The following is a 117,830-nucleotide window of genomic DNA, read 5'->3' on the forward strand; positions in this document are numbered from 1 at the left end:
GTGTGATACTTATGGAAATACTGTCTCGTCAACTGAGCATATAGGCTAAAGTTAACAAAGTCAAATTATCATTTATAGAACCGGTACTGAGAGCAGAGGAAAAGATAAGATAAGAGAGGAGAAGAAAAGAGACACAGAGAGAGAGAGAGAGAAAAAGAGAGAAAGGGTGCATAGGCCAGACACAGTCATTAATCAGTCTGGCTGCCTCAGAGAACAGCTTCCAATCCAAATAGGAACACCCCAATGAATTGTGGGTAACTGAAATACTCCATCTACGCTCAGTTAAGGGCACAGACACAAAGATTCAATAGAATATACACAACATTTAAGAAAAAGAAAAAACTCAGTTGAACAAGCTGGGGTAGAAGATAATGCGGTGTCAAATCAATAATGGGACGATCTGAAAAAGCAGCACTGATGAACCACCAGGAGGTTAACCTGCTTCATATCATATCAGATGCAAAGAGACAGCCTCAGACTCCATACTGTGGAACTTTACCTCATTAAATCTGAGGAGACAGCAGAGTGAGGTAAGCTGAGGGAAGAACCAAGGAAGCACAGAAGGACCCATGTTAAGGGAGGCGAGCTGCCTGCATGCAAGGTGACGAGAGAGAACCTGGGAAACAGCTGACTCCATTCAGAAATAAATGATAGTCCATGAAGCACTATCCCCTCGCCTTGTACAGACAGATCAGCAAAGCCGCACGGAAACACAAGAGACCGGGGGAACAGGAGAACCTGTCTGTGGTCGAGCTGAACACGTGAAATATAAGGCTGAGGGGGCAGAGAGGCTAACTATTTCTGGACGCGTTCCAGAATTCTACCGACAAAATGTTATTGTTGTCATTTTTCTAAAAGGCAACCCTAAGAAAACTCTTCCTTGATATTAATCTAGTTTCCGACAGCTGTAGTACCCGTCAACATCAAAAAAGAACATCAATGCCCTTGTTTGTGGCAGGGGAGGGAGATTCTGATGGAGGGTACAGCCTTGTGTTTCCTTAGTAGGAGCCAGGTGATCATGTTGCTGTACATGACACCCACAGGCCAGCACATCTAGATAAGCCTGTAGCTCCATCCTGTAGCCCTGTGGCGTAACTCTAGATGGCTGTGTGGAAACACTCAGGACACCTGGCCGGGCCACTGCCCCCGTCCTCAGACGTACTTTCCCAGTATCAAACAACGCTCGAGAAGCCCGGCGACTGAAATATACGCCGCGTGCACGCTCACGCGCACAGACACACAGGTGTGCACACAAATATACATTCCGACACGTTAAGGAAACGATTTCAGCCAGGAAGTGTAGATTTAAGTCAGCAAGGGGTTTCTGAAGGGTTAGAGACCTTGTGTTGTTGTTATGGTTACACATGAAACTGTATTAAAAATGTCAGTGCTAACCTGCATACAGTTCTCTGGGGCTTGATGTCAGTGCTTTGGGCTAGTCTGATATCACAAGCACCATCTAAAAGGTTCAACAGGGACACTGAGCATTGGCCTGGTTGGCTTGTGATAAGTGTTTATATGATGGTCAAAGTAACAATGAAAGCAAATGATGTTAATCTTGCATAAATCAAAATAAAATAAAAACATTTGAAGGAGTAGGCTATCAAGTTGCTACTGTGATTAGATTCATAGATTTATATTTCATCTTACATGGTTGGGGATGTTCCCATTTGAGGACGTAGCCATTCTCAATTTACAGATAAACACTTAAATCATGTTTGACAATATGATTACAACTCAAATGCAGAAACACGGCAATAGACAAATTGTTGCTCCCTGACACGATATCACTGTTGCAGCTACTGTAGCTAGCCTGCATCATTTCACTTCACTGCACCGAGCTAGCTGTCAACAAGCAGCATGCTTCAAGCAGCAGCAGCTAGATGGGATATTTGCATGCTTACTCTGAATCGAAAGAACTGACATAAATGATTCTGTCCTTTAACGGCATCCTAAAGTATGGATTCCATTTGGGTTGAGAGGCGAGAGATGATGGTTGGAACAGGCACTAGGCCATATCCGAACCCAAAACTCGCCGCCTCCCCTGACTCCCTCCTCCTTCAACTCAGCCTCCTCGCTCTCTGCAGCATCATCCAGCAATTGCTGTGTAGTGTTCTGTAGCTGTCAGCACAGCAACAACCACACCAGAGTGTCTACTATCAGAAACATACAGAGTGAATGCCGAAACTCACATAATTAGCCTACAGACTAATTTGCACACTACACTATATAACTACGCTTGTTGTCATGGTTATTACCTGGCGCGGGATCTGATGGGGTTTCCTTCAGCCCCGATATTACGCTCCTGTAATTTATGGGCTGGAGCTTCCCTTTAACGCGTTATTAGAGCAGGCGCTTAGAAAAGACAGCGTGTAGAAAAAGACAAGAACGCACTGCTCTAGTTGTTTGATTTGTTTAATTTCCAAATGAATATCAGCGGTCGGCAGCGTAGTTGAAGAAAGTGGCTGCGACTTGTTTCGTGCACCGCCACTGTCAGGTTATCGCTGTGGGTTGTTGTTGACTTTCAGGAAAACTCGTGACGTCACCAACCACTTCTCGGACGGCTTCCCCGTCTCTGTTACTCCTGTCTGCACCGTTTACCGTGCACTAGGATCGGTAGGTACCCCGACCCGACTGTTTCATTGCTCACTCTCTTCAGTGTTTCTCTATACTAAGCCAACCCTCGCGAGTCGCGAGAATCAGGTGGTATCGGTACGGTAAGCTACAACTTGCAGAGGCTACAGCAGGTTAGGGCTGTGGCCTATGAACTGTGGTTATGTATGCTTTGAAGGGCTCCACAAGCCCTAAAACTATAGGCCCAAAATAGAAGTTCCTTTTCTTTAGAGCATAGCGCATAGAGCATTTCCTAAAATGTGATGTTTAAAAAATCTCATGAGTTTGTTTTCCTGGTTGAATAAAGGTTAAATATATGAAAATTCAGTTAGAACATTTTTTGAATTGTTTCTTATTGTCTGTATCATTGTATTTCAACATTTAACAGTTGAAATGATTTGCCCCCCTTAATCATCATAAGGGGTTGAAATCATAATTTCATCCCCTTAATCTCTGCACATGGTAGCTGTGGTACATCCAGATATTGACGGAATTCTTGAAAACCTAACCCTAACCTAACACTAAACTGACCTCACAACCTATAGGAATGAAGGATGTCTGATTCATAATTCCTTCTGCAACACATATCATATTCATGCAGACACAGGTAATTAGTTTTGGCGTCTCTCACTAGTGCATCAGACACTCATGTGGTGAAGGATGGAACTGCACTCTGTCTTGATTAGAGTGCATATTACTAGTTGGGGTTTGGTCAGTGCCAGCATATGGACTAATGTCAATGATTGAATGATATATAATTAACTCATAAAATACATCCTTAGTCCTTAGGAAAAGTAGTCTTAAAAATAGAGAGAAACCACAAAAAACATAATTCAATCATGCTCGCAATCATTATAAGGGAAAGGACTTGTGGAAAGTGTTATAGGGCTGTGGCCTAGTCAGGACAAGAGAGATTGGGATAAAGGCAAGGGATCTCGTGGCCGGGAATGTGTAGGATGTCAGGGGTATTCAGGGTTTTGAGGGTCAATGAGGTTGAAGTGCAGGTTAGGCCCAAATCCTTTCTAAGACCCAGATGGCATAGGAGCAGCGAGGCAGACAGAGGGGCAGAGGCAGGGGCTGTTCGGTGACACAGGTGGAGCTGAGCATGCCCATACTGTCCTTCCTGTTCTCCCAGGGCCTCGTGGAGCCCAGGGCTCAACAGACGCCATTGGTCTGTCAGCTGGCCCTCTGCTGTGGCAGCAGGGTAGGGGTGGGGGTGGGGGGGTCTCAACCTGTCCCACCGCACACAGGCACAGGGTGTTCACACATACAGGTGCATACATGCACACCCACACGCACGCATACAGTACATGCAGTGGTACACCGTAAAAGCGCTCACATGCAAAGATGTAAACATTTTGTCCACACACACTGACTTTGTCAAATTACGTCATCTCTCCAGTCTCCATGGGTGTGTACAGTTGTAGACAATTGGAAATGTAGGTTGGATGACTTTCTGTTTGAGTTGTTATCTTGCTATGGTTCATGGCTCTGGGGGTCACATTCATCACTAGGCTGTGGTGAGATGACCCAGAATGGAGGCCTGTGACCGTGTTTGCTACCCTCAGAGGAGCACTGGCCTGCCTGCCTGCTGCACACCTTTGGCTGAGTGTCTAGCTCTGGCTGCAGCTGCCCTGGCCAGCCTGCTGCCTCCTGTTTCCTGTCTCCTGTGCCTGGTCTGTCCGCAGCTGTCTCTCTATCTACCTGAGGCCTCCCAGGCATGGATGACCCTACTCTCCCCCACTCTCCCCTCCGCTCTTGGACTCACATGAAAGAACCAGGGGCTACGCAGATTCCCAGGGCAAGGGGGGAGGGAATCTGGGTGGGAGGAGGGGCTCGGCTGGCCATGGGAGTTGGGCATAGGGGGGACGTTGTGGGGTGGGGAGGGGTCAGGTGGTCTGCAGCCTCCCTTGGTGGTGACACAGGGCAAGAGAGGACTGTTGAGACAGACTGGAGGCTGAGGGAATGGGGGAAAGTGGGATTAGGCTTAGGGCCTCCTGGCCTGGCAGACCTTCTGTACCTCAGTGTTGTTGTGGAATGTAAAGGGGGTGCAGCTGGCATACTGTCTCACCTATAGGGAGATGGGGGATCCAGGTTGGTGATGGCGGACTGGCACACTGGGGCCCTGGGGTCACCACAGGGCTGGTCCCGACGGGCTCGCTTGACTGGGCAGGCCTGGGCTGCCTACGTCTGTTTAGGTGTGTGTGTGGAGAGGGACCTGGGGTGTGTGTGTGTGTGTGTGAGTGTGTGTGTGTGTGTGTGTGTCTGTGTGTGTGTGTGTGTGTGTGTGTGTGAGAGAGAGAGAGAGAGAGAGAGAGAGAGAGAGAGAGAGAGAGAGAGAGAGAGAGAGAGGAGAGAGAGAGAGAGAGAGAGAGAGAGAGTACCGTGTGGGACACTGTCGTGTGTTTGGTGTGTGTGAGAGCATGCTTTACTGAACAGGCTGCAGCCAGAGAATTCCACCTTGACGTGGGGACTGCCTCTGAACTGGCTCACCCTCGGCAAAATGTAGAAGAATGCCAGACTGAATCTAGACAGGAGGTTAGTAAATAATAAACTAATAAACTTTAGTAAAAGTAAATCATGTATTATTTTGTTTAATTTAGTTACATTTTCAACCCATATTTATAACTGTTACTCCGGCTTATTGTTCTGCGGCTCTCTGGCCTCTACTTAGCATAGGGAGACAGGAGCATGGGATGTCCAGAGTATAGTTAGTGCTTCCATTGGAGGGTAGGAAGGTCTTAAAGGCAGGGCTTTGTGGATAATAGATTGTCAGAGAAAAGGGTGTGATGCCTGTTTTGCAGACAGTTGGAGAAACTTCATGCCGTTAAAATTCCTGCCATGTAACTTTAGCCCATATATCTATTTTAGCCTGTAAAACTGGGGCTGGATGCTTTTGTAAGGATGCAAGGACGACTTGACTGTTAACGAGTAGACAGCAAGCGGTTGCGTATGTGTGTGTGTGTGTGTGTGTTAGGGGCACGTCTGGACATGGAAATTAGAACAGAAGGGTTCAGACCTCTACTGCAGTGGGCGCTGATCCTTTTCAAGTTGTCCTTGTCCTCCTGCATCCCCACTCTCAACCGTTCATCTCTATTTCTCAACCCCCTCTCCCCTCTCCCCCTCTCTCCTCTCCCCCTCTCCCCCTCTCCCCTCTCCCCTCTCCCCCTCTCCCCCTCTCTCCTCTCCCCCTCTCCCCCTCTCCCCTCTCCCCTTTCCCCCTCTCCTCCTCTCCCCTCTCCCCCTCTCCCCCTCTCTCCTCTCCCCCTCTCCCCCTCTCCCCTCTCCCCTTTCCCCTTTCCCCCTCTCCCCTCTCCCCTCTCCCCTTTCCCCCTCTCCCCTCTTCCCCTCTCTCCTTCTCCCTAGATTAGGTGTGTCACAGACAGATTGGAAATGTATACAAACTCGACAATAAACACCCCAGGTTTCGTAGTGAGATACATCATGCACCGGATGCACATTCGGGAATCACATCAGAAAACGAGCCAAAAACGGAAATGCTGTGCTGACCCAAATCCAGAGCACCTCAAGTTCCTCAAATTCGTAAGTACAGGCAGGAAGTATGAGGTGTTTAGGCCCAGTTCTCAGAGCTCCGTGTCTGCCTGGGGCTGATCCAGCTGTTACCTGCATGAGGCAGTTGGAGCAGGGAGACCCTCCTCCTGCCTGAATTCCCACAAACATCTCCAGGCACCCAACAACATCTTCCTCTTCCTGCGTTCACCCACCCACACACTTTCGCACACACACTCTCTCTCTCACACACACCCACACACAAAGATACAAATGCTTCTTCCGCTTCCAGCTGCATGCTGTCGTTCCATCGGGCGCCATCAGAGCTCATCTCAGATTGGTCTTCTAGTCAATGGAGCGTCCAGGGAGAGGAGCCATATGTCAAGGTTAGTTTGGGGTGATGGCATGGAGGCTGGCCTTGTCTGGGGCACACAGGGGAGAGATACATCATACTGATGTCTCCTGGTAAGATCGGAAACAGTATTTTGTCATCCTCATTATGAGTCTAAAGTACCCCAAAAATAATGTGTTTCCAAACTTTTCCAAATATAATAAAGTTGAAAATCAAAACGGATGTTTTATCACTTGGTCTCATAAAAGCTCCCTCCATCTCTGCCAGTCAGGGGGGGATCATTCTGAACCCATGTTCCTCCGCTGCCAGTCCTGTGACTGGCATGGCCCTGGCACTGACTAGCCTCCAGCTGCTTGTCTCTGGAGACAAATATGTGTATGGAACACCTTCCAGGCCACTAGGGAGTGCTGTGCTGTCTCTGGCTTTCTTCTTTCTCCTGGCTGCCTCTCGTTAAAGTCAACACACTGACGAAAACGTCTTGTGCTTCTCCACACAGCTGGGGTGGCCCCCAGACTCCCACAGGGTCCCACTACTGTATGTACTGTAGCTGTGCTGTTGTATCAGACGCTGTTAGTTTAGTGGTTGTGCTGGGTGGCCCTGCAAAAGAAGGCTGGGGTTGAGGCTGGGGGTGAGGCTGGGGCTGAGGCTGCCTCCAGGGAGGAACTCGCTGAGCTGTGTTGAACACATCTGGGAGCACAGACGCTGTTTGGTTTGAAACAACTGGATTCCGTCAGCATGCCTCCGCCCAAAACAAATAAGCAGGCACACACACACACCCGTGCGGGAATATCTACACACAGCCGCACACGTTAGTGTCAAAGACCACACACACATGTACACAAACACAGTCCTTGTAGTCTGTCATATTTGTCTTTGATCCCCCTCAGGGCGTTCTTACTATCAGCTACAGCTTCCTAGGGGAGGCTGGGAGGAATCTTCACTGAATGCTTTAGTCAAACATATTGAAGCTTTGAAAGACGCTCACACACACAGTCACATACACACACACTCAAACACACATACCCCCGCACAACAAAATTTGGTCAGCTCTTTTTAAAGGTTGTAGTCACACAGTACAGAAAGTCTAAGGGGGGGGGGGGGGGGGGGGTAATTACAGTTTGATGTAATGTTTTGAGCGTGCAAGGTATCTTCAGGTGTGACAAAAGTTATTACCTCGTGGACATTTCCTTGATGACATGAACATATGAGTGTAGTGTGTAAAACAAAGGGGGGTTTACACTGTGTGTGTAATGCCCATATGGCAGATATGCTTTCCTCTTGGTACAGTGTTGGGGTCAGGTCCCTTAGGACTAGAGCTGGCCTGGGAAAAACCATAACCCCAGTCTCTCATTTACCAACAACACAATTCCAACTCCTCCTATGTGAAATCCACACGGTCTGAGGACAAGATACGGTTTCACAAGTATGGAGAAAGGCTGAGTAACCACGACAACATGGCTCCCATTCACTATGGTTCTAAGCCACCCCCCCTGCATTCAGGGTCTATACAGTAAGGCAGTCCATATATAAACCATACACACAGTACATTATAGGAGTAGAATCCCTACAAGTCATGAGATTAAAACAAATACAGGTAAACACAAAAATCCACAAACTGTAAAATATATAAAAAAAATTACAAGCAGTATTTGTTTCTCTGGTCCTAGTTGTGTCTTGAGCTGGAGTGTTTATCAGTGCTGGTCTGGCTGTTCTCTGTGCTGAGGGTGATGTCCGTGTTAACAGAGGAAGCATCATGACAGTGTTCCTGTTGGTGCATCTCTCACAAACAACATATGCTCTGTTATTCATCTAGGCTGAACCTGAACAGCACTGCAGAAACAACACTCTTACCACAGCTAACCATCACATCTAAAGGTGCAATAAATGAGGTAGATCTATTTGATTCAACCAAGATACACTAAATCTGGTCACACATTATAAACATTATTGGAATCAAAAACATCTGAAATACATCTCAGATGTTCTCTGAAACACAAACACTGCAACATGACCTGCATTTTCCCAGTGATTAGTGCTGCTAGATTATTTCAATGACATGATCTTTGATCTTTTGTAGTGTTTAGGAGCGCCACTCTGTCCTGTCCAGTTGTTGTTTACGTTGGCGCTTTCGGGCAGTGAGCGACTTTGGCCGGGTTGCCACGGCATGGAACCTCCTGGTCCCAGGAATGGCAGGAGAGGAACGTTCTGTCACCATCTGTGGGCTCCTCTAAGCCTTGTGGAGCACCACACATGGAGCTTACCCTGCTAAACCCAGGCAGATGCCACCTCGGTGGGCACCCTGGCACACACACACACACACAAACACACACACACACACATACTCACACTCCCATCCGCTCAACACCTCCGCTATGCAGATGATCTCATGAGCTAATTGTGCCCCTCTGCTTTGTGACACGAACATGTTGTGTTTATCACAATGGATGCATCATGGTGTCAACGTTCATTGGTTTTACAGCGAGCTGCTCCATTACCATGATCAGTAATATCAAATTAAAGATAAAAGGGTAGAATTTATCTGTCTAGCTCTATCATTTGAGTTTGGCATTGTCCTTACAAATGGAGACTAGCACAGGGGATATTCAGCGGATAGTCCCAGCCCCATGAAAGATACATCTGGCTTTCACCCCCATACCCACACCCCCTCAGCCACCTACTCCCACTCCCCAACATCAAACCCCCCTCCTGAAATGACTCCAAACCCACTCACATCAACTGGAGACCCACACAAACACACACCCACTGATGGATGATTTGTTGGGGCAGGAAACCTAAAAAAAGGGAAGAAAAAAAGGAGAGAAAAAAAAAGAAAAAAGGGCCCACTTGCAATTTACCAGTCCTGAATAATGAGCATGGAGCTACATTCATTTAGCCTGGGGCTTACAGCAGGAACATCTGGGCAGCTTGGCAGGCCGGCCTGGGCCCGCGTTGTTGGAAGGCCTTCTATAGAAGGTCCAGATGCAGGGAGGGAGGCTGGGCAGCAGCACTGCAGATGGAGGTGCTGGAACAGATGATCCAGTGGGCAGAGCCGCTGCTGTTGGCACACGTAACATGTCCCCAACAGCTGGCACAGGTTAGGCATTCCTGGGAATTCATACCACAAGGCAAATGTTCGTACTGGCTAAGGTTGCGGCTATGACACAGGCAGGCACGCACACACACTGCACAGAAACACACAAAGAAACACACACAAACACTCAATGCAAAACACTACGCAGCGCAGACAGGCTGGATTCATGCTGGGATAAACACAGATACACACACATTCCTGTGTACAGAGACACATTATGCATGCCTACACACACACATACATACAATCAAGATTGGTGTAATCCATCAGAGTACAGAATGAGAATGATGCAAGTGGCAAAAACACTGCCCCACACCTCCAAATCCCCCTCTCTTCTTTCACATTCTCCATATGGCACCACCTCTGCTATTTACCAGTCCTGAAGCTTTCTGGGCTCTTCATGACTGAGAGACATATTTTATGACACTCTCTATATGTCCCTCCATGATTGCTGTGGCTAGGTGTAACATGTCACAGAAGAAAATCCTAGATCTTGGTTAAATACAAAAGATTTGGATATCTAACACATTGAAACCACCACCAAACGTGTTGTCCAACCGCAACATTCAGGCTTGTCTCAGTCAGTAAGAGCTACCTCATCACAGGTGTATGGTTCCTCATCTCCTCTATCGCACAAGTGTTTGTTTGTTTTTTTAAGAACAAGAAAACCATGGCCTGACTTCACGCTGTCCCAGATGTATGTGTGTGTCCGTGTGGCGGTCTCCAGCCACTCCAGAGCTGCAGCGCTGGCCACCGCTCTCTGATGGACATCTGGAAGGCAAATTGGTTAATGGCGCCTCCAAGCCAAGAGGTAGTCAGCCATCTCCTCCTCCAGCTATGCAGAGGCTGCCTCTGCATCTGTCCTTCCCCCCACCCCCTGGGCTATGAGAGGAGAGGAGAAGAGAGGAGCTGAGAGGAGAGGAGAAGAGATGATAGGAGAGGAGATAATTGGAGAGGAGAGGAGGACTCCAGACAGAGACACAAACTAGGGACAGATCTGGACACAAACACACACAGTCCACATGTTTGATAGGGAACATTTTAAAGAACTCCCACAGAATGGCTTTCCTCCTATGCGTTTAAGCAGGCTTTGAAGTCTGGCTCAATGAGAATGATGCCCATCTAACCAGCTCTGTCACAGTTTCTCCCACCATCAGTATATGTCGTACATAATAGAGTAGGGATGTCTCGGCTAAGTTTGTAAGGGCCCAGAGGGTGCAGATTTGGCATGGGACGCTGGCTGCCTCCTGTCCAGATGTCAGCACTAGACAACAGCTGTGGGAGGGAATTAGCTGGGGGGAGCAATATCTGGACTACCTTCATACTGGGGAGAAGAAACACACACTCTCTCTCTTTCTGTCACTCTCACACACTCAAATACCCACTGATTCAGATTAGGTTTATCAATCACTTCGTTGGTCTTAAAGTTAGCCCCTCCTTTGTCAAAATCTTCACAGCACTAAATCATCAGTTCTGGAGCTATCAAATACCTAGTCTATAGGACGATCCCCATTGCCTGCTTTAGATAAACAAGTTAAGCACACAGTTGTGTCTCCTGATGTCTCACCCCCTAGAGAGATGTTCCCCCTTTCCTCTGCTCTCTCCTCCCTCCCTCCCCAGACAGATGCTGCACCTCCAGAGACCCAGAGACACAGCAGCTGTTCATTGGTCAATCAGACAGCTTATTTCACTACTGATAGCCTTTGAATAATTTAAGTCCTGATATTGTCTGTAATGTGGGAAGCGGTTTGCCTTCCCAGGATCTGCCCCGGGGAACTTCATTCATGTCCGACTCTCTGGCTGTCAAGAAAACGTCTCACAACAGACAAACACACGTTTCCCTGATAAAGACTGGACTGCATCTGGGGAACCTTCACAAGGTGAGAGAGTTACGTAACGTAAATTGAGTGAATTAAGTGACTTGACTGTGACGTTAATTAGGGACTGGGTAGGGGCCACAGTCTTTCTTATCCCTTCGCTCTCGCTTTATCTCTCTCTCTCTTGCTCTCTCTTTTACTTTCTTCTTCCTTTCTCTTTCTCTTTTACCCTCTCTCAGTGTGCTGGCACCAGGGATTACTGCGGAGTATACTGCCTGTGTGTGTGTGTGTGTGTGTGTGTGTGTGTGTGCGTGTGTGTGTGTGTGTGTGAGAGAGAGAGAGAGAGAGAGAGAGAGAGAGAGAGAGAGAGAGAGAGAGAGAGAGAGATGGCCAGGCCATGACAGAGATGACAGAGTATCAACATCTGTCTGGTCTTCTGTGATGGCTGCCGCATGCTGTCTGCATGACTCCCTTCTCCTATTTGTCTGTTGGTTGTAGACAAATCTCAGTAAAAACACCTGAGGTGTCCTGGGTTTATATTACACTTCATCTGGTCTGGGTTAGTACTGCCTTTATGTTTTGTCCAAAGTGATAGTTCAGCCTCTGGTTGATCTGTTACTTACCCTCAGTCTATTGTTGTTACACCCGCTGCGAATACATAGTGATAATATCTAATATTATAGTATCTATCTTATGTAGACCTTAGGTATTCCTAGGTCAGATCCCTAGTGAAAAAGCATTCACAAAAACATTGATCTTTCTATATTAGCTTTTTATATGATCCTATTTAGGCTTATGTTGGGTAATTATTAAAGTACTGTAAATGATACCGTGACGGGCAAAACGTTATTTTTTCTTCTACTAATGCTATTTTTTTCTTTACAAAAAACAGTGTGGACCATAAAATGTCACAATTCTCCATGTGATATACGTTTAGTAAAATGATCTGTCTTTATTGAGATCTGAAGGACACACTGTGATGAATCCTTGAATCAAAATACATGTAGTCTCTGTCTTTCTTAAGATCACACTACTACAGTTGTAATCTCCGTGCCTATAGACCTAATACATTTCCGGAGCTGTTCCAGTCAATCCAGGTCTGATAAGTGGAACTACACAGCCATTGAGCTAAGGAAACTAATATGGAATCTACAGTGACCTCAAGAGGAAGGAATGAAGAAGGCCAGCCTGACAAGAAGCATGAACGCCAGGTCTTTATCTCTCTTTATTCTCTTATGTGAGATAACAAGGTTTAAAACATGTTTTATCATTTCTAAATTCTGAGAGTGGCCTAAGTAACTCTCCACAGCTAAATCTTAAAGGATGGAATACGATTAGGCTATAATGTAAATCATTTGACTGGAATATCATCTTGTTTTGCTAATATACATTCTGGAAGTGTATAGTTTTGCTTCCTTTATATTTAGCAAATCGGCAAAATAAATGTTTTTGATATTAATTTTGTCTTAAAAGTACTTCCTCCAAAACAAACAAACAAACAAACATGTACAACAAAAGAGGTAGAAAGCTATGTTTGAACAGTAAAGGAGTTTTGGGGTAAATATAATTTCAAACATCAGGCACGCGGTGCCTTTGGCACAATGCTAGTCCAGCATCTGTCAACTGGAAAACAATTTTGGGATCAAAGGGGGCAGAGAAGTAGAAAGGTTTAAGTCAATCACATGGGATTCGAGGGATGCAGCACACACATGGTTTCAGGTTCAGACAGAAAAAGGCTTCTGAAAAGGTGCTGTCTGACAATCACAACTGACTACTATATTTGAGTGATATTCTTTAAAAAAAAATGTTTTTTGAATCTTTTTACATTTTACTTTTTCCATTTGTAAATGTATTTCCGCGTAGGCTATATTTTTTTGGACATAAACTCATTAGGTAATTTACTTGACGTGGCCATCTACATCTTAATTGCGTTCATAAATAATTCAAATAGGCCTATAGTTATTCCGCAGACCTATTGGCTTAAAAGATAGACAAGTGGTGCATTTTATTTCCAGATGAAATATTCGGAGCAATCAAGAATTCTGACAGAACAAGGAGCGTATTGTAATCTGATGCAGAACTGGTAACATGCATGCATTCACTAATTGGTCACATAATGAGGTCATTATTTGCATTTAAAGATGCATTTTCGTTATGATCCCCTCGCATATGAATACATTTACATGTGGAGCCGGGTTTGTTTTGGAATGTATTAGTGACGCCAATTAGTTTACTAGGACAATTTTAAGAAAATATTTCAATCCAGTGTAGGCTACAGGCAGTGTCAAATATTTGCTAGATGTTTCAAAGTGAATTCAATCTCATGGACTAATCTTTTAAAGTGTGATATCGGAAATGTTCTCACAAGTTAAAGGTATAATAAAACTATTGATCTAGAATCTTGATTCTCATGTGTCCTAGATTTGAGGTTCTGCTTGATTGATTGTATCCTGGCACACCATGCGACTTTTTGTAGCTGATAACAATGAAGAAAGCCTGAAATAGACTGAACTTTCAATATGCATGCATAGAAAACAGACCGGAGTAGAACATGATGCTAGTCCCAGGGATTTATTCGTTGTGAAATTTGGAATTAGCGTGAATGAATGCTCAGGATAATATACAAGATGCGCAAATAAACTTAAAAGGTCGAGTAGAAATTAAGTCTTAGCCAGAATATACCACAGTTTACAAGAACAACTGTAATCAATCAATATTAGCACTATCCAGAATACAATTTCCAATAACCTGTTGATAGAAAAGTTGGTTTATTTTTTCTCTTTAGGTAGCCTCAGGCCCAATTATAGACGTAATGTAGTTCTTCAAAACGTTAAATATAGTATGCATTGCCCACTTAGTTGAAAACAATAGGCTGAAAGGACAATTATTTGCAGAATATGAAACTTTATTCCAACACATTGACTAATTTCTTGCAAAATTGGTCGGACATCTGGTCTCAATCATCAAACGCACGTGACGGGTAAGGATATTGTATTTACACTGTAATAGAAATAAAGTTAGTTTAATTCTGAGAATTAACAAGGTAATGTAGCCGATGCACCTGTTCTCTCCTTCTTTTCTCTGGCTTTTGTATGACTACAGTACCCACCTAACACCGCGCTCTCGTTCACTCCGTGGTCTGCGCCAGTCTGCTCGGGGAACCAGTTCGCTTGGCCTTTTTTCTGCCTTCTCACTGTTGCCTGGTGTCAACCTACGCCGAGAAGAGATATCCCTCCCTCTTCCCCCTTCAGCGGCTGCTTCCAATTTGCCTTCACGTTTCTTATCACAAGCACTATTGGCTTTTGCGCTGCCAGTCAGCCGCTTCCTCTGTGCTGGAGTTGAGTAGCAACAGCTCGGAAACATCTGGCTGCCGCAGCTCCTCTCTCCCTCCGCTCGCTCTCTCGCTCGCTCCGTCTTTCCTGCCACTGCAGGTTGTTATGGAAATTTCTTCAAAGTCGATCTAGTTCTTTTTCAACCAAGAGGATTTGACGAAGGAAGCAGGAAGACATTGGAGCTTGTTGTCTGTAAGTGCCTTTAATTCTAGAGTCCGATTAAGGGAGATGAAAGGAGATCAAGACAGGGGTGGGCTGTGAAGGGGAAAAAGTAGCAACTAACAATCCTTTCTCGCTGACTGTTGTCTAAACATAAATAGTTGCTATGTAGCTAAGCTCCTCCGAGACCATGTTTCAGTGGCTCTCGGCATAGCATCTGGGCCTGGTAGAGAATAACACAGCAGGTTGATCGAATACTTTTTTTGTTAGCCATGGCTACCTAGCTTGACTGCGTGGGTCAGAGTGTGTAAGCTAGCAAGGAAATTGTAGTCTACGTCTTGCGAATGTTGTGTTGTCAATCACGCGACTGTCTCACTCTCAATGTTTAGAATCTCGTCCAGCCTAGTTGTACTACAGTAGTTAAAACATAGATATGGACGTCAGATAGTTCAGTTGCATGCATCTATGCTAACATCAGTTGTTAGCCTGCCTTTCATGAAGTTGATAAAACTAATGGCTAATTTATGACAGTTGTTTTATGGTAAATCCTTATTTTGCTGGCTATGGGCATCTGAATGAAGAGAGGTCGCTATACTGTAAAAACATATTAATGTTATCAAGTTCAAATTAAATAGGATATAAACAGGTTACAGTGTATGGGAGTAATCGCTCCTCTCACTGTGAATGGTTACAATGTTGTTATAGTGTTATTGCATTTTATGGCGACTATAATTCAGTGGTTTTGGTCAAGTTATTTGGAGATCGGATGGGTTAAAGTTGTAAGATAGTTGAAACTTTTTTCATAATCCTCCCCAACTCTCAATTTTTAAATTAAAATATTTAGTTTGTAAAAATGTATTAGAATAAATTCCTGAACATGATCAATGTAATTATTAAATGGCTCTTATCTAAGTTAGCCTAGTAAACAAACAAAAGACAGCCGAGAGAGGTTTCTTATCAATTTATTTCGGCTTTGTGATGGTGAAATGACTCGAACCAGCCGCGGAGGAGATATTCAAATTCTTACAGGATAAAAAAAAAGACCCCACAAAAATCTCACGGAATACTTTAACAAAAGAAAGCAGAGGCTGTAGTAAGTTTTTGCCCTCCCATTAAGAGCTAAGCTATCCTTTGTTTAGAATTTCACTCATGAGCTCTACAATTGTTCCCATTGTTCCTTATTTCATTTTTTTCTGTCAGTTGTCCGAAGGGTTAGGGAAAATGAATGACGGTAATGGTGAGGGCACTGAACCGTAAAGAAGTCGAAAACAATATCAGCTGCGTGGATCTGTCAGTTGCAAATGTGCTGCGCTCGGCTTTGTTTATAGTTACTGGAAGGAGCGCAGCAAAAAGAGAGAGAGGGGGGGGGGGGTAAAACAAACTTGAGGGTATTTAAATTCACTGTGCAGGAAACTAGGTTAGAAAAAGTGTCAGTTTTCTCACAGACCTATTTTCTAAACTTCTCCTTTACTTGAGTTCAGAGGTAGTGTGTCGGGGAGTTGGCCAGTTTTCCCACTGAAGCACCTCACTACATTTACCCCCTTTTAGAATGAAGAGAAAGAGAAACAAAGTTGTATAAAAGGCGAGGCTGGTGGCAAGAGCGTAGAGGAGTAGCATATGGCGGTAAAGGGAGCACAGCTGGAGGTAGCAGTTCCATCTGAACATGATGTCAGAGCAGCTGACAGGCTGCCAACCCCCAGTCTTTTATTCTAAGGCACAGCCTGCGAGTTAGTGTGTGTGCGGATCTGTGTGCAGGAGGAGGTATCTCATTCCCATCCAACATCTCCTCCACTCTGCATCTGTCCCTCACAGTTTGAGTTTTTCCTCTCATACCCACTCATTGATTCTGAGAGCTGCAACCACACAAGCTATTCTACTACAGCGGACTTAATCAAGTTGATGCATACTGCAGGTACTGTGTTTGTGAGAGAGCGTGAGTGTGGGGAGAAGGGGGGGGGGGACGGGACAGTGGAGTTGTTCCGTTTGTGAGGTCTGATCAGACTGGAGGTCTTCCTGTGTCTCCCTCTACCAGTCCGGGCTTGATGGTATGGGTGGTGTCGGATATTGTAGAATTGTGTGGAGATACTTGGACTTAGGTATTGAGGTTGACGTTGGTGTGTAGCGTGTTAACTCAAAGACAGGGTTTCAAGGCTTTTTGTTTGATTGTTCTAGAGGTAGGTAAAAGGATGTGTTTGTTGTAAACATTCATGTTGTTATTGGTTGAATTATTGATTCTTTAATTGAAGTTGAATGTAGAAATTAGTACAGATTTTAGTAATTAATCTCGTAACTAATGTTTTGGTTTTAAAACATTTGATTCCGTTGTCCTATTTGTCTTTAAATGAATGTAATTTTTTTGTTCATGTAAAAAAAAAAAAAAAGTTTTTTACATTTCAGTTATTAAATGTAGTCAGACCACCAATTTCTTCTTAAACAATTGCTCAAATTATATTGTGCACATTTATGCAAGTTGTTCTGAATGCAAACCGAGATAAAAGCATCAATCAGTGTTTTCGATTCAGAATAATTTAGACTTTTTTTATATATCTAATTGACTATGAAATTACTTGAAAGCCCGTGTCTTCTTCCCCCTAGGCATGGTGACTAATTTAGAACTTGCAGATTTGAGCTGCCTGAATTGGCTAGACAGCTGTAATCGCACTCCTCCTAGTCCTAATCTCTTTATCTGGCCAGCAGCTGCCATATGTCCCTGGTCAGCTGGATCAGATGTTGGTAAGCCTTCTTCTACCCGGCCCTCGCTGTCCTCACAGACCACTAGTTTGATGGTTGCTACCTTGTGAGCTGTCCTACCATCTTTATTTTTAGCCATCTTAAGGATTAGGATTGATGTAGACTACAGGGCACTTAAAGTGATTGTATTGTAAATCTTCTAGCCTGACGCTTTGGGACGGATCCATGTGCAGTTTCTCGACAGATTCGGGGAGGGGTGGGGGTTGAGGGCGGGTAGCGTGGAGTGTTGGTGCTGGGGGCGTTTGGGGGTGGGACTTCCTTGTCCCCATAAGCCCCCTCATTAGGGCAGTCTGAGCTGGGCTGAGGGGGGCCACCGCGGCACTACACATACACTTGTTCAGTCTCATTCAAATGAGCTGATTTAACCACTCGTGTAAAGGCTGTCAGAGAGCGACGCATGTATTTTCTCAGGCAGGACAATTCAACTTGTTTAACAGGTGTGATTTTATTTTGATCACATCAGGATGCTTCGACATTTAGAATTTTTTAGCCTACTTAATGAATTATTTACTTATTTTTAATCAGTTGTTCTCAGCAGCAGAAGGTTTATTTGTATTGAAATATCTTCTAGTCCTGCTCGGTCATTCTCAGCTGTCCGAGGTAGCTTGCTTGTATACGTGAGGACTGTTTGCGCACCTGAAAGCCTGTTACCTAAAGTAGCCGGACAGGCCAAAGCGGGTTATTAAAAATAACCACTCTAGGAGCCAGGAAGTGAGCTGTGAGGCAGGCAGGAGGACGGGAGGGGAGAGAGGACACACTCAGCCTGGCTGTTGAGTAGCCTGACTGGGAATCAGAAAAACAGAACATCATCTGGAGGCGCTGATGTTTAAGACCGATAGTTTATCATGGTTTCATACCTGCTCCGAACAGCACCGTAAACTGGGGTTACCTTTTTAGCGTGCTTGGTTCCGATTCAACAAACACTTTAAATCTAAATGCAATGTAAATTAAAGTAAATAAATATTCACTTCAATGGTGACATGTTTTAATTAAGACAACGTTTTTAGACTTGTATGAATTAATTTAGATTGATAATCCAAATATAGATTCTGTAACAAAAGAGAGAGGATAAGTGGGAGATATGAGTGTGTGCGTTGCAGATTGTAACCAGTGTGCGTATAAAGCTATGTGTGTTTAGTAGGTTCTAACCAGTGTGTGTGTGTGTGTGTTCCAGGTTATGAGGACGGCAGGATGGAGTTCCCAGACCACAGCAGACATTTGCTCCAGTGTCTGAGTGAGCAGAGACACCAGGGCTTCCTGTGTGACTCGACGGTCCTGGTAGGCGATGCCCAGTTCCGTGCTCACCGCGCTGTGCTGGCGTCCTGCAGCATGTACTTCCACCTCTTCTACAAGGACCAGCTGGACAAGAGGGACGTGGTCCACCTCAACAGCGACATCGTAACCGCTCCGGCCTTTGCCCTGCTACTGGAGTTCATGTACGAGGGCAAGCTGCAGTTCAAGGCCCTGCCAGTAGAGGACGTGCTGGCGGCCGCCAGCTACCTGCACATGTACGACATCGTCAAGGTGTGCAAGAAGAAGCTGAAGCAGAAGGGCACCGCGGAGGCCGACAGCACGCGACGCGAAGAGGACAACGCCTCCTCCTGCTCCGACAAGGCCGAGAGTCTATCGGAGGCCACCGCCGACCTTTTGCCCAGCGATGACGACGACCTGGAGGCCAAGCGGGAAGCCAGCACCCCCCTGTGGATGCGGCTGCCTTCGGACCGCGCGGGCACCCCGGCCGCGGCCTCCAGCCCCACAGAGGCCCAGCCCCAGGGCAGCGAGGCCAGGAAGCTGCGTTCCCCGGCAGGAAGCCCCAGCAGCTCCACCGGCTCCCTCCGCTCGCACAGGTCGCTCGGCTCCTCACGCCGGGTGTCGGCCGACGCCGACTGCGTCCTCGACCTGTCGGTGAAGCCCGTCGCCGCCGGTAACCCGTACCTGAGCGGCGTCGGCGCGTCGACACCTGACCGCCTGCAGGGCGGACTGGTGCAGGTGAAGGTGGAGAGGAACGCGGGGTCGGATGAGGAGGAGCTGGGAGGCGGAGACTACCACATGGACCACAGCGGCGCCAAGGGCACGACGCCCAGCACCAACGGAGGACTGAATCACCACGGCGTGGGGGTGGGTCTGACGGCCCAACGACGTCTGGGCCTGGAGGCCCACCTGTCGGCGCTGCGAGAGGCCTCGCTGGCCGGGGAGCTGGACCGGGAGGACAAGGCCAGCGAGGAGGACGACATGCTGGGCACGGAGAGCGAGCGCGCCCAGGCCGAGGCAGCCAGCATGGACAGCTCCCTGCTCCCCTACGTCTCCAACATGCTCAGCGCCCCCCACACCCAGATCTTCATGTGTCCGCTGTGCAACAAGGTGTTTCCCAGCCCCCACATCCTGCAGATCCACCTCAGCAGCCACTTCCGCGAGCAGGAGGGCGTGAGGGCCAAGCCCGCCGGCGACGTCAACGTGCCCACCTGCTCCATCTGCGGGAAGACCTTCTCCTGCATGTACACGCTGAAGCGCCACGAGAGGACTCACTCCGGGGAGAAGCCCTACACCTGCACCACCTGCGGGAAGAGCTTCCAGTACTCCCACAACCTGAGCCGCCACGCCGTGGTGCACACGCGCGAGAAGCCGCACGCCTGCAAGTGGTGCGAAAGACGCTTCACGCAGTCCGGGGACCTCTACCGCCACATCCGCAAGTTCCACTGCGAACTGGTCAACTCGCTCTCGGTGAAGAGTGAATCTCTGAGCCTGCCCAGAGACTGGGCGATAGAGGACAGCTCCCAGGAACTGTGGAAGTAGAGAGGGGTGAGCTGGGGTGGGGAGGTCTGGCCCGGGGGCGGAGGATGGAGGGATGGAGCGGAAGGAGGGGAAGAAGAGGATATCTGGGGTCTGAATCAGTCATGTTTCTTGTACTTACTATGTTGCAAATCTTGTTAAATTGCACTTTAATAGCACATGAAAATGTTACTACTGATTTTATCTGGTCCTTAGATTTATTTTATTTAGTTTTATTCTATTCTATTCTATTTGGTTTATTCTATTCTATTTTATTTGTCAGGTTTTCATTTTGATGAAAAAAAACTTTGGGTGCTGGTAGCAGTAGCCAGTAGTTCAGTTTAGTTCTCCTCCTGCATACCATACCCAGAAGTCTATACACTCCTCGATGGAAGCCAAGCAGAGCTTCATAGACAACCATATGAAGTGTTCAGGTAACACACTGAGGTGACCAACTATTGGATCACACTAAACGGGTACTGTGATCATGAACATTCTCAGTACATGTGCGTATGAGGATGTGTGTGTGCACTACTGCTAATTTCAACAGATTTGCGTGTGTTTGTGCGAGTTTGCGTGCATATGCGTGCATGTGTGTTGTTTTCTGTTTTTGTAAACGATCTCTGCGTAGAGGTGAGCTCTGGGCGCTCTGAGCTGCGCCTCGTTAAGCTCTTTGACTTGATGGGAAACTTGACTGATGAAAGACGATCGGCCCTCATGCAATGTACAGCTTCCCTTTTTTCAACTACTTTTGAAGTATTTTCTAAAATCCTTTATGAATGATTAATATAGACATTTTCTTAAAGCAAGCTGCAGTCTTTCGACATCCTTGTTGAAAAATTCACATTTATTTGAAGTTGATATGTAAGATATAGTTTACCGTAATTAAAATTATGGATTTATTTTGGAAAAAATGGGATCTGTTGTTGCATGAAGTCCAACTTGTATATTTGAAATGTGAATTGCTGTATTACTGTACACTGTAATTGATCAAATATATAACAGACTATGTGAATACTCAAGGGTGCAGTCTGTTGAAAAACTGAATTTTACAGCTATGAAAAATGCATGAATATGATTTGTCTCACATTTGTGTTGTTGTTTTGCATTGGGGGTGGTGCATATTTGAATGAATTCATTCGATTCATAGGTGGGATTTTTTTTTCTGCTCCTGTGAGTGTTCGTATGGACTCCTGTGGAATGTTCTGTGGGTAGTGAAGGAGGCGTTTGTGTAAATGCACTGATCTCTGGGTTCAGCTGGTAAGATGACCGTGCAGAGGAAGGATAAGGTGGTGGTTTGGAAGAGGTGAAAAGCAACTGACTAAACGACTACTAAACAACTCTTCTGAGAATCTCCGTCCTATCAGAACCTATTTTCTTCTCCTTTATCCTCCCAAGGAGTTTAGGTGCCCCACTGCTGTGACTGGCTCCCACTTACAGGTGGGGTTTTATTTATTTATATTTCAATTGGGCACTTGTTTCTGCGTGGCACTGTCCGGGTGCCAGTGTGTCTGCATGACACTGCTGGCTCTTTGGTGTTAAAGGAAGTGAAAGGAGGTTTTTCCCTATTTTAAGTGGTTATGGTCATCTGACGTCTCAGTATGTCTGTGTGTTTAGTGGTTTGCTAAAACTGAGAAGACAAACAACTGCTGTAGCACAGTTTCTTTTTCTTTCTTTCTGTGTGTGTGTGTGTGTGTGTGTATGTCTATGTCCCTAACTCTCTCTCTCTCCCCCCTAACCCTCTCTGTGTGTGTGTCTCTCTGTTTCACTAACTCGCTCTCCCACAGACATCCTGACCTGATCCTTGCTGAGCTTGTTTGACCTGAGTGTTTGGGTGGATCTGTGCGAGCATGTGTGTTTTCTACTGAAGGCGTAATCCTTTTGACGGGGAAGAATTGGCATGCTTGATTGCACCTTTAAAGCTTAATGAAATGAGTTTTTTGCTTCAAAGATGCCTTTATAAAAATTATAGGATAAATTGATTTAAAGGAACGGTTGATGGTATAACATTCGTGAAGAAACGTATTCAATCATAACTTTATTGAATCTATTGAAATGAAATTATCTTCTATCATATTTTCATGTGATTGAATATGTGACTTTTTTGTATTTGAATGTGTGATCAAGGGGGAGGTAAATTTATTTGGGGTTTTCAATTTATTTGTATTTATTTTTTACCTCTTAAAATGGAGTTACATTTAGTAAATGTTCTGTGTGGGAAAATTAATTAGAAATGCACATGTTGTGAGAGCTGTTAAACAAAGGATGAATACTAAACTTTCCCTAAAACTCAGTCGGTAATGGGAGTTTCTCTGTGGCTAGGGGGTTTATCCCCAAAGCATTGGGGGTGGGGGCTGGGGGTGAGGGTGGGGGCTGGGGGTGAGGGTGGGGGTAGGATTGGTGGCTTGGTGGGCAGGATGACATCCTCATCAGCTGGTGAGAAGCGTTTGTCATGCCAAGCAAGCTTCGTGTCATTATGGCATTTTGCACCCTCGGTAACCAACCAATCTCTCTTCAACCATCAGATTTTAACTTCATCATGTGGGACTAATTCCTCTGTTCTATATCACAATTATTGCTGGCTTTGTTATTTTTTTTTCTTTTTTAAATTATAATTATTGTACTTGACCGCCTTAAACTACTGTATACAGCTCATTGTAACTGGAACACTGGACTGTTTATTTCAACTGCAGAGGAAGCTGTGAAACGCCCTGTCTTTAAGCATCTCCATTTACATAGATATATGTGTGCTTACTTGAACACAGGATGGATTTAGTGGGTATGGGTGAAAACATTCAAATGTCCAAGACTATATATGGCGGGAGGGAAGCAGGAAAAAGAAAAGAGATGAATCTGTTGAAAAGGACAATCACTGTCTGAAAGAAAGCAGATTTTGATTCAACTATGTTTGCTTCCCTGTGAGAATTGTTTTCTTTTAAGATTTGTTCTTTTTATGGATTTAGACATTTAGCTTTGACAATCATAGTATGTTTTATTTTCTCGAGGGGAGTAAATTCTAAGGCTGTTTAGTTTTGTACTTTTTTGGTGTGCTGTTGTTGACATTTTTAAATTGTGTGCAAACTGCAATAAATTATAAGAACCTTGAAATTCAACTTTTTATCTGAGTGTTTTTTAATTTTCAGAGTGAATGACGGAAACTTAAAATTTCTCATTGTAAATTAAATATTCAGTGAAGTGTTTCCTGAACATTTAGATAGATTTCAAAATATTCAATTTAAAAATATCAGTTATACATAAATTAATATGTTACGGTGTAGTTTATCAAGTTTTAAGTATCAATGAAATGTTGCTAGGAATTATTCTGTAATTCTATACTTACGTCTTCAACTATAGCAATAGTAACCAGATTTTTGTTACTAATCAAAAATAATAATAATTAAGTACAGATCAATCAACTTGGCAATTGCAAGTATATTTTAAACAGTAAATGAGTTACTTGTGCTTTCATTGTCCATTTGAGATGAACTTCAGTGTTGTTGTTGGTCTCTAGCTGCTCTGTGAAGCATGTGTAATGTAAATCCACCCAGCAGGTCACTATTGTCAGGAGGCAGGAGGTAGGGGAGGGAAGTTGGCATACCCTGTCTCACTGTCATGTGATGTGGTGGGATGGTGTGGCTCTCGATTGGGCTCTGCTTGGGCACAGGATGGTGCCCTGCGTGGCCAGTGTGCGTGTGTGTGTGTGTGTGTGTGTGTGTGTGTGTGTGTGTGTGTGTGGATGTCCATATGTGTGTATTATGCTGATATATCTGGCTGCTGCACTGGCTAAGGCGTGGGCTGGACCTGAGAAAATGTGCAGCAGCTTGTCAAGAACCACCCCCCACAACATACACACACACGCACACACACGCACACACATACACACACGCACACACACACACACACACGCACACACACACACGCACACACACAGCCTCCTGCCAAAGCTTCTCAAGTACAGTTTTCCAGAAAACAAATCAGCTTTAGCTAATGTCTTGCTGCTCTGCAAACCTGCCCTACAGATGCATTAAGGCTCACCACTTTGAAGCCAGTGAGCGTTATTCATTGGGGCATCGCTACAGATGGTCATGAGCTGTAAGCCTACACCCCCCCTCTCCCCCCCACACACACACATACAAACAGTCACGCATACACACTCGCACTCACCCCCACCCACTCACTATCACGACTAACCCCCTCCCACCTAATAACTATGACATTTTCGTCTTTTTCAAGCCAAAATTATTGTTGAGGTTTCTTACCTTGTTTCACCAATGTGATGTTGTTAGTATGATTAAGTGAAGACCAGTGACTGATTAGGACCCCATGTACCATGGCTGAAAGCAGGTGCACAATAACTTAATTAATTATACCACATCTTTACTTTGAACAAGTTGTCTTTTACATATTTAAAAATCCTGACACTTCAACCACACTTAAAAAATATAGATGTTTTTAATAATTAATTATAAAAATAAATAATTGTGAACCGTAAGAAGCTCAGATGTTGGTGATGTGTTGTTTGACATTATGGAAGATGGAGCATAATGCAGTCCTTGTCTACATTATTATGAGTTGTGGTGCCATGCAAGGGAACATCTGCCTGCAGGAGACTATATGTGGCTCTGAAGAGGCCGTGTGGGCTGGCTGTGAATTTAGGTCATTAATTTGTATCTGTCCTTTGTTTACTTAAGGAACGGGGACAAAGGGGCAGCTGCAGAAACATTTGGCTGTGCCGAGGGCGAGCGCGCTCAACATGTTGGAGCCAGAGACCAGCTTGGGATCCTGTCTGTGGTTTGCGACACAGAAGTTAGCGTGAGCGGGAGGCAGTACCGTGCCAAGCTGCAAGGTCCGGGGCCGAGGCCGGGGCCCAGGCCGGGGCCCAGGCCGGGGCCGAGGCCGGGGCCCAGGCCGGGGCCCAGGTCGGGGCCCAGGCCAGGGGGCAGGAGAGACCAGCACTCCTACCAGCTCAGGGATGGCTGGTAAGTTGTTAGGACTCCGGTGGTGGATGGGGTAATAAGTAAGTGTAGAAAGTCTCCAGGGTGAGAATTGGGATTGTCCCTGACCAACAACGACACACAGAAACTGAGGGATCATCCATGAAACGTGTTGGGCACACACGCAGTGTTTTAGTGTCCAGTGACTGTTCTGTGTGTAAACTCATTTAAGACCCCCCTCCACCGTGAGCCACAGAAAGAATTACAGTGGATTACACTTAGACATTTAAACTGTTGCTTCTCCTGAGGCTTATTCTGTATGAGGAGCTTAATAAAACACTGCACACAAAGAGCCAGGGCAGAAAAATCATAAACTTGTTGATTCATATGTACCTTTGTGAATTGTTTTTTTTCTTCTTTTTTTTCCCCCCAGCTGCCAAGAAATTCAAGTGTAGTGAATGAAGCCGTGATGGCTCTGTAAGTGCACAGCTTAGGGAAGGTGACACAGACAGGCATGAGGGTGGAATCCGTCTTTTTCTCCCTCTTGTCTGTGTGTTTAAAAGGCTGCCTTTGTCAGGCTCCCAGTGAACAGAGACAGAAGGCAAGCAACAAGCGCCCGTCTCGACCCAGACAAAGCAGCGGTGCTGCTAGTCTGCAGGCAGAGAAGGAGGGGGGGGGTTACTTTTGGTTGGAGGGGTACTTGGGGTCCCATGGAGCGAGCCACACTGCACCCCTGAACAAAAGAAGACGCGAACTCTAATGTGTGTGTCTCTGTTAGAGAGGGGATCAAACCAGCCCCCCCCCCCTCCCCCCCCCCCCCTCCAAGCACACACACACAACAACGCACGCTCACCAACACACACAGTGTCCCCCAGCCAGTGGGTGTTTTTTGTGAAGGTGGTATTGGGGGGGGAGGGGGGGGTCTGGTAATGCAGATTAGACTGTGCATGTTTTTATGTGTAAATCTTCGATGGAGCGGGAGGAATCCTGCTCCCCAACGACCAGGATGACTGCAGCTACTAGAAAGGGGAGTTGGGTTGACCTGGTAATCTAAAGCAGCCTGGAGGATTTAAGATTAGAATTGATAAAATTGTAACTCAATTAAGAGCCCGCCTTGTGCTGCTATGATGTCGAATTATATTATTGGCAGTATAACAGTGGTTTATTAGGGAAGCCCGCAACCGTCGTTTACCACAAACCTAGGTGTGAGACTGTTTCATATTGAAATATATAAGGTATGTAAGATATATTAGATATTTTGTTGTACAAATGCTTTGTAATTTGTTTCAAGTTTCCTCTCTCTCTTGTTGCCAGCCAGCTGTGGGTATGTGTGCAGGCTGCTGGGAGGAGATAAGTGCTGTGCAGGGCGTGAGGTGTTGATAGGGGCAGAGCTGGTTGGCAGGACTTACATGTGGATCAGGGAACAGGGAACATTGCTGTGGTGACCTTATGAAGTTCACACAGTCTTCGTCCTTTACCCTTACCCCATTTGTATACCCACTGACCTGAACAAAGTTCAGCCGAGGAATGAAGGGGTGTTTCCATGGGAACATGCTAAGTATGGTGAGCTGCTCCCCAAAGAGCTAAAGAAACGTACGTGACAGCAATTGTCTAGAAATAATATAATCATAAAATAATTCAGTAAAATGTATCATTTATTATGATGAGTAAATAGAAAGATTATTAATTATTGTTCATGATAACTTTATATTTTGGGCAAACTAATGGTGTAATCAGACAGCCATCTTGCTTAGCTGTTTTGGAAACTAGTCAGTATTGCTCAAGCAAGCTGTTCTGTTGGGATTCACTCTCCAGTGTGTGTATTCTGGTTGGAGAGTGTTTGATCTGATGGTAGCAGACCCACGGGGGGGTCAGACAGACCAGAGACCCCCCTGCTAGAGCCAGTCTGCTCCAGACTTCTCCCGCACCTGCCCACAGCAAAGGTGTGACTCAGCAGGCAACTCACACACACACACACACGCACACACACATACACATACACCGCATGGCAAGCAAAGTGTGTGTCTGTGTGTCTATCTGTCTCTGTGTGTGTGGGCGAGCTGCGATACAGAATGCCTCACAGCTAGCAGCCAGCTGTGGAGTGGAGGAATCCAGCTCACCTCCCTGTCGCAACCTCAAATCTTCATCTCACGACTCTATCTCATCCCCTGTCTCCAATCCAATATCCTTCTTCAAATCTTCAACCCTCTGTGTCTCTCTCAGCCAGCATGCAGAACTGTGTTCGAAAATGTTCGAAGCAACACCAGATCTGAGTTGGGAATCTCACACAGGAATTCGACCGTGATCTCTCAATTTAGAGACATTGTTGGGGATACAATTACATACTGTAGTTATGCTTCAGTGCACTAAGAATGTTCCATCTAACAAAGTGAGAGAGAGAGAGAGAGAGAGAGAGAGAGAGAGAGAGAGAGAGAGAGTAGTTCCAAGGATGGTTGAGCGCAGGAACAGGAGTGTTTCTGTGTTCTCTCACCCTGTGATGCCAACCTCTCCTCTCCTTCCCAGCTCTGGCCTAGCAGGCCCCATCTGTCGCCTCCCTCCCTTCCTATCGTTCTCCTTTCCTCCCTTTTGCGCTCTCTCTTCCAGTCACCCTGCTTCCACACTCACCTTTTCCCATCCCTCCTCACCTTTCCCCCTCCCTTCTTCTCTCCATCCCTGCCCTAATTTTGCGTTTGTGTGTGCGCTTGTGCACATACACTCTGTATCTGTTTGCAGGGGTGTGTGTGTGTGTCAATCAGTGCGTGTTCGTGCATGTGCCTGGTTCCTGCGGAGGATCATCCCAGCCAGAGTGGTTCTGGCTGGCTGGCTAGCAGCTGTGCTGGTTAACGATGGGGCTCTCCTAGACCACATCTGCACTCTGCATTATCATTAGAGCTCCCACATCTCCAGGATCGCTGACAAAGTGAACAATACCAACAATCACCCCCATCAGCTGCAACCATATGGGCACCACACTCCGATTGCAGGGGAGGGGGGCAGAGGCAATTGTACTAGCATCTGTTTGGCAGAATTCAGAAGCTACGTTTCAAGATGAATTCGCTGCGCAAATAAAGTTTTTTTTCGAACCCCACCTCTCCTTTCTCTCAGTTTTCATCGCTCTCCCTTTTCTTCATCTCTACTTCTTCTTTCCTTTTCTCTTTCCCTCCCCTTTTCTCGTGGACAGTAGAATGTATCACTAGGTGTTCTCCTGCCTGGTGCATCTTGCAATTACCAGCACACCTTAATCCACTGTCTTAATGGGCTGGGGGGGTGTGTTGGTCTGCCCAGATGGCACTACAAGGTGCGCTTCCTCTCTCCTCCCCTCTCCTCCTTCCTTCTTTCCCAGACTTTGAATCCAGCTGGAGAAAAGTTTTCCCAGGATCATCATCAGAATTCTCGCCACCTTAAGACTGTAATTAGCTTGTGAATCCTGCCTATAGCTCTTGGAGATTGTGTCTGTCGATCAGAAAATCGTCCTGTGTTCTTCCTCTCAGTTCCTGTGATGGAACAAAGATCCAACCAGAGACTTGAAGAGGGCTGAGTGTCACCTTCAGGCTGCTGCTGCTGTATACTAGTGAAGGTAGGGGACTTCATGTCTGACAATAGAACTTGACAGAGAGAGAGACTGGGGAAAATTGGCATGCTATCAAATGGATCCATGTGAATGTTGAATGGTAGTCTCAGATTTTGAAACCTACAGTACAGAACGACGATTATGGTGGCAGATGTTGTTGTGCATCTGCTTGTGTGTGTCTGAATTGCTAATGTAGATCACGATCGTCTGCTTTGTAAACATTCAATTTTAGTTCCAAATCTTTACACGTCTCTCAACAAGGAATTTCTGAAGAACTTGTGGTTGTATACATCCTGGACAGTCTGCCTTGGTGTCAGCTGTCGGTCCTCTGTGGTTTTACGTCCGTGACAGAGAGCCCCACACACACACACACACACACACGCACACACACACATACACACAGACAGGGCTGTGCCTCCTGGGCAAATATTTAAAGTCAAAACAGGCGGAGCTCCATAAAGACCTGGGTGGTGTGGCTACATCTGTCAGGGAGGGAGGGGGGCTCAGCAGCTGCAGAAACGAGTCTGGACACTGCTGACGCCAACACCTGTCCATACTGGAGACACAGGGCAAGCAAATGTCCAACCACAGCCTCACACACACACTCACACACACACTCAAAGACAGAAAGACAGTTCTGTCCAGAGACAACCTCCACTGAGTCACTTTGAGACTGCTGCAGCAGAACATGAAGCCAGACAAGTCCTGGAGAAGTATCAGATAATGATCAATAACATCGTGTATTCATCACAAACAGGAACATCTGCTATCTTATTTTTTCTTCATTTCTACACTTTGTTTATTGCATAGCTTTGTATACTTCTTGACAGTTTGAATAACTGTTTCGATATGCAAACTCTATCTCCCATTTCTTATATTGACCTTGGAGAAGTTAGAGGTTGTACCTCACAAATACTGGTTATAACCACCTGATTACTGTAGCAACGACACTTTAGAAGTGGAAGCCTGGGCCAATCACTTCTCTCCCCATCTGCAACTCACATTTACTTAAAAAAAACAAAATAACGAACACAAAGAAGGGTAAAGCCCCCTCCTCTCTTACAGTCACAGGGACACATCATGGGAACACAGAAAGGATTACAGTGTTCTGCGGCCGCAGTCTGTTGGCCCTGTGGTGTCTGTTGGCCCTGTGGTGTCTGAGTCTGAAACTCAGGCTGCTGTTGACCCCTCCTCCCCTGTCTGATCCTCTCCCCCTTTATTGGTTCCTTCACCCTCACCCTCTCAGCCCACCCTCATAACTGCCCCCCAATCCAAGCCCAGCCCGACCCGACCCCCTCCTCTGGTCGACCCCCATCTGCTGTCTCCCGGCCCCCACCCAGCCAGGGTGAGGGGGGTGAGGAGGGGAGGTCAGGAGGCCAGGCAGGCGTTGGCCCATGCCGCCCCTCGTTCAACAGCTGCTGGGCTTCTCAGACCAGGTCCGGGCTGGGCGGAGGGGGGTTGCTGGGCCAGGCGTAGGGTCGGGAGGGGGGGGGGGCACAGCAGCTAGCAACGACAGCAGCAGCAGTCTCACATCTGCTGTAATGAGGCCCTTTACAGCCTGGCCTGAGGGGGGGGTGGGGGGAGAGGAGGAGAAGGGGTGTAGGCCGGCTCGCCTGCAGGGCCCTGGGGGGTTGTGGGGCAGGGCGAGAACCAAGAGGCTCACTCATGGGCTCAAGGTCCACACTCCATGTCACTTCAAAGCAGAGGAGAGCACCAGTGGATAGCTACACACAGCTGTTTGCAGCTGATTAACACCTCTGGTTTGAGGAATTGTGTTAAAACTTTGGTTTTAACACAAGTTCTATGGAGTTCTATTTGCCAGCGTCTTGCAAAGGGAATGGGCAAACAACCTTGATCCAAACAGTCTGGTTTTATCTGTTGCACGTATTTTTTTTCTATAGACTTTTGTGTCTAAGTCACTGTTTATACGCAAACATAATAACTGTGTGTGTGTGTGTGTGTTTGTTAGGTGTTTTTACTATTTGTTTTTACACGATTGTGTAAAAGTGTGCTATTTTGTGTTTTGTGTGTTTGTTGTCTGTTTGTGTGTGATGTTTTTGTGCATGCTCTGCAGACGGCTCATTTGGATGTCTATTAGCTTCCTCCTCCAGAACAATGCGAATGCTGCTATAGGACAAAGAGGCTATACTCAGGGATTCAAATCTGAGGGCAGGTGGGGGGTGGGGGGGACTTGACTAGGATCTAACAGACACACACACACACACAGACCCGACAGACAGACGAGCAACCTGGGGCAGCTAGGAACTCTCTGATGTGGGTTACTTCTCCACTCCTCTGTACTCAGACAATAGAGCTCTGCTCCTGGCCCCAGACAGATGCCTGCCTGCTGGTGTAGAATTCAGGTACTCTGTCTCCATAGACTGTCTGCCTCTGTAAGTGACAGTTTACACACGCACACACACAGATATATCCTTGTAGCTCATGGTAGAGCGCTGCGGCTTGACTCTGTTGTCAGCGTTTTCTCATCTGTCTCAATAGCAGCTGATGCCTCCAGATAAGCTGTGGTGTTATTCAGATGTAGTCAAATGTTGCAGGAAGCCTGTGGGGGGAGAAAGGGGGGAGGGAAATGAACCAGGTGGTTTTGTGGTCAGACAGGGAGAAGAGGATAAAGAGGGTGTTCACCTCCTCTATAAAGGAGTTTTAGATGTGTACAGAGCAAACGGGTTTAAATCCCGACTGACTCCCTCTATACAATTCCTGGAAAGGCGATTCCAGTCTGTTTACAATTCAAAGAAACACTTTGATTTTCCATTTTAATTCCTATTTTGTCACAACATGTACATATGCATGTATGTATGTGTCCTTCAAGGGTAGCCCTGCTGTCCATGATTGCCCAGGTGGTGAACTACATTCAAGCGAACGCAGTATGTTGTGAAATACAATTTAATTTGCAGATATCTGGCGCACTCTAGTGGTCATGACATTAACAACATCATTCTTATCTGAAGTACACAAGTGTTCTGTAATGTACTTGTACAGTATATTGATTAACATCAGCAAGACGAATAATTGATTTCTAAACGTTAATTATAAACGTGATATAAATGAAGAACGAGACGTAAGCAGTTCCCATTATGTTTATTTTGAATCTTGTTCTGGTGTGCATCTCCCATTGATATTAAAATTACTTGTATCTTCAGTTACAAATAGTAAGACCAGTAATGTACAAACAATGTTTGATAAACATGCACACACGCTCACACACTCACAAATAACACACACACACACACACACACACACAGACAACCAGCCCCTGGTGCCACAGGCAAAGCATATTCACCAAATACAGAACAGCTATAAGACCAAGATAATATTGTTCCGTTTCTCTGTATATACATTTAAGGAATTAATACACCCGCACATACAACGCAGAACAGTACCTCAAAAAACAATCCACATATTTTTGCAAATACGTGTCCATCAGCGCAATGATACAATCAAGACTGAACCGTACTGAGCGAAAGTCAAACTGGTTTCAATTTACTAAGACACACACAATAATATGGGCTGGGACCTTTATAACATTTGCTCACATAACATGAGAGGCTTCAGTTACAAATGCAGCGGGGGGGGGGGGGGGGGGGGGGTATAGTATAGGGGCAAGTATAGAACGACACCTGGATTTCACCACCGAATGACATCCTGAACTCGAAATATCCCTTCTTCCCAATACTTCCTCCTCCTCGCGCTCCATCTCTCACCCTGACTGGCTGCTTGCAGGGCTGTCACATCCCACACGCCAGACGGCCTTCTTCTTCTTCTTCTTCTTCAGAGGGATCAGAAGCCCTTTGTCACGTTTCCTTCCACGTCAGTTACACGTCGCTGACCTGAGCCTAATGATCTGACTTAACACGTGGCCGTGTTTGAATAAGAGCCACATGTTCAGCAGTCATGGCTGCAACCCCTCCTGGGAGGCTGCACCTGGGGAACTGCACGCAGAACGGCCCAGAGGGAACCAGGACACAAATGGAGCTGTCGTGAGGTCAACTTGTTTCACACTTCTTACCACTTTGTTGCAGTGGTTTGGGTAGCTGTGGCAGGTGTGTGTGTGTGTGTGTGTGTGTGAAGAGGAGGGGGCTTAAGAGGGTGATGGGAAGGCACAGGCTGTCCTGGAGTAAGCTATAGGAGATAAGGACAGTATGACACACTCACCGCTAGCGCTTAGAATCAGTGGTTGAGGGTTAGAATTAAGTTTAAGCCGGAGCTGCTAGTTTGTGTAGACAGGTATCCACAGCAGGGGAAAAGGTCAGGTCAAGTCCTCCTAACAACACTAACATGATCTCGGTGGACAAACAGCTATATTTACGGAATATATACTTATTTAAAAAGCAGCATTTAAAGATGTCCCTTTAGTTTTATTCCCAGCATTATCTCTTGCTACACTGTTGGCTAGTGCCACACACAGACAGGCACACACTTTACTAGTGGTCAGAGAACCATGAGATCTTCACGAACATACAAGACACTATGTTAGATGGAAGAATGATCTTCCTTAGTAAATCTATTTAAGGTATCAACTGACTCTGACCGCATCCTAATGTGTGTCCTGACCCCAAACCCAAATTCACAAACAGAATGTTCCCTGTATGTAGGCACCGAATGTGGACCAGAACACGGGATGACAAGGTCTAAATGGACCCAGTGCAGCTAAGAACCAGCACCACTGGCCAAATATCTTGACGTGAGAGGTGACGGGTCACTGCTCCACTTACTGGAGGCCAGACGACCGCTGAATCGTCACATTCTTAAACACGACAGAACATTCTCGTTACATTCAGTAACTATAAATGTACATCGAAGCAACAGTTCCTCCACAAAGTCAACTACAGCCTCTGCAGCGTGCATTCCGTCTCATGTATGGCTGACCATGTCTGAGAACATTTCGCGTGAACTCCATGGACCCGTTTCCAAGGTGACCCTAACCCTTTCCCTCTACCACACACTACAACAGGCCTGGGAGATTCATAATCATCACATGGACAGGATTATCTGAAGCTATACAGGCGATGAACATGACACCATGGAGTCGCTTGGAGCTAAATCTGAAGACGAGGGGAGCAGCTACTGGAGTTGTGAAGACACTTGGTGTTCCACAGGAAGGTAACAGACATATAAAACACATCTAGGCAAGCAATAAAATACAGAAAGAACATACCGAAATAAAAACGGTTCTGATGGAGAGAAAGTCCTGAGACTTAAGAGGCTGTCAGCAGTAACATTAAGATCCTAGCATCTTATCTATGAATAGCACTGTGATACATTCTAAAGGTCTGAATGGGGCTATGGGTCCAGAACAGGTGCTTTGGCTACTGGCTTCAGACAAGACCCTGCTCACACAGAATCTGGAAATAAAATACAGGCAAAACGGAGCCAGTGGCTGAAAGTGCAAACCCAGCCAATCTCACACGCCTGTACAAGGCAGACAGCACAGAACAATATCAACTGGCACAATGTGCAACCATGACAACACAGGCAAGAGAAACCTATACACTGACCGACTGACTAACGAACCCACCAAGTCTGTAAGCAGTGATGGGACGCGTACGATGAGAGGTAACACATGACCTTCTGCGGAGCTAAAGGGAGGTACAGGGTATATGGCACACGCAGGCATAGGAGATGTAGGGTTCGAGAACCAGGTGAGCTGAAGAGTCAGTCTTTGAGAGGGGGGAGGGGGTGGGGGTGGGGGGGTGGAGGGGGATGGGGGGGTTAGAAGAGCTGGATCATGGACTCCCGGGACTTGCCCACTCCGATCCACTTCACTGTAGGGAGACAACAGAAGTAGGGGGAGTTAGGGAACAATAGAGAGGAAGGTTTGAACACCACACAAGACCGGAGTCTGGAAACAGAAATACTACGAGAAGAGGAAGATGGGAGGTGAAGAGGGCGATAAGGTTAAAGGAGAAAGGGAAAGACTCGGGGGGGGGGGGGGGGGGCAGAGAGAGAGAGTGTAACAGTCTCTAACCTGGCACGCCCAGGTGGCCCTCGATGTAGCGGACGTATTTCTGGGCGTTCTCCGGCAGCTCCTGGAATGTCCTGGTGGCGGACGTGTCGCTGCTCCACCCCGGCAGCGTCTCATACTGTACCTCCACCCTCTGGAGCACCTCCTGATTGGCTGGGGGGGGGGCGAGGAAGGCAGGACAACTGTGAGATACTATTGGCTGCGATCAGGCTATTGGCTGCCATCTCTGTGCTTTTGGTATCAGCATTAGAAGCGTCCATCCCCGAAGACACGCCTACCTGGGAAATGAGGTATCAATTGGCCGTCCACGGTGTAGGACACTCCCACTTTGATCTCAGGGAATACATCGAGGATGTCCAGTTTGGTGAGAGCTAAGCTGGTGGGGGGAGAGGACAGCACAGCGACGAGTGAACACAAAGCACACACACGCAGACACACACACACACGACTGACAGCTAAGCTCGCTGAAGAAGCAAAGGTCGGGGAAGGGCTTAGAGACTCACGCAGTGAAGCCATTGATCATGTGGGCATATTTGATGAGGACCAGATCCAGCCAACCGCATCGCCGCTTCCGGCCTGTGGTCACGCCCACTTCTTTTCCCCTCGTCTGCAGAAGCTCTCCTATGTCCTGGAACGAGAGGAAAGGCCAATGGCAATGTATAACACTGTCCACTAGATGGTGATGTTGGACAAGGAGAGGAGACATCACTTTTATTTTTTATTTTTACATACTTTTCAAAAGTCTTCAATCTATAAGAAGCGGTTCAGGGACCTCTTATTGAAGAATCCCACAGACCCAGGCAACAAGGTGCGTCTTACGTTGCTCTGCTCCGAGGGGAAGGCTCCGATGCCCACCCTGGTGGTGTAGGCCTTGACCACGCCGAACACGTCGCCCACATTCTGAGGGGGCATGCCCAGACCCGTACACACCCCGCCCACCGTGCAGTTAGACGAGGTCACGAAAGGATACGTCCCTAGAACACAGACACACACCGAGTCACACGCCGAAACTGACCTACAAACCATAATCCCAACACATAAACAGCCTGTATATCAACATCGCTGGTGACACGAGTGAGGACAGCGTGCTTCTCTCCTACACGCATGAGTCACCAAGTGGCTCAGAGGTGACCCGTCTCTGCGGGGTTAATAGAGACTCGCGGCTCAGCTCAGACGGGTGGGTTCGAGCTTAGTCATCCATATTATACAAATCCAGACGGCTGGAGGAACACATTCTCCATTCCTTCTGCTCTCGGTCCTATCCAGGAGATTCCCCTTGGTCTGTTCCCTGCCCTCACTGTCCAAATCACACTGGAGTGGACAGGTCTAAGATTAACAACCCAATTCAGAAAGGGTCCCATCTACATAGTGTATATCTAGGTGTGGAGAGACCAGAGGGCAGTTTCTGTACAGGTAGTGCAGTTCTCTGAAAATCACAGACATGTAAACTCACTTCTAGTAACTCGTTTAACTAGGCATTGTACGAACACTGGGTGACCATGGTTTCACAGCAACCCTTGTCTACACCTCTAGCTACAACTGAGAACCAAATTGTTCAACAGTGGGTGAAAGTGTTTTTTTGTTTTTTTTACCAACTGGTGAGGCTGATGGTGACAGACAGCGCAGCAGTGATTCATGCATGGTGAGGAAGTGTTCTCGCCTCCCAACTGCCCCTCCTTCAACGAAGTGGGCACTCCTTCTCCAAAACATAGCATTGCTGTAATCATCTGTTTGGAACTCGAATCGGATGCTTTTTAAATTCAGTTCCAGGAGGCACAAGTGTGTGAGGGCCAGAAGAGAGGCTGTGTGTGTGAACGCAGCTGCTTTCAGCAGTGGGTTTGATCTTCCTATGCACAGCCATACTTACCAGACTGCACCCACACCAGTCAGCCTGACTGTCCTCAGGGCTTGTTTGAGTTCATCAGAGTGTAAGCTCGCTCAACCATCACATTCGCTTCAAAAGGGGATTAACACTCTTTTCATCTCTATAGCCTGCATAGTTAGCGGACATCGTTACGGGACATTATGAAGTGGAAGGTTGATGTGTGGGGGGGCTGACCAAAGTCGATGTCCAGCAGTGCCGCATTGGCCCCCTCCACCAGGATCTTCTTGGGGGGTCCGTGTAAGGCCTTGTGCATGTAGTAGACCCCATCTCTCACCATGGGCTTCACCCTTTCCACATAGTTCTGCACAGGGGGACAAACCAAGCACACATCAGGCCAGAGTTGAACTACGCTAAATGTTTATCAGCTGAATGAAATAAACATGCGTAGACCTGTTCGTTTGAAATGCATAGTCATAGTCTGTGGGTGTGTGTTGCTGTCTTTACTGGCCAGTCATGGAGGAGCGGGCCCACTGGGGTTTACAACTAATATACAATATATGATAACGAAATAAAACATTTGTAAGTCACCTTCAGCTTCAGCAACTCTCCCTCTATGTCGATCTCCAGGGTTGGGTACATGGCCTCGTACTGATGAGCCAGCACCTTATACCTGCAAGCCACCATTTCACAGAGCCAATGTTATTCACACAACACCTGAGCAAGGGCACAACGCGGGCAGCGTCCCAAGCGAAACGTGCGAGAGGTCCCAGGTGACGGGGGAGCAGTTCACTGTGAAAACCTCCCCCGACACACCCGTCCTCCTACACAAGCACGCGTACAGAGTAAACACAGGGTATTACCGACGCCATTCACTTCATGCCCATGTTTTAACAGGGGCGCGGGCGTGCCCTCGTTCACGGGTAAGACCCCTCCTTATCCACATACCTAACACGCCTACGCACACAGCGTATACAAGCGCCCACACGTACGCGCCACGATAAGGACGTACGAGCACGCGCCTCACGCCACACCCTCACCTTTCAGAGAAATCGTTGAAGTCGGCAAGCAGGTCACATATCCTGAGGCCACTGCGGGCCGCCTTGGCTGAGTACACGGGACCTATCCCCTTCTTCGTGGTCCCCAAGCTGGGGGAGGCATAGACGGAAGAAGAACAGGTCAGGAATCCTGTACATGCTGACATGGGACATCCCTACCCAACTGTGCAAATACACAAATATGCGCGTGTAAGGAGACAGCAATGTTGGAATCAGTGGAATGTATGCAAATGTGCGCACGCGCAAGTGTTTATCTGTGCACATGCAAGCATGTTGAATATGCGTAACCAGACCTGACTGAGCTTGTGAAGATCAAAACATCACGTGAATCCCACTTCCCGCCGTCACAGGTGTCAAGTAAGACTTCCAACCCCGGTTACCCTCTAATCTGGACCACCGTGAGACCACAAGGCCTACTGTACTGTACTGCACTGCACTTGGCCTGTTGCATTGTGGGCCTCCGCGGCGCTAGCCTCCGCGTTCTGTTCCCAGCCCTCTCCCACAGGCGGCTGTACAAGTGGAGCACAAAGCCCCAAGGTGCTAGAATTCCACACACTGTGAAATAAGCCTTTAATCGCTACGTCATTCTCACACTCTGGAACCAAGTTGCCCCTGCAGAGAGCACAGGCCACAGTCACACATCCAAATACTCGGGAATGTCTCGCTCTCACTAGGTAATTGTAAAGATACGTTATTTTATCCCCCTCCCCGCAACAGATTAAAGAAGTCGTCATGGGCCGTGTTTGAGTTCTCCTAAAATGCGTCTTTTATGCTTTTTCCCTTTCCAGAAATAGTAGATCAGAGATTTCCTCAAGACAGTAACAGTAAAAGGCAATGAACTGAGTGTTAAACAGATAATGAAACATAATTCTTAGCTGTGCTGAACAGAAAGCACTGTATCCCATTCCTGCTAAACAGGTTTGATCTTTCCCGGGGACACAGTTCCCAGTCAAAAACATAAGTAAACACCAGGCAAACGCCCAGACAGACAGTCTCCTGTAATTGCCATGTTAGGCGGCACGGTGCTTTGCAGTCCTGGGTTTGCCTCCAGCTCAGGGCGCAGTTGACACTGAGGGCATGTTCCCCCCCCCCCCCCCCCCCCCCAGCCCTGTTGGTGCTCAGGGCATGTCTGTGTGGAGAGTGCACGTTCTCCCTGTGCTCACATGGGTCTCCTCCACAAAGAACCCCTACATAAAAACACGCGGAACATCCAACTCCTGATACGTGAGCCCTTGGACCTGGTCCCTGGGCGCTGCTGAAAGGGCTACCCACTGCTCCCGGCTGCCCTCGAGGGAAGGACAGCCGGGGATGGGGGAAACGGTGGACACTCCTGCATACGGGCGTGGGTTCCCAGCGTTGCCGCTCCCTGCGCACACAAGTCACCACTGCACGACGAATGAATGATTCTTCTTTCTTCCCGTTCAAAACGCTCGCAGTCATGCTACCTGGCGTGACTTGGGCAGGCAGGAATCGTTTGAGCGTTTGATCTGAAAGCTAGGACTAGTGGTTCCCCTCTCGTGCAGACAAGGGCAGCGCAGGGCAGGGTGGGGACCATGAGGAGAGGGAAGAGGGGGTCTTACTTCTTGCCCGCTTGCTCCTGTCTCTGCTGCTCCTGTACCCCGTCAACCGCTTGGTGGAAATCAAACACTGTGGGAGAGGGTAGAGAAGGGGACACTCACAAACCTGAACAGCTCTGCCCTATCTCACTCATTCACTCAATCTAGCAAAACTACACATCTCCTCCCAAACTAGCTGACGAAACAGCTGACAGACTGAGTATTTAATGCTTACTAACCTGAATAGCTCCGCCAAAACTGATTTGGACTTACAACACAAGCGTAGCTAATGCAGCCTTTCCTATATAACTGATGACTAACTAACTATGATCTGTGCAGCTCCGTTCACTGTGCTGTCTCTCTCTCTCCTCAACCCCCCGACTCTAAAACCCAGCTTTGGCAATGCTGGCAACCCTCGGGCCCTGTCCCGAGACTAGCTTGTTCCTTTCAGCTGAGACGCCCGTGGTTTGGTCGGAGTTAGAGGAGAAAAAGAAAGAAAGAAAGAAAGAGAGAATAAAAGAGAGGGAAGGAGAGAGGCCTGAGTGGAAGACTGCTGCCTTACCAATGTGGGCTCTGTCTGAGATGATCAGCCGCTTCTCCCAGCCTTTCAGACCTTGAGATGAAGGAAAAGGTGAAAGGATGAATCAAAGAACGAACCAACTCATACAACTTTGTCAAGAATGAAATTGACGTAATCCAAACCCACTTTTTCCTTTGTGTTCATTCTTCTCTGCCTCCTCAAACAGGCCTGGCAGGTGAATGACCACTCCGTTACCTAGGGGATACCACAGGATAGACCGTGTGAGAAGGAGAACACGCTAGCGGCCCTCCTCTGAAGCCCCAAGGCTCTAAACCGAGACGGCACATGGAGCACAATGACTTACATTCCATTGGAAGCTTCGAGATATCTCAGCTCAACACTTCCAAAGATCACCATGCTTAGCGCTAGTCCAAAAGCAAACCTTTTGAAGGACACGACTGGGCCAACTGAAGCCAGCTCGGCGTTGCCTTCACCAGACTAAGCTACTTCCGAACCGTGTTTACCTTGTTGAGGTGAGGACAGTCACACTTACAGCCCGAGGTGGCGCATCGGTCCTCTAAACTGGACTGGACAGACCTGAGCACGGCTAGAGAACAGCTAAGGTTCTGACCCAGTAAGTGAACTGATAAGATGTTCTGGGTAAGAAGCCAGGAGAAGAGGCCTGGCAGCCAGGCAAGACAGAGAGGGGCGACTTTACAGTACCATTAGCCTAATGATGTTACTGCAGATGAATCCTCTCTAGAGCACTCGACTGCTACAGCCGTGGCCAGGAGCCTGGCTCCCGGCCCTCCTGACTGTCCGCGCTGAGAGTCAGCACCGGGCGTAGCTCACCAATGAAGGCAGTGACGTCAGGGTTGATGATGCCGCTGGGGAGCAGGTGGAAGTCGTACTCCACAGAGTCCACCACCACTGTGTGTCCCGCATTGTTTCCGCCCTGTACAGAGAGAACGGGAGAACGATTAGACAGACAGAGACAGGGTAGGCACGATAAGGGGCTGAAAAATACTCAAACAAGTCCCAACTTCACAAAGAACACTGAGGCTTGCCTCAAACTATATATGTCACCAAAACACATGAAATGTCTGTAAATGAGATCAAATTGTAGCCCCTGAAAAGGAATATTCAGTGCACTGAGCATTCCATCTGCTGTGAACTGAACCCCTCCTCTGATGTTCCTCAACTATCACAACTGGTTGATAAAGATCATTTTATAGCCCAAACTTAACTTAACATAGTGCTAAACACACGCACATGATTACACTGAGTCTCCAGGGGGGGTGTATGTGTGTGTCTGTGTGTGTGTCTTATGCTGGGACCGTTGGGTAATACCTCTGTGTGGGTTTGCCAAAAGCTTCACCAAGCAAGGAGCAGGTCTGTGCTATTCCTGGACATGGCATGCCCTGGTGCACCAGCTTCAGGGGGTGGGCACATGCCTCTCCTTTTTAGATATGTTTCCAATGCCCCCCACGCAGCCCCCCATCCCTCCAGCTGCTGCTCCGTGCTATATAGTGACTGACTGCTGTCTGTTAGTGACTTTCTGACTGCAGTCTGTTACAGGAACTGACTCATTTCAATAAAGAAAACATTGTCCATTCCCGCAGGGGTAGAACGTTTTCTGTAGACAGAGGCTCAAACAAACAATACAAAACAAACAAACGTGAACAACCATAATATAAATTAAAAACCCACACAACTGTTGTGGGAGACTTATTCAAATTATATTCATCTTAAATCCTATTTAACATTTCAATAGCAGTATGGATAAAAGTGTTCTCGCTTTGGGCCATATTCTCTAAAAGGTACCTTATATCGTCTGCCGGATGGAACTAATCATGTCCATCCAAAAAACTACAGTGGGCCAAGCCTGCAGCTTTCTAACTTTAATGATGCTTCTTCCCCATTGCATAGTTTCCATTTGTCACTTTATGCTGCCTGACACATTTGGCAGGCTACCACAAGTAATTATTGCTGCAGTAAAACTCTTTATTATACGCCAGTAATGGTTGATTGAAGGGAATACTCTAAAGACAGACTGTGTCGTGATACCCAACAATAACCTGGAACATTCTGGGATATGTGTCTATTGGTGGCGGTCGCAGGACTAGCTGACCCTGCGACAGCCTTGGAGGTCTTGATTTCTCAACTTTGAGGTGGCCCTTGCTGCCAACTTAACCACGGGCCCAGGGGGTCAGGGTTGGCCAGGTTAGGGGTTCTTAGTGGAGAGGATAGTTAGGATGAGGTAGAGTCAGTCAAGCAGAGATGCAATTATGCTGCGGTAGGCTGACTTAACCTTGCGAGACAGCTGGATTAGCGAGATAGCGACCACGCGAGAATCCAACTCGACAAGCTCCAAGCTATTCGTTTGTGCCTGAACCACAGTGGTTCAGACCAAACAGCATCTTATGAGGAACTAATGGCAGCTATGGGAGAGAGTGAAGTTAGCCTGTGATAGACGGTGACAGACAGATCGTTAATCCAATACCTGCCAAGTATTTTTGCCTGCCTTTTGGGCCTTCCTTTTTCCGAACAGTCTCCCAGGGCGACTTATCCAAAACAAACCATCTGCAGTCAGGTTAAGGTTGAGCTGCTTAGGTCTCCAAAGTCACTGTATGGCCCTGATTCTTCAAGTTGTCATGCAGTTCTCTGTGTTGCTATGCCAACTGTGAAGCAATGTCAACATCCATCCATCAACATTCAGTCAACGGAATTTGTTTTTTCAAAGAGGCATTCCACAACCTACAATTACCCAACTGGACACCTGAAAGAAGTAAACACCCCATGAAAAGACTCAAGGTGTTTGCTACAAGATGGACAAACTTCACCATAGCAACACTAGCTCTAAACACCGTAGTCAAGTGAGGCATTTATAGATCAGAACAGCAGTGGGAATCTTTCTGGGCAGGTCTCAACCAGTACCTGGTGGAGGGAGCTCTATCCTGCAGTATGGTAGACTATGTGGAGGTTCTGTCCAGACCACTCAGACTGAAACAAGGGTCTAGGAGCCACTGTAGGGCCTAACACTTATGGCCTTGTATTCAAGATGCTACTGTGTCCCTGGTGACTGCTGTTCAGCCCTGCAGGCTCAGAGCTGATGCTGGTATTTCCAAAGACTGTGGTCTCATGATCTCTCCTCCTCATGGTTCACACCTATTGGCCAGAGACACTCCAGTCAATGTGTAGAGCTTGTGGCTATGTTCACATTCCAGAGGAGCTAGAACAACCCTAGAGGTCGTTGTCTGATCCAACGTGTCTATAGATGAAAGCATGTGCTTTTCTACAGAGCTGTTGCTTCATGGAGCTCATTATTTTTCAAAGGTTGCATTTTAGAAACCCAAAGTGGCCTATGTGTAAGTCAGTACATTAGTAGACTGGACCACATATCCTACAGTTGAGTGTTTTATCACCATAACCATTTGAGATGCACTAAAGGTTAGGCGGCAGACTATCATCTCATTGGTCATGTTATGAATACACCTCTATTTATAGGACTAGGTGGATAGGCGGACAGTCACATGAATCAAATCCGATGGGTCTATGTGATCCCCAGAGACAACAAATCACTGTGGGGGGCACCTGTCGCCTAAGAGGGTCAGGGTGCAGGTATCGTTGCCCTTTGCCCCCCCCATTTAATGAGGCCCAGAGAAACTCCCAACATGCTCCTCTAAAATGCCATCCTGCTCCCAGCCCCCTACCCCTCAACTCCAGTCACCTGCTGCTCTACCCTCCTGCCCCTAGTCCTGCTACCTTACCCAATAGTGCTCACCCCCACCGCCCTCTAACCATGTCACCCCTGCCTGTGATTTTACAACCTCAAGAATCTTGTAAGGAACACCGGAGAGACTGCTGGCACAGTCCTTTTTATAAAAAGATGAACATTATCTGTTTTCTGCTACACACAAACACACACACACGTTGACAAGCACGCACACTCGTATGCAGGCATGCGGGCATGCACACATGCACGCAGTCAGTGCCTCAGAGCTTTTGTAGTATGCCAGGAAGAGGTTTATTTTTACATGGTACACGATAGCCTTGGCAGAGTACCAGGCTCACAATGGAGACTCTCTTAGTCATGTCACCCTGTTATCAATACCAGACATAGTGATGGAAACCAAAGGATGCAAGACTGCTGATAAGTCAGAAAGCGTGTTGTAAAGGATGCAAGACCGCTGATAAGTCCCAAAGCGTGTTGTTTACTCCAGAGGGAAGATTGTCTCTTCTACAGGTATGCCTAAGAACCCAAAACACTCAGTGTATTTAAGAAACAAGACTATTCAAAGAGTAGATTGGTTCTGATCGTAACACGCAGAAGTGTTTTTTCATGTTATTTTTATAGACAAGTAGATTTATATCAGTAATATATCAAAATGCTGTATTGTGTGTACTTAACAGTCTGCTGCTAGACATCAAATTATCGTTTAATTAGTATTTTCCTAACTAAACAGAAGTATTCAGTTATAATAAATGTTTTACTACACTTCTATTTATCTTGCGGCTCTTCAGTGCTCTTTGCTCTAACCAGCCTCAGGAGATGATACGATTCTTATGAGCAAAATAGGGAATGTTTGCTCACAATTGAGCTACTGTACACCTACCTCATTGACCTTTTGCTGTTAAGGTCTAACCACAACCAATGTGAATTTCAATGACTGGGGCTATCCCAGAGCCTTATCCTCGGGTATAAAGCGGCTTCAGTCAGACTATATACTCTAGCACCGTATAGAAATAATTTAAGAACATTTTTTACTGAATATGTAAAATTACAGTAGAGTTATGTAGATAAGGCTAGTTGGTTGTTGCCCATCACAACACTTCACGTGTTTTTACATTGTTCTCCACTCTCATTTTGTGTTGGGGATATTGACAAAAGGGCATCCTCTTCCAGCAAAACTCTGACATGGACTTGCGCAGACTCGCCTCGCTTCCCTCATTAGTCTTCACACGCTTTTTATATTGCTAAAGGTGTATATATACTGTGACCGTCCACAGATTTTTGACTATTGCTTCGCCGAATATTATTGGAATAAAGACTGATGGTGACCTGAAACAACCAAAAACCCCTAACAAGAAGCCACAAACCGGAGTATGCACTGACTGTCACTTGCAATTGCATGATGCTAGCTAGCTAGCTAGCTAGCCTGTGGGTGCAACATAACATTGGGCTAATCAAATGATCATGAGGAACATGCAATTATCTAGTGTCAAGAGGCGCTTTACTTGCTGGAATTCAAGGTGACATTAGCTAGCAAGTCAGAAGCTAACATACGCTAGCGACCTAACGTCTCTACAGCCTGTAGAACAGGCAACCACAAGCTAGCCAAAGCTAATGACATCCTCTTCTGTACTTCTCTGTGATGAATCAAGCAAGGACCCATAGTTTATGACACAGGTAACTGGCAAAACTAAAATTTTGATTTACTATTGTTGCAAGTAGACAAAGATATTGTGCTTGCAAAGACCCGGTCAAATACAATTACAAACGTTGGTCCTGGTTGCTAGTATGGCATACCTGACATCTGCAAACGATATCGGCGTCCTGGGCCAGAAGATCCACAACTTTCCCCTTGCCTTCATCGCCCCATTGAGCCCCTAAAACCACGGCCACTTTGTTACCAACATTTGGTCTGGTTACTTGTGGTTCTGTGATGTTGCCGTGGGCTCCACCGTTCTGAACCTCAGTTTGATTCCCACTATCCGACATGACCGATTCCCTGTAGAGGATAAGTGGGCTTCAGATAGTGCGTTCCTCTGTTTGCTTGCTCGCTTGTGGCCAGACATTGATAGCGTGCATTGCGTATGACAGCCAGTCAGGACCGCCCACCACCACCGTCTGTTCACGAGCACACAACGGAGAACGTCGTGGTGATGATGTTTGTGTACGAGTGTGTGTGTGCACGTGAGCGCGCGCACAAATGTCTCGTAGACCTTGAAGACACGCCCATCCAAAATACTTATGGTTTGACAGTTGAATGATAGTTGGCGCGTTAACACACACAATTACCAGTTGGACAGACATGATGTGCAAGATGCTTATGTTGTTTTCTATCCTTCTCCTCAGGATTGATATCAGTTATGGGGCATGGAGGTAAATTTGCCTGACTGTACATAATTTATAGTCTATAGTCTATGGTTTGAAGACTTAAACTAAAATAAGATAATGGACCTAGATACATTTTCAGTTTGTGCTATACTGTACTGTATGTTAGCTTGACAGCTAACGTTAACTATCTTATTTTACCCTTCTGTTCCCAAAAATATTCTGTCGGTAATTTTAAACTTAATTTACTTTGCAGATACAGTAATAATATGAACGATGAAGAATTTTTCACCATAGCAGATAGAGTAAGTTGGAGTACCACTCTGAAGCCTAGCAAGACTGCTCACTTGCAAGCTAACCTATCAAAAAATTATCATATTAATCTCTTATCTTCAACGCCAGGTATTCCTCAGGTATACTGAAAATGACTTTGTTGAGTGGTTGTTCCCTGAGAGCTGTACTTTGAACAACAAAAGGTAATAAAAACCCTGTCTGCGGATGATGGCATCCTCGATAAGCTCATATTACTGAACTGTCTCTAAAATATTGTTGCTTTGAGACATTTTTATGTCGCCTGCCTTTCTTCGCCCTCGTTTTTCATTGTGGTCCACTATCTCAACACTTGATCTTAACTTAACTTGACTGGAACAATGATTCTATTGTAGCTCCCCAATGGCAATCATGACATGCACGACCGATGGTTTGAAAAGGGTAAAGCCAGTGGTGACTGTAAGTACCCAGTATGCAGACTTTGGTTATTCATTCATTAATTATCTTAAAATAGATTATGTTGAGAGGCTTATAATGTGTAAAGCTAAATGTATTGTAACCCACTTAAGGGGGAGGAGGAGGACGCCAGATTTCTCTACATCAAAGATTCCGTCTTCAGTTTTGCTTGGTATGCTATAATGCCTATACAAAGGTAATGTTGAAAAACCAGTACACATCGAGATCATTATAAAAACAAGTTATTAGGTTCTAATTTCTTGTTACTTATTTTTGTATTTAACTTCAAAGTTTTTTGTTACGTCTCTTTCAAATATTTTTTCTATTTTTGACAAGGCTTTATTCAATTACACTGGTTACTGTTTAATAGGACTGCTAAGACTGGTGTTATGAGACTGTTGCACTTATCTGGCACACTATAATTCTAATCATATTTGCCACATTTGTTTCCTCTGTAGAAAATCAACAGGCACATTCCTCAAGGTACAGTAGACTGAACAGTAGCTGTACACTGACCAGATGAGTGGATGAATGGATGTCTGTGCCACATGTATAAAGCCAATTCCCCATGGTTACGTGCTTACAGTATATCAGACACAATTCTTTCTCGCATCATACTAATGCAGAACTGCATTATGTATATTCCGCGATAAGGATGTTATTTAACCTTTGATTCTTGTTTATATTTCAGACAGTGAGAATGTGGATCTTTGCACCGGAGCAAGCAGCCGCATCTGAAATCGACAACAAAGCACTTAAACCTACAACGGTGTGTGTAATGCAGTGAACACTATTCGGTGACCATACAGGTGTTGTAAAGAACGTGTTCTCAATCCAAAGAGGACCTCCATACAAAATGCTCTTTTAAAGCTTACTCTTGGGTCTTCAGATATGCAATATACCCAAAACCAGGTGAAGCCTATCAGGTAGGACCTTTTTGGGTTTGCTATTTACCAATTATTGCTGTGTTTCTCATTTCTCCTGCAGCTATCTCAATACTTGACCAAGCAGTTCTTCAACCTGGGCCAGTACCCAGAGATCAAACTGGCATCAAAGGAAACTATCCAGGGATATTTCCACAAGGATGGGTGTGTTGTTTTTTTATTTCTTTCACAATATTCCTTTTCTTGTGATAAAGGACCACAACAGTCCTCGCGACATCATTTACTTTCAGGGTTAAGTCTGAACTTCTGAGCCTGCTATTAAACAAAGCTGTTCTCGACTACAGATACTGGGAAGCGGTTGTCCCTGGCAACAAGAAATACTACAGCTTCTACATAAACGCTCAGCCAATTAACTTCCAGCATCGCTTCATCATATCTAGCCAGTATACCTTTTATTGGTTAGAAGAGGAGAGGCCCTACAGTGGACAAGAAGTGTCCTTACGGCTGTCCCCAGGCAGCCAAATAACTGTGTTGAGGGGCACTTGTAAGTCATATCGTAGCATTCTCCTGTCAGAACTTGGCTGCTACTTCTCGCAGGATGGCTTCAAAAGTTATGAGGAACTGAAGGCGGAGCCAGGTTTGGTGCCTGTGCCGCCCGAGGGCTACTTCACTGTGGACGAAAGTGCCCTGCTAGAGGACGGCATCCTCTTCCTTATAAACGGCACCCTCTACTGGTGGGACCTCCATCAGCGTACATTGACTTCACACCCCAACTTGCGCCTCGATTCCGTGAAAGGGATATACCAGAGGACCAGTTGTGTAAACTACTACCCCTTGCAGGCCAGTTACTTGCCAAAGGAGGGCTGACAGATGTCTGACTTTCCTATAAAGGTAATCTCTGAGTGTGCAAGAATTGAAGTTATCATACTTCTGTGTGTGTGTTTTTTGTGCAGGGCATGGAACTGGGAACTTTGCTTGCATGGGAGGACCATAGGCTACTCATGGGCTCTGAAGTCTTCAAAGGAAGCAAGAGCAGATATTTTCAGCCATTGCTGGTGCTGCCTCCTGATACCACCATCCTGACAGCCTGCTTTGGTTCCCAGCCAGTCACGCTAGCCTGTCTGGTGATAAACACCTCCCCCAATTCCCCTTCACACCCCTCTCTCCTCATCTACAACCTGGTGGACAAGGCCTGGAAGACCAGGTGACTCATTTGATCCTTTCGGTTGAGCTGAAGGTCCTGTTGGCTCATTAGAACATTACATTTACATTTAGTCATTTAGCAGACGCTCTTATCCAGAGCGACTTACAGTAAGTACAGGGACATTACCCCGAGGCAAGTAGGGTGAAGTGCCTTGCCTAAGGACACAACGTCATTTGGCACAGCCGGCTGGTGGCTCGAGAGAACACTGAGAGTTGGATGGTCTTAACCATCAGTATTGTAATTGACCCTGTTGGGTAAGAGGATAACTTGCAGCTATTCTAAAATGGATCTTAACTTTATTCATGCGACCGTGTCTAGCACTTTCCTGACCAAATTCAAGGAGGGCGAACACCCTGTCGGACCTTTCCATATGCACTTCCTGAGCTCCGCTATGGACGCGCTGCTGCTGTGGAACGATCACACCATCATCTACAGCTTCAGGAACGACAACGACTGGGGCGAGTTACTCCTCGCCAACGGCAGCAACGTGAACGTGGCTTCTGGGGGGAAAAAGATACACCAGGTGATCCTGGGTATGTCTCCTCCACCTCGTCAACCGCTGACTTTGTGTATTTTGCATGTGGATGTACAACTTCCTGGGTTTGTGTGTGTGTGTGTGTGTGTGTGTGTGTGTGTGTGTGTGTGTGTGTGTGTGTGTGTGTGTGTGTGTGTGTGTGTGTGTGTGTGTGTGTGTGTGTGTGTGTGTGTGATCTCCCCTCAGACCAGAGTTGGAACATGCTGGTGAAAATGGAGAACAACATGCTCTATTACTGTAAAGTGGGTATGCCTGAGCTGGTGTCTTTACACGCCTGGAGAAAGCCAAACACAAGCAATGTGATCTACATGGACCAGAAGGACCAGTTCACCCCAATTGTCCAGACACCAGATGGGAAACTGCACGAACAGATGTGGGTGGGGGGAGGGGGTTAGGGCTGTCCTGTGCAATTGCCCTAGCATGTGCAATAAAATATTAATCTTCCAAGAAATATTGTCATGATAGGCCCTTGGTTTATAACAGAGGTTTCCTCAGTTTCATTATTGTTTGTCTTCACAAAGGCCATTACAGTTGGTTTCTATTTGAATGACACCTGTGTCCTTCCCTGGTCAGGTACCCATTACTTATGGAAACTAAGAGCTCTATGCACATGACGCACCACAGCTGCCCTTTCATCACCTTCAAGAACAGTATGACTGCACTGGCATACTACATGGACAAAGGAGACACAATTATAATTTGGGCCCAGATTGTCTATACAGAGGGACAAGGGGTTCATGTGATGTTGCTGAACAACAATAAGCATTTGTTGATCATCTCCCAGAGGTCCCACTCTCAAATGGCGCTAGAAGTCGGCACTATTAACATGGTGAGGCTGACACGGAACTTGAAATGTTTCCGAACCTATACATAGAACCAGCCGGTCCCTAGGCAGACATTCGACACAAATCTGAATGTATTCAAATGTCCACATACGTATCACGATGAGTGAGATATAAAGCACTTGTTTAAAAAGTTTATAAAGCTTGCTGTCTATTTCAGACTATCACGATCAGTCAGAAAGTGGACTACGAAAATGTCGAGAGATACTCGGATCTGATGTCAGTACTTTTTTCAGTCTCACTGTTAAAAAGTTGTTGACCGATGCAGTAAAATGTGGTGATAAAATACATGTCTCACAACACACACTGCTGTGTGTTTGCATGTTTGTTAGTATTTGACCTCTTGCTGTTTGTGTCCTAGTGAACAGACCAGTGGTGTTATGACCTTGGAGCTGCTTCCCAACCAGATTGGCAACACTTGTACCCTGCTCGCTAACCGGGTATATTATTCTATCATATACCACAGTCCTTGTGTGACAGTAACAATCTGAAATGTTCTTGGTTTTATTGACCCTTTTGTTAACTTATGTAGTTGTGTTTATTCCTTACTCTTGTGTTGTTGACAGGTATCCCATTTTCACGTTGGCTGCCCACCAAAGAGACACATCCGTGTTGCAAGGTAGTCCGAGTCAGAAAATCAAACATCATTTTTTGTCCATTTATCTTTAGTTTGATGTTCTGGAAACCTATCAAATAGATGAGTAGTTATATTAAAATAGTTTAGGAAGCAGTTTATCTGAGAGTCTTTGTTCCAGTGTCTTTTCTCGTGTCTTCACCAGGCCTTGGGGCATGACTTGTGAGATTAACACCCTCAGAAACTACACCATTCCAAGGTTGTCAAGAACCACCTGACTCCACCTCTATCGCTATGGCTCTCCCGTTTGATCTTGTACACAAATATCATGTGTCAGTGAGCCTGCGTAACGTGTGTGTTTTTGTGTGTGACTGTCGTCTTATTTAAGAGATGTACTGAGGAGCCACTCTAAGGATTTTTTAGGAGAGGATTTGGTAAGTATTACTTTATACATCCTGCTGGCTTGCCTAGACAGTAGCCCGTAGCTATGCACGTCATTCTAGTACTGCCATGGTGCACCTGCTCTGAAACGTTCAACATTGTTGGTTGACCTCAACACCGAATTATAAACACCAAACTGACTTATCACTGATATTAGACACAAATATCCCGTAATGCTCTTCTGTAAATTAGATTATAATTAAGGGTTTGTTGACCATTGTTGCAGATGGTGGAATACGACTGGGAGAAATTTGGATGTCTTCTCAAACTACACTACAGTACTGAATTTAATCCCCACTTAGACCTGTGAGTGCAGGAGGGGACTTCTGAATTCTGCTATTCTCAAAGGGTTGGAACATTTTCCAGCACATTTCTTATATCTTCCTCAGGTACGATGGGAATACTTTCATCAAGAGTGTAGAGGCCAACTACATTATCTGGGAGATCTTTGGACGGAATGACTATTCCTTCAATACGACCATGCAACAGGTACAGTGCACTGAGATCAGCATGCATATGTGTGTGTCGTTACTATAGTAACCATGTTGGGTGGCTGTGTCCTGTAGATGAATTGTCTGTCTGAGGCCCAGACCTGGACGTCCAAGCTGACTGAGGGCAAGAGTCTGGAGACAGCCTGGGGCCCTGAGGTTGTGACTGTCTCTCTAGACTACAATCTTTTAAACGGAAATTCAGATGAGGTGGATGAAACTGTATTTGAATGGTGCCTCTTACCAACAGAACTACCGGAGCTGTTTCACGGTGGTGCCTGAAAAGCTGGGAGACCTGGACCAGCCTTACGAGATACTGAACCGGAGTTCTGGGAACTACCTGACCTTCTCACAAGTGGACAGTGCCATCTATGTGTTCCGTGTGAAAATATTGGACCCCAATTACAGGTTTAACACGCTTGAAGTTTTGGTGATTAAACCTCCTTGGGGACTTTGGGGTTTGTGGTTTTGAAGTCATCGATGTGTCTTCTTTCTTCAGCTTCTGTGATCTGACTGCTGTGTTCGCTGTCCAGACCTTTGGCATTAGCCGTCCGTAAGTAGTTGTTTTTTGTGATAACATTTGACATGATTCATATCCTGATAAGTAATGAGTGGAAACATGGTTATATATAGCATGTTTATTCTTGATTTATCACCCTTTGTTACCTTGTGCAGGTCTATGACTACATTATGCTTTAGCTGCCTAACCATTAACTAATCTGTGCATCTTATTTTCTTTTAGGAAGTATGAGTATCTCACTGTGTATGTGGCTTTGATTTTCGCCTTCCTCTCTCTCTGCATACTGGGCTACAGTTACTGTCGATATGTCAAAATCTTCCGTAAAGTCCTTGCTGCTAGAAAGATGAAAGACGAATAAGTAATGCATATATTATAACATGTTTCATATAAAGATTAGTTCCAAGTTTTTTTCTTTGATGCAGTTGCACTTTCAGATTCCTTGTAGTTGAATACAAATATATTTTCATGCACTTCAGTATTTCTATTGAGTGTACTTGAATGTAACATTTGAGAGTGGAAGTGGTGTGGCATTATTATCGTCGTGTGGTTTTTCGAATAAAAGACGTTGAACTAACCACACGTCGTGAGTAAGCTTTTGTCCAGCAGGTGGCGATGGTATGCAGTTATTGATACTTACACAATTTAAAACGACATTTCCCACAAACCTACGTGCTTTGCTGGAGACGTTTGTGTTCAATTCGTTTTGTGCCACCTTGTTTTGTGTCAGTGTACTTGTCAGTGGAAAAAACGGGCGAGAGCGGGGCTGGGCATTGTTAGGTCAGTTATTCACAGTGTATGACCGACGCCGGAATTTTCAGTGTACATAGTGGTAATTTTAATTGAACCTCTTTCTTACAACCTAATAATACATCATGTTAGAAGCACAGTCAATGCGATCCGTGCCAGCCCAGTGCACCGCGGGGTGGTGAGGGAATAATGCAGAAATGTTTCCCGTTGTTCTTTACTTGACAGGCATCTGGTACTGTACCTCACCGTTATTTCTGCTGGAGATTTTTTTTTCATCTGGAAGGAGTAACAAACTACGGCGTTGAGGAAAGTCATATAAAGCCATTTGTTTTTTGAATGGCTATTCCCAGTTGAAACAAAAAATGTTGCTATACCAAAATAATTTCACTGAATGACCAGTGTATGCCAGTTCAATTTATACAGCAACAACGGCGAGCAAAACCTGGCGACCTGACATCACATCTGTTTGCATGGGGAAATTGGATCGAAGTAGCTACCCCTATGCGATTGCGAGACTGATGAACTTTCTATGGAACGTAATGCGTTTTCTGTTGGCACAGGTGGATTTGCAAGCTAGTAGTAGACAGAGTGTCAGTTAACTGGAGAAAATACCAGGGAACTAGGTAGCGAGCAGGCAAATCAATAACGTGAAATATTGGGTGGCCACGGCTAGCAAGCACACTAGCTAGCTGCCAGAGTGCATACTGACACTAGCATAGTGGAAGAAATTCCCGATGCCAGTGATGGCAAACGAGCCGATCATTTTAAACGTCTATGATATGGTAAGTTTTTTTGCTATTTTATCCATCTAGAAAACTTAGTAAGAGTGTCCAAAGAAAGAACAAAAGTGTGACAGCATGCTAGAGCTAGCTTCCGACCGTTAAGGTTAGATGGCCATAGGAAACGCAAGCTAGCTGCATAACACTTTTAGTTGGCTAGTTAGACGCAAGCTAGCTGCTAGCAATAACACGATGAAAAGCTGCTGGCTAACGTTAGCATTTTACGTCTAAAATGTTTTAAGCATCTGTCCCGTTAGTTTCTACAAGTTTGTCAGTTCTTTGATTACGTCAGCATATTTTGACAGAAACTAAATGACCCAGACCAAAAGCCAGTTCAGATGCTAAAATTACCCGTTTAGTCTACTGTCACAAAAAGAAAATGAAATCGATCAGGAATCAAGAAATTCCGTTTTTTTCTTAATTCGAGTCGCTGGCTTTAGCACAGCCTACTTTGTCTCTTGCAATGTGTGAGACATTTATGATAATAATACATTTATATAGAATCATATTTTAGGGAGCAGTATGCCATAGACATAATGCTACAGTACAGCTAGGGTCTGACTGATCATACAAATAATTAGTTGTACTCTTCTGAATGCTCCCATTTTTTCACAAATTATACGGACACTAGAGGGCTGCTGACACGCCAACCACTCTCCTTAATATTGATGTTTTAATTAACAATTATTTGGTAAAGTAACAAGAGTTGACCTAATAGTTTAACAAAACAATGTTTACATAAACTGCTCCACAGTTTACTTTAAGACCTACGGCCTGTCCATCTTTCCTCTGTCTTGTAACGGACAGACTAAAAAGATGCAGATGAAAATACCATGTCATAGCATGGGTATTTGTTTACCAATAAACTAGCCATTTTAATTCATTTTTCTCTCAATTAGATGTAGGTAAGCTCCTCACATGGACTATACCCCCACCTCAGCCATGTGTGAGACAGATCAAGATATGTACTGGATCTCTCACTGATAGTAGACAAGCAAAGTTGAGGCAGGTAGCTGCATCATATTTTTTATTAGGCCTACTACTTACAGTTTAATACTTCAAATAGATTTTAAACAAGAAATTTACAGTTTTTTATCTATGCATTTTATGAATGGACATCAGCAATGGTCAAATGAAAAACATGGAGGACTGTGTGTCTGTGTACCAACATCCATCCAAAACCAGTCCAAAGGAAGGAGACTGCCTGAGCAAAAGCAGCAGTAGCGAGTCTTGTTTCACATAAGTGGATTCCCACCAGAGCCGAGTGTGTTTAGTTAACTCAGGTTAATGAGGAACTGATCTGAAGGCCAGGGGTTATACTGTAGTGTATCTGCAAGGCGCCAAACTGGATGGGACTGGATTAGGATTATACAACACTCCACTACAGTTACATCCTACAGCTCTGACCGTCTCTGGAAATAGTGGAAATAATTCCTATGACTTTAAACTTTAGTTAGGCTACTAGGGGCAGAAAGGGATTTATTTGGTATGTTACTCTTGTCCTACTCCATTTAGTAGAAAAGCTCCTCACTGCAGTTTTACATCAGCTAGGTTTAGCTAACTGGTCAGATGGGTTTGGCAGCTGAGCAGCGTTTGAGTTCTGGAGAACAAGAGCAGGTGGTCCTCTTTGGCCCCCTTTCTACTAACGTGAACCTAGTTCTGGTTCTGGGCTGTTGCTGGTGTCTGTTTGCAGTCCGTTCAAAGGGCCGGACCAAGCAGAACAACAATGCTGAGTATGGTTCTCCTCCCCAAAGTCGGAGTTGGACCCCTCTTTCTACCTCTCTCTTTCTCTTTCTGCTGTGGAGGATGTCTTTAATGAGCTTTGCTGTAATTAGGGGCAGAGGGATAAGAGCCTTATTACACAGCCAGGGTGAGATTACTATACCAGCCAGGCTTTAGGTAGCCTCAAGCCTTCCCTGTGACACTGTAGCATGCTTCCTGTCTTCCGTCACCATACTGCACTGTTAAATGTAGTGTTGTGAATGTTTAGATGGCCTTGATTTAACCAAGGCTAATATGCGAAAGAATTGTGGATTTACTTAACCAAGGTAGCTTTAAACCATGAGGCCTAGCTTTTGCTCAAGCCTAATGTTGAATCTACTCTGCTGAGCCCTTCATTGTCTTCCAGACATGACCCATGGCTGCTAGATAGGATCAGTCACATGGTAGAAGACAAGCATCACAGTGGGCTACTACAGAGCATTCATATTTTTCAGTCTACTGTTTATTGGGTCACAAATATCCAGTCGTTTGATAGATGGGGCAACATAATAGAGACCTATCAATGTTTGACACAGAGAGAACTACAAACTGGAGTAATGACAGTGGGCTGGCTATTCTTCTGAGATAGCATCATTTTGTGCTTATAATGCCAGCTCAGCTGTGAGCTGTTAGAAGTGAGGGATTCAAATGACTCATTCATAGTCACAGTGTGTTAAATATACCGTCTGATTGAGACTGAGAGGGTTGAAGTAAGTCTTATAATAACGATAACCTTTGTTTTTAATGTCATGGCAAAGAGACCCAGGGATGGTTTGCAATGCAAATTTCAAGAGGGGAATAATGAAAGCAGTGCTGCAGATGAGAGTGGCTTGGATTTGCATGACACCGGATGTGAGAACAGCAGCAGTGTAACTGATTACCGGGCTGTTCTGGAGGACCATTGGGGTTTTGGATGTAAATGCCTATCGAGGAACCCAGAGCTTCTGCTGGGTACCTCTGGACCTGGAGGCTAGTGAACGGTTCCCTTCTGAGAGAGCGAGCACGAGATGTAGCACCCTCTCCCCCCAACTCCAACTGTCTTGTGATGACACATACGTATCCATTTCACACCAGCGAACTCTGCCTAGCAACAGACTGCACTGAGCACAGTGCACCACAGGAATGACGGCCCTCGCACCTGATAGTGTGCAGACGCATGCGAGACAGAGAAGGGGGATGGGGAATGGGTGTGGGCTTTTTTTTGCCTTTCTGTTCTGAAGAGTCTGGTGTGTTTCCATGGTTACGTGGGATGAGAGGTCAGTGGGAGAGAGTTCACCAATCACAGTCCTCCCTGGAAAATGGCCAGATGGTGTTCCTCTATCCATCACTAGTGCAACCAGGCCTGGCACTTAAAAAACAAAAAAAAACAAAGCAGGAACCACTGCTTGATCATGTCATTGTCATGATGTCATTCTTATGATCAATTGTTTTCAGTTATCTACTTTACTCCCTTCAGTTTTAACTGGTAATACTGAGCCATGTGGTGTGTCTCTCTGTCTCCTCTCCACAGTACTGGATCAATGAGTTCACCACCTCTCTGGGCATCGGAGTCTTCCACTCAGGAATTGAGGTCTACGGCAGAGGTCAGCCTCTCTACTCTACCCTGCTGTGTGTGCGTAGGTGTGTGCTCAGGAGATGCAAGTGTCTTAATGCAATCCTATTGTTTTTCCTGTGTGTGTGTGTGCGCGTGTGTGTGTGCGCGTGTGTGTGTGCGCGTGTGTGTGCGCGCGCGCGCGTGCTCCCTCCAGAGTTTGCCTATGGAGGACATCCATACCCATTCTCAGGGATTTTTGAGATAACCCCGGGCGACGCCACAGAACTCGGCGACACGTTCAAATTCAAGTGAGTGCCAACTGCTTAAGAGAAGGGTTTTGCTTCTGTATGTTTGTCTTCCGAAGCATTTGTGACTGCTTGAAATAATGTTGTCCTGATCATTTCACTTCATTATTTAGTGGACTGAAAGACTAGCTTGTAAGTCAGCCAGCCACCAGCGTTTTGGCCCTAATGAAGAGCTGTGGGATGAAGCATATGGTCAGACTTGTTCTGTACCATAGCGAGGAGAGCTTAGTCACACAGCTGCTCAACAACAACCACATGAACAGCTGACTAGACATCTTTGTCTACGCTCATGCAGCCTAGATAGATGTGTGTTTTCCTAGCAGTGCTCCTATGCAGCTGGGCATCAGTTCTGCTCTAGTTGATGTGCCTGCAGGCTCCAGAGAGTCTTCTCCACTGATGCTAATGACGGCAGCACGGTTGTCCCGAATAGAGCCATAACAGGAGGACGTACCTAATTCCCGATTATTTGGAGTCCCGCACAGGCCTGTTTGTGTGGCGTGTGTGATGGTACAGCCACTAACATGCTGTCCTCCCGCAGAGAGGCCCTTGTCCTGGGGAGCACAGACTTTAATGAGGAAGACGTGGAGCGCATCGTAGAGGAGATGGGCAAAGAATACAAGGGAAACGCCTACCACCTCATGCACAAGAACTGCAACCACTTCTCATCAGCTCTGTCAGAGGTATGGTATATTATACACACACAAACACAAATCAAACCCCCCCCCCTCCCAAACTTTTGGCAGTAGTCCAAAGCTGCTTTACGGTGTGTCAGTATTATAGTCAGCGCTTGGCCGGGAGACAGGGATTAGTACACTGTGATACAAGCCCTGACACGCCGGCGTAGCTACACACACACACAAACACACACACACACACTCACTCACTCACATACACACACCAGCCTCAAAGGTAAACTTGTCTGGGGATCAGATGACCCTAGACACTAGTGTTTCTTCCTGCAGGCTTTGGGCTCATGTTTACTAATGTAGCTAACCTCTTTGTTAGGTCGGAGACTCTGTTATTATGGTCTGTGCCAGATCAGCAGAAAGCCCTCTCTAGTTAGTCATTTTCCCTGAGGGGTGAATATGAGTGTAAATGATCAAGACATGGAGAATTAGGCTAACAGTCGGTTATCTTAGAACACCTGTCTTCTCTCTTTATTCAAACCATTGATCTTTGTCCTCCATCTTCATTATGAAACACTAATGAGTAGGTGCGTGTGTGCGTGTGTGTGTGTGTGTGTGGAGCAAGGGGCGTGGCATGGAGAGACAGATGACTAACCCTCCTGAGACATGCTCTCTAGTGTGTCTGAGGGTAGTCCTCCATCTGAAAGGCAAATGAAGCTTTGATGATGGAAGACGATAATGATGACCACGACAAGGATGATGCCTCTGCCGGCGCCCCGACACCAGGAACTGCTCCCCCTCACCCGGCTGACTGCCACTTTTAGCTGCCTGTCACCACGACCACCGAGACAGATTCTGTTCTGCTTTTATATTGTTTTGCTTGAGTGTGAGCCTGAGTTAGATTTTGTTTCCCATTTATTCTTCTTTTTATATTTCCTCTGAGGATCAGTTTTAATCTTGGCTTAGTTATTATGGGGTGTTCGAGGATTCTTCTTGGCATAGCCTACATAGGCCTACGTTATCTTGTTCTGAAAACCCCCACCCATATCAAAGAATGTCAAATCCCGTGCCGTTGTTACACAAATAGACTCAGTAGCTGCCATCTCTCCCAGCCAGCCTCAGGCACCAGGCAGAGGAATGGGTGGAGGCTGAGCAGCGGCTGGAGGCCTGGGCCTGGTGGAGGCCAAGGAGGCCAAGGCTATGTGGAGAGTTGGCCCTGAGGATGTGGCTGGGGCTGTGACCAGTTCCTGTGTTAGGATGGAAGGGAAATCTGTGTCTGACTCACTTTCATTTCCTTCTCTCTACCTGATCTGCTCGGTGGCCTGGATTAGAGTGTGTTGTTGGCGCTACACAGGAGGATTCTGGGAATGGATTAAGTCAGCTTGTGAGCTGCAGCCCCCCCCCCAGCTCTGAGTGGGTGTTCTTCACAGCCTCCATCTTCTCACTAGTAATTCTCACACTTTGCTTCTTTCTGAGAAGCAGCTCTTTCCCTAGCCCTGCCTCCTCGTGCAGAGACGTACAGACACCAAAGGGGAAAGTTTACCCAGTCACATTTCGACGTGTTGCCTGAGATGATAGGACAGTTTATAGAATCATTTTAATCACACACAGAGGGTGTTATGCTGAGAATGACAGTGTTGTTCTTTGTCATACAGGATTTTGTACGGCAGAGGTAAACAGATGATGGTTGATTCATGTATGTTCGGTGTGCTGGACTGCTGCCACCAGGGCTACTACAGAGACTAAAGACAATGTCTCTTCCTGCTGTGCAAGCGTCTTTCGCTTCTAACAGAACAATAACAGAAGTCAGATAATGCAGCTCTCAGACAGAGAGGAGGTCCTGCTACTTCATGTAATGCAATGAGGCTAGTTTTAATATAAGTGTACATTCCCATAACCATCCCAGCGTTGCGCCTTAGTGAACTACCTAATGTACATTTAGGCTAGCTGTCAGCAGTCCTTCTTCCAGGAATACTCCCAGCGAGCCTGTGGAGCCAGGTGTCTGCTGCTGCTGTACGGCGGTCTCTCCTCTTCCATCAGGTCCTCAAAGTGTTTCTCAGCCCCTGACGGGTACGTCAGCCTTCCCTTTGCCTGACTTCCTGTCTCTCTGTCCCCATCTCTTCCCCCCTCAGATCCTGTGCGGCAGGGAGGTCCCTCGCTGGGTCAACCGTCTGGCCTACTTCAGCTCTTGTGTGCCCTTCCTGCAGAGCTGCCTGCCTAAAGAGTGGCTGACCCCGGCCGCCCTGCAGTCCAGCGTCAGCCAGGAGCTCCACGCTGGAGAGCTGGAGGAGGCCGAGGATGCCGCAGCCACAGCCTCGCTGGCCTCCATGCCTTCCTGCTCCTCCTCCTCCTCCAGCCCCTCGCAGCTGCCCCGTGCTCCCAGGCACCAGCCCCGCCGGTAGGGCCGGCCTATGGGGGAGCACACCACCGATCCAGCCTCCAGCTCCTCCTGTAGGGCCGTGACTAAGGGGAACCATAGAGCCAGGCCGAGGGGTCAAGCTAGCCCAGACTCCTCTCCTGTAGGCAGCCCGGCCTGGGAGCAGGCCTGCCAGGCCCAGGGGGGCCCAGTGTGGACCTCTTCCTCGCCTTCAACCACAGCCAGAGTCTGTTGCTCCGCAGTAGACTAGCTGAAGGCCCTACCCCCCGAAGCCTGCTCTGGACCACTCTGCCAAGAGACTGACACAAACACGGCCCCTTGCTGCTTGCATCCCCGCCCCTCCTGACACCTCTGCCATAATGGTGCCCCTGGGACCAGATCCGCATTCAGATTTACTTTCCTAGATCCTAACACTGATCACGAACAAGGAAAATGCTAAACTGACCCAGGACCAGCCTCTAGGGGCCAAACGTAGGTAAAATACACTGGCCAAATGCCTACATGTATTTAGGGTGCACTGGGTTTATCTCATAGTACAGTGTTACTTTGGGACTTTTCCATGTAGTACATTGTATGGGGGTAAATTGAACCAAGCGCACCCCAAGTATTTGATAGTATTTGAGCTAGGTATTCTAGACCACAGCAGATGCCTCTCCTTCCTGACGAGACCTGCCAGCCACCAGCCGTATCCAGGCCCCGTCCACAGACACTGGCTATCACACTGGGTGTCATGGCGATAGGCTTGGATGATGGTTGTTTTAATTTCAAGACAACAATCCTTTTTATGGTTGTGTTTTGTGTTGTTGTTTGTTGATTTGACTGACTTTGGCCTTTTTCTCCAGTCTGTTCTGTTTTATTTTATATACTCAGGACTCCAAAAGGCTTAATATTCTGTTAGGTCTCCTTCTCACACAACTTCTTTTTGCTTTTTGTAACGACTACTACACACTCTCTCTCTCTGATGTTGACTTCTGTGGCAGTTGTGCCTGATGATTTGTACTGTACCAGCTCATGGAGCGCTGCACTGTTTCCTTGACGGTTGACCTGTCTGTCTGGTTTACCTGTCTGTATGTCTGTTACCTGCCTGTCTGCCTGCCTCCAGCAGCCAGCAGACTCCTCCTACCCTAGATAACTGATATCAGATGTTTTACACCTTTCTAGAGTCTTCTGTGGAACTGACAATATTTGTATCCCATTTTAAAGTTATTAAAGAAAATGTATGAGAAACTGAAGCCTGTGATCAGAGTTGTTTAGTTTTATGGCAGATGTTTCCTTCATGTGACCATGCATAACCTTTTTTATAGCAAACATCAAATGGTTCTTCCTTGGGAGGAGCAGGGTCACAGCGAACCAGAAATAGTATTTGAGCACCGCGAGAGCAAGGATGGCGAAGGGCGCCGCCCACATGACCATGGAGAACAGGGCGGTGCTTTTGACTCTGGTGAAAAAGCCCTGGCACTGTGGCCAGGCTGTCTGCAGGTGGCGCTCCTGTGCTATGCACACCATGAAGGTGATGTTTGAGACAACACCAAAGTACAGGATGAGCATGGACATGTCAGGGGATATGACACTTTGCGTGCTGACTTGTGATCGGCCAATGAAGTTGAAGATATCTGAGACAAGGAGGCTGATGATGTAGAAAGGCCCACAGCAAACGTCACCCAGCCAATGATGTGAGCCAGCCGGTCTAAAGGGGTGGTACTGTTGGTGTTGTTGTTGACTCACCCTAAAACCAGGTACCCCATAGGCTGTTAAATTGATTGCTAATTAGCTAAGGACTTCTTTTGGTGTCATCACACTGTTCCTTCTCAGCCTCCAAGTGATTTTTCATCCCCCATAGAGAAAAACATTTTTTGTAGTACAATTAAAACTCTTTATATGAATGGGAACAGTTCAATTAAATTAAAGCATGGTACCAATCCTAGATTTGATTTGAAAAGAGGAATTGGGCAAGGTTGCCCAATTTCGCCGTACCTCTTCCTGCTTGCAACCCAACTTCTTACAAGTTTTGTTAAATCCAGTGATGTCAAAGGGATCTCTATTGCGGACAGAGATATTATCATAAGTCAACTTGCAGATGACACAACCCTCTTTTTGAAAGATGCTGACCAGATTCCCAGAGCAGTCATTGTGATAGATATATTTTCCAAAGCATCTGGCCTTTGCTTAAATCTGAATAGTAAAGAATGTATAATACATTACAACACATATTTTAGAACTGTAATCACCAGCTGCATATCAGGCACGACACTAACTATGATCCCAGTTATTAATATGTGTGGCATTTTAATCACTGAATGCATCACGGGCACTGTGCACGAGTGAATATAACAACAGGATTTATGAAGGAGGCATGTCTTAAAGAATATATTGTGCTTATTAAAGTTATGCATTGTGCTTATTAAAGTTATGAACTTAGAAGTGTGCCCAGGCTTAAACATTGGGTCTCACACTGAGTGTGGGAAGCAGGCTGTTCTTTGTGTCTCTATCTCTTCATTTTCAGAAACAACCTTGAAACCGGGTGGAGACGGCACCCGAGCAGGTGGGACGCGGAGGCAAGAACAACTCCCTGATGCACGAGAGAACAAGCTCAACCCTTTTTTGATACTTGTGTTTTCAATTCCATTGTATATGATATGCTGGGGCAGGGAAAGATAGCCAGTTGGACTTCGTGAACCAGCCCAAACTCTGTTGCGGGTAGGGAAACGTAGACAACCCCAGAGCTCTGTACTTGTTGATTTCCAACTGCTGCATTAAAGCTGATATTATGGGACCTCTGCGACTCCAGACCACTCTTTCTAGAACACAGATTTGTGTCATTGAATACTATCATTACATATTGGAATAGACACATAGATATATGAATCCTTCAACTGGTGACCCCGACGCTGAAAAGAGGGAGTCCAGAGGGTTCCGGCCCGACCGACGGATCGGGGGAGAGACCCATACACCGGTGCGAGGAGACAGACGTAATCGTCAGAGGCCTCAACATAAAAAAAAGGTAAGCAGACACCTGTTAATTCAAAGTACTGCTATTCGGAACTGAGAACCAAATTTAGACGATTACTATGTTTCATCGTACCTAGTCAAACCAACAGTGGTGGGAAATCAACCGTTTTTGTGTTTTGTCTTGTCCAAGGGGAGGTTAGAGTCCTCTCCAGGGGTTAGAGTCCCTAAATTCGTTGTCTTGTCCAAGGGGAGGTTAGAGTCCTCTCCAGGGGTTAGAGTCCCTAAACTCGTTGTCCTTGTCCAAGGGGAGGTTAGAGTCCTCTCCAGGGGTTAGAGTCCCTAAATTCGTTGTCCTTGTCCAAGGGGAGGTTAGAGTCCTCTCCAGGGGTTAGAGTCCCTAAATTCGTTGTCTTGTCCAAGGGGAGGTTAGAGTCCTCTCCAGGGGTTAGAGTCCCTAAATTCGTTGTCTTGTCCAAGGGGAGGTTAGAGTCCTCTCCAGGGGTTAGAGTCCCTAAACTCGTTGTCCTTGTCCAAGGGGAGGTTAGAGTCCTCTCCAGGGGTTAGAGTCCCTAAATTCGTTGTCTTGTCCAAGGGGAGGTTAGAGTCCTCTCCAGGGGTTAGAGTCCCTAAATTCGTTGTCTTGTCCAAGGGGAGGTTAGAGTCCTCTCCAGGGGTTAGAGTCCCTAAATTCGTTGTCTTGTCCAAGGGGAGGTTAGAGTCCTCTCCAGGGGTTAGAGTCCCTAAATTCGTTGTCTGGTCCAAGGGGAGGTTAGAATCCTCTCCAGGGGTTAGAGTCCCTAAACTCGTTGTCTTGTCCAAGGGGAGGTTAGAGTCCTCTCCAGGGGTTAGAGTCCCTAAACTCGTTGTCTTTGTCCAGAGGGAGGTTAGAGTCCTCTCCAAGGGTTAGAATCCCTGAACACTGTCTATTTGTGTGGAGTCAGATTGAGTTTAATAAAAATAGAGAGGAGTGTGGTGTGTTTTTTCCTTTGACCAAGAAGTTAAAGAAATCCCGAGGAGAGTTGGAGAAAGGTGGGGGCTAAAAGAGTCAGTTACGTCGAGATCTTACAAAGGTTATCCCAGAGGGTATACCCCTGGTTTATAAATAGGTTCTAATACAATTGGAAGAGTTATACTAGAGCAAAATTAAGTGAATAGACGGTAAACGCTAAACAGCTGTGTTGGTCAAAGAATGGTTTGAGGAAATGTATGTGAAAAATTATGAGGAAGCAATTGGAAAGTTACATAAAGGATTGGTTTAGAGAGGATCATGGAAGGTTATGAAATAAAACAAGAACGTTTTGTGGATGTGAAGAGATGATTGGTTTAAACACTGATGTTTTGAAGAGGAAACTACGAATATACTTTGAAGGTATATGGGATAACATTTTAAGTCAAAATAGTAAAATCTAGGGTTTTTAAGAGTTTTGATAAAGGTATTAGATGTAATTTGGTTAAAAATGAGAAAGAGAAAATAAATAAATGTACTTTTATTTGGAGTTTAATTATAATTTGGTTTTAAGTTTTATTTGAGAGTTTTATCAGAGCCTGGCATACTGTTTGGGATAAACAGTTAGGCTGTGATAATGTTGTATTATGAAGAGGGTTATTATAACATTCAGTTCTGAAATAATTTGGGAAGACTCATCAAGTCTGATAAATTGTGGTTATGATGGTTTGAGCTAATTGGCTCGTTTTGAACTGCAGCAAAACGAGTTATGAAGTTCTACCTATCTGACCTTTATAGAAAATATAGTTGGGAAAAATGTTTGGTTAATAGCTACATTAAGCACATTATTTGGTTTATATTTCATTTAAGAAGCATACGGATTCTGGTTTGGCATAATGAAAATTGCTTTGATCATATCTTTGATAAAAAGAGCTGTGATTTGGTAAAATAGAGAATCTAAAACAATATTGGTCTTAAACTTAACTGTTTTAAAAGACAGAAAAGGTTTTTTGGAGTGAAAGAAATTAGACTAACAGTTGATTTTCTAAAGAAGGGAACAAAGAAACAGATTGTCATTTCTAGGCATGACTAATAGGAGTTGAATATCAAATGATGATGTATGGTCTTATTAGATGCTGTTACATGTGTTTGCTCAACAATAAGAAAACTGAAGGGTCAATACTGCCTGGTAATTATAGATACAGTATGTTTACTATGTGAATTGAAGTCTTTCCCAGTCCTATACCAGATGCATAACACCATTTTGAATTGATTTATTGGAGATCATATGTAATACCACAACTTAAACCTTTCACATAGCATGATGAAGAGGCGAATCAAATGGTTAACCAATTTTATAAAAAATGCTAACTAGAAAAGAGATGTCTTCTGCTAAATTCTGTTCCAGGTGAAGCAGTAAACCAAAGAGTGGAGGAGTCAAACGAGGAGATTGGGTATTGATTAAAGTTATCAATGAAAGGAGGGATCTTATGAAATCTTTAAAATATCCTGTCTAATTTCTGGTTTTTCTATTTGTTTCGAATTTATTTTATTTTATTACAATTCTAAAAGCTTGGCTGAAGTTGTATGTATGTGGTGAAGGGGGCCTGTGAGCATGTCCAGGTCTGCCGTGGATACATGGATGTCGAATGTCCACTCTGTGGAGTGACGGTGGGTTTTCCCCTATAACATCATTAGGGTTTTCCCACTGTGTCCAGTGTGTCCTCACCACTTGGCCATAACGCTGCATAGTCTCATCATTATTGTTGATTTGTATGCCAACATTGTGTAATCAGTAATGGGATATTTTTAAATTTGTGTTTGTTGTCACACCCTAAAAGGGTGTGAAAGGAGGGATTTATTTGAACTTTAAAAATATCCACTTTAAATCCTTAAATGGGTTCTTGATTTCAATATCTGTGTTTAATCATTGGTGTTCGACTGTTCGCATCTCATTTGACTCAGTTACTGCTTGATCATGGGAGATAAGGTGATGCTGGGACTGTAACTCTTTTCTGCTTCAGGATGAGTCAGACCGGCGGGTCTGACTACCTAACCCCTGTTCTAAGGCCCCATTCCCCTGGAGACCCTGTCCCCCCCCCTTTCTCACTGGATGATCTACCCCTTACCCTTGAAGACCCTGTCCCACCTGCCCCAATACATCATCAGATGTTCGGGAAAGCCTGTTGTACATTTATGGACAGGACCATTCAAGGTCATCGAGAGAACCTTGCACGCCCTAAGGGTGCTGGGGAAAGGAAGTACGTGGTACCACTGGAGCATGTGTTGTGCTGCTCCAGAATCCAGTTGTACGTTGCAGGAGTTGGTGGAGAAGGGCCAGTGAACCTTTTGCTATTGCTACGAATGTGAGAGTCCGGAAAAGAGGGTTACGACTAGGCCAAGAGTGATACTGCTTGACCACACTAGAATTGTACTGGACTAAGAAGGTTTCCGCTATTTTACTTAAGAGTGTGCTATATCAATATCAACATGACTGTTGCTGTATCCCATGTATCAGGTCCCTGTGTAACAGGATCATTGTCTCGGCTGAGGATAACCCGACGAAGGGGTTCCAAATGCCGTTGCTGGGGCTGGCTGACCAGGACGAGGAGGCGGTGGTTGGTCCGGGCTATGTTGATTGATCTCTGGTGTTTTCAGAGATCAAAAGAGGGATTAAAGAATGTATAATACATTACAACACATATTTTAGAACTGTAATCACCAGCTGCATATCAGGCACGACACTAACTATGATCCCAGTTATTAATATGTGTGGCATTTTAATCACTGAATGCATCACGGGCACTGTGCACGAGTGAATATAACAACAGGATTTATGAAGGAGGCATGTCTTAAAGAATATATTGTGCTTATTAAAGTTATGCATTGTGCTTATTAAAGTTATGAACTTAGAAGTGTGCCCAGGCTTAAACATTGGGTCTCACACTGAGTGTGGGAAGCAGGCTGTTCTTTGTGTCTCTATCTCTTCATTTTCAGAAACAACCTTGAAACCGGGTGGAGACGGCACCCGAGCAGGTGGGACGCGGAGGCAAGAACAACTCCCTGATGCACGAGAGAACAAGCTCAACCCTTTTTTGATACTTGTGTTTTCAATTCCATTGTATATGATATGCTGGGGCAGGGAAAGATAGCCAGTTGGACTTCGTGAACCAGCCCAAACTCTGTTGCGGGTAGGGAAACGTAGACAACCCCAGAGCTCTGTACTTGTTGATTTCCAACTGCTGCATTAAAGCTGATATTATGGGACCTCTGCGACTCCAGACCACTCTTTCTAGAACACAGATTTGTGTCATTGAATACTATCATTACATATTGGAATAGACACATATATATATGAATCCTTCAATAGGTGTCAATTAAAGGTTGTGTGACACCCTATATTTCCAATATTCCAGTCAAGGAAAGGGTAACATACCTTGGGATTACCATATCTAAGGATCAACAGGAAAGATGCTCATTAAATATTTGCCTATTATTGAAAAAAACTAAAAGAAGTTGAACCATTGGTTGCAGAGGGACTTATCCTTGAAAGGTTGAGTATTGCTCTCTAAAGCTGAAGGTATCTCCAAACGTACTTATGTATTACTAGTGTATGTATTACCCCAGGGGATAAACTGTCCTAGGCCAGAAAGGAAGAAAAAGAAACGTGCCAAGGAGAAAGGTATGCAATTTTGATTGTGTTGTCAACTTTAGCGAATGGATCATAATTTCAGGTAATCTTGATAGTTAGCTAACGTTAGCTAGCCAGTGAAGGGGTGTGACGTTCGTTATTTTCATTCTCCCTCGCAGAAAAAAGTTTGGGGAACCCCTGATGTAGTCCAAATATTGAGGAAGAAGATAGGGTGGGAAAACAAACAATAATAATAATACATAAATATATGTGAGATAACATAGTTTGTGCCTTGCTGAGGGAAGCACAACCAAATTTGATATGTGCAAGTCATTTGTTTCTCATGAGTAACAAAGGCTATCTAAAATCTGTGGTTTGTGTGTTAGTGTATGTGTCTGTGTGTCTATCAGGAAGTTCTGATAATGTATTACGTTTTTTGCTGTGTGCTATATTACAATCATCATGCAAACTAGTTAGAGTGAAATCTATTTCTGTGATCCATTTAAATAGCAGACACCCATACACAAAACATTTTTCAACCCCAACTTTAATCTCTGTGAACCTCCAGGTAAGAACACTGCAATACTTTTTTAATAAAATAAAAAACAGTTTTATAAAAGTTTGATAAATGTATACATCACCAGCAACATGAAAACTGCACAATATGAGTTAATGATAATCTACTTCAGATTATTTGGAAAGGTTTAATGAAACAAGTTGAATTTATTTGTTTTCACAAGAATTACATTTTTATTTAGTCGTCAAATATTTGTGGTTAAACTGCAGAAACAGCAGGAAACCAAGTTCCCTATAGCTTACTATGGTATTTAGCTTACTTACCCATACCTATACTATGATGTGTGCGGAGAGATACAGTTACACAAATACTAAGATCTGGGGTTGTTTTGATAGTGTTTTCCTCAGGTATCTTTACACTGTATTTTACTGCAGGAAAATAAGAATCAATTATATCATCACATCTGGTAGAACGTAACAAAACCTTGTGACTCATTAACTAAACAAAACTGTTTCTTTAGCACCACAGAACACAACTCAAGAATGGACCTAATTTGCAACAGCAACTTTGAAAACAACACACAGAATAATGGGAGTGAATTTGGCCATGTGATCTACATGATGGGCTGGGTAGTCTTTTCCTTGGGCATCCCAGTCATCTTCCTGGCCATCTATCTACTCTACTGCCTGATCAGTGCTAACCACATTGCGCCCATCTTCATCATCAATCTGCTGATCTCGGACCTCCTTCAGATGTGTGTTATACCAGTCATGTTCCAGGGCTGCTGTCATTATGTGGTGTGGGTTATGAACTACTATAGGCTGACAGCAAGTGTGTGCTTCATGGTGTGCATCGCTCTGGAGAGGTACTTGCTGATTGCCTTTCCTCTCTGGTACCGTTTCCGATGCAAAGTTAAGTATTCCGTCATGTTGTCCTCCATCGTCTGGCTGTTCCCCTTCGTCAATATCGGCATCAACTATTCCCTGCCGTCTGATGAGGCCAGGCTGATCCTGACCTCTGTCCTGTTGCTAATCCCACTCCTGTTGCTGATCTTCTTCTTGGTGGGAACGCTGAGAGCTCTGTCCGTCTCCATTTCTGTTCCCCTGCTGGAGAAGATACGCATCATTGGCATATTGGCGCTGGTTCTGGGGATCTACTGTCTTCTTTTCCTCCCACAAGTCATAAATTTCCTGTTGAGGGATATGCACAGGACTGTGGAGACAACGCTGTGGGAATACCTGGTGCTGCTCAACCCCTTGGTGGATCCCCTCCTCTATGTGTTCATACGGAGGGGGGCCTGTCCCTGCCTGGATACGCTGCTGCCTGGAAGCACAACCTTACCCAGACCACCACGAGCCTGACTGATAATCCCACTTTGACCACTGTGACTGGAACCTTGTGAGGAGGAGGTGAGATAGAGTACAAAGGTTTGGTTGCAGGAACTGTGGTACTAAAATGAACAAAAAAAGTGTTAAAGTCAGTAGTACCATGATTAATCTGTCTTTAATCAGTTGGCTCCAGACATTTACAGACCAAACCATAAAAATATATGTCAAGTTGGAGAACATTTATTGATATAAGACCTTGAACATTTACAAAATAAATTGTGTTGTATTGGAATTGTATTCATAAGTCAATGAGATTCCCAAATAAAGTTGTTAATTTTCATAATTTAGGCTCCTGGTATCTCCAGATGATTAGTAGTAAGCAGGCTCAAAAGCCGTTTGGGTCATGCAGAAGTCTGGCTTCAGACTCTCGATGGTGCAGTCCAAGGTGTCCATGGTGCACATGTTGCATTCACAGCTCAGCGCTATGGGGAAGGTGACAAAGGGGTCGACATTGAGGGGGAAGTCAGGCAGGCGGACTGTCTGGTAGTGCACGTCTCGGTACGTGCACACATGCTGGGACACAAGCATATATGGGCGTCTCCTGACAGGCTCCTGGAGATGTACAGTACACACATAATAGTTTAATATAAGTATTCAATGCTTTTTTAAATTCAAAATATTATGTCACTGACTTGCTTCCATATCCTCGTCTTTGTCCCGTATCCATGGGTTAAAGTGAGACTGAGGACCTCTAGTGGACAAATAAACACAGTGGCCTTAGGACACGAACAAAGACATGTTTAATCTGATATTTGTTGTACTGGATTCACTAACATTGGTTTATTTTGAGGAACAATTGAAATCCACCGTAGCATTCCAAAACAAGGGCTGTCAGTAATAATAATAATAATAAGACTTCATTTATATAGCACATTTCATAGAAGAGCAATAAGAATTGCATCTCAAAGTACTTAAAATTAAATAAATAAAAACAATATTATAAGTAATAAAAGTAAAATTCCCTTCTGAAAACCTTCTTTGCGGTATCTCGAACCACAGTCTTTGCGGTATCTCAAACCACAGTCTTTGCGGTATCTCGAGCCACAGTCTTTGTGGTTTCCCAATATAAATAAAAATGTTGAAATATAATTAAACTAATTCACATCCAAAACACACAATCTCAGGCCTTTTGCAGAGCAGTCCATAATGTTGCTCAAGCCTTTCGATTACAATTAAAACACTAAGACCTAGGAACCAATGTCTCTGCCAGGTTAATGGAAATGTGTTAGGGTTAACTAGGTAGCTAGCTCGGTAAACATGAATGTCTGATACACAATTTCAGAGTCTTGTGACAATCTCAGACACAGTGCTGATGGTCTCTGGGGCGGTGCTTTTGACTCTGGTGAAAAAGCCCTGGCACTGTGGCCAGGCTGTCTGCAGGTGGCGCTCCTGTGCTATGCACACCATGAAGGTGATGTTTGAGACAACACCAAAGTACAGGATGAGCATGGACATGTCAGGGGATATGACACTTTGCGTGCTGACTTGTGGTCGGCCAATGAAGTTGAAGATATCTGAGAAAAGGAGGCTGATGTGGAAAGGCAGTCCATTCCTACCTTTGGGCATGTGCTTTAGAGCATAGATTGCCAATCCAATGGCTGGAAGGCCCACAGCAAACGTCACCCAACCAATGATTTGAGCCAGCCAGTCTAAAGGGGTGGTACTGTTGGTGTTGTTGTTGACACCCTAAAAATAGGTACCCCATAGGCTGCTGATTGGCTGTTAAATTGATTGCTAATTAGATAAGGACTTCTTTTGGTGGATGAAATGTTCCAGGTGAAAGTTGGTTGGCGGATTGTACTGTAGGTTGACTCCTGAGTGATAACATATGAGGTTGCTGGAATGACAGTCAGTATGAATTCCCAACATTAATGCAGCAGTACTGTAAGACACATTTATTTTTGACTAATTAAAACATTATTTAACTGATCATTTGGATATTGGCTTCTGTAAAGCCCTCTGTGACATTGCTTGTGAAAAGGACTAAACAAATAAGATTTGATAATTACAGTATTTTATTTTAAGATCCATTGTTAATTACTTGGAAAACCAACAGGATATATTTATATATTTCCACATGAATTGTCCCAAACACGCATGAATTAGCCCCACCACAACAGTGGAAAAATTAGAAAGAGGTTGAATTGTAAGTTATCTCACCTTAGGTAGATAGAAATCCAGTTGAAAAAGCATCTGAACTCCTGATTGACCCCCTGAGAACCGAATCTATAGAGGCCATGTCCAGGAGACTGCCTCTGTCTTCTGCTGTACAGTTATGTATAGAGCTAGCTTTACGGTCAATCAAACCTCTCCTTATGTCTTTCTAACATGTGTTTAATTGCATTGATTTGATCCCATTTCCCAAGTCTCAGTGGGATTTTGTTGGGGACTGAATGATGAGCCCAGGTCAGTCTGCAGAACCCAGGTCAGTCTGCTTGTTTTTGTTGGGCATGTTGTTTGGTGTGGTCCTTGCAGGAATCAATACATGCTAGAGGAATCACTGTTAAAAGGATCAGGATCAGGAGTGCCCCCTCACCCCTTCCCAGCAGAAGCACAGACACTGGGCCTGAGTAATCTTTAGTAAACAAACAAAAAATCTGTTGGAAGATATGAATATGTATATATGCATATGTATATACGAATGCAAAGCGTGACAAAGCAGCCCAGAAACGTGGGGGGAAACATTTTTTTCCAGTCTTTTTACCCTGTTGCCTTCTGGCAGGCGATACTGAAGCATTCGGTCTTGCACACGCAGACTGGAAAACCGTTTCTTTCCAATGGCCATCAGGCTTCTGAATGAACATTTATATGGACACTGATACACTAGTCACTTTACACACTGTCACTTTCAGCTACTGGTTGCACTATCAGCAATATTGCACTATTGTACTACACTTGTCTTAGGTTAGTATAGGTTTATAAGGTTAGTATAGGTTATTATGTGTATTATATGTATTTAGAGGTTTAGTATACTGTATTGAATACTGTATATTATTTTATATTAGGAGGTTTACTATATTGTTGCTTATCATAGATATAATCTATGTTCTGTGTACTTATATGTTATGTTATGCCAGGTTTCTTTGCGTTGTCTTGTCCTAAGAATTTCAGTGCCCAGTCTGACCCTTGGTTGTTCTGTGCGTCTGACAATAAAGGACTTGAACTTGAAAGAGGACTATACAAATAAGATTTGATCATTACAGTATATTATTTTAAGATCCATTGTTAATTACTTGGAAAACCAACAGTATATATATATATATATCTACATGAATTGTCCCAAACACGCATGAATTAGCCCCACCACAACAGTGGAAGGTAGGTAGATATAAATCCAGTTGAAAAAGCATCTGAACTCCTGGTTGACACCCTGAGAACAGGATCTATAGAGGCCATGTCCAGGAGACTGCCTCTGTCTTCTGCTGTACAGTTATGTCTACTTGACATGCAGTTATCTAGCACACTCTAGAGAGGGTGTGGGGTGTTCTTGCGTTGGTTGCAGTTGGAGAATTTTTTTTACTTCAATTATACAACTGATATTTCTGTATATTTTATATAAAAATGCATACTTATTATGCATGCATATAGCATAGATTTCAAAGCATACATTTGTTGCTGCTCATTTACACTTCAAAATAGTACGAGTGAAGTGTGGAATGAAACGGTTCTCTTCTCATTTACCCTACAAGAGGGAATGGTGATAGGCTATATAGCAGCCTCACATAGTTGAAAAGTTGCATCAAAACGAAGAAATTGGGCAATTCTGTGTAAAAATTGTTTAACCTATATGATGTAAAAGTTCCTTACGTTTTTTCCTTCTAGTGATATTTTAAAGCATTTACTCATTGCATTCATTCATTAATAAAGAACCCCATGCTTATTCTCACAACGTTGTCACCGGCAGTAGCTACTGCCGCGATTCAAATAAGCTACCATCTGCTAACAGAAAAAATGCCCCCAAAAACGTAAATGAGCTTGACATATATTTAGAGGAAAATTGTTCATTCAAAACAAGTTTATTGGAAGCGATCATTGTCAGTAACAACACAAAATGGGACCATTTGGTCGCAGTTAGGGTTGCCAACTTTCTCAACCCCAAATGAGGGACACTTTCTTCCAGGTGCGCACACGCACATGCGCGCGCACCAACAGCTGACCAACAATAACGGAAATCGCAAGCTTTCATTAGCCATACCATAAACCTACTAATTTCAGTGTAATTTTGGCAAACCGCTAATAGCTATTCGCTTGGATGTATTGTTCATAGTAATAGTCCAGACAATTATTACAAGTTTCTCCTTTTGACACACAATAACGCTCACCTCACCAGTGGCCAGTTCAGGCCAGTTCACACACACTGTCACCAACAAGCAACAACCGTGTCCCATAGCAACGTTTGCGTGAGTTTTGGCGCGTTTACAGTAGCCTATTATTATTGTTCGGTGGAGGCTGTGATTGGAATACGGGACTGGAGCTGTCCCTGACGGGACCAATCAAAATCACCCATAATTCGGGATGTCCCGGACTATTCGGGACGGTTGGCAACCCTAGTCGCAGTCTATAGCCCTGCGCGGAAAAGCAATTGTGCAGTTTTGCTCCTAGATTCAGACCTGAGCCTGGTAATTTACAGATGAGTCAGCTGACCACTAGACTACCGCTGTGCGGGAATCACAGGACCTTACCATTCAAAGGGCATACAAAAATAGGGTGTTGATATCACAGCCTGAACATAGCTACATGTTTGGCACCAACATTGTGTATGTAGTGCAAAAATGTAAAGTAGAGCTACCACAGCCAAACTAGTTTTGCATTTCTACCAAGTTTCGTGCGATAACACCAGCATGGGCTGTATTTTTTTGTCAGCTGTAGGATTATGCAGGTAGCAAAATTGTGTTCACTTCACTTATGTGATGAACCAGACGTGTATTATTTTACTTTCTGTATTGTAATCCTAAACCATTCTGTTTAATAGTGTTAATTTTTCAAAATTTTATTGGGGGTTAAGCTTTGTCAGGTATCCTGAGAAAGGTAAATGACTTAAATCTTAAAACTCTAAAAATAGACATAGACAAAAGAATATATGCAAGTTTGCTTTCAAATATTGTAAAATATGTTACACGTATTAAATAATCAAATGAGGCGTTCTTGAGCCATATAGTTTACCTCATTTTCAACTGTTTTAATTTAGAAAACCTCATCTTGGCTGAAGCTACTGTTGCTGGTAGCGTTGCACTGATCCACAGAGCAAAACAGAAATTTGGATTTTTTTCTGTGAGCTGCTTTGCATGTATGAAAGAGTTGTCATGCTATTTGATGGCCAGTAAGGTACATACTAACTCCTAGGCCAGCTGAGCTGACGGAAATTTAGCTAAAAATACCCCGATAACAGTTTCGACTGAATGGCAATAACGAACGTCACACCCCTTCACTGGCTAGCTAACGTTAGCATGCCGCACCATGACCATGTGAATGCATACAAATGTCACAAATGAAATTACACAAATGACATAGGCTAGATGATCATTTATTTTTTGAACCTTAACAAAATTGCAAAGTGGAAATGTAAAACAAATCCTTTTTTGTGGCATTTAGTACAGTGCTTCTGTGGCTTTCAGTGGTTGTTTAATGTGTCTTGTCCATATATTAAAGCAATACTGATAACACATAAAACATTATAAATAATACATTCCTTATATGGCCACATATTAAAAAAATAATATTAAGACACTTTTCTGTCCTCATATATTAAAGCAATAATGATAACAAAGGCGGCAAGGTGCTCAGTGTTGCCAGATTGTAAATGACGGAGTGTCATACCAAAGGCTCAAAATGATCGATTTTGGAGGATAATTCTCGTGCATTACATTTACATTTAGTCATTTAGCAGACGCTCTTATCCAGAGCGACTTACAGTAAGTACAGGGACATTCCGCCCGAAGCAAGTAGGGTGAAGTGCCTTGCCCAAGGACACAACGTCATTTGGCACGGCTGGAAATCGAACTGGCAACTTTAAGATTACTAGCCCGACTCCCTCACCGCTCAGCCATCTGACTCCCATTAGGAGAGGATGAATGTGAGTGTATGTGTCTGTGTGTAGGAAGTTCTTAAAATGTACTGTGTTTTTTGCAGTGTGCTATCTTACAATCATCATGCAAACTAGTTACTGTCTATGGTTAGGTTGTTATCCATTTAAATAGCAGACACCCAGGCTACATGAGAAGCGAAACATTTCCAACTCACCTCAGGGTAAGAACACTGCAATACTATTTTTATAAAAAATTTAAAAAAGCATTAAAAACAGAATAATAAGAGTTAATGAGAATGTATTTCAAATTTCAAGTAAATGAACATTCTTCTACATTTGGAAAGGTTTTATGAAAGCATTTGAACCTATTTCTCTTCAGAAACATTCCATTTTTATTTGGTTGTCAAATGTTTGTGGTTGAACTGCAGAGACAGAGCAGGAAACCAACTTCCCTATCGCTTACTACGGTATTTATTTTACTTACCCATACCTATACTATGATGTGTGCGGAGAGATACAGTTACATAAATACTATCTAATAGATCTAGAGTTGCTTTGATTGTGTTTTCCTCATCTTTCCACTGTATTTCAAGTGCGAATATTTTACTACAGGTAATGAGAATCAATTATATCATCACAACATCTGGTAGAACGTAACAAAACCTTGTGACTCATTAACTAAACAAAACTGTCTCTTTAGCACTACACAACACAACTCAAGAATGGACCTAATTTGCAACAGCAACTTTGAAAACAACACACAGAATAATGGGAGTGAATTTGGCCATGTGATCTACGTGATGGGCTGGGTAGTCTTTTCCTTGGGCATCCCAGTCATCTTCCTGGCCATCTATCTACTCTACTGCCTGATCTGTGCTAACCACATTCCGCCCATCTTCATCATCAATCTGCTGATCTCGGACCTCCTTCAAATGTGTGTTATACCAGCCATGCTCCAGGGCTGCTGTCATTATGTGGTGCTGCTTGTGTACTACCATGGCCTGACAGCAAGTGTGTGCTTCATGGTGTGCATCGCTCTGGAGAGGTACTTCCTGATTGCCTTTCCCCTCTGGTACCATTTCCGATACAAAGTTCAGTATTCCGTCATGGTGTCTTCTATATTCTGGCTGTTCCCCTTCGTCAATATCGTCATCGGATCCTTCCTGCCGTCTATTGAGGCTTCGCTGTACCTGAACTCTGTTCTGATCCTGATCCCACTCCCGCTGCTGATCTTCGGCTTGGTGGGAACGCTGAGAGCTCTGTCCGTCTCCATTTCTGTTACCGTCCGGGAGAAGAGACGCATCATTGGAATATTGACGCTGGTTCTGGGGACTTACTGTCTTCTCTTCCTCCCACGAGTCATACATTTCCTTTTGGTTGCTGTGCACAGCCCTTTGAAGACAGAACTGTGGGGCATCATGGTGCTGTTCAGCCCCTTGGTGGATCCCCTCCTCTATGTGTTCATACGGAGGGGGGCCTGTCCCTGCCTGGATACGCTGCTGCCTGGGGAGCACAACCTTACCCAGACCACCACGAGCCTGACTGATAATCCCACTTTGACCACTGTGACTGGAACCTTGTGAGGAGGGGAGGAGATACAGCACAAAGGTTTGGTTGCAGGAACTGTGGTAGTAAAATCAACTAAATAAAGTGTTAAAGTCAGTAGTACCATGATTCATCTGTCTTTTCTAATCAGTTGGCTCCAGACATTTACAGACCAAACCATTAAAATAAAAAGTCAAATTGGAGAACATTTATTGATATAAGACATTGAACATTTACAAAATAAATTGTGTTGTAATGGAATTGTATTCATAAGTCAATGAGATTCCCAAATAAAGTTGTTCATTTTCATAATTTAGGCTCCTGGTATCTCCAGATGATTAGTAGTAGGCAGGCTCAAAAGCCGTTTGGGTCATGCAGAAGTCTGGCTTCAGACTCTCGATGGTGCAGTCCGAGGTGTCCATGGTGCACATGTTGCATTCACAGCTCAGCGCTACGGGCAAGGTGACAAAGGGGTCGACATTGAGGGGGCAGTCAGGCAGGCGGACTGTCTGGTAGTGCACGTCTCGGTACGTGCACACATGCTGGGACACAAGCATATATGGCCGTCTCCTGACAGGCTCCTGGAGATGTACAGTACACACATAATAGTTTAATATAAGTATTCAATGCTTTTTAAAATTCAAAATATTATGTCACTGACTTGCTTCCATATCCTCGTCTTTGTCCCGTATCCATGGGTTAAAGTGAGACTGAGGACCTCTAGTGGACAAATAAACACAGTGGCCTTAGGACACGAACAAAGACATGTTTAATCTGATATTTGTTGTACTGGATCCACTAACATTAGTTTATTTTGAGGAACAATTGAAATCCACCGTAGCATTCCAAAACAAGGGCTGTCAGTAGTAATAATAATAATAATAATAAGACTTCAATTATATAGCACATTTCATAGAAGAGCAATAAGAATTGCAGCTCTAAGTACTTAACATAAAATCAATAAAAACAATATTATAAGTAATAAAAGTAATAATACCCTTCTGAAAACAGGCCGCAGTCTTTGCGGTAATCCAGAACACACAAGCCGCAGTCTTTGCGGTATCTCGAGCCACAGTCTTTGTGGTTTCCCAATATAAATAAAAATGTCGAAATATAATTAAACTAATTCACATCCAAAACACACAATCTCAGGCCTTTTGCAGAGCAGTCCATAATGTTGCTCAAGCCTTTCGATTACAATTAAAACACTAAGACCTAGGAACCAATGTCTCTGCCAGGTTAATGGAAATGTGTTAGGGTTAACTAGGTAGCTAGCTAGGTAAACATGAATGTCTGATACACATTTTCAGAGTCTTGTGACAATCTCAGACACAGTGCTGATGGTCTCTGGGAGATCCATCTCTCTCTTCCTGCAACAGGACAGGGCCTTCACCAACTCTTTGGGTCCTTTAGTCATGAAGATATAGAGGAAGGGGTCCACCAGGGGGGTGAGGTACAGCAGCATGTTGGCTACCAGCCCCAGGTAGCGCACCTCCTCTAGAAAACACAATGACTCCAGTAGGATGTTCAGCACAAAGGGGAGGAATAAGAGGGTGTAATTGGTCAGGATGACTCCCAGGGCAACCACGGTTCTTTTCATCTCCGGCATGGGAGAGGGTCCGCAGCAGAGGAGGGCTCGCCACGAGTCCAGGAGGAAGAAGAGGAGGAGGGGGAAGGGGAGGAGCAGGGTCACAGCGAACCAGAAATAGTATTTGAGCACCGCGAGAGCAAGGATGGCGAAGGGCGCTGCCCACATGACCATGGAGAACAGGGCGGTGCTTTTGACTCTGGTGAAAAAGCCCTGGCACTGTGGCCAGGCTGTCTGCAGGTGGCGCTCCTGTGCTATGCACACCATGAAGGTGATGTTTGAGACAACACCAAAGTACAGGATGAGCATGGACATGTCAGGGGATATGACACTTTGCGTGCTGACTTGTGGTCGGCCAATGAAGTTGAAGATATCTGAGACAAGGAGGCTGATGATGTGGAAAGGCACTCCATTCTTACCTTTGGCCATGTGCTTTAGAGCATAGATTGCCAATCCAATGGCTGGAAGGCCCACAGCAAACGTTACCCAGCCAATGATGTGAGCCAGCCGGTCTAAAGGGCTGGTACTGTTGGTGTTGTTGTTGACACACCCTAGAACCAGGTACCCCATAGGCTGCTGATTGGCTGTTAAGTTGATTGCTAATTAGATAACTACTTATTTTGGTGGACACAATTTTCCAGGTGAAAGTTGGTTGGCGGGTTGTACTGTAGGTTGACTCATTTCCTGAGTGTAAACATATGATGTTGCTGGAACGGCAGTCAGTATGAATTTACAACATTACATTTACATTTAGTCTTTTTTTTTTACATTTAGTCATTTTCATTTCATTTTCATTCAAATGTAAACATTAACGCAGCAGCACATTTATTTTTGATTGATTAAAACATTATTTAACTGATCCTTTGGGTATCTATGGGCTTCTGTAAAGCATCCTTTGACATTGCTTGTGAAGAGGACTATACAAATAAGATTTAATAACTAAAGTATTTTATGTTAAGATCCATTCTTAATTACTTGGAAAACCAACAGTATATATATATATTTTGACATGAATTGTCCCAAACACGCATGAATTAGCCCCACCACGACAGTGGAAAAATTAGAAAGAGGTTGAATTGTAAGTTATCTCACCTTAGGTAGATATAAATCCAGTTGAAAAAGCATCTGAACTCCTGGTTGCCCCCCTGAGAACAGGATCAATAGAGGCCATGTCCAGGAGACTGCCTCTATCTTCTGCTGTACAGTTATGTCTACTTAACATGCATTTATCTAGCACATCCTTTCTTGGCACAAGTCAAACAGTCTCTAACTGGAAACAGCTGGCAGATAAGCTGTTTGAATGTGGGTTGGTCAGCCTCATATTTCCATAAGGTAAATATGATAAATTGAGTATAGCTGCTGACAGAAGATACCATTTGCATTGCAGACTTTGTGTGCAGCCTTTCAGGATAAACAAACATACTCCTTGCTTAATGCATCTCCATCATCATACGCCAGATGAACAGGCCATCTTAATGTCAAAATTTCCCAATATTCACTTGCAATACAAATGCAGTGATAACGCAGTCAATGTTTCTGCAGAAATTACAAGGAGCCTCTGACTAATGTGGCCGTTAGGTATATTTGGTAATAAGATACTGAAATATTTTTTGTGGAAGTCATTTGTTCCTCATGAGTCACAAAGGCTTGTCTAAAATGTGGGGTTTCTGCATGTGTGTGTGTGTGTGTGTGTATGTGTGTAGGAAGTTCTGATAATATACTTAGTTTTTTGCTGTGTGCTATCTTTCAATCATCGTGCACAAACTAGTTAGAGGAGTGTAATCTATTTTACGCTTGTTATCCATTTAGAAAGCGGAACACCCATACATGAGAAGCAAAACCTTCCCAACCCCACCTTTAATCTCTGTGAACCTCCAGGTAAGAACACTGCATTACTTTTTTATATATATTTATATAAAAACGTTTTTTAGATATAAAAGTTTGATAAATGTACATAAAAACTGCATTATAGGACTTAATGATAATTTACTTCAAATTTCAAGTAAATGAATATAATTTTTCATCTGAAGAGGTTTTATGAAACAATTTGAACTTATTTCTCTTCAGAAACATTCTATTTTTATTTGGTCGTCAAATATTTGTGGTTGAACTGCAGAGACAGAACAGGAAACCAACTTCCTTATAGCTTACTACGGTATTTTGCTTACTTACCCATACCTATACTATGATGTGTGCGGAGAGATACAGTTACATAAATACTATCTAATAGATCTAGGGTTGCTTTGATAGTTTTCCTCATGTATCTTTACACTTTATTTCAATTGTGAATATTTTAATGCAGGAAAATCATAAGAATCATTTATATCATCACAACATCTGGCAGAATGTAACAAAACCTTGTGGCTCATTAACTAAACAAAACTGTCTCTTTAGCACCACACAACACAACTCAAGAATGGACCTAATTTGCATCATCAACATTGAAAACAACACACAGAATAACGGGAGTGAATTTGGCCATGTGATCTACGTGATGGGCTGGGTAGTCTTTTCCTTGGGCATCCCAGTCATCTTCCTGGCCATCTATCTACTCTACTGCCTGATCAGTGCTAACCACATGGCGCCCATCTACGTCATCAATCTGCTGATCTCGGACCTCCTTCAGATGACTGTTGTACCAGCCATGCTCCAGGGATACTGTCATTATGTGGTGCTGCTTGTGTACAACTTTGGTCTGACAGCAAGTGTGGGCTTCATGGTGTGCATCGCTCTGGAGAGGTACCTGGTGATTGCCTTTCCTCTCTGGTACCGTTTCCGACGCAATGTTAAGTATTCCTTCATTGTGTCCTCCATCGTCTGGCTGTTCCCCTTCTTCGAGTACCTCATCATATCCCTCATATCGCTTAAGGCCTCGCTGTTCCTGAACGCAGTCCTGACCCTGATCCCACTCCCGCTGCTGATCTTCTTTTTGGTGGGAACGCTGAGAGCTCTGTCCGTCTCCATTTCTGTTCCCGTCCTGGAGAAGAGACGCATCATTGGCACGTTGGCTCTGGTTCTGGGGATCTACTGTTTTTTCTTCCTCCCACGAGTCATACATGACCTGTTGGTTGCTGTGCAGAGCCCTGTGAAGTCACATCTGTGGGGCATCCTGGTGATGTTCAGCTCCTTGGTGGATCCCCTCCTCTATGTGTTTATGCGGAGCGGGGCCAAGGACATCCTGATGTCCTGTCCCTGTCCCTGCCTGGATAGGCTGCTGCCTGGGGAGCACAACCATACCCAGACCACCACCAGCGTAACTAATAATCCCACTTCCCTGTGACTGGAACCTTGTCAGGAGGAGGTGAAATTGAGCACAAAGGTTTGATTGCAGGAACTGTGGTACTAAAATCAACTAAAAAAAGTGTTAAAGTCAGTATTACCATGATTCATCTGTCTTTTCTAATCAGTTGGCTCCAGACATTTACAGACCAAACCATGAAAATAAAAAGTCAAGTTGGAGAACATTTATTGATATAAGACATTGAACATTTACAAAATAAATTGTGTTGTATTGGAATTGTATTCATAAGTCAATGAGATTCGCAAATAAAGTTTTTCATTTTCAGAATTTAGGCTCCTAGTATCTCCAGATGATTAGTAGTAAGCAGGCTCAAAAGCCGTTTGGGTCATGCAGAAGTCTGGCTTCAGACTCTCGATGGTGCAGTCCGAGGTATCCATGGTGCACATGTTGCATTCACAGCTCAGCGCTACGGGCAAGGTGACAAAGGGGTCAACATTGGGGGGGCAGTCAGGCAGGCGGACTGTCTGGTAGTGCACGTCTCGGTACGTGCACACATGCTGGGAGATATATGGGCGTCTCCTGACAGGCTCCTGGAGATGTACAGTACACACATATGCTCATTGAATTATGGTAACTTTTAGTCTTTCAGTAGCCTAGAATAGGCCTACTATGCTTGCACCATGGACTGGACCATAAAAACAGTGTATGTCAGGTGATATGAATCACGTGCACCTCAAATATACCTCTACTGAGTTACCTCGGTGAGGCAGTGTCCACTGCAGATGGATGTCTCAAACACCAGGCAGGTAGGACATCCTTCCTTCTCCACAGACACAGTCTGGTTGATAGGCTGGCAGTGCTGCAGGTGGGGCGCCACAGAGGGATTCAAGCAAAAGAGCAGGTGCAACATCAGGAGGAACGTAACACAGCTAACGGAGGTTCCCAACATCCTGAAGGAATGAAAACAGACAGACTGACAATGTCAGATAATACTATGTTTCCCCTCAAATGTTGCCATCTGTTTTTGAACACTTACCTGACTCTGCTGCACAGTTGTGTTCTGAGTCTGACTGGCTTCATGTGTCTATATTTATACATATTCAGTATGGGGTGGTTGGTGTATAGTTTTCCAATCATAGATAACAAACCTTGAACGTAATCTGTTGTTTTCCTCTGAAAGGTTTACTGTACCATGTTTTCTTCCTGGAACTATGGCCGTCTGTTGCATTACAGGTGATGGTGTTGACTGTCCATTCATTGGCTGAAAGCCATTCTCTTAAGACCTCATAAAGTCCTGCATAGTGGATGGCTTACGGTCAAAGCAACCTGGACATGATGGCTTTCCTGTTTTGACATGGTCACTAAATTACTGCTCTCAGTAACTACTTTGACCCTGGACCCACTCATGTGTGTGGAACATTAAATGTAACAGTAGCATCCTTGCTATTCTTACAGGAAGGGTGTTGGTTAAATGTAATTGAAAGGTCATTGACATTGTCAAGGTCCAAGTCAAAGCCTTTTCTTCAGATCGAATTTCATTTTCCTTTTCCGGTTTTGTTAGTAGGATGCCACAGAGCTCAGAAACATATGCTCTTATATTATTAGTTGTATTTATCCTTTTCTGGTCGCTGTGAAAACTAGTAGGTTACACTAGAGCATATAAATTTAGCTGTTTAGGAAATTAAAATATCAAATGATATTTGAATTTGGTAAATGCATCAGTAGTCTCACGGAACACATAAAATGTTACCATGTTTCCTGCTTCACACGAACTTTAATAGCCACGTACACCGATAGATGTTGCGCATGATGTCCAATGTGATTATGAAAGTAAATAGATGCGACAGTCCGTGTGTTTTGTGAAACAACGTTAATTAACAGTAGAAACATGTCCAGTGAAGAGAAGGTAAGTGTGCTGCATGTCTCACCATGGTAGTTTACAGGATTAAAACGAGTTTACATTGCTAGCTAACGCGTAGCGCTAGCCACTTCCTGCCCTCAGTAGAAGGTCAGCTGTGTTACGAATGTGATTGTGTCTGACCAGTGGTTGTAGCTATCAGTTATCTCATCTATGTACTTTATGTTTGTACTGTAGAGCTTCAGCATCGCGAACATCAGGAATATTCCTTGTGCCAGAGAGGCCATACTGCACGGGGCTGGAGGATCACTGGTCGCTGGGCTACTACATTTCCTAGCCACTAGTGAGTTTGACTGGTCGTGCGAGGCTTTTTATGGACTTACAGTTATTAATACAAGATCATCATTTCAGATTAGTAATGGCTCTGTCAATTGGTATTTGCTAGCCGGTCACCCACCTAGTATAGTCTCCCACACATCGAAGAAATTAGTTCTTAGTTCTGTACTACAGCCTATGTTGAACATGAGCCTTATGCTTTTGATTTTAAACTATCCTTCCCTCCTCACCCCTGCTTTGCCATTCCTCCTTCCGTGTTCTACAGGTCGGGTGAAGAGGTCTTTTGATGTGGGGTTTGCAGGCTTCATGGTTACAACACTGGGGTCATGGTAGGTCTTCTAGTTACCTCACTCCTCACAGTCTAGTAGTATCATGGCTTGACAACTCTTGTGAGTACATGCTGGCTATGTGAAATAACCAACTGGATAAAAGAAAAACAATAAAGCATCAGTTCGAGGGATAAAGAGGTCATTATCCATGTAAAGGGTCACATAAATATGTATAAAGAAAGTTGTAATTTATTATTGTATGTGTACCTACAGTACTTTGTGCCTTTGTGTCACTCTATTCAGGTTCTACTGCAGAATCAATAACGCCAAGCTGCGTGTGCAGCAGAGACTGATCCAGGATGGCATTAAGAACAAGGTTATGTATGAGGGGACCAGTCTGGACCCCACTAGCAAGCCTAAAGAAGCACAGTCAGGCACCTCATGATCTCACCCCTCCCCCTGTACTCCCTGTCGGACTGCTGCTGCATATGCCTTGCATGCCTGTGCTCATGTACTCTTGTCTCTGAACTGTTCACTGGTTGGGTGAGTTGAAATGTGCACTAGACCAGAGGAATGTTTGAAGAATGTTTGAATGAAAATTTTCCTAATGGTGGTTGTTTCCATTTTGTATTATTTAGGGAAAGTGTACATTTCAGGCAGGCAGATAACTCCAACTTCTGTACCTCAGCCTGTTCTAAATCTTTCTTCTTAATGTCCAGTTTATGTGGATTATGTTTGATGATCCACATTTGTTGACCCACATTTGTTGAATTATTTTAGTGACTATGACTTAAGTATTTTATATTAAAATGATACATGTCAATCCACTTGTGTCTGAAATGGTGTAAAATGTTTTGCTGATAATTGGGCAAATTTATAGATTTTCTTCAACAGAATAAATATTGATGATTTGTGTCCTATTTGACAGGCACACGATAGTTTCATTAGGTGGCCACTAGATGGCGCCATTCTTATGTTTTTACCCATCTCATGGCTTGTTCAAATAATATTTGATAATATAATACAAGATTTCATAGGTCTTCATACTATTCATGTAGGTGTGATGTAGCATTCAGTGTAGCTCTCAATTTGTGAGTCTGGTTTTATATGGATGTTTGGAATTATTGGCTTACATTCTGTGTTCCATATTTCTACTTTTGGATTTTATTGTAAACACAGATGAGACATCCAATTAAGATATTTCTTCAGCTTTATTTTAGAAACACATGGCACAGATATTTACATGAGTTATTTTTTTTTACTGGAATGTTTACAAGTGGCATTTTCTACAGTTTACTAACAGTTCAAGATATTTGGAAATATTCAAATTATGTAATATAAATAATATAACCTTCCTCTAGAACGTGTTATCTGTACCCTTAAGTCTTGAAACAACAAAAGTGATCAAGTTGCTTGATATCTCACATCATGTGATGAATATGGAGGTCCGGAACCCGTCCAGAGAGATTGAACCATAAAGACTGTAATTCTAAATATCACTCACACCACATGCTCCCCAACCATTATATCTCAGAGAAGAGACATTCATACTATTTTCAGAGATGATTTGTACCCAACATCCATAAAGAGCTACATGATTGTCTATGGGTATGGTGTGTGTGTGTCTGGAGCGGTCCTGGTGTCCCTCCTCCTGTGCACAGCCAGACCGTGTGCCTCACTCCTGGCTCCAGTCTTTGTCCTGGACCCTGTCCTGGGTCTGGTTATGGATCTGAGCCTGGTCCTGGGTCAAGGCCGGAGGCTGCTCTATGGGCCTGTTGCGCCGGGCTGGTGGTTCCGCTCCCCTGGAGCTGGTGATGGAGGCAGCGCGGGCCAGCTGTGTGAGGGACTGTTCGTAGGGAGCGGGGAGGTAAACCATGAGGAAGACCCCGTCAGTCATCTCCGGGTCGGAGCTGGAGCTGGGGAAGGCTTCCCGTCCACGGCGGATGGATGAAAGGAGCTCCACGTTCCTCTCAGGATCCTGCAGGTCGGCCAGGTCGATCACGTTAGCCACATCCAGCTTCCCCCCGGAGCATCGCCTCCGCCACACCAGGAAGCTCATGAGCCCGAGGAAGAGGAAGGACGCAGTAGCTATGACGATGTAGACAATAACTTCAGTGCTGGTGGCCTCCCCAGAAGTCAACTCATTCCACTTTTTGTCCTAAAGAATGGCAGGGAAAACAGGTACAAGGCATTGTTTAATGTGTTGTTAACAGGTAGTACAGCAGTATCACAGGCTAGCAGTTGAAATGACGTTCAAACAAACAATCCCCCCCCCCCCCCCCCCCCAAAAAAAAAAAAAAAACTCTACAAAATTAAATCCAAAGAAATTAAATATCAAAATGTTTCCACGGTAGATCTGGCCCATGAAAAATAGGGGGACAAATCTCAACTAACCGGGAGTTGTCTGTCAGTAGAGGGGAGAGGGGAGGCACCATCAACCCAGTCAATATAGTCTCTGCCTGCGGGACCGAACTTTGTCCAGTCCAGCAACCGACGCATCCTGCGGTGCTGCGGGGCCAACGGAGTTGGCTTGGGGCAGAGAGCGGAGCGATGCCGACCCGAGAGATAAAGAGCGGAGTGTTGAAGATGTCACTTGGGATGGTCAACGCGCGTGAAAAATGAGGGCAGGGACAGTGTGTGCACAGCTAGAAGATCAGCTAGGACGTCACATTGTCCAATCACAGCGAGACAGCCATCAATCTCTCTTAAGAACTGGACTTAACAGCTGCCCTACATAGTGAGGAATGGACAGCGGATTGTCGGGATGTGAGGCGGATTTTATGTCAAATGTTTGTCTGAAACCTAAACATGTGTCCGTCCAATTCTCAGCGTATAAAACCTCTCTGAGTCTACATATGGGAATATAGATGTATTTGCTGCTAATGTGTCATACTTACTCACCTAAATGAGAGGGGATTATGAAGTATGATGTGACATTTGTCATGTTCATACATGCTTCTTTTTGTTCGTGTGTTTGGTTATTATATTTTTTCCATCAGTAGAGGGGGATTCCAAGTTATTGCTGAGTTAAAAGGCTGGGACACGAAGAGTAGGTCTATAGCTTCTGCTTTGCCTTCAGCACAGTAGCAGCCTTCAGGAAGTTCTGATATGTAGATTTCGAGCACTTTACCACCAGGACCAGACAGGAGGTTCTAATACAGACGCTCCTGCCTCCATTCTAGTCCATCATTGTTTGTTTTTTTTAGCTAAAAACCAAAGCCCTTGCCATGTCAGTGCTCCATCACTGTTGTACTGTTGATTGAGATATTTCCTCACAGTTGATCGCTGTTAATACCTTCCTCCTAGTTCGTGACATGTAAGGGTTAAATGTTGTATAACATCGGGATGTACTCTTACTATAGATTTCCTGCAAACCCACACCATCTAAAGGACTTGTATCCGCTTTGAATGACTTCAGATCATTTAGGGTGAAGTGAAATTAAACTTAACACAATGATAGGTTTGCTTGTTTATCCAACACATACCACATAAACCATTGTCAGGAAAGCACTTTGAAATAAATGGACTATGATATGAATACATCCACACATGATAAAACATACAGCATTGAGGCATGTCTTTAGGGACTCAAAGTTCTTCATCAAAGGCAGAAACCAAACTTTTCAAAAACACACACAACTTTTACAAGTTGGCATTCTTAGTAAAACTTTCATTTTTGGTTGTGCCATTTACAGACCTATATTACGTAGAATCAAGGAAGGAAAACAGACAATTAAGAGAGCAACCAAAGTTAATTTTCATAGATATAAACATAGCCATGTAAAATGAACAAAAAGTGAGACAGACTGATTTGTCTGTTTGAAAGCCCACACATATCAGATGTCAAAGTAACTGTTCAGAAAGCGGTCTCCTTGTACACACTCCTAACTCAACCTATTTATGCTCATACAAACAGGCCTTCCTCCTCATACACTTTCTCACTTTTATGGCCTTAGTAGGCTTTTTATTCAATGATATATCTAACTGCAATGAGCACGTTTTCAGTCACATTCTGTGCTTTTTGGATACAATGAGATTGCCCTATGCCCCATGACATCAAATCATTTGAAATTGTAAAATTGGTACTCAAGCCTACAATATCCTACAATCCCTGAGTACTTTGTTTTGAGGTTTAGGATTCTCCCAAAAGTGTGTCAAACATTTGGGAATCTAATTTCAGAATATAATTCCTCACTCTAGAAGTGGCTTTGATACCTTCAGTCAGTCATTTCAGTAAAACAGTCAGTGAGTTGAATATCGTAGGCTACATTAATCAGTGACTTCATTTCCACCCCCTTTATCTCTCTGCCCCATTGATCTGCTGTTAAATTATAAAGACGACAGACAAAACATTATATAAAAAAAAAAGGATTAACAGATACGCCCATCTCTCTCCTATTGCACATCATGCAGCCGTCTACAGTGTTTGGCTTCAACACAGACACACAGAACTAGCCGTCTGCCTGACACCACCAGGAGTGGAGAGGCATATGGTGGATCAGCATACATACAGTAGAACCTTGTACTGTAGCAGGTTGTCATCTTTACTCCCATTCCCATCTTAAAGTCAAAGATAAGACATTTAACCGAAGATAGGCGTAATACTGTGTAAGGAATGTTTAGGCTCAAGATCTGTGCCAACTAACAGCAGCAACATTTCGTAAGCAGATAAGAGACCGTCTGACTTCAAACACAGAGGTTTAACAAGAGGAAAATTGATTTGAAGAACTGCATATTCTATTTAAACAGCATGTTTCCACAATAATTCAATTCCAACTTTACATGCATCGACAGCATGCAATGAGGGGAAAATAGCAATACGAATATTTCCAGCATGTTTGTGCCACAGTCTGTGCCCTCAATTCCTTCCTAACTTCTCAGACAGTGGTGGGATGAGGCTGGGAAAGGAAGGGGGGGGGGTTAAAGATAGATAAGAGATAGAGAAATTGATAGTACGAGAGAGTGAGGTTGTTACATAGAGCGTACAGGGAGGTGGAGGGGGGGTGGGCTGATGATGATGATAAAAGCTGTTAAGTATCCCAGCGCTGGATGGGGCTGCTGGATGGGGCTGCTGGATGGGGCTGCTGGATGGGGCTGCTGGATGGGGCTGCTGGATGGGGCTGCTGGATGGGGCTGCTGGATGGGGCTGCTGGATGGGGCTGCTGGATGGGGCTGCTGGATGGGGCTGCTGGATGGGGCTGCTGGATGGGGCTGCTGGATGGGGCTGCTGGATGGGGCTGCTGGATGGGGCTGCTGTGTGTCCAGCCATCTACGATGAAACAACCAGGCCAGGTCAGCAACTCTCAGCCGAGGCCTGGATTAGGGTCACTACTCTCCCACCCTCCCAGGGAGAGAGACAGAGTAAACCCTGGGGGTAATGACCGCTTCATGGCCCGACTGAGCGAGCTGCTGACTCACGGGCGGTTTGACTCATTATGGCCCCTCTGCTTCCTGTGTCCCAGTTCTAAAGCCACACTCTGCACTTCCAATGAACTTTGCCAGCCCCCTTGGTTGACTGGTGTAGCGTACAGTAGGATAGACGTAAGGATGGTCTGCTAGGAATGGGCTGGATTTTTAAGCCTATAGTCATAGAGTGCTGTGTTTCTGAAGACAGACATTGTGTCATATAAGGAGTGCAATATACCAACCACTGACCAAGCACAAAGAAAGGTAAAGATGATCAGATCTGATCATTTCATACAGTATGGCACACAATCTGATCCAAAATCATTTCCATAAATAATACATTCTCAAGACAAATACATGAAGATACAAGGGGGACAATAAATATGTATATACGATAGTTTGTAAAAAATAGAAAAGCATTTCTAGACAGCTTTCACTGTTTCAATGAGTGGATGGTAGGGATAAAGCTCACAGCATAAGAAAGCATGACTTCAATAACAGAATACTATTAGCTACGTAACACAACTCCTGTTGGTGAGTCGGCCTGCCAATCACAGAATAATATCATAGACCCGCCCTACTCTCCCCAGCCACTCGCGTAGTGCCTGGCGTACGCGGGCGTCTGTCACATGACAGGTCAGCTGACTGACACAGGGGAAGAGGGCGGGCTGCAGGGCCAGGAAGGTGGAGTCAGGGAGGAGCAGAATCTGGTTCAGCACCGTCAGAACCATGTTAGTCCATGCCTGGAATTGAGAACACAAGCAGACAGGTCAGAGGAACCAAGAGGTAACTCAGTCTCTCACACACGGACAAGCACGGAGGCATACACCAACACACGAAACAAACACACCGTCGGTCCCACCCCTACCTGTATTTGGGCCTCAGCGTCTCTGAGGGAGACGTTGTGGGAGCTGACGGTGGACGCCGAGCGCGGCCTCTTGTCCTGTCGTAGCACCTCGGGCCCCGCGCTGACCGAGTGCCTCATGGGCCCCGGGTCCACCAGCTGCTGGGGCCTCGGGGGCGGCGCGGCAGCCACCGGCGACTCTGGAACCCGCCTGTCCCCCCCGGCGGCCATCTTGGTCTCCTTCAGGAAGACGGGGGCGTGGCTATGCTGCTGCTGCTGCTTTCTCCTCTTGTACTCCAGCATCAGCTTGCTGATGGTCTTGTCGGTGGCGATGGTGTACAGTTTGTTCCCGGCACTCTCCCACCACTCCTTCCTCCGACCCCCCATCCCCCCCACTCCTCCCACCCCTTCCATCCCCCCTACCCCTCCCGCCGCCTCCCCCTTCCTCTCCCCCCTCAGGCTGCCCAGGCTGGTGCTGTAGGCCGGGCTCGAGGCCTCCTCCGAGGGGGTGTCCCCTGGGTGGCAGCGGGAGCCGTCCTCGGAGGGGGTCCCCCTCCCGGACAGCCCCCCGCTGGTGGAGGGGGTGGAGGTTTCGGAGGGGAAGAGGGGCAGGAAGAAAAGGGGATCCCCCCCTCCGCCCCCTCTGGGCAGGGGGGTCTGGTCCAGACTGCTCTCCAGGTCCAGGTGCATCTGGATGTAGCTGTTGCAGAGGTCCATGCACAGCTTGTGGAGCCTCTTGACCAGCCAGGCCCAGTCGGCGCTGCCCAGAGGGGCCACGCTCAGGGAGGGGATCTGGGCACGCCACTGGCGCTTGTCCCGCCCCCGCGGCGGGCTCACCTGGGCCGTCTCCTCGAAGATGTCCTCGTCCTCCGAGGACGCCGAGCCGGGGTGGGAGGAGTCGGAGCCGCCCTCCTCCTCCTCGTACAGTATCTTCTTCACGTGGACGGCCGTCATGTTGTCCTGCTGGCTCAGAGTGGCACACAGCAGCGCCTGGAAGAGGGAGAGGAAGAGAGGAAGAGGACAGGAGGAAGAGGACAGGAGGAAGAGAACAGGAGGGCGGGATGAGAGGACGGGTGTGAGCCAAAGTAACCGAATTCCATACTTGTCAGCGTTTTTACTGGATAAAAATCCCTTTTTTTTTTTTTTACATGAAACAGGCAGGATTTGGTCTGCACCCCCACATTCCCTCCTGTCCTGGCTACTGCCTGCCACCTACACTGCCAGCCTACCTGGAAGTATATGTTAAAGCTCATGGCGGACTGGCGGTACAGGTTGGCGGCACCACACACGCCAGACACCTTCATCAGCAGGTACTTGAGGCCTGGGCGCGTGTCAAAGTCCCGGGCGGTCCGGTATGAGTCCAGCAGCAGGTCGAAGATGATGGCCAGGTTGGTCATGGAGACGTAGCGCAGGAAGCCGGCCGGCTTGGGGTCAGAGGTCACGGGCGTGACCCTATCCTGACCCTCAGGCTGTTTGACAAACTCTTCCAGTAGGATGTCATACAGGTTCTGGAGCAGGACCTGGTGGGACAGCAGGCTCACCACGATAGTCCGGAACGGGATCCTTGTTTGGGGGAGGAAACACACACACACACACACCACAAATGCTTAGGAAGCTAACATCCTGGTTCACTTCATGTCTGACTTGATCTTCAAGGTCAACCAGAAATGGTCAACTAGACTGACGTGATGCTATGATGGAAAGCAGCTGGGTCTAGTGATGAAGAGCTGCCTGAACATAGCTGTTTTGGTGCGGACCCAGCTTGGATGGGAAGGCATCTTCAGCTGCTCAGCATGCGCTTGATTAATCAAGCTTGGTGTTCTGGGCGAGGCAAGGTGAGACCATCTCCTTTGGGCAGGGACCCAGGTCTGCCTCCATTTACTGCAGGACCATTCAATCAGATCTGTACAGCTCAGAGTGCCGAGTACAGCACTATATATATAGATATAAACCTACAAATGCGGGTCCACCACACTTTGAGCTTAATGTGCCATCAAGTTCTACAAGCAATCTTTAATCTAACACACATCTTTGCGCGTGGATGAGCAGCGTAATATTAGACATTCTGGGAACAGTACTAAAGACGGCTTGTTTCTCACTGACAGACACCATTGTGGTTCTAATCCTGAAGAGACTGATCAAAGGACAGTATATTATAGTCCAGAAAAGTAAGGCTCTTTTGTCATTTACAGAAACATTGTTAGAGAATATCAATCCTGATTATCCCAAGGACCATCTGCTACCATCTGCTGTTTATGTGTGTATGTCTGTGTGTGTGTGTGTGTTGGGGCGGACCAGGCCTGTCGTAGGGTGACATGTGGCACTGACATACAGGTGGGTACAGATGTTTTGTAAAAATGAATAACAGAAAATATGATGTCATTTTTATACTCTTACCCAATTTTCCTGATGCATGTGAAAGAAGAAAACAAACCGAAGGGAGAGAGACAGAGTGGAAGAAGATCAGGGGAACTTCATTCTTGCTTTGCATAACATTCCTTAAATATACACCCAGGGGAAAAGAGACAGAAAAACAGAGAGAGATAGAAAGAGAAAAACAGAGAGAGATAGAAAGAGAAAGAGAGAGAGAGAGATAGAGATAGAGAGACTGAGAGAGAGACAGTGAAATCCTTGCCAACCTTTTCTGAGTGTGACCATTGGACTGCTGGTCCGAAGGCAGCTCGATGATGAGCACGCAGGACTGAGCGTGCTCAAAGCCCTCCTTGTTGTTGGGGGTCTTGGGGGAGCACTGAGTGTCGAGCATGAAGACCTTGGAGAGGAGTGAACAACACTGGGTCATAGTTTTGCTCCTCTGGTAACTTAAGAGGCGGTAGTACAGTAGTACGTAGTGTTAAGCAGCAGTGTGTAGTGTGCAGTGGTGTGTAGTGCGTAGTGTGTAGTGCATATTGCACAGTGCGTAGTGCGCAGTGTGCAGTGTGTAGTGCGGACCTGCTGGGCCATGGCTCTGATCCTCCAGTACTCTGCCTCCGCAGCGGGGGAGTGGGAAGGAGCTGCCAACTTCACCTCACACGCGTCCCCAGAGAAACTGTCTGAACCACTACGGAAGCATGCGAGCAGGTTCTGCAAGGACACACACGGACACACGGGGACACACGGACACACGGGGACACACACACGATAACGTGGGTAGGCTGATGCACTCACACAAAGTTCCTTTCACAGAACCGTTTTCAACGGGACAGTGAAAGACTTTGACATGGAATTGGTCGTTTCTATAAGTGGATGAGTCTGACCTCATCTCTAAAAGGATCACTGAGAAATTCACAATGCGTGACGCGCACTTGAACTGCAAGATGACTATCCAATAACAACTATTACATAACACCCCCGCGGAGATCAGTCGTTAATATGACTGAAGAACATCCAGCGTGTGCAAAGATTAAAACTCCACATCAACAATAGCACTGGTAGTTACCACAGATAACACCCGCAGCGTATTCTCCTCCACTCGAGAGGTTTGGTAATCCCCCGTTAGGTCAAACGCTGCGTTCCGAGCATGTAAAGCTCCCCTCTATGTCAATGAACATATGCATGTTCCCATGTTGAACGCTGCACTTCAGTCCCCCCCCCCCCCTTCTCAGCTTTGTAGAGAGAGAAAAAAAAAAAGAAAAAAAAAAAGAGGCTAGCACACGCTAAGCTGTAAAGAAGATTATATCTGTGAGATATTAAAGCACAACTGTGCCAGAGGTCCACACCACACGTGGTGACACAAGCGCTCACAGACGTCACATAACCGCAGCATATGGACCACCGCTGGCCGGGGCAATGCATACGGCTACACCGTGACACGAAGGCGCGTTTTATACGTACACAAATCCATACTTCTGCTGTGTTTAAATCAATGGTTGTTATTGTTATGTATGTCGATGCTGGAGCTTAATGGATCATCTCATGAAAGTATTAGAGTAACCAGCACAGCAGGGTTTTGACATCAGGTTTCTCCCGTACTGTAGGCCCAAACAAGCGTGGATTACTACATTACAAAGCAACATTAACTGACCGATGTGACCTCAGAAAAGTAGGGTGGCACAGTGTGTGTGTCTGCTTATATTTACCTTGACAGGCTCCAAAGTGGCAGAGAAGGCGTCTTGAAGAGCACAGCATGCCAGCCTCCACATCTCCTCAGTGAAGACAGGCCCGACAGTAACCAACACATACCTGACACACACACACACACACACACACAGTCACATGGAATCAGTCTGAAAGGTCGCTCAGACAACAGCTGTGTGGATGCATCCGTGTGTGTGTGTGTGTGTTTCACCTGATGCAGGAGCAGCCTACTCTGGAGATGGCTTCAGCAGGCTCAGCCACGCAGGCGACCAGCAGCTTGAACAGATCCTTCAGCATCAGGTTGATCAGGTTCTCATAGCCAATATCTGGAGTGGTTATAGGCACACATTTGAAGTGATGAGGGCTGGCGCGGCACACGTCCTATCCGGTTGTAAGGTGTGACGTTGCGTGGACGCTGTACCTGTGTGAATGAAGCTGTTGACATGCTCCACGACCAGCTCGCAGCACAGACCGATGGCGTGCTTGAAGTTAGCCGCCGCCACGTCCCAGTAGGAGTGGTCTCCATGGCTACGTTGGAGCCACAGTGCCATTACTGGGAGGAGCAGCTGGATGACAGAGAAAATGGCAAAACCGGGCCCTGGAGAGGAAGTGAAAGACCAGTCACAGTCGGATGTTAAATTACCAGCCCTTCACCGCTGGTTTCTCAGGATGGTATCGACAGTGTGCATCTCCGTCTCCCTGTCTGTCTCTGCCTGTCTGTCTGTCTCTGTCTGTCTCTGCCTGTCTGTCTCTGCCTGTCTGTCTCTGCCTGTCTGTCTCTGCCTGTCTGTCTCTCCCTGTCTGTCTCGGCCTGCCTGTCTCTGCCTGTCTGTCTCTGCCTGTCTGTCTCTGCCTGTCTGTCTCTGCCTGTCTGTCTCTGCCTGTCTGTCTCTGCCTGGTTGTCTCTCCCTGTCTGTCTCTGCCTGTCTGACCTGGTATGTGTGTGACCTCTCGCAGGAGGGTGAAGAGCAGGTCCAGGGTGGGGGGCTGGTGCTGGCGGGGGCACGTGGACACGGCTGCAGTCAGCTGCTCCAGCAGCAGGATCCACACCTGCATCAGACCTGGGGAGGCAGGGAGGGAGAACAGCTGCTTAGGAAGGAGAGGAGGAGTGGAGAGAGGAGAGACGAGGAGAGGAGAGAGGAGTAGAGATGAGGAGGAGGAGAGGTGAGAGGAGGAGAGGTGAGGAGAGGAAAGAGGAGGAGAGGTGAGGAGGAGAGGTGATGAGAGGAAAGAGGAGGAGAGGTGAGGAGAGGAGGAGAGGTGAGGAGAGGTGAGGAGAGAGGAGGAGAGGTGAGGAGAGGAGGAGAGGAGAGAGGAGGGGTGAGGAGAGGAGAGAGGAGGAGAGGTGAGGAGAGAGGAGGAGAGGTGAGGAGAGAGGAGAGGAGGTGAGGAGAGGAGAGGAGGAGAGAGGAAGAGAAGTGAGGAGAGGAGGTGAGGAGAGGAGAAGAAAGAACAGAAGGGAAACATCAGCCTGTCACCTGTGTCGTCATCAAACTCAGCCAGGACACAGTCCATGCCATCCTCACTGCTCACCGACCTCTCCTGACCTCTCAGTGGTAGACTGGCCAGCCGTGCCCCCAGGAACACAGGCTTGCAAGGCATCTTGTAGATGTTGGCCAGCAGCTATGAATCAGAATGTATTTTCTAACTCAAAGGGTTCACTTAAAGCCACATCAAGGTATGTGTACTTGCAATGGTCATTCTTATATTTACAGATATCTGGTCTATTTGAATTCAGTCTGAAAAGAAGGAGTCATTTTAGTGTGGCACCTGTAAGAAACTGATGTGATGGACTTGAGGACAATGGTTCCTACCTGCGAACACTTCCTTAGGTAGTCCAGTGCAGGCAGGCAAAGGTCAGTGGAGCTGTGTGTGGAGGCATTGATACAGTCTCCTATCTCCTTATAGTCCACTTCTCCTGGGGGAACAGACACAGTCTTATACACACACACACACAAACCACACAAACACACAAAATATGGACTTGAAAGATACCTTTCAGTACCTGACTCACCTAAGCCTTTGACAAACTTCATAAGGCACATAATGTAGTCTGTGGCTGCATTGGCAAACACCTGGATGTTGTCTGTGTTGATGAAGGCTTCAAACACATCAAACACCGGTGCCTGGGACTTCCCTGGTTTACACACACACACACACACACACACACACACACACACACACACACACACACACACACACACACACACACACACACACACACACACACACACCACACACCACACACCACACACACACACAAAGTAGAGGGTCAGATCCTGAAACGGCCAGGGGGGATATGTAGTCCTTACAGCTAGTCCCTACGGAGTCTTTTGTCTATTGATGTTTAGTGAGTATTACTTTATACTAACCCATGGAGTATTCTCCTATCAGATAGTCTTTGGTGTCAGTCTTGTTGCCATGGACGGTTCGGAGCGCGCTAAAGAGAGGCCTCCATCCAGACAGGATCAGAGGGGAACACATCTCCACCACCTCCCCGATGGACGTCACCACCTGGGCAACACAAACACACACAACACAAATATGTCCATATCTGTCTTTGTCAATGTTGAAGTGTGTATGTGTGTATATGTGTGTGTGTGTACACGTGTGTGTGTACACGTGTGTGTGTTGCTGACCTGGTCCTGCACATCCTCATCACACAGCTCCAGCTGCATGATGTGCTCAAAGGGGCGGAACAGCGCCTCGTTGAAGTGAAAGTGCGGAAGCTCCGCCCAGCTGGTCAGGACCTCGGTCAGGACGTCGTGAATGAAGGACACGGCCTTCTGGGAAACGTGACGTTCCTTGTGGCATGCAGCCTGGGGCAACCGGACAGATGGGAGAGAGAAGAAGATGTTATCGTTCACGATCAGGTTTCAAGGACAATGAGTTTCCTGTGTGTGTGTGTGTGTTTGTGAGACATTGAGCTTGAGAATTCCCACATGAGGAGAACTGCAGTTCCTTACCTCCACCAGGTGTGGCGCCACCACGCTCCAGGCCCTCATCATGTGCAGGAGAGGTCTACTGTTGTTCCTGACGATGCGCAGCATGGCCTCCCCCAGGCGGAACAGGTGCAGGGCGCTCTGTCTGTCCAGGGTGGACCTGGCCTCGCCTGCAGCAAGACAGGCAGGAAAACAGTCAGGCCGTCGGACACACACAGACAAACTGAAACCACTGACAGCATTAGTGAGAGTCGTCACTACGTTTCTGCTGTTAAACGCAGAACATGGATGCAGTTGTGGTACCTGGCATGGCCAGAGAGTAGTCTCCTGTTTCTGTGACCATGTAGAAGAGCTGCGACTGGGACGCTCTCCTCAGCTGGTGGAGGAAACCCACCAGGGCCACCAGGTTCAGCTTGGTGGCAGCTTCCTCAAATAGCCTGCGCACACACACAGTCATTAGGGCACAACATCCTCCTACTTACATTTACATTTAGTCATTTAGCAGACGCTCTTATCCAGAGCGACTTACAGTAAGTACAGGGACATTCCCCCGAGGCAAGTAGGGTGAAGTGCCTTGCCCAAGGACACAACGTCATTTTGCAGAGCCGGGAATCGAACCGGTAACCTTCAGATTACTAGCCCGACTCCCTAACCGCTCAGCCACCTGACTCCCTACTTGTAAGTCTATGAGCCAAATTGTATGAGCAAAGAGTACTTTGGGGGGATGGGACTACTTTTTAAAGAATTAAAGAAAAGTTTTGATCAGTTTCTAATCTGACTCTATCCAGCAATAAAAATGTTGATAAAAAAATAGAAATGTTGAGTTCATCACTAGCTAATTACACAGCTACAGCCAGTAATGCATTAGTGCTTTGGTGGTCCTACATTTGGCCTCCAGAACATCTGTCATATAAAATAGGTTTTATTCTTTCTTCTAAAAGCAGCACAGAGGTTATGTAAGCCCAGCAGGCCAGGCCAGGGAAGGCCAAGCCAGGCCAGGGCTTAGTCAGAATGGACTGTGCTGCCGTTTCTGAATATCTGGCCAAAGCCCCATCACTAGGACAAACATGTGACTGATTCTTGATCTAGAATCGTCAAGAAGAGCCACGGCTGGCTTTCAACTATCTTAGCCCATCAATGTCATACCACTCCCCTCGTACTTCTTTGCATTATAGGAGATATGGTGTGAATGCTTTAGTTATTAAAAAAGTCAACAAAAAGAAAATTTTGTAGATTGTATTTGAGTAAAGAACAGCTTTTCACTACCAAACACCATGTATCATTGTAAGAAAATATTCAAAAGACAGAATTAAATTATTACATTGACATGATTCGGTACTGGTATTGGTACGACACATGCAGGACGTACAATCTGGTCAAAGCAAATTGTACAGTAATATACCGCCCCCTGGTGGTGACATACTCAAAACACAAATCCACAATACTAGACTACAACTCCATCAACAAAGTCAGAGGATTTATATTGCCAATGAAACATGATGTCGACGTTATAAAAGTCAACACTCCCATAGTGTCTTACATACTGTAATCTGCACTCTAGAGCACCACACAGAGTGAGATACTCCTCAGTGCCCTACAAAGTGTGCACTCCTTAGTGCCCTACAAAGTGTGCACTCCTTAGTGTCCTACAAAGTGTGCACTCCTTAGTGCCCTACAAAGTGTGCACTCCTTAGTGTCCTACAAAGTGTGCACTCCTTAGTGTCCTACAAAGTGTGCACTCCTTAGTGTCCTACAAAGTGTGCACTCCTTAGTGTCCTACCGGTCAGCCTGAGTGGACAGGGAACAGACAGCCTTGGCAGCGCTGGTGCCGGTCATCAGGCTCCCGCTGCGCGCGTCCAGACCTTTCCCCCTGCCGCTCTCTCTCAACAGCTCCTGGATGGAGAGGGGCTGGATGACGGGCTGGCTCAGGCCCAGCTCTGTTGCCTCCCCACAGGCTTCGCCACTCAACTCCAGCCCCAGGTCTACGGCCTGCTGGGCCTGGGTGATGGTCATGGTGGGCTGGGAGGAGCCGTCACTGAAGTGGGTGTGTTCTAGGGAGCTGACATACTCGCTCACCCTGAGACAGACAGAGAGAAAGGGATCAATAAAAGAGAAAAGAGGAATTAATAAATGGTCAATAATGCTGTCCTGCCCTGTCCTGCCGTGCTCTGCCCTGCCCTCTGGGGGTGTACCTGAAGATGTGAGGCCAGCAGTCCTGGTTGTGGCTCCCCATCTCCAGGCCCACGTTGAGGATGGCGTCCATGCAGAGAACATGAGCCGTGTGCAGGCGGACACCCTGAGGGCGGCTCATCTGCTCCAGGCGCTGCTTGACTGGGAACACACACAGACACACGTTTCAAGTTTTTATTGAAAGGTCAGACTGGGCACTGAAATTCTTGGGACAAGACAACGAAAGGCAACCTGGCATAACATATAACATATACAAGTACTCACACACATAGTGAGCTGGGTGTGAGAGAGAAAGAAAACAAGAGAGAGAGAGAGAGGTATGGAGGGAGGGTGTTTACTATTGGTACCTTGTGTGATGGCATCTCCTGACTCGCCCCCCTCCCTCTCCTCCCTCTCCTCCTGCACACAGGACGCCGCGGCCATCTGGGCCAGAGCCGAGGCACAGTTGGCAGCCACACCTGAGGAACACACACACACACATACACGTCGTTTTCACCCTCATTTACTCATGAATACATGTGACGGTAGAGGAGTACAGCTGTGTTGAGAAGAGGCACAGCTGTGTTGGGTAAACGACCGGTGATGTTAACACCTGGACCCGGACCAAAGCTCACAGTCGCCGTCAGGCTGTGCTGGGCTGTGCTGGGCTGTGCTGTGCTGTGCGGCTCTCACCCAGAGCGCAGCTCAGAGCGGCGGCCTTGCGCAGGCCGTCCAGGCTGAGGCAGATGGTGTCTCTCTCCCGCTGGCTCTGCTCCTTCACCCCCTCCGCTCCCAGGATGAAGGCCAGCCCCTTGGTGCTGCCTGCCATGCGCCCCGTCAGTGGCGTGGACAGAGTGTCCATCAGGTTCTTCCACACGCCAGTCAAGATGTAGCGGGAAAACACCTTGCCTGGAATGGACACACACACATACACACACACGTACATATACACATGGGACAGCCAGACATTCAGAGTAAGGATTTTGACCACAGTATGTATGGAATTCTCTCAACCCCCCTTAATAGATTCACATGACATTTAAATGTAGTCATTTAGCAGACGCTCTTATCCAGAGCGACTTACAGTAAGTACAGGGACATACCCCCGAGGCAAGTAGGGCAGAGAGTGAATGTACAGTGCAGGACTTGGCCAGAACAGGTCTATGAGGGCTGGCTGGGGTGGTGTTTACACACCTCCCCCCCAGTCAGAGCCCAGAGGTTTACAACAGAATGCAAGCCAACATACATCCTCTGTTTGCTCCCAGCCACTCCTAATATCAGCACACAGGGTCACCTCATTATTACATCAGGGTCCTCCCTGCTGTAGGTCTGGGTAGCCGTAATTATCTTACAAAATGATTATCGGTAATACGACCCACATGCCTCTGTTCCTGCTTGGTCCATCCCTCCCTAGCAGCCTGGCTGTCGCTCTGGCTCCCTGACAGATGAGGGAACGGTTGCCTGGGTAACCGGGCAGGGTGGCTTTGTTCTCAGTGATGGTAGTAAAGAGAGAGAGTGAGAGAGCAGGTTCTGCTGGGACTCTAGCTCCCTCCCTTCCCTCCCCTCCCCCCCCCCCCTCCCTTAAAGCAGAGCTGATGACGGCATCCCTCACTCCGTCCCTCACCCAGTCCCTCATCCATCCATCATTCTCTCCCTCTCCTGATACCACACAGAGAACAGGATCCTTTGTTCTCTTTATAGAATGGAACAGAACCCACATATGTTGCTGCCCCACCAGTCAAGCCTGTACCTGCCATGATGGAGTCGCTGCCTGCCCTGTCGCAGCTGAAGGGAGACTGGGAGGAAGCCTTCCGGATCAGCTGCCCTCCAATGGCACTGCTGCCCAGACCATCAATGTCTGAGCAAACACAAATACATTTGAATATCGACAGGTATTCCATGAAATTATATACAATTGACCTTCACCTTTAGAACAATCAGAGACAGGTGTGTGTGTGTGTACCTGTGAGCATGGTGATGAGGGGCAGGCTGTGGTCCTCTGGAGCGCCCCAGTAGCCGGCCTCCCCCAGCAGGTTCCGGTCCAGTACCTGGTTGTAGAGCTCCTCTATCCAGGCCTGGGACAGGACCACCAGGACCCCGCTGCTCTGGATCAGACGCACAAACTCCTTCTGCAGGGAGGCAGGAGGCAGGAGGCTCACACTGGGAGCCGGCAAAGACCGAGCTCTTCCAGTGCTCTCCGCAGAATGGAGTCTGCATGGCCCAAAAGTACTCAACCCCCCCCCCCCCCACCCTCCCCTCTTTACCTCCACCCTCCTCTTCCACCCTCCTCTTCCACCCTCCTCTTCCACCCTCCTCTTCCACCCTCCTCTTCCACCCTCCTCTTCCACCCCCCTCTTCCACCCTCCTCTTCCACCCCCCTCTTCCACCCTCCTCTTCCACCCCCCTCACAGCAGCCCCGCCCCGCTCACCAGGCTGACCAGGGCTGGCATGGTTCTCCTGCGGTAGTAGTCGCAGCAGCAGAGCTTGAGGTTGAGCAGCAGAGCGTAGTAGGAGACCAGGTAGAGGCCGTCGGCGTTCATCAGGGCCTGGCAGCTCAGGCTCTCCCCGCCCTCCAAGCCTGGCGAGTGGATGCCCCCTGGAGAGAGGTGGGGCGCAGAGGAGCAGAGAAGACACCATGGAACCTAGACTGAAAAGACCACCACTCAGCAGTACACGTCAATCATGATTGGCGTCTGTCTGAGACACACACAAAAACTACACTGGATCCATTTTGCTCACTTAAGTGTCCGATGGCCACATTGTCAGCTAAAGGAATCCAATTAAAAAAAGATCTGTGTTGTGATAGATGTAGACAACATTGCTACCGAGCAGGATGAGACCATTGATCCTGTGGGCCGTGTGAAACTAAAGCACACCCACAGCATTGTTCTCCCAGTCCTGCAGTGTTGACCGTGTCTACCTAAAGTAAACACACTGGGTTTGTTTAATATAAACTACTGGGCCACACCCTTAAGGCAGGAGTTACTGTACAGTTTACAGAGGATGTCTCACCAGCCTGCAAACCAGAGCAGAAGGTGGAGGAGAAGTTCTGGAGGGAAGTGTCCACGTCAGTGGTGCTGCCCATGCCAAGCAGGCGTGGCAGCAGGGCCACCAGGGATTGGACGAACAGACGAGAACTCTGCTGGTCCGCTTCCTGGTTTCTCAGCAGCTAGAGTAGAGGAAAACAGAGATAAGTCTATCTGCTGTAGAAATCTACCACAAGGTCGAAACTTTTACTGGTACAGGTTTGCCACATCATTTTACTGTTGAGCTGTCTTGCAATCAGAGGAATCTCATGATAGAAGAGTATCTAGGGTTAGAGAGGGGTTGGGTTGGACTGGTTTGAGGGGTCCGAGGATAGAGTCACTTCTTACCTTGAGAGACAGGGCAGCGGTCCGGAGGGAGCGGTGTCCGGGGCAGTCCCGTGGCGTCTGTTCCTCCTCCGCCAGAGAGCAGTTGTCCGAGCCCATGTCCGACACGTCAGACCTTCCGGAATCCTTCTCCGCCGCCATGGAGTACTGGTCACACGAGTCGAACTCCGTCCGTGACAGCTCCTGCTCGTCCACGCTGAAGTTGCTCTCGCTGTAGCGCGAGCCGTGGGACCGGGCCCTCGACTCCACCGACAGGAAGTTGGTGATGTCTGGGTAGACAAGGGCGTGGCTTCGCTGGACCACGTCTGGCGGTGCCCCCACTCCTGGCTCCACCCCCGGCTCTCTGGTACAGGCCGGCAGGTCAGGGTCGGTCTCCTGACTGCAGGAAGAGGGCGAGGGCAGACGTGGCTCCTCCTTGCACTCCTCCGGAGTGGTCTGACCCAACTCCCCCTCCAGAGTGGTCTGGCCCGTCTCTGTGGTAACGCTGATGCTGATGTCGGGGCTGCGTTCAGGGGCGGGGGCCTCCCACGGAGCGTGCTCAGAAGACAGGACGCGGCGCTGCCACTGGAAGTCGGCCTCGTTGATCTCCATAGACTCCCGCGTCGACTCCGCCCCTTCCTTTAGGTCATCCAATCGGCGCAGCAGCAGGCGGGCCTGTTCGGACTGCAGGCCCCGCCCATGAGACAGCTCGTCCAGAGCTCCGAGCAGGGCGCATGCACAGGACACGGACGAGTAGCACGCCTCGATGCCCCCCTTCATACACGCCTCCGTCATGCCATCCATTACCCTGAGAATAACACGGGATTATAGACGATAAACACAGACATATCACAGACATAAGTATCGATGTCTGTTGCAACAGTCTGGGTTCTCTAGCAGTGCGGCTCACAGTTTGAGCAGATCCAGGTGGGACTTCCTCTTGGAGAAGGAGCGCTTCCTGGTCTCCGGCTCAGTGACATAGGGACCTGCCAGGTCAAACAGGCGCTGGGGACTGCCTAGGATCTACACACACACACACAGGTGGGTCATTTTCAAATGAACAAGAAGCAGTGAAACGAAACGTTGATGAACAGATCAATTCGAAATGTTATCAATGAAAACAAAGCGCGTGAACAAAAACAACTGGGGTGTGAGATGGGAGAGAGGTGGAGGGAGTGACGAAGAAGAGGGAACGCGTGTGTGTGACCCCGACCTCCTTCATGATGCGTATGGCCTCCACGCGGTGCTGGGGCGGGGGGTAGAGCAGGATGCGGTGGTACACAGACTGCAGCACAGGCTTCATGGACTCCACACAGCCCACCAAGCGAACCAGCTCCGCTGCAATGTAGCAGATGGTGCGCACTACCGGGGCGATCCTGGCGGGGGCGCTGGAGGAGCAGCCTGACCCCCGGCCCTGGTCAGACACCCCACCCTGGGAGAGTTCCACCTCCCCGAGACCCCCGGAGCTGTACCCCCCTGCCACTCCTCCTGCACCTCCCCCTCCAGTGTGGGCGGAGGTTATGGTTTTGTCATTGACTGGATTTCCCAGCAGCACCACCAGGGATGGACATAGCTGTTTCCTGGGAAAGTAAATAGATAAAACACAAACTAGCTAACCACCTAGACAGTGACCTGAGGTCAGAGGATACACACTGGATATATACACAGGATGTGACATCACTGGGGCCTTACCAGATGAGGTCGGTGAAGCCCCTGTACAGATGCATTGTGGGAGGACAGCTGGAGAGCATCGAGAGGATACACTCCAGGAAGAGAAGCTGCAGCAGTTGGTTCTCACTGAGAAACGATCAAATAAAACAATACAACTTTATTGGTCATTCCTGCTGCCTCAGTAGGCAAGCCATTGTGCAAGAATGTAATACACACACACACACACACAACAAACACAATCATTTTTCCTCACAAACCAGTCATACACACACACACAAACCGTACCTGTCAACGCCCTCTACCTTCTCACAGAAGACAGTCATCACAGTCACCACGTCCTCACACAGAGACTGGGTGGTAGGAGACACATCTGGAGAAAACAAAGACACACACTGCTTTCAAGTTCATGAACACAAAGCAATAGTGTCCTTCATTGGCATGTATGGGGTTGTGAACTTGCAGTTGAAGCATGGATTCAACCCAGCAGTAAAGTACCTCTGCGCTGAAGAGGGGGCACCGAGATCTCCTCTCCATCCACTCCCTGCAGACGGAGGAGCGTTAATGCACAGAAATAATATCTCTAACCGAGAGACTGTGATCAGTGAGTGTGTGAGGGGTCAGGGGTCACCGACCTCCTGTCTGTGTCGGAGCTGTAGGGTGAGATCTCCCAGGATCTGGCCGAGGGTGGCTCTCACCGCTGTGTTGATGCTACGCTGGTGACAGCTGGACATGTAGGTCTCGATACACACCTGGGACACACACACGCACCGGATGAAAAACATGATTTGAAGTACAAATGGACCCATGTCTGACAAAGCCACTCCCTCCTGGAGAGTGAGGTTTCCATGGCGTCAGATGTTGCCATGGTGATAAGACAGGGGTGGGGTGGGGAGGGGGGGGGGGGTGAGTGTGTGTGTGAGTGTTTTCCCCTCTCCTGGCTCTAAGGTAACAGTAGAGTCAGACACAGGTCTCTTCTCTGAAAGGTTACGGGGAATTTTGCGTGAGCTCTCTCTCCTACCCTGAGTCACCACGGAGGGGGGTCAGTGAGAAAGGGGACACACACGTCAGCAAAGAATCAAGCGCATCAACCCCTATCTGTTCAGGGGGGGGGGGGTGTCATGGACCTAAATTAGACCAGTGACAGGATTCTGTCAAAACAACAGCGTGGCTTAAAGCAAAGGCCTTCTTGCAAATGGCTTCTACAACTCTGTCTCCAAAGCCCTCCAGAATGAAAGGAGAAACTGACTGACAAAAAGGAGGTTCTATAAACCTAGTGATGGGGATAGCTTGTTTTTATCCCCAGGTCTTCCCCGTCAGGTCGATGAAACATGCATTACAAGTCTATAGTGCTTAGACCCGTTATTGATGAGGGCTTGTGGATTGTTACTGTGAGACTCCTGGAGTTACGACGTTTTGCAAACTGCCCACACAGACAGATGGAAGCAGAAACACACACACACACACACACAACAAGACATACACCTACTGTAAACACACACAAATACACACAGAACCAGACACACACTAACAGCAGATGGAGGGTCCTGAGGGGAGCAGATCCATTAACACGTCATGAAAAGGTTTTATGAGCTGTTAATGGACAACCAGTAGCTTGGCCTCAGTGGGCTGAATAACAACAGGTATACACACCCACACGGACACACCTCCACAGCAAATCTATCTGTTAGAGTGCAGACTGTCAAAAGAGTGAAATACTGTAAGTTCAACCTGTGCATTGCCTTTGCGGATTAAACAGTTCAGCTGTATATGTTTCAAGAGATGAATAGATGAGAGGCAAGTGGACCACCTTTTCCTCACGCAACATGCTAAAGACATATTGGCCATGGAGTGGATTGATCATCTACACACATTAATAATGTATTCGACTCATGACTAATGTCATGACATCATGGGCAGCAAGAGAACACTCACTCATGCGCACACACACACACACGCGAGGACTGCAGCCTCCACATAGATGTATCTCATTATGGCTTGTCCAGTAGCTAGCCGTGGGCGGGGTATAGAATTGTACTGAGACAGTGTTTAGTGCTATATAATATCAAGAGTCAGCCTTGATCAGGTGACGCACACAGACACATACACACACACTTACGTCAGCTATCCTGAGGATGGAGTCACCGTTGATTTCAAAGGTGGAGGAGTAGGTGATGCATAACAGGACCTTCCGGGAAGACAGACACACATACTCTTGTCACATTTAGGATTCAAACCGCCATCCTCCCACATCGACCTGACATTGAACTGCAACGCTAAATATCAATCACTCAAAGTCTGGGAGAGATTGATGGTCTTATCACAGGCAGGGCTATGATCATACGAGCGCTGTTCCAAACAACCCTGGCTTCATCTCACCTTCATCACCTCCACCTGAAGGTCTTCGTGGAGGGAGGGGGTCACTCTGACCGCCTCTAACATCTGACTCAGCATCTGACACTCACGCACCTCCACCCCCACCCCCACAAAACGGTCGTCACACAGGATCTTCTACAGGAAGGAGAAAAAGAGAGCAAGAGAGAGAGAGAAAGAGAGAGAGAGGCGGATGTATTTATACAGACACCTGCATGCATTTCTAAGCACAATGCCTATATTGTAGTAGCGCCAGGATCTCTAGTGGTCAGAGTTGTACCTGCATCCCAGAGAGGGCAGTCTGGGCCAGCTTGGTGCTTTTGGACTCCAGAGCCATCTGAAGAGGCAGAAGGCATCGCTCCCTGCAGCACACACACATACACACAGTGAGTCCCTATGCTGACTGGTCGATTAAGAATCGGAGGCACCTGACCCTCGAGGAACAGAACTTTGACTTGAATGAATTCCGTGTTGTGTGGGGTGCATGTGTTGCTGGCATGCTGCATGCGGGCTTAGGGACACCTCATCAGAACCAGTCACACGTGTTTAATCAAATCCAAATTGATTTGTATAGTTTTTAAACAGTCATCTCTGTCTTAGCCTGCTAGAACTTTGTACCCAGTTTTGTGTCTTCTTCTTTTCTACTGTCTTCTAGTGAGTCAAAGGCAGTAGGCTACCCACTGTGTAGTTACACTAGAGATATTATGTAACCATGGTTCGTGACACAGATCACAGAAACCATCATGCTTCTATGGAGAGCTCTCTTTGACATGTCTTATTAGTGTTACTGGACGTTTACTCCATGTACACAATGGGCTGCAGCTGGGCAGCGCATCACAGCTATTTGTATACCTATCACTGAATATACACGACTATTTCATCATCGTTTGGTACCTATGACGAGTGAAATGTGTGTTGTGCAGGTTAGGAAATTGACAACTGACGGAGACTCATGCTTACCTCAGCTGAGATGGTGGGATTTTGAAAGATCCATTTTGAGCCTTTAGGGTTTCTGTAGAATTCCAAAGAGAATTATGTTGCATCAAAATATTTAGAGATGGAACATTTTGTAGGTACGGTTTTTATTTGCTCTGACTACAAGTCACAGGTGAAATCAAAACCTCACAGCATACAGGCTACTCAACACGCACTTACCACAAGCGACTACGCACGCATCACGGATCGCTTTATTTTTGTGTCCAGATGCGTCTTTCTGTAGCTTCCGCAGTATTTCCTCCATTCTGAAGTCACAATATACAGTGCAAAATAGCTAACCGCGATGGTACAGTTTACAGGTGCAGCATCCCCGTAGCCCAAAGATGATTCACCGCCAGGCCAGTGATGCAAAGCGAGCGTCAAATCCGAGGTGCGGCGAAGAGGAAGTGAACAAATGATAAGCTGCTATGTGTCAGTCCATGAATTCGAAATGTTAGACCAAAATGAAAACAATGTACGACCTTATTTTTTCCCCCACAGAATGCTTGGATTCGTTGTTTATATATCACCCTTCTCTACGGGTCTTCATTTAAGTCAAAATATAGACCGATTCATATACCATTCGCGGTGAATATCCAGAACTTTGAAAAACATGGACGTAGATCTTTCAGAAAAAGACTGGACTGGGTCGCATTGAGATATGAGTGTAACATTAATAATGCAACAATATAACTCATTTTAACTAATTAAATATTCAATTAAATACACCAAGTGGCCGTTCAGATGTAAAAAATTACAAAGGTCATGAACATTTAGGGCAGCTAGATCAGCTAAACAGGGACATTGCCATTCGTAAATCTGTTTCGGACGTTAGAGCTCCATGTATCGTCTTCCTTCTCACCGTCCGATTCCTAGGCTGCGATTTAAAGGGATAGTTGACAGAAACGTGCCAACCAATTCCTAAACATCAAGCCCAACAAAATATAACAATAAAGGTAACCAACATCTTATTACAAAACCTCAGTTTAATAATACATTTAAAGCAATGACATTTATAGATTTGTAGCTCATGTTTTCAATAATAATTCAAAGACTAACACAAAACAGATTAAAAATAGCAAAGTAAAAAACATACAGTGAAGAAAGCTGAAAGGCTAATTCTACTAAAAATAAAATATCATAAAGTTAAAGAAATAAGGACATTCAAGTTGTTTTAGTTCTGACTCCTGAGAGGTAACATGGATCGAGGTGGTGTTGCCTGAGTTTCATTTTCTGCCGATTTGAGGCGACTGAGGGCCTTGATTTCCTTCTTGTGGGCCTTTGTTTTCTGGAAGGTAAACAAACAAACAAAAACAATTAGAACCCAGTCTCATTATCTTGAAACTCAACTTGCGATACAGCGTTCCTGAAGGGCACACACACATCCAGCCAGCAGTGTTCATGTTAGTGGTACACGGAGCCAAACATTGCGCAGTACAGCTCACCTTAAAGAAAGGCCCCCTGTGGTTCTCATCACACATGAGGTTCTCATCGACATAGGTGCACTCGATGGTGCTGTCGCTGTATCCATTCAGTTGGTCCTCGAGCGAGTCCTGTAACAGCATGGCATTAGAGAGGGCAAGACCAAAGCCCCACATCTAATAACAAATCCTCTAACACATTTTATGAATCCAATGCATCACTGTTGCCTTCATACTTAAAACCCCATTTCAGTGGTGGTTGAGCTACTCAATAGACCCCGGAAGCCACCATTGCACCATTTGTACACAGCGTTGGAAAAACCACTACAAGAATAAAAATGTATGATACTTGGGAGGATTCTAGAACGGAGATCCTCATAGGATGTAGAGGACAGTATCGGTCATCCACCAGATCAGATGAGGGTGTCTGGGCTACCTGGTCCTGCTGTTGCTCCTCCTCCTCCACGGTGTCACACTGGGCCAGGGCTGCCTGCAGCTCGTCCTGCTCCTGACGGAGGCTCTCCAGCAGCTCAGCCCGGCTCCGCGACTTGGCCAGGACGCGCGGGTACTTGTACTCCTTCCTCTGGGGGGTCGTTCCTGGGGGAGGGAGACACCAGACGACCGTCAGTGACTGGAGCAGACAGGATGGATACCAACGTCACGCAAGTTCGTCTGGAACAGTTTTTGGGGGTGGGTTGCCCCCACTCCTCTAAGGACTGATGGCAGTGTGTTACAGGTACACTGTAAACACGTGCAATAAACCTAGCTTGGTTAAGCAGATGTTCAAAATTTGACAGAGGGCAGCCATTACAAATAATACACCCCAAGGGTCTGGCTCACCGGTGGGGACATCCTGTCGAAGCTCCTCTGCTAGGAAGGTGTGGACACGGGCCAAGGCGCCATCCATGTGGGCCTGCAGCTCCCTCTGGTGGTCCTCCAGGGCACTGTGGTCCGTGGAGGTCCGCTGCTTCATGGCCACCAGACCCTGAACCATCTCAGCCTGCTGCTGCTGCAGCTGCCCCTGAACCTCCTGGAGGTGGGCCTCACAGCCGGTCTCCACACTCTGACAACACACAGCATGATCAACACACATCCCCTGACTTACCTTTCCAACCAAACGAGCTGAAAATGTGTCACGCCACTTATACAGGGGTGACGACATTGACCCTACTCCATAGGGTTATTACCTCCAGCAGGGTGTGCGTGGAGACCGTGTTGTCCTTCAGCAAGGTGAGCTGCTCCTGGGCTTGGCTCTGGGCCTGCTCCCTGGTGCTGGAGCACCACTGGAGGCTCCTCTCCCCCAGGCCTCCCAGGGAGCTGTGGAGGTGGCCACAGTAGCCAGAGCTCTCCTCCAGAGTCTGCTGCACCTCCTGCGCCGTCTGCTGCAGCTGGCTCACCAAGGAGGAGGTGGTGGAGGCCAGCTGATCTCGCTGGGCCGAGACCTGGCTCTCAGCAGCGCTGCACTGACTGCAGACAGGGGAGGAGGACGAGTGTTCAAACGTAACACTGGAGTGTGAAAGAAATTATGACGACCTTGTATACTGCATGACTAAAGAACTGGCGCTGCATTGTGTGTGTGTGTGTGTGTAAGTGTGTGTGTGAATGAGTGTCTGACCTGGTGAGTGTGTTCTGCAGGGTTTGGACTGGGCCTTGCAGGGCATCAGTGGCAGTCATCAGTCCTGCATAGTCACTCGTGGTTTCCATGGCGAGCAGGTTCAGCTGATTCTGCAAACAGTGGATCACCTGGGACATGCCCTGTATGACCACAAGCACCACTCATGAGCCCAAGACAAATGTTAAGCCTTACAAGGCAGCTTTTTCACAGCCTTAGCTACAAAAGGCAAAAAGTGTAAAAAGAAAAAAAAAAAAGAAAAAAAAAAACACAACAGCAAAAGAAGACAGCAGATTCCTCCCCCCGGACGGACAGACGGACGCCACACAGGCAGGGAGGACTTACCGTCTGGTGCTTGTGGTCCGCCTGGCTGATCCGTTCCTTCAAGCTGTTGTGTTCCGCCTGCAGCGAGCCCAGGCCCTGAGTGGTGGTCTCCCTCAGCACGGCCAGCTCTCCAGCATGGCCGCTGAAGAACACGCTCATCTCCTTCTTCATCGCCTCCATCTGTAGAGCCAGACACACATGCAGTTAGAGAGACCTGGAGGGCAACAGATAGGGTCCTAGGTCTAGCTGGGGTTTCATGTGCGTCATCGGTGTTGTGAGTTTGATTCTTCTGCGTTGTTCCCACGGTCACCTGGGTAGCGAGGGTGCGGTGACTCTCCATGCTGGTCTTCAGACTATCGTTCATGGCCATGATGGCAGACAGGCCTGGGAGCACCTGGGCCACCAGCACCTCCTCCATCTCCTGCTTGTGCTCCTCCTGGTGGACAGGAGGACCCCTGGTTAACACACCTCCACTACGTACAAGATTTAACACTGTGGTCATAGATATCCGCTCCACATCAGATCAATCGACAGATTACTATACCACATCAGACATGTCTTAATAAATATTTTGTGTGTGTGTGTACTCTAAATCCATACATGACAGGACAGGTAGAAACAAATGCACGTGTTGGGTCAATCCAGTCTTACCAGGAGGAGCTGCAGAGAGTCCCTGCTCTGCAAGCACACGCTCTCCTGCTCCGCCATCTTGGATTGGACCTTGGCCACACCCTCCACCACGAGCTCCCTAATCCCACCCAGGGAGGAGGCCACTGTTGCCATGGCACTCTTAAAGGTCTTGTCGTTTACTGCCAAGAGACTCTCTGATGGGGAGGGCAAGAAGACACACAATTGGAATAGAGCTGACATTTGGTTCTACAGGGAAGGATGCATTACTTGATGGATATTCTCCTCTTACCAACAGAGCCTGTGCAGTGGTCCAGCATGCCCTGGTGCCTGGAGCCCTGGTCCTGGAGCGAGTGCTGCATTTGGCTGAACATGAGCTCCATGCGCTGGGAGAAGCTCATCTGGATGTCGTTGTTGTGTTGCTCCACCTGCTTCTTCCTGTCCAGCTTGGCGTGCAGGCCCGACACATCGCTGGTGCTGACGTCCACCGTCGACAGCAGCTGGAAAGAACGGTTGAAAGGTCAAGACAACTGTGATTCGTTCCGTTGCTAAGACTCTGTGTTAACCATGATCTGACGCAGACTACGGGTTTTTAACAAAACACTTTTTTTCCATTGATCATTTTTAAATGGTCAAGCAAGTGTTTCTAAATCCTCCACCAACCACTTCCTACCTGGCCAGCAGTGGAGTACAGCTGCTCTTGTGTAGAGGCCAGATTTGAGGAGATGAATTCCTCCTGGCTAAGCTTAGCCTGGGTCTGCTGCAAGTTCTTGTGGGTCTCTTCCAAGCGTTGGTTCTTCTCATCTAGCTCATCGCTGCACTGGTCCAGCTTACTCTTATTGTCCACAAACAACTCAGTAATCTGGAGGCAGGAGGTCAGGCAGGGACAGGTTAGGAAAGGGAAAAGATATGTCAGGAGACAATACATGTGACAACATATTTTTATGAAAAAGATTATTAATACAACACTTGTGGTGACTTTATTCAGTTTGGTTTTACCACCTTTGTTTAAAAAATGTACCTTAAAAACATTTAAATTGAAAGGAAGGAGGAAGCAGTATTGCTGTTTTTGAAAATCACATACCCTCCTCAGTTCTTCCTCCATGGATGATATCCTATCATTGTACTCTGTGATCTGCTCCTCCTGCCCAGATATCTGGCTGCTCATGTTCCTGTAGAGGACAGCACCACACACAGAATCCATACATCAACTACATGCATTTCTACACCAATGTCACAAAAAACAAGACATAATGTGTGCCAGTACAGGCAGTTAAACGTCACCACTGGTGCAGAGCTGTTACGTACTCGTAGTTCTCAGCTGAGAGGTAAACTCCGTTCTTGTCTCGTGTGGCAGCCAGGTCACGCTTCAGGCGCTCAATCTCTTCAGTGTACTCCTGAAAAGGATTACATCAAAAAGAATTGAATGACACAATATGGGCCTGTGACATATGATCACATATTGAATATGTGCCAATTATTTATTCTTTTCTTTAAGTTATGCAGGTAGCATTGTATGTATATTTTTGGTATTTTTGTTTTTTTAATCAAAGTTGTATTTTTTAAAATGTATTATAAAGTCAAGTTTTGCTCATTAATAAAAAGGTATTGGCCCCTAAAATCTAGTATCGGTCAGGGAAACTTTTGTTAAATAGTAATGTATGTTATCAAAAGCATTTTTGTAGCACAGGGATATAGATCAAGTTAACATTGAATGTGTATTTATAGCACCTTATTTATGCGAGTTGTGTATTTATCAAGTCAATATACCTTGATCAGAGTCCTCTTGGTCAGCTTCTGGTTAACCTCAGGCTTGTTCATGATGTTCTTGGCCCGGTTGGCATACTCCAGAGTACTTAGGGTTTCCTAGAGAAAATGCATAAGAACAAAAGATGTATATTTAACACACACACACACATTTATGTAAAAAACAAAGAGCAAACCCCACTATACACAGGCACCTACCTCCATGTTGATGGAAGCAGGAGAGACAGTGGCGATGATGGAGGTCTTGGTGCGCCCGCCAAGAGAGTCTTGCAGAATGCGGGTGAGCTTGGACTCCCGGTAGGGGACGTGTGGCCTCTTCTCCACCAGGGCCGTGATCACCCTCCCGAGGGTCAGCAGGGACTGGTTGATGTTGCCCGCCTCACGGGCACGCTTGTCCACAGCCCCCGAACGGCCAATGTTTTCACTGCCTGCCAGGTCCACCTAGAGCAATGAAGGAGTCAGTTATGAGCTGGGTTAAACGAGTTAACGTACATGTATATGACATGTTTTGACAGTGTATACAATTTATATACGACGTACAAGGTTGAGTTTTCCGATCTTGACCAGTTCCTCTCCGTCCAGGGTGATCTCCTTCATGTGGATTGTGACGGAGAACACTGAGTGAGAGCGGCTGAAAAACAGAAACAAACAACTCACTTAAAGGCTCAGTAGATAAACTACAAGATTGACTCAATCTTTAAATCTGGTATTGGTATATTTCCAACTAACTCAACCACACAATCCAAGATTTTGAGCCAGCAACTTCATGTTTCTTACCTCCCTACTAACTTTAATTAGCAATAGGGATTTACCTGGAGTATGCATTCATCAGTGTGGAAGCGGTCTTCCTCTTGGCTGAACCTCGCTCCAGAATCTGGTACACCTCGTTCTTGTTGTGAACCGTGATCTCCTCCAGGCCCTTGATGATTACCCCGCGCTGGCAGGCAGAAAATCACAAATGTAACAAACATGCAAGTCACCTGCGCACGGTAAGACAACGGCCCCCTGAATGAGCACTCATTTGCAACGTTTTGCCCTCAAATATGGCTTCATGTTCAGAGGAGCTAGACTAGTCTAGGGGTTTGTTTTGTGGCGGTCATACTTTGTTTCGAGGATCGTCAAACAGCTGGAGACGCTCGTTGACATCTGTGGACGGGCTGAGCAAATCAAACAGCTCCTCGTTGTAGATCTCCAGCAAAGAGACCTTTACTGAGAACTCTGTCCCGTTTGATGTGAGCTTCTCAAATATCTGATGCAGGGTTCGGGGAATGATTCCAGCCAGAGGGTCCTGAAAGCAGACGTTTGGGATATTTTCTATGACAAAAGTTGTCGAATCTCGGTTTGTACATGTATTGTGAAAATACTATTACAAAAGGTTAGGTCTGAGTTCAGGAAAATAGTTTGTAGGGATATCTACAAACAATCAGTACAATTAATCAAATTGTAGTGCAGGGCTACTGACACAGATCATAAAACATACATTGATGATGCTTCATAATTCATACCTCTTCCCAGGTAAACTCCTCATTGGGAGATCTTTCTCCTTCCATGGTAAATGTCTTCCCAGTACCTGTCTGTCCATATCTAGAGAGCCAGGGGAAATCAGAGGTTTAGAGTAGTCATAGAAATGACTTAGATAGTCATTATTTTCAGACTATGAGTAGGCATATTCTTCCTCACTCCTTGCCACAAGCTACTTACGCAAAAACTGTACAGTTGTATCCCATGATCACCTCATCCAAGATGGGGAACACAACACTCCTGTACACCTCTATCTGCTTGGCAGCTTGTCCAAAAACCTTCAAGTTTAACATACAAGATTACCTTTAAGGTGGAAGACATTGGAAATGGTAAGGACGGTTGCACCGTTAGACTAACACCTTACCATGTCAAATGTATACGTTTTTCGTGCTGCTTTGTCGTTGACCCCTCCAGTTCGCACTAATATTTCCTTTCTGTTAGGATCACAGTCGATGACGCCATGGGCAGTCTTGCGTTCAGCCGTATTAAAAGGTCTACAATGGAATCAAAATACCACGAGTGAGTACAAGTGTAACTGACTAACGTTGCTTGGCGAGGTATAAACGTAGGCCAACTAGAGCTACTCAAACAGCGGTATCCGTGGCTCTAAGATTCAGTTCCTCTTATAATACGAGATGGCAAAACACAACAATAATATAAGTCAGCAAGCTATGTACCTGCATCTCACAACGACTTGAATGTTTCTCCCTTTCTCATCTCTTTTAATTTGATTGAAAGAGTTGTGCGAAGACATGTTTGCAGAACACAGCAACCCTGCAAACGAGGCGTCAACTGAAAAAGGCAAAAAAGACAAACACGTTAGCTGAAACTAATTCCTTAGTCCAGAAACAAGAAACTGGCAAACTAAGCTGTTGATTCATCCATTACTGTTGGCGTTAAGCTGCTATAACACCGTCACAATTAAAAGTAGAAAGCCAGCTAGTTAACGGGCTAAAATAGCTATATCTAGTTAGCTAGCCTAGCTACAGTAGCTAGCTTGTCGTTTACTACGCTACTGTGTGGTAGCTAACGAATGCACTACATCACTTTCACTAACATCAGAGTAAATTGGATAGATATGTTAAGTTTAAGGCGTCACTACCTGATGAAATCCTCTCGTTTTGTCGTCTTTTGGAACCTTTCCGTGTAACATTAATTTAAATCCGCCTTCAATCCTACTGGCGCTCTGTTATACACGAAACAACTTCAAACTCAACTTCAAATTTCGCCCATCGAGAAGAACAGCCAATGGGTGAAAACCGGAAGAGATTCTCAGGAATTTCATTGGCCGCAGCTTTGTATAAACCGAATCGCAAAGCACCACGGGAGCATGTACATTTTAAGTATTTATCCTCTAGATGGCAACATAATAAACGCTTATAGGACTCAGTCATGTTCTCTTTGATTACTCCTTGTCCGTCATCCTATTATTTTCACTGTATTGAGCAATGTGTTCATCTCGTAGAGATCGAACCTAGTCAATACATCCCCTGTTCCTCTATTGATCATGTTGTATATAGAGCTTCTACAGATTATGAATCAGAGTAAAGAGCTGTAGTTCCTAGGAAAACAATAGCATATAGAAAGAGTGTTGGCAAGAAGGCCATGGGTTTGATTCCTGCTTGGGGAACTGTTTGGTGCTTAGGTTTCTGTGTGAAGATGACATTCTCCCCATGCTCACAAGGGGTTCCACCTGAAATAATCACAACATAACGACAGGGTGAGCACGTTTTCAGCAGGCACTTCTGGTGAATGGGCCCCACGTTGCCTTGCTCACTGCTCGGAAGAAGGACAACAGCAGAGGAGAAATGTAGATCAAAAATGAAATTGGTGGATGTGTGTGTCTGCTGCCTGTGTGTGTGTCACATCGAATGATGAATTAAGGTTTCTTCTTCTCTGTCATGACAGGCCGCAGGCAATGTTGTCTCGCAGTAGTAATTTACCCCTCGAGTGATCAATGTGACCAGACAAGCAGAGGTGGAGCTTAGTAAACACATACTCGGTTTTTTATATTTCCTTGAGTTACTGGTACAATTATGGTTGCCCTGGATGATAGATTTTACCTCTGCATTTTATAATCACTGATTTCATGTTTTTTGTAATCAGTTTCAAAACATCAACTGCTCTGTACTTAATACACATAGTGAGAAGAAGCAAACCATGCCTGTAAAATACCACACTAATATTCATATCATCCACATATTGTGGATCTTAACAAAATAACA

General features: G+C 46.0%; 13 protein-coding genes across 14 annotated transcripts; 7 read left to right on the plus strand and 6 right to left on the minus strand.

The window, feature by feature from the left end:
• Nucleotides 1–14,774: 14,774 nt before the first annotated feature.
• On the plus strand, nt 14,775–20,419 carry zbtb18 (zinc finger and BTB domain containing 18). 2 transcript variants are annotated; one of them, XM_067236503.1, is made up of 2 exons: nt 14,775–14,907; nt 18,800–20,419. In XM_067236503.1, the coding sequence occupies exon 2, from the start codon at nt 18,817–18,819 to the stop codon at nt 20,416–20,418; it is 1,602 nt and encodes a 533-aa protein (XP_067092604.1). In that variant the 5' UTR covers nt 14,775–14,907; nt 18,800–18,816; the 3' UTR covers nt 20,419. The 2 variants fall into 2 exon arrangements, with proteins under 2 accessions (XP_067092604.1, XP_067092603.1); XM_067236502.1 differs by lacking the exon at nt 14,775–14,907 and adding an exon at nt 16,675–16,786.
• An 11,564-nt stretch (nt 20,420–31,983) lies between these two features.
• On the minus strand, nt 31,984–45,674 carry adss2 (adenylosuccinate synthase 2). Its single transcript, XM_067235985.1, has 13 exons — nt 45,369–45,674; nt 40,691–40,793; nt 40,025–40,093; nt 39,881–39,931; nt 39,343–39,409; nt 37,745–37,852; nt 37,296–37,377; nt 36,942–37,068; nt 35,702–35,856; nt 35,386–35,510; nt 35,161–35,258; nt 34,886–35,035; nt 31,984–34,682 (listed from the first exon to the last, which is right to left on the minus strand). Exons 1-13 carry the CDS (start codon nt 45,558–45,560, stop codon nt 34,630–34,632), a joined length of 1,380 nt encoding a protein of 459 aa, XP_067092086.1. The 5' UTR covers nt 45,561–45,674; the 3' UTR covers nt 31,984–34,629.
• A 479-nt stretch (nt 45,675–46,153) lies between these two features.
• Nucleotides 46,154–52,571, plus strand: LOC136942923 (cation channel sperm-associated auxiliary subunit epsilon-like). The gene is made up of 23 exons (XM_067235986.1): nt 46,154–46,201; nt 46,299–46,372; nt 46,562–46,625; nt 46,736–46,818; nt 47,081–47,105; nt 47,314–47,391; nt 47,610–47,710; nt 47,851–48,346; nt 48,460–48,710; nt 49,029–49,243; nt 49,432–49,618; nt 49,819–50,074; nt 50,248–50,306; nt 50,449–50,527; nt 50,654–50,706; nt 50,867–50,920; nt 51,050–51,095; nt 51,329–51,408; nt 51,492–51,591; nt 51,669–51,749; nt 51,841–51,998; nt 52,090–52,143; nt 52,333–52,571. Exons 1-23 carry the CDS (start codon nt 46,166–46,168, stop codon nt 52,466–52,468), a joined length of 2,766 nt encoding a protein of 921 aa, XP_067092087.1. The 5' UTR covers nt 46,154–46,165; the 3' UTR covers nt 52,469–52,571.
• Nucleotides 52,572–53,035: 464 nt separating this feature from the next.
• On the plus strand, nt 53,036–61,461 carry desi2 (desumoylating isopeptidase 2). The gene is made up of 5 exons (XM_067236496.1): nt 53,036–53,639; nt 56,908–56,980; nt 57,146–57,239; nt 57,775–57,916; nt 59,995–61,461. The coding sequence occupies exons 1-5, from the start codon at nt 53,592–53,594 to the stop codon at nt 60,262–60,264; spliced, it is 627 nt and encodes a 208-aa protein (XP_067092597.1). The 5' UTR covers nt 53,036–53,591; the 3' UTR covers nt 60,265–61,461.
• On the minus strand, nt 60,499–73,545 carry LOC136942744 (uncharacterized). Its single transcript, XM_067235714.1, has 4 exons — nt 73,524–73,545; nt 71,204–71,355; nt 61,549–61,874; nt 60,499–60,607 (listed from the first exon to the last, which is right to left on the minus strand). The coding sequence occupies exons 1-4, from the start codon at nt 73,543–73,545 to the stop codon at nt 60,499–60,501; spliced, it is 609 nt and encodes a 202-aa protein (XP_067091815.1).
• On the plus strand, nt 68,825–69,643 carry LOC136943672 (G-protein coupled receptor 4-like). Its single transcript, XM_067237083.1, has one exon. The coding sequence runs from the start codon at nt 68,825–68,827 to the stop codon at nt 69,641–69,643; it is 819 nt and encodes a 272-aa protein (XP_067093184.1).
• A 2,872-nt stretch (nt 73,546–76,417) lies between the features above and the next one.
• LOC136942745 (G-protein coupled receptor 4-like) lies at nt 76,418–77,278 on the plus strand. The gene has a single exon (XM_067235715.1). It carries the CDS (start codon nt 76,418–76,420, stop codon nt 77,276–77,278), a length of 861 nt encoding a protein of 286 aa, XP_067091816.1.
• A 1,268-nt stretch (nt 77,279–78,546) lies between these two features.
• On the minus strand, nt 78,547–79,398 carry LOC136943083 (uncharacterized). Its single transcript, XM_067236250.1, has one exon. The coding sequence runs from the start codon at nt 79,396–79,398 to the stop codon at nt 78,547–78,549; it is 852 nt and encodes a 283-aa protein (XP_067092351.1).
• Nucleotides 79,399–81,244: 1,846 nt separating this feature from the next.
• On the plus strand, nt 81,245–82,108 carry LOC136943588 (G-protein coupled receptor 4-like). The gene has a single exon (XM_067236956.1). The coding sequence runs from the start codon at nt 81,245–81,247 to the stop codon at nt 82,106–82,108; it is 864 nt and encodes a 287-aa protein (XP_067093057.1).
• Nucleotides 82,109–82,422: 314 nt separating this feature from the next.
• On the minus strand, nt 82,423–83,018 carry lhb (luteinizing hormone subunit beta). The gene is made up of 2 exons (XM_067235984.1): nt 82,827–83,018; nt 82,423–82,659 (listed from the first exon to the last, which is right to left on the minus strand). Exons 1-2 carry the CDS (start codon nt 83,016–83,018, stop codon nt 82,423–82,425), a joined length of 429 nt encoding a protein of 142 aa, XP_067092085.1.
• An 816-nt stretch (nt 83,019–83,834) lies between these two features.
• Nucleotides 83,835–85,359, plus strand: cox20 (cytochrome c oxidase assembly factor COX20). Its single transcript, XM_067236667.1, has 4 exons — nt 83,835–83,975; nt 84,165–84,270; nt 84,529–84,592; nt 84,836–85,359. The coding sequence occupies exons 1-4, from the start codon at nt 83,958–83,960 to the stop codon at nt 84,975–84,977; spliced, it is 330 nt and encodes a 109-aa protein (XP_067092768.1). The 5' UTR covers nt 83,835–83,957; the 3' UTR covers nt 84,978–85,359.
• Nucleotides 85,360–89,709: 4,350 nt separating this feature from the next.
• Nucleotides 89,710–108,598, minus strand: arfgef3 (ARFGEF family member 3). The gene is made up of 35 exons (XM_067236515.1): nt 108,514–108,598; nt 108,319–108,370; nt 107,639–107,720; nt 107,365–107,496; nt 107,105–107,173; nt 105,621–105,737; nt 105,274–105,380; nt 105,010–105,114; nt 104,531–104,897; nt 104,228–104,340; nt 103,342–104,125; nt 102,992–103,136; nt 102,397–102,563; nt 101,931–102,096; nt 101,718–101,825; nt 100,661–100,876; nt 100,336–100,446; nt 99,991–100,129; nt 99,579–99,875; nt 98,102–98,235; nt 97,823–97,968; nt 97,496–97,675; nt 97,229–97,370; nt 96,871–96,993; nt 96,671–96,774; nt 96,335–96,479; nt 95,789–95,917; nt 95,278–95,454; nt 95,068–95,182; nt 94,859–94,961; nt 93,732–93,863; nt 93,422–93,552; nt 92,012–92,345; nt 90,807–91,772; nt 89,710–90,681 (listed from the first exon to the last, which is right to left on the minus strand). Exons 1-35 carry the CDS (start codon nt 108,596–108,598, stop codon nt 90,490–90,492), a joined length of 6,615 nt encoding a protein of 2,204 aa, XP_067092616.1. The 3' UTR covers nt 89,710–90,489.
• Nucleotides 108,599–109,361: 763 nt separating this feature from the next.
• On the minus strand, nt 109,362–116,784 carry kif11 (kinesin family member 11). Its single transcript, XM_067236435.1, has 23 exons — nt 116,708–116,784; nt 116,283–116,397; nt 115,970–116,099; nt 115,786–115,883; nt 115,590–115,668; nt 115,187–115,372; nt 114,897–115,021; nt 114,625–114,715; nt 114,283–114,525; nt 114,088–114,183; nt 113,626–113,714; nt 113,402–113,489; nt 112,991–113,179; nt 112,610–112,817; nt 112,342–112,514; nt 112,001–112,126; nt 111,712–111,870; nt 111,370–111,509; nt 110,942–111,221; nt 110,595–110,817; nt 110,191–110,351; nt 109,779–109,886; nt 109,362–109,621 (listed from the first exon to the last, which is right to left on the minus strand). Exons 2-23 carry the CDS (start codon nt 116,357–116,359, stop codon nt 109,508–109,510), a joined length of 3,183 nt encoding a protein of 1,060 aa, XP_067092536.1. The 5' UTR covers nt 116,360–116,397; nt 116,708–116,784; the 3' UTR covers nt 109,362–109,507.
• Nucleotides 116,785–117,830: the final 1,046 nt, after the last annotated feature.

The sequence above is a fragment of the Osmerus mordax genome, chromosome 5 (assembly GCF_038355195.1).
Source record: "Osmerus mordax isolate fOsmMor3 chromosome 5, fOsmMor3.pri, whole genome shotgun sequence".
In the NCBI taxonomy this organism is placed as follows: domain Eukaryota; kingdom Metazoa; phylum Chordata; class Actinopteri; order Osmeriformes; family Osmeridae; genus Osmerus; species Osmerus mordax.

Coding starts and splice junctions, on each gene's coding strand:
- arfgef3 (XM_067236515.1), bottom strand. CDS start 108,598: ATGGAGGAAATACTGCGGAAGCTACAGAAAGACGCATCTGGACACAAA. Junction 100,877..101,717: donor CAGCGACTCCATCATGGCAG/GTACAGGCTTGA, acceptor TGTCCATTCCAG/GCAAGGTGTTTTCCCGCTAC. Junction 96,480..96,670: donor ACCTAAGGAAGTGTTCGCAG/GTAGGAACCATT, acceptor TCTGATTCATAG/CTGCTGGCCAACATCTACAA.
- adss2 (XM_067235985.1), bottom strand. CDS start 45,560: ATGTCGGATAGTGGGAATCAAACTGAGGTTCAGAACGGTGGAGCCCAC. Junction 39,932..40,024: donor GAATGAACACAAAGGAAAAA/GTGGGTTTGGAT, acceptor CTTCATCTCAAG/GTCTGAAAGGCTGGGAGAAG. Junction 37,853..39,342: donor CAGGAGCAAGCGGGCAAGAA/GTAAGACCCCCT, acceptor TGCCTCCCCCAG/CTTGGGGACCACGAAGAAGG.
- LOC136943672 (XM_067237083.1), top strand. CDS start 68,825: ATGGACCTAATTTGCAACAGCAACTTTGAAAACAACACACAGAATAAT.
- desi2 (XM_067236496.1), top strand. CDS start 53,592: ATGCCAGTGATGGCAAACGAGCCGATCATTTTAAACGTCTATGATATG. Junction 53,640..56,907: donor TTTTAAACGTCTATGATATG/GTAAGTTTTTTT, acceptor TCCTCTCCACAG/TACTGGATCAATGAGTTCAC. Junction 57,240..57,774: donor GGCGACACGTTCAAATTCAA/GTGAGTGCCAAC, acceptor GTCCTCCCGCAG/AGAGGCCCTTGTCCTGGGGA.
- LOC136942744 (XM_067235714.1), bottom strand. CDS start 73,545: ATGGGGTTCTTTATTAATGAAT. Junction 71,356..73,523: donor GGGGTTCTTTATTAATGAAT/GAATGCAATGAG, acceptor CCTATTTTTAGG/GTGTCAACAACAACACCAAC. Junction 60,608..61,548: donor CCAAGGAAGAACCATTTGAT/GTTTGCTATAAA, acceptor ATCTGGTCCCAG/GGGCACCATTATGGCAGAGG.
- LOC136943588 (XM_067236956.1), top strand. CDS start 81,245: ATGGACCTAATTTGCATCATCAACATTGAAAACAACACACAGAATAAC.
- LOC136943083 (XM_067236250.1), bottom strand. CDS start 79,398: ATGGGGTACCTGGTTCTAGGGTGTGTCAACAACAACACCAACAGTACC.
- LOC136942745 (XM_067235715.1), top strand. CDS start 76,418: ATGGACCTAATTTGCAACAGCAACTTTGAAAACAACACACAGAATAAT.
- kif11 (XM_067236435.1), bottom strand. CDS start 116,359: ATGTCTTCGCACAACTCTTTCAATCAAATTAAAAGAGATGAGAAAGGG. Junction 115,373..115,589: donor AGGAGTTTACCTGGGAAGAG/GTATGAATTATG, acceptor GTCTGCTTTCAG/GACCCTCTGGCTGGAATCAT. Junction 111,510..111,711: donor CGGACCACAAGCACCAGACG/GTAAGTCCTCCC, acceptor GTGGTCATACAG/GGCATGTCCCAGGTGATCCA.
- lhb (XM_067235984.1), bottom strand. CDS start 83,018: ATGTTGGGAACCTCCGTTAGCTGTGTTACGTTCCTCCTGATGTTGCAC. Junction 82,660..82,826: donor GTGGACACTGCCTCACCGAG/GTAACTCAGTAG, acceptor GTACATCTCCAG/GAGCCTGTCAGGAGACGCCC.
- LOC136942923 (XM_067235986.1), top strand. CDS start 46,166: ATGAACGATGAAGAATTTTTCACCATAGCAGATAGA. Junction 46,819..47,080: donor GCTATAATGCCTATACAAAG/GTAATGTTGAAA, acceptor TTTCCTCTGTAG/AAAATCAACAGGCACATTCC. Junction 50,921..51,049: donor AGAAACTACACCATTCCAAG/GTTGTCAAGAAC, acceptor GTCTTATTTAAG/AGATGTACTGAGGAGCCACT.
- cox20 (XM_067236667.1), top strand. Junction 84,271..84,528: donor ACTACATTTCCTAGCCACTA/GTGAGTTTGACT, acceptor CGTGTTCTACAG/GTCGGGTGAAGAGGTCTTTT. Junction 84,593..84,835: donor GTTACAACACTGGGGTCATG/GTAGGTCTTCTA, acceptor CACTCTATTCAG/GTTCTACTGCAGAATCAATA.